The following is a 144,179-nucleotide window of genomic DNA, read 5'->3' on the forward strand; positions in this document are numbered from 1 at the left end:
GTTCCTTTTAGCTCTGACATTATAATCCTATAATCTCTCTGAAATAAGTGTGTATTGTGATAATAAATTTTCATCTTCTTTTTCATTTCGTTACCTTTTTTGGTGAAGGGAAGGTCAGGGTTTGTTTCTCCTAGTTAGGAGGTTGTTGAGTTGGCTGAAATCTGTCTCATGGGATGTGAAAATTTACTTAAGACCTGAAACATTCTTTAGAAAAGAAGCTAAAAAGGAAGTCAAGGTTTCCCAAGTAATTTGACTTGGTTTGAGGAAAGGATTCACCCTGACTCTGTAGGCATATAAATCTCCCCTTCCATTGTGAACTCTCTACATGTAGTTTAATCTGTAACCTGACTTAATTTACTGATGGAGTCTAACTAGATTTGTTTCCTTAGGGGGATGTATAAGGTTATGATTCTGCTTAACTGTTTGTTCAACTTTAATGACATGAGGGAAACATGAGATTATGAATTTGTCTTCTTTTAACTTTTATGGCCTAAGAGAATTATGAGATTGCAATATATAAAAGAATTAGTTCTCTGTCTCTCAGAGGAAATTTTACCTATAAGAAGCCTTGTTAGAATCCTAATCTTGGTTCAAGGTTATTTTTCTACTCCCTGGCATAATAAAAGCCTAGATATTTTTATCTCCATAATTTCTGCATTGTGATAGATTTATTTCAGCAGCAACAACCTGCCACATGAGCTCAAAGAGATGTTTCTCCTATAGCAGGATATAGAGATCAACATAGATATAGATTTGTAGGCCATATATGTATGTATGTATAACCTGATACACAACACCAATTATCATACACATGAAATTTATGCCAGACAGACCTGAGGAGTGGGAAGTAGGATAATGAGGCCTATATATGGACCAATATCATATTAAATGCCTAATATGTGTAAGTGCTGTTACTAGGTGCTAGGGATACAAAGATAATATGGAAGAAAGCCTGTCCTCAAGGAATTTACAGTCTAGTAAGGGGAGTAATAACATTAGAATAGAAAGAACACAGACTTTGGAGTACCGATTGGAGTACCAATATGATAGTATTGCCGCATGCTATCTGCATGACCTTGAACCAGTCACTTCTCCTTTGTGGGTCTCAGTTCCCTCATGTGTAAGATGAGAAGCTTAGACTAGATGACTTCTAGGCTTCTCTCCAGTGCTTACTGTGTGAGAAGATATTACAGAGATAACTGACAAATTAGATCATGCCAAGTGCAATGATGAGGTCCAAAGCCACATGGAATTTAGAGCTGGAGCAGACTTTAGGAATCAGCTAGTTCAACCCCCAATGCACCCTCATGCGCACATACACCCATTGTACAGATGAGAAAAATAAGGCCCACAGCAGTATGGTAAATCCCGAAGCAGAGATTCAAACCTATCTCCTCAGACTCCAAATCCCACATTCTTTCTACCATGCCATATTGCCTCAGAATATTCGATTTCTTCACCAGTAGGCTGTGCCTGTGGTCATAGAATTTTAGGGCCGGGTAGGACCTTACACACCACCTAGTCTAACACCCCCTCATTTTAAAGATGGAGGAAATGAGGCTGAAAGCACACAATCAGTTAATGATAGATCTGGGATATAATATGAGTCTTTGGGATCTACATCCAATGCTCCTTCTGCCAGACCACATTGTCTTCTTTCTGTCACACTCCCTCCCATTGTGTGTGTGCGTATGTGTGTGCATATGTGTGTTTCTAAGAGAAAAGGATGGGAAAAGTCATTATTTGAGGGGAATCTGATATAAACGGGTTGGTCACAAACCAAGACTATTAATGACAGGATAGAATATCCAATGGTACAACCTTACAGAACCAAAACTCACCTAGGAAAGGGAGAGATCACCGTCAGCTTGGGCATGGGAGAGGGAAGGAACTCAGGGAAGACTTTTTGGTGGAATTAAGACTTCAGTTAGTCCTTAAAGAAAGAGAAGGATTTCAATTGGCAGAGACACAGACTCAAAAAGGAATGGGAACCATTCCAGTCATGGAGAGGCTTTTTTAAAGGCAAGGTGATGAGAGAGCAAAGGATGATGAGAGGCATTTTTAAGGGAATCTGACTGAAGTCAGCGGAACATTCTGTGTTGAAAGAAAAATGATTAACAAAACTCTTGACATCCATGGGAATCGAACAATCAGTTCAATTAACACACCACCAATAACATTCTCCAAAAAGGCCCCAAATTCCTTTGAGCCTTTCCACTCAGTTAGGACCATTTTAATTATATGTAGTTGATACCAAAGACCACGAGAGATTACAATGAAAAGGGCACTGAGCAGTTGCTCTGCATTTCCAGAGCCTTATGTAGATTCCTAATACTGTACTTTAATAAGTATTTTGCCTCATCAATGATATATAAATATTGGCTAAGTACTCTGTATATACAGGTATGCCCTGATTTAAGAAGAGCTCATATAGGAAAATTCAGAGTTGCAGAAAGCAACAAACTGGGCAAAGTCAGCCAAAAATAATTGTTAGTGCCTACTATGTGCCAGGCACTGTGGTAAGCCCTGAAGATGCAACGAAAAGCAAAAGATTATCTCTGTCCTCAAGGAGCTCACAATCTAATGAGGGAAACATTATGCAAACAACTATGTACAAACTATATGCAGGATGGACAACGACAACAAAAAACAACCCACTGTACTCAACAGAAGGAAGGCACTAAAATTAAGTGGCATTAGGAAAGGGTTCCTGTAGAACGTGAGATTTTAGCTGGGACTTGAAGGAAGCCCAGGGAATCCAGGAGGCACAGATGAGGAGGGAGAGCATTCTAGGCATGGGGGACAGCCAGTGAAAATGCCTGAAATCAAGAGATAAGAGTGCCTCGCACAAGGAACAAGGAAGGAGGCCAGTGTCACTGGATCAAAGAATAGGGGGTGTAAGGTGTAAGACTGGAAAGGTGGTGGGGAGGCCAGGTCATGAAAGACTCAAAATACCAAAGGATTTTGTATTTGATCTTGGGGTTTGATAGGAAGCCCTTGAAGCTTATTTTTAAAAAGGGTCAAACCTGTGCTTTAGAAAAATCACTTGACTGAATGTAGAATGAACCAAAATGGAGAAAAACTTGAGTCAGGGAGACCAACCAGCAGGCTATTGCAGTAGGTTATGGGTATGGTTAATATTGGGGTGGCCCTTTGGAATACCTGGGTTCAAGTTACATGCCAGCTGCATGGCCATGAGTGCAGTACTTAACTACCCAGTGCCCCCAGCAAGTCTCTATGCCTACAAGTGACAGACAAGTTGCTCTTCTGCATCATTAAATGGAATTTAATTTTGCTTTGGTGGGTTAAGGGTGAGGAAGGGGAAGGGTATTTTTAGTCCAGACTCGTGATTTCTTTGGCATATTGAATTTCAAACATAAAAATTCCCTTCACTGATTCAGGTCAGTGAATCCTGTATAATTTATGGTTTCAGATTGTTTAGAGTATGAAGAGATCAAGTGACTTGTCTATGGCCACATAGCTAGTGTGTGCAGACATGAAACCACATCTACCTGACTACAGGAAGGACCACACAATGCCATGCCGTCTTTCAAATGACAGTCATGCTTTATGCCATTTATAGTCATTTGTATTGTGTCATATTCAAGTGACTTTATATAGTGTTTTAAAGTTTCCAAAGCAGCTTCCATGCATTGTTTCATTCAGTCCCCATTACAACTCTGTGAGGTAGATTCTATACCCACTTTATGGATCAGGAAATTCAGAAGGGTTAAATGTTTAACCCATGGTCCAACAGCTAGGGAGTGTCAGAGAAAGCACTTGAACCCAGGTCTTCCTGCCTCAAAATATATGTTCTCTCCATTCTGTCACATTCTACTTCCTACTGCTCCCTCAAGCAGCCATCCTGCTTCCTTGCTTTTCATTTCTAGAATTCTCCCATCTGTGGTCTTCCTGGCTCCAGTTGCCTCCTCTCCAGTCTTTTGCACACCACTAATCAATTAATCTGGATATGCTACAGTCCTGCCCTTATCATATCAACCCATGATCAAACACCTTTAATAGCTCCCCATTGCCTAAAAAATCAAGTTTAAATTCCTTCATTTAGCATCTATTACCATTTTTCACTGCCAATAACTTGTTTAAGTAGGTCGGGATTTAGTTATTTCAACTGTATGCCGTATCTTTCCCTCATTTTTATTCTTTCTTCTAGATTTATACTAATTTTGATCTTTATTCTAATGAATTGATACCTAGACAGCTGACTCCTACAAAATTAACGAGTTCCTGTGTGTTAAAATACAATTATAGTTTTTGATGATATTCAATGTTCATTATGTCCAACACCTACAGACATACAATATGATCAACATTTTAAAAGCATCAACTGTGTGGCAAGAACTGTGCTAAGCATGATGGGGATACAATTAAGAAAAACAGTCTCTGCCCTCAAGGAGCTTTTATAATCTTACAGAGGAAGACAATACACAAAAGGAAGCTGAAATATATTCATGATATAGAAGTGCAAGGTGTCCATGTGGTCTGCGGGACTTTGGGCTCTCTCATATATTTCTAACCCATTTCCAATATCTTTCTCACCATCCTCACCTATCTTCCTCTTTGCATTGAAATCACTGAATATCAAGTTAATTGGGGCCGGGGGTGGGGTGGGGTCCTTGTCCAGATATTTGTAGAATTTCTCTACCTCTTCCTTCTGTTAATAGGTGTTTGTGCATAAACTTCAGTGATTTGTGGTAGTATTTTGCAAATACTTATCACAAGCACTGCAATACAAGTTCACCAAATGCCCATGAAATTTTGATTCTTGTTGCCTGTGGGCGAGCCACTTAATCCATTTGCCTCAGTTTCTTCAACTATAAAATGGGGATAATAAGACCTACCTCCCAGAGTTGTTGTGAGAATCAAACGAGATTATATTGGTAAAGTGCCTTCCACATTAGGTGATACATAAATGATAGCTATTATTATCATCATTGAACAAAAATCTTGCATTTAGAATACCATCAGTCAAGCTGAAGTTTATAGATGGTCTTCAAACTATGTCATTTTTAGCACTCATTACCATGTTTTGCCACTGACACTGCAAATATGGAGGCAGGTAAAGAAAGCAGCATCATAGAGGACTGGGGCCATTTTGTATTTTTGTTTCATAAGTTGGTATGGCCAAAGAATTCCAAATGGATGCCTGCAGAAGATGATCCCCTCTGACCTTAGCTAGGCTGGTGCACCCTTTCTGCCATGGGAGAATCTGCCAGACTTTATGAACCTCTGGCTTAGCTTTTTGAGAACTGAGGATGCTCACCTCCATGCTCTTATAATCTCTGTATTTAGATCTATAGACATACAGACAGCTTCTTCTTTATCGGATCCAAACTCACAGCTAATTTATAGTTGCTCATCTGGACCATAATTTGGACAAAAACATTGGTGTAGTGAGAAGAGTGCTGAAATTGTGATCAGAAGTCCTGGGCACAAATGCTTTTTCTGTCACTTATGACTTGTATAAAATTGGGCAAATAACAACCTCTCTGTGACTCTCTCTGCATGCCTACAAAATGAGAGTTGGACTAGATGGCCTTATATGGTCTCTTCCAGCTTGAAATTAATGAACGCAAAAGACAAGAAAGTAAGCTACTTTCCTTGGAAACAGTCAAAATAAAGTATTAATCACATTTTATGAGGCACATTGAGAATTTCAGAAGATTTAAAAAATAAATCAACCTGAACAACTAAACCAAAGGAAAATGAACTTAAGGAAAAGTCTTAATGCTTTCCTCTAGACTTTTTTATTTCACTTTTTTATCTCTTGCTTCATTTCTTCTGGTATTCACTAATCCATTTTCCTTTTTTTTGAGTTATAATTACTCTCTCTTGCTAGGGTGATCTTTGGACATGTCTAGATCCACAATAACTTTTATTCTTTGTCATTATTTTTTATTTTATATTCTTTATTCTTGGGTCTTGACTTCCTCATCTCTCAAACTTTAGCTCCTCAATTGGGCTTTGTGCTGGTCAGATTCTGCTCCCTGATATTTTTTTGGGTAGAGTGGTTGGTCCTGCTTGTTCTTCCTCTGGGTCACTTGGGTACCTGACCTGACTGCCATCTCCCAGGAGGAAGATCCTCCATCCTCCCACCTCTCCCACCCCTCATCACTGATATTTAGAGTGCTAGATCTTCAGGGCCCTCTATGGTGTTTCAGGACAGACTGTCTTGGCCTGGGTATTACCACACTACATTTGTTGCAGCCTTCATGGTGGCTTCTAAGGTCCTTGTACATTTCTGTGATCCTGGGCATTACTGACTATCCTGGGGCTTTCTAAAGAGCCCCAGCTCTTGCTGCTTTTGAAAACAAGTCCTGCAGATTCTTCGTGTCTCTGATCTTTTGCTGGTGGTGCTGGGAGTTAGTGGCTTTTTTTTTGCTTGCATTGGCACTGACTTTGCTGACAGGACAGGACCCACATTCCTATTGTTCGTTTCTGGCTGAATTTTTGGTGGAGTTCGTGGGCAGAACAAGTCACTTACTGTAGTTTTCATTTTTTTTTAATATTTATTTTGATTTTCATATTTCCTTTTGTGCTCATTCATTGAGTTTGGTATTTTAAGTTGGATGTGCAACAGAGGCCACAAAAGTGGTTAGATGTTCCAGAGTGAGGAGTTCCCAAGCACTGAGAAGTTCCCGCATGAGAGAGCAGCAGAGATAGTTTTGAAGTCTGGAACTCATGAACAGGACCAGGAAGGAAATTGGTACAGATCAAGACTGGGAGTTCTGAACTGGTACGGGGCAGGGGATGTGGGGTGGAGGGAGATGAGGAATTATGCAAAGAGTATCTAAAATGTCTATATCCTTTGAGCCAGAGATTCCACTGCTGGATCCTCAATTTTCACAGGGGTAATATTCCTAGAAAACAGTGCAAAAATAAAAAACACAAATGTTGATATACTGGGCCTATGAGAAATAGGGAATTAGGTTCCCCATGACCACCAAAAACTGTAATCTTTCACTAGAGATCACTGAATATATACTTTTCTGCATACAACTCTTCATAACAAAACATTAATTCTGATAATATGCACTTTCCCTAACACAATAACCATGAAATAACCCGTAAAACACAGTATACGAAATTGCTAATATAGAAAACATTTTTTTCTCCCTAGTAATTCCCTAGAACTCTGTGACTCTGTGCTAATATCTCAATTTAAAAAAAACATTGATTTCAGACAATATTCACTTTCCATAATGCATGAAATCCGCAGCCATAAATATTATATAGCAAACAAAATTCTTAGAGCAAAAAACTCTTTTAACCTGAATCTTACCTTCCATTGTGTCAGATGATGGTGTGAGGGCATTTTACTGTATACTGTATTGCTGTAAACCTCTCTACCTTGGCTGCTCTCTTGAAAACCAAGGGAGAGGCTGTTGGGACTTTAGTTGCTGCTGTCGGAAGACAGAGACTGGCTAGGTCTGAAAATCACTTTCGGCATTCAGTCCTTCGTGACTGGTGGATGGCACTGGGGATTGTAAAGGACATACCAGCTTGACCAGACCAGCAGAGGCATAACTGCAATACGAAACTTGAGTTTTAAAGACAATGAAAACATGCAACGAATGCACAGGGAACTCTTTACAATGGTGGGGTAAATAAAACCAGCTAACTGTCTAGTATGATACCAGCTGCTCCACAAACCTGCCCACTTCAAGCCTTTCAATTTTTTTCTCTACTTCTTATAGCTGTGAATGTGATTGACAATGAGAAATTAAAAATGAGGTTACTAATAAAATCACATCAATCATGAAGTCCCAAAAGTTAAACGTGTGAATGTTGAGGATTGACTGTACATCAAGAGGGTCAGCGTCAAAAAGAAAGGTCCTGCGTATACCAAAATATTTACTGCAGCCCTTTTGATGGTAGCAATAAACTAGAAACCAAGTCAATATCCATTGATTGGGAATGATTATGAATGTAATAGAATTTTACTATGCTAAAAGTAATGATAAATATGGATATAATTTTTTTTGGAGGGCAATTGGGGTTAAGTGACTTGCTCAAGGTCACACAGCTAGTGAGTCAAGTGTCTGAGGCTGGATTTGAACTCAGATCCTCCTGACTCCAGGGCCGGTGCTCTACTCACTGCACCACCTACTTGCCCCAATAAATATGAATATAGAGAAGTATGAAAAGGTAAGTAGGACCAGGGGAACAATATAAATAAAGGAGACAGCAATGTAAATTAACAAAACAATTCAAACTGAATGCGATGGTGGACCATGCTTGGCTGGCCCCTAAGAGGATATATGAGAAGATACCCCCCACCCCCGCTTCTTTGCAGACCATGGGTCTGAAACACTGCACACAACATCAGAGTTTTTGATGTTGGTTGGTTTTACTGAACTTTAAATTTTTTTTTCCTTCTTTATTTTAAGGGATAGCTCCATACAGTAGGAAAGGTAAATGACACAAGAACAAAAAAAATATTAAATTTTTATTTTTCAAAAATCAGTCATCTAGACTCACTATCAACCAAAATATTTGACTTGAAATCTGTTGTCTTTTCATTGTCTTCATTTACATCATTGTAGTCATTTTGTAGCTTATTCCTGTAGTTTGCTTTCTTTGCATCAATTGACACGTCTTCTGATGTTTCTCTCACTTCTGCATATTCATTGTTCTTTACAGTGGAATATATTCCCTTACATCCATATTTGACAACTTGTTTGGCCACTAATCCCCACCTGAGTGGCCTTGTGGAAAACTCATTAGACTTAAATCCCCTCCCCAACATTTCCCAATCTGTAAAATAGGCATAACTCTAGAAACTATAGGATGGTTATAAGGGTCAAAAAGAAACTGCTTTGTAAACCTTAAAACACTATATAAATGTCAGCCCTTATTATAGTAATATAGTTTAAGATGTTGCCCTTCAACTATTTTCCACCAAATTGTTTTATGGTTTTCATAACAACTCTTGCCAAATTAAACATCCCATCTCCAGTAGCTTGCTTTTGGGCTTGCTGAACCCTAGTTTTCTGGTATTGGCTTGCTTCTATTTTTCTAATCTATCTTATTCCACTGATTAACCAGTACAAAATAGTTTTGATGATGACTGCTTTTTAATGTAATCTGAAATTTGACAATACTGGTTCTGCTTCATTCCAATTTGTTTTAAAATAATTATTTCCCTGGAAATTCTTGACCTTTTATTCCTCCACCTGGATTTTATTTTGTTGAGTTATACAAAGAAATCCATTGGTAGTTTGAGTGATATATTATGAACGCTGCAGGCTAATTTAGCTACAATCATCATTATATTGGCACAGCCCAGTAATAACTATTAAATCTCTTTCCAGTTATTTAAAATTTTAATTATTCCTGTAAAAACTATTCTGGAGTTATTTTTATGTGATTCCTATGTGTGTGTTAGGTGATCAGCTCTCTAACATCCTCTCTCTTTCTGTTAGCAGAAATGCAGGGTGTCGACCTATTTTGACTTCCAGGAACCAATATGGCAGCATAAGCAGTAAGTAGCTCTTACCCCGCCTTATTGACCTTGAAAAACCTAGAAAATACTGCCCCAGGAAAAATCCTGGAACAGTAGAGTCAGCAGAAAGACTTACCTCAGGAGGCTAGGGGGGTTAATGGGAAAAGTCCCTCATGCTGTGGCTGAAGGGGACCGGTACAGGATGGGAGACGTTCCAGGAAGCCAGTGGAAAGCCCCACCTCAGCAAACCAATGGGAACTCCTGAGCCCCAGGATGGTAGAGCAGGCAAGTGCCAACACCAGGAGCCCCTCATGCCTTGGAACAGGCAGGGGAACCAGCAGACACCAGCACAGAGAACCACTATGTATGCCAGTACACAGGCATCCACCTGCTGCTGAACCCCCACCATGAGTAGTGCAGCCCCACATGAGGTGACCTCCAGTGGCCAGACCACCTCCCAACCCACAGACTTCAGTGTAACCCCGAGGAAACAAAGAAAACCCTACCTGGCCTCAGCACGCACCAGCCACCACCACCAGCTCCAGCTCAGCACCAGGTAAGCTACCAGACTCCTACAGCCTCCAGCTACCAGCACCTGAGGCCCCAGCACACAAAGCCAGCAATCAGGCCCCTAGCCCCCAGCACAAGAAGCCTGGGACAATGCCCCTGTTCCCCAGAAGCAGAGATCAACTTTAAAAGCCAGGAAAAAGGTTATACTATATTACAAATAAGGATTGCAAAATATGAATGGTCTAATAGATATATCAAAAAAGACTAGTTGGTCAAATAGGCAGAGCAGGAGATAATTGGTTGGCAACCTGCATGCTCAGTTGCCATCAAGAAAATATGATAAAGACCCCAACACAATGGGGAGAACCCATGAAAAAAACTTATGGAAGGACATGGAAAAGTTACACAAAATTAGCAAGTGTGACTCTGTTTGGGATAGACTTCAGTGGAGGAAAATATCCTATCAATGAGACCACAGCTCCACCAGCATGGTCTGAAAAAGCTGTTTATTACTTTGACCTTTGTACACACTGGCACATGATCAATTTTTGTAAACGTATGTGATACATAGAATATTTAGATGGGCAGGACACACGATGAGGCTGAGGGATGCTATGATGCCCAATATCTGGAGAACAGGAGCATTCCCATATTTTAGATGGATTATTTACAGAATTATTTACTTCCTATTTATAGGAAGACAGGGATGAGAATAGCACAGAACAGGCAGGCATAGTTTGCGATCTGCATTGATGGAAAGAACTTCCAAATTGATGAGATCACAGATCCATGAATATTTGGTTGATATTTTTTTAATCTTTTACCTTTCTAGCCTAGAGAGATATTGTATATAGTCAAAGAGTTTCCTTCCCATGTACCAAACAAAGCCCAGGAAAAACAAGTCAGGAGGTTGTACCCTGCTTAATACTTTCCATTAACTTTATACCTTCATATTCAGTCATCTGGAAGAAAATCCATACACACAAAAAGGCTACTTTTCCAAGCCTCAATATTCACAAAATGAATAGTTCTTGATAAATTCTTCTTTAATGAATTACAAGTATAAAGCATGTATATAAAAACATGAATGTACACAGAGAGAATTAAGGTATCATAATATGTACAAATCATCTTTTAAAAAAATAAAGCTAGGGCATCAATTACACTGATTAAGAATGCAAAGTCCATTAAAATGTTCTCCAAATCTGCCTCATTTGGCTGTTCTGGCTCGGAGTCTTCGTTTGAGAATCTGATGATCGCTTTCCTTTTCTTTTTGATCCATAAAAAGCTGAAATGAAGTTATTTCACATGTTTAAGATTTACATGATTTTTAGATCAAGAATGATGGTAACAAATTACTATTTATACTGAAATTATTATGAATTAAAAGTAGGAACACAGGCATAAATAACTGCCACTTGTTTTGATATCCTAACTAGGCACCCCATTTAAAGATATGGAAAAACAATTTTTACAGAAATAAAACAATTATTTTTTTCTCTTAGCAAATACCCGACCTTAAAGTAAAAGAATCTAACAATCCATATGTTAAAATATGGAAATGTTACTCAAAAAGAATTATTAAATTATGCTGAGTTTCACAGAAGCACAGAAACAGCAAAATCTTAGGCAGCTGAATAAATGTGAAGAAGCAGCTTTGTAGTGGATCTAGCTGACCAGGTCACAAGGAAGCTTACAGCTGTGAGATCTACAACTCAAGGTGTGGGAAATGAGATTCAAATAAGAAAAGAAGAAATAGATCGTTAAGTCCCATGAGGGCTGCTACTAGGTCTAAAATTATCTAACTCTTTCCAGTGCTTAACTAACTGGTCCAGTCCTTTCAATACTTATCCACTACATTTTATGTTGTGTGACTCTGGACTCTGGGCTTCATATTCTCCTCTCAGTAAAATGATGGGGGTTGATTAGATTATCACTAAGGGGTTGGTTTGTTTGGGTATTTTCTTTTCCCAACTCTAAAATTCTATTATTCTAATAAGCAAAGGATTATGAAAAAGTGATCAACATAAAACTATATTTCAAAGTAACTGAATAACTACTTTCCCCCCACTCTGCTTTTCCACCTCAAAGTTTCTTTCCTTTGGCACCTGCCACCGCTGCTAACAGATCTTTCAAAATGTTTATGGATTACTTCCTGCTCAATTCTCTTCTATAATTGTATTTCGATTCAACTTTCCCTGCTTGTTCAACCAAGCAAATATACATGTGAAAAATCAGAACTTTTCTTACAGTCATCTATAATTCAATTTCATAGAAAAAGGGTAGAGAAGAGACTGGCTGCTAAGTTGTTTTGTTTTGTTTTTTGTTGTTGTTTTTTTTTTTTTTTGCAGCTATTCATTTATGTCCTAACAGCAACAGTGATAATAACAGTCGGTTAGAGAATCACCGAAATTCAGCATTGGAAGGATTCCACTACAATATCCACCCCCAAAGTAGTGGTCCAAGCTGTTTCAGCATCAAGTGAGGGAGAACACATCACCTCTACCTCCGAAGACTGTCTGATCCGATCTTAGAGAATTTTAATTGTTAGGAAGTTTTTACTTACATTAAGCCTCAATTTACCTCTGTGAAGCAGAGCAAACCTAGCAACTCTTTCACATGATAGCCCTTTAAATACTTGGAAACAGCTGCCATAATCCCTCTAAATAGTCTCTACCGATGCCTCCCCAGACCCTTGTGAAATGGATTTTTTGATCCAAGTTTAAAACTGCATCTATCCCTTAATAGTAATTTAATAATTACATCTTATTACCCTATTAAATTTCATTTTATTCAACTTGGTCCAACGAGCTAGTTTGTCAATAGCTTTTTGGATGCCAACTGTTGTCTAGTTTGTTAACAACCTCTCCTAGCTTTGTGTCATCTGAAAATCTTATGAGTATGCTCTCTTTGCCAGGGATTCTTAATTTTTGTGTCCTACACCAAGTAAACTATGGTCCACAGCCCAAATCCAGCCCACCACCTGTTTTTGTACTGCCTATCATTTGTTTTTATACTGCCCAAGACTTAAAAATCATTGTTACATTTTAAAATAAAGTTTTATTATATTTGAAAATGTAAAAATCATTCTTAGCTCATGGGCTATACAGAAATCTGCTGACCAGATCTGCTCCTTGGGCTATAACTTGCCAAGCCCTGCCCTGTAGCTATGCTCTATGCTCTAGCCAGGTAGATTTTAGCTAGGAGGTTTCCTCTCCCTGACACACCACCACCTCCTCACTTCCCTTCCAAAGCCTTTTTTGATTGTATTCATCTCATATCTTACAAAGGTTATCTTGCTAGCTTTTGTTATGTGCGTTCCATTCCTTGTCTGTCACATATGTGTATATATACCACACATATACACACATATATGTACACGCGCACACACACACACACACATACACACAGACTTCTTTAAGCCTGAAAAACAGAAATAGTAGGAAACCTTTGGAGATGTCTCTGATCTTTTTCTGTTTTTGCATTAATAAGTGTATGGGTACCCAACCAGTTCTAAATTCACCTCTTCCCTTCTCTTCCCTTCCCTCCTTCCTCTCCCTCTGTTCATATGGGGTACCATGCCTTTACCTGTGGGTGCTGTGCCCAAAGGAATATACATTTTGATGCCTGAAACCTAGCAAGATATCTTGGGATTTGCTGGCTAGATTTCTTTCTTAAAGACCATTCCTTAAACACAGTTCACTCTGGCTCTCATTGATTGGCCAACAATAGGTCCCAGTCCAAGCCTCACTGGGTCACTGTTCAGGTTCTAATGGCTCAGATTGAGTGTAAATAGCAATTGTTTCTGTTTTGGCCAGAAAGCCTGGGGTCTTCCTCTCCCAAAATGATTGATTTTTTTCTTTGATTAGGTAAAAGGGGACATTCCTTGGCTCATTTCTTAACAAGCCTTAATAACCGAAGGATCGTCGTCTCAAAGTGAGAACTTAGAAAGACCTTAGCTTAAAAAGGCCAAGGTCTCCCACTGCGTCCAGGGCCATCTCCAGTCATCCTGCTCTATATCTGGCCACAGGACCCAGATGGTTCCAGAGGAGAAAGTGAGGCTGGTGACTTACATAGACAGACCCCCCGATTCACTTGCAAGTCATCACGGCACCGTCTCCTGATATCACGGTCTTTTCCAAGAACAAAGGACAAACAACAACAAATTCATCTAAGGTGTCACACTGCCGGTTAGCCCATATCTCATCCTCTTCTCAACAAAAATAGCACGAGAGACTCAACTATTGAATGCTTTACCAAAATGTAAGTGAACCGTTCACACAGCGGCACTCCCCTGGTCTCCTGGTCTCATACACTCGCCACAACAGGGCACAAGGCTAGTCTGGCAGGATCTGTTCTCGGTGAAGCCGCACCGGCTAGCTCTTTGTGACCACAGCTTTCTTTCCTAAAAGCATCAAGCATCCCTTTCACACAGACTTTACACACTGGAACTGAACTCAAGCTTACTGGACATTCCCTTCCCTGGTGTGAAAACTAGGTCCTTCTCCAGGCCTGTGGGACGTCTCCCATTCTCCACAATCCTTCACAGATCACTACTGAGTAACGAATGTTTACTAATCACTTGGTGATTGACTGATGGGTGCCTTCAGACGTACTTAGTCTGGGCCTGGTGAGTGGAATTCTTCTGTGACAGGACCAAATCCCTATCAGCCTTTAGTTGGTCCTATTAGTTCTGTCCTTTGCAGTTTAAAGATCCTTCTTTTCCAAAAAAAGGACAGAAGCAAACTAACCAGTGAGCAAACATCCTCTCTGGCCACAATGATCATCCCAGCTTCCCCAAGCATGAATCCTGCCCCTTCTTTGATTCTCTTTTCCACCATATGGCTTTAAAAATCCTCTATTAGCCTTGGACTTGCTCACCAGGAAATCAACATGAGCTTTTAACACTCCTGACACATCTTACTGGACCATGCCATCCTTCTGTTTTCACTCTCCAATGACTGGGGATTACCCAGGCAAGTAAATTACCAATTGAATCACTGTGGCAGTAAGACCAAAAACTGGCAATGGCTTTAAAAAAATAAAATTAAGGTGGCTTTCACGTGTGTAATTATAACTTTTACGAGTATAGAATTAACGTGTCCAAAGCAGAAAATATAGATGCACTCTTACAGATGCATACAAAGCATTTGTTTCTAATACATTTGGTCAGGATGGAAATTCACACTGACACCATGTCCCTGACTGCCAGACCCCAAACGCAAGAATTTTACTTACCACTTGGCCAGCGATATCCAAAGGACTGGAAATCTCACTAGTATACAATTTCCGTTTGGCTCGCTTTGGTCGGGTTCCATTTTCTTTACCTGTCTCAGCAACAGCAGGCTTTGAAGGGCTCATTTTTTCTATCAGCTTCTTTGCTAAAAAGTGAAGTTTGCTTTCTTAAAATTTGTCTAACAAAACAATTTACATTACTGGGAGAAAAACATTCCACGGACAGCTCTCCTAAAAGGGGAGTGGATTCCTTGAAAAGGTGCCGGAGGTAATGGCTCCTGAAATGGCACATTGGCAACAGAAGGTAAATAAAGACTTCCAATGATACTCTTCTCCAGGAATTAGGGTTCGGGGGCAGCCACACAATTCAGATTGAGGATGCAGTGCATTCCAGGCACAGAGGTAGGAGATGGAACGTTGCATTTGGGGAATAGCTAGGAGACCAGTTTGACAGAAAGATAGATAGTATAGAAAAAAATAATATGAAATAAGACTTTAAATACTGGACTGATCTTTTTGTGGAGGCAAAGAATAGCAAATTGAGGGAGTGCCCAAAACTGGGAAATGGCTGAACAAATTACGGTGTATGAATGTGACGGAATTGTTGCTCATCCTTCATTTTTTCGAAGAGGACCAATGATATCATAGGAAATGTCTTGACTTGCTAGTGAACTGGATTTAAGTGAGGTAGAGCTGCACAAAGTCATCAGCCTCATTCTCTCTTCCTGAGTCATCAAAGTCGAGTGGTAGAACAAAAATCCAAATGACTGGTGATGGCCCAGGATGCAGTAGATGACCTTGGCATCCTGGATGCCTCACCAAGCTCTAAGCAGTGCTCCACAGTGCCTGTTTCTGCCACCTTAATGGTCAATGGAGCAACATTTTCTCACATGCCCATTCTGTCCAGAGTAGTTAGGGAACATCCCCCTAACTCACTGATGGGTTTTAGGCCTGTGAGTTACTCTCAACCTGGTTTAGCCTGTTTGCCAAGATTGTTTTGTCAGGATGTGGCCACTGTACATGCTACAGTTTCTTGAAATCACAGGTAAGAGTGGAGTGAACAGGTGGATACCAGAGGTAAATGCACAGCCCTGAAGAGGGCCTGGAAAGCTCTCATACTAGAGGTGCTAGTTCTCCCTGAACACCCCATATACCCATAGAATACTGTGGGAATGAAAGAAATAATGCAGGAAATAGTTACAGAGAAGCCTGAGAAGGCTCATATGAACTGATGCAGAGTAAAATGAGCAGACGAGACAGCAATTTGTACAAAATCAATATTTGAAAGACAAACAACTTTGATCAAGTAATGACCAACTACGATTTCAGAGGACAAATGATGAATCATGATACCCACCTCCTGACAGAGGCAATGGACTCAGAGTGGAGACCAAGACATTGTCTTAGACAAGGCCAAAGCCAGAATTGTTTTTCTTAACTCTATACATGTGTTACAAGAGTTTTGCTTCTCTCCCTCTCTCTTTCTCTCTCTCTCTCTGTCTCTCTCTCGCTCTCTGTCTCTGTCTCTCTCTCTGTCTCTCTCTGTCTCAGATAGGAGGATACACAGGAGAAGAAAGAAATGAGAGAGAAAATTAAGTTTAAAGAACTAAAAATAAATATCAGACTGAAGAGTCTGAATTTTATCCTAAAGGCAATGAGAAGCTACTAATGATTTTTAAACAGAAAAATGACATGATCAGACCTCTATCTCAGGAATGTTAATTTGGCAGCTGTGTGAAGGACAGATCATATTCAAATGCAACTAGAAAGGTTTCTAATTAAGACACCAATAATATGAGTTGAAGTGAGAAGTGTTGAGGGCCCTATACTTGAGGGGTGATCATATGATGGGAGAGACAGGAATAGATGTGGAGATAGCATCAACAAGAGTCGGCAACAATTAGACATGAGCAGTAGAAATGAGGGGATAACTACAGTCAGTGGTCGTAAGGAGGAGGGCTGTCACCAACAGAAACAGGGAAGATCTGAGGAGTGATGGATTGTGGGGGAAGAAAATTATTTTGAAGACGATAAATTTGTGTTGTCAATAAGACTTTCTCGTGAAGATGTTCAGCAGCCACAACGTGGGACTGAGATTCAGGAAAGAGACTAAGGCTAACCATATTTCCCTCCTGAGTCTATTGCATGGAGTGACATAAATGTTTGTTGAATTGAATGTAAAGATTTAGGAGTCATCATCAAAGGGATAATATCTAAACCCATGAGAACACCTGAGATTGCCAAAGGACAGAATATACAGAGATTAGAGGACCCGGGACAGAACTTAAGAGGCACTCACATTTAGGGGCCGGAAGGGTCAAAGATTCAGCAAATCCCAGCACTAGAATTTGGCAAGAAATGAACAGCATAAGTACAAAGGATTCTAGGACTAAGGACAGTAGATAGCTGAAGTGGTCAACTATAAAGTCAGGCCTCTTAAGGAGAACAAAGTCAGAGGAAGGATGATAGATCAGAACAGGGAGAGCATAAAGATCACTGTGAAAACGAAGAAGAGTGAGGCAGCAGAAGATTTTAAAAAATAGGCTACTGTGATCAGAGAGGAATTTCAGAACTCTAGATCAAGGAGAGAGCAGAGAGATGAATGACAGCAAGACTAAGAGTATGGCCATCCATATAGGGGGCTGAGATGGAGTGAACATGTAGGCTATGGTAGTCAGGAATCAATGGGGAGGCCTGGGTGTTTGAGGGATATCAACATACATGATAAAGTCCCCAAAGATGAGGCAGAGGTTGGAGTGGAGCGAAAACTATAGGCCAACTTGTGAGATCTTAGACCGAGACGCCAGCAAGGACCATGACAAGAATATGGTATGGCATGAGAGACAGAGTAAACGTCAAATGAGGAGTATGACAGTGAAAGGATGGGTCTAGAAGTGGCAAAGATGAGCATGGATTAACGAATCCTTGTTGGATGAAGTATGCATAGTCCTCTTCTTGGCCTAGCATACTCAGGGGTCATGAGAGAAGAAGAGCCAGTACTGGAGAAGGTGGCCAGGGTGTAGTGTATTCCAGAAGGTTGGTTCTGCTAACTTTTCCTCTGATAGGTTTTCCATTCAACCATTTTCATTTAATCCATAGGCATGTGTGACATTAGAGACTGTTAGAGATTTTTTTTAAGAAAAAAAAATTTAAGAGGAAGAGATTTAAGTAGGATCATACCAAAAGGATAAAAAAAAAGAAACAATACATGAGATTTTCTTCAGGGGTAAAGGGAGGGAAATTTTACTAGAACTTATACATTTAACTAAATTTCTACAAACCTTTTGAGTGAAGAATTGTTGGCGAATGTTGCAAGAAATCCCCAAACTTTTGTAATGTTCCATCTTTTTTCTTAGTGGATGATTTTCTTCTGAGAGTACGCCCCTGATTCTGTAAAGAATAATATGCTTTTCTAGATGACAGAGTAGTGGAAACCTAGTGGGCATACAAACATTTTTATTTTTCAATAATTTATAAAAAGGTAGAAAAGTACTGGGAATTAAATGACTTTAACTTTGCTTCATTTCTTTTCTACTATAGTGTAGCAAAACTTTTTTTTACTCATTCCAGCTCAAAGAAACAACTTGTATAATTAAAAAACAATAAATACAAAACATTCAGAACTTTGATATTTCCTGTAAGGTCTACTATAAGTAATTTGATATATTTTAACAAACTGTTGAGCCTCTATAGTCTACCAATTGTTACATTTAAAAAGGTAAATTGAGAGATAATGTTCCAAGGATGAGTAATTTATTTGTTAAGCGAGCAGTAACCAATAAATTGAGTCTAGGGCCTCTCAATAACCAAAGACCCCGAGGTAAGGTTTACTAGGCATCATATAGCTTTGGGAAGTACAAGAGAACAAAGAACAGAGTTGGGCAAGTAGGAAAGATAATGAGTTTGGTTACAGGGTAGATAGCCATCACTGATGCAGGAACAACATCACTGGTTACAACAAGGAAAGCAGATTAGCACCCACTTGGGGCTGTCATTAAGGAATGCTTGATTGATGATGGGACTATGTGCATCCTGAGGACATTGTTAGTGGCCCAGGGATAGCAGACTTCCTAGCTCCTAGGAGGGTTTGTTAGGGAGACAAGACCCTCCTTAATTGTACAATGACAGGCAAGGACAGGCATTGTATCTCGTGGAAACATACAAAATCAACTTACAGGCTTTTAAAAATAACAAAGAGATGTCCTAGAATTTTCCCAGGGGCTGAAGGTATAGTATGTAATGGTTTTTCCCACTAATTATACCCTTAAACTAACTCAGACAGAAAACTAAATTCTTGAGCTCAGCTCGAGGACGTAGAAAGGTGGCTTTCTTAGGCAGATACAGACTCAACTATAAAAATCAATACAGCATAAAATCAATTACAGTGTAGAATCAATATAGCAGAAATCAATAGAGTAGAAACTCGGGGTAACATTAATTTTGATCTTTTCCCAATTTAGATAAAGTACAGTTTATCCCAGTCATGGGTAATCATGCTGTCCTTGGAAGCAAGGCCAAGGAAAGGAAATTAAAATGCAGATGGGGCACAGGCCAAACTGGAAGAAGGTAAGGCTTCATTTACTACTTAGTAGAAGACTTTGACTAATCAGATGCCACCAAACAAGAGTAGTAGACAGGCTGTACAGGGATTTAAGCCGGAGCTGGTGAAGGCAGGGAGGAACACAAGGGTGGCAAGAGTTGACATGTTAAGTATCAAGTTGCATATGAAAAGGTATCCTAACCTCTGTTATATTTGATCAAGTTTACGTGGAATACCTTGGGGGCAGCAGAGGTTAAAGGTTAGCGTTGTACCTCTTAATAAATTAATATGATTGGGGTTTAAAATAATAACTGATAATGACACTTCATTATCATTTAAAATTTTTGCAAATAAAATTCAAACTAATGGCCACAATTGGAGGGAATGAAAAAAAAAACAACAAACCTTTTGTTCCTTTTTGACAGAACTGCAACCATCTGAACTTGGCAATTTAGTTCTGGGTGTGGTAACATTTTTCTTATTTTCATACTTTACAAAGTTCTGGGGGAAAAAAATTACAATATTAATCTATTGATAATGAATTTTTTCTCCAGTGATTTCTTTAAATTTTAAAAAGCCTTTGTTGTCACTTAAGATATTAACTTCAATGTCATAAAGAAAACATAAAATACAAAATCAAAGCCTGCTAAATAGGAAACAATTAGAAGAAAAGGTAACTTTCCTTTTTCAGTGAATATAATAGCTATCTCACCCCACCCTCAAACCCAATAATTCAGCACTTAAACGTTGTACATCCTCAATTGTCTAAAACAGCCACAAACTACAGATTCTCTTGCTAGGCACACACCCCAAGGAGATGATGGACAAACAGTTCTCAAAGACAGTAAAATATTTATGGCAGCACTTTTCATGGTAACAAAGAACTACAAAGTAAATCCCACGGGGAATGGCTAAACAAATCATGTCCTATGAATGTAATGGGATATCACTGTGCTGTAGGAAATGAAAAACATGATGAATATAGAGTCATGAGAAGACTTATATGAACTGATAAAAGTAAGCAAAGCCAGGAAAACAATATATATGACCACAATATAAATAGAAAAAACAATCACAAGACAATCAAGACCAAATATTGTGAAATTGTTAAGAGTAAGTTTGACACTTCTCCCAGTTCCTTTGCAGAGGTCAAGGTCCACTGGTATGTAACGCTGAATATAATGTTACATTTTTTTAGTAGGTGACCTGTTTTGCTAATTTTTTTCTTTTCTTCCTCTTAAAAAAATTATTTGTCATAAGGGATGACTCTTGGAGGGGAAAGAAGAAGAAGAGACACAAGGACATATTTAGATGATAAAGATATCAATAAAAATATATTTAAGTCTCTTTCTCCCAACCTATTTTAGTCCCCTTCTCTCCCCCCACAAAAGTGGTAACTTCTGTGGGGGAGATCCAGCATAGAGCCCAAGTTGAAGAGGGCTTCCACTGAGGATGGTGAGGTCCTCCAGATATTCTTACTTGCAAATGACATTGGGCTAGGTACATCAAGCCCTAGAAAGTTGAAGAGCTTCTCAGAAGGGAACCATAACCATTCCAAAGAGTTTGGTCCAACCACCCACAAAGAAAAAATTAAGTACGTGAGGAATGACTATATGTGGGATAAAGAGTACACGTAGACCACGTTGGGCCCAGAATTAAACAGGACGAGGATAATGGCCTAGATTGCCTTCACAAAACTACAAAGTTCCTATATTGGCCCCAAACTTCTCTTAGGAACCCAGCCCATCTTTTTAATGCCAATATTCTGTTGGTATTTTTGTAAGGTTGAAAGATATACAATAGTAGAGGCTTCAAAAAATTAAAAATTACTATCACTGTACTATCAGTACACTCTATCACACAAAGGTGCACAGTGAGTGGGCATAGACTGGAAGAGATAAGAAAGAAAGGACCTGAAAGAAGAAATGGAGTAAAAGAAGTCACCATGGATAGGTGTGGTCAAAAAGGATGAGCTGGTCCCATGCGAAGCAGAAAGGATAACAGGTGCACAGTCCAAGGACACCAGGGGTATCCTTGCATAGGAAAGGGAAAGCAAAGAAGGCCCTCAATTATGAACCCTCAGACAAGAACCAAAGAGGGCAGGCAGGCATGGAGATCATAGAACCTCATTTGGGTATACCATAACTTATTTATTCTTCCTTATCAAATATTGGGCCACTTTTTACTCACATCCATGGCAAGGATCATTAAAGTCTATCATTCTAAATTGGTCCACATAGAGTCCTAAGGTAAAAGGGAAATCAGACGTGGAAGGCTATGGCTGGACCATTATGCATTATCAGGGAAGAAGCATTTCAAAGGAAATCTCTAAATTGTGGAACGGATGACATTTCAAGCCAGAACATAGGTGACCATTAGACCCTGCCATGTAAGCAGCTACAGGACAAAGGTTTATGCATCTTTCTTGGAAATATAAGGGAAAGCTTTGCACTCCTGATGTGGTGACTAGAAATAACATGGAGACATAAAAACTCCAATATAGTACGGGGAAGGTGAGAAACATCCTTGAGGGCCCCCTGGGTCTAGGCAGGATTCTCTGTGAGGAGCAGGAAGACAAAGGGGAGGACATATGCTAATCAGAACCAGCATAAGCACCAGGGCTTTCAACGTGTAATCTCACTTTGTGTCTGACAATTATATTCTTTATATACCTTTTGCTTGTGTTAGGTTAGTTATTTGTACAATTCTGATACCTAGGTTTAGGGTGGCTGTCAGTAGCCTCTCAAAATACCAGGTCCACCATAAATGAAACTTTTAAATCAAGGATTTTCTGAAATTCACATTTAAAATGTGATTCCAAAGACTTTAAATACAGCTAAAAATCAGCCAGTCCTAGAGAATTCTGAAGAAGGTAAAACATGATAAATAAATGTTTTTGGAAACTGACTTGTCGGGAAGGATTTACCTCTTCCATCTCACTACTTTTCCTCTTCCTCGTTTTGGATATCTTAACCGTCACTGGTAAGGAACTACCAGGATGCTTCACTGACATCTTGTTAGGCTGCAGAGGTGTAAACTGGATCTCTAATTCTGATTTTGGAAACCGAGTTGTGTGTTCATTTTCTGTAGATACTTCAGAAGAGTCAAGGACTACAACGGAAACATCCTAGAGTTCAAATGGAAAGACAAAATAAAAAGGCAATTTTACAAAGTAATGGATTCATAACTAAATTATATTGGATCACAGTGGTTTTTCCTTCTTGTGATTGTTAAGATATGAATTATATAGACAAAGCTAAACTTAAATGTTAAAAGTATACTGCCATGGAAGCCTTCAATTCAATTAAACAAACATAAATAAATCACTGTGGGTAAAATAAAGAGTCGTAAAAAATAATAATAATAAAAATAAAGCGTGAACAAATAACTATTTTAAGTATTGGAGGAGATACAAATATTAGTGGTTTCTGTATAACTTGTATGCAACAAGAAGGGCATATACACAAATAATTGTAATGCACAATAAGTATAATAAATAATGAGAGAGGTAGAAACAAAGTGTTATTGAAGCCAGTCAATTTCACCTTTACAGCCTCTCTAAAATATGTCCCCTTCTCCCTCTGACACTGCTACCCCTCTAGTGCAGGCCCTCGTCACCTCACGTCTGAACTACACTGTAATAGCCGTTAGTGGGTCTGCCTACTTTAGGTCTCTTCCCCCTCCAATCCATCTTCCATTCAGCCATTATAGTGATTTGCCTGAAGCATAGGTCCAATCATGGCACACCCCTACCACATCCCTACTCAAATTCTGGGGGCTCCCTCTTGCCTCCCTAAAAAAACAAAAAAGGCTCGTTTGGCATTCAAAGCCCTTTATAACCTAGGCCCGTTCTACCTTTCCAATCTTCTTATACCTTATTCCTCAATACATATTCTTCAACACAGTAACACTGACCTCCTGGCAGTTCCACAAACAAGATGCTCCATCTCTTGGCTCTGGGCATTTTCTCTGGCTGTGCCCCATGTCTAGAATACTCTTCTTTCTCAATCCTGCCTACTGACTTCCCTGGCTTCTGTTAAGTCCCACCTAAAATCCCACCTTTTACTGGAAGCCTTCCCCTATCCCTCTTAATTCTAGTGCTTTCCCTCTATTAATTTCCTATTTGTCCTATTATATTAATAATCAATTACAAAGCTAGGATTAAAGCTTTACAGCCCCTATAAGTCAGCCAGTCTCTGAAAGACAGTGGTGATAGATGAGATTGCCCAGATCCTCTGAGAACGATGAGGTGCTTGGGTCCCTGAATCAACCCCCCTCAAACCTCATCAGGAACATGCTCCTGGATTTGGGGCAGTACTCCCCCAACTTAGTTCTGTTTAGAGAATAAACAGAATCTAATCTAGGTAAATCCCAGCCCTAAAATATTAAGCTTAGGCCCTTGCACCCCTCTATTAGTGTTTTGGGAGACCCAGCTCATGAAGGAGAAAACCAACCAGAGTGGTCTGGGTAGAGATGGATTCTTTTGTCCAGATTGCTGGAGGCAAAGTCCTATTAGGAACTTAAAGAGTTTGGCTGGTAAAGGGAGCAGCTTTGTACTAGGGTGGAAGCAGAGGGGCAGACAAGATAAATAATACAAAAGTAAAAGAGAACATAATAACTGACTAGAAATGAGAAGATAAGAAAGAGGAAAGATTCAAGAATCTGAACATGGGGGTTTGGATTTACACAGGCTTTCTCCTGTCTCAGGTGAACAAAGTAATCATGGTTGTTTGGCAGAGTAGAGAAAGACAGTAGGGGATAGGAAAGGTAGAAATTTTGCTAATGCCATCACTAACACCTGATGATAGTGTCTATTTCCTTCCTCCATGAGCTAGTATTCCTTCAACTTACTGCTAAGGGAATGGCTAGAATAAAAGATGGGTTATTTTCCATGAGCAGAAAGACTCCCACCTACCTCCCACCCACCACTGAAAAGAATAAAAAAGAAAACAAAAACCCTACAGTAGATATGCTGATTCAAGCAAGACTAATTCTTATAGTGTTGCCTAATTATTCTGTCACCAAAGGGAAGAAGAGAACCCAAATTAAGAAGTTTCTCTCACCTAAATATGACTATGTACATTTCAAATCCCATTTGTTTATACAGATGATGGTACTGAGATTGGTTTAGATTTCCTTAACAAATTCATTTTTTTTTTGTATATATTGACATGCTATATAAACATATGCTGTGTCTCAACAGAATGTAAAGTCCTTGAGAGTAGGGACTGGTTTGTGATCTCCAGCACACTAGCCCAGAGCCTGACACATAGTAGGCATTTAAATAAATGCTGGTTGATTGAGTGACCTCGTCTACCTAGTGTTTTAAAAAAAGAAACTTTTGTTTAGTCATTAAGAGAAAACCTTCTATACATAACTGTTTTCTATTATACTAGAAACTAGAAGGGCTAGATAGGCCTAGTGTGGATCCCAAGCTCCAAAATACACAGACTACTTTTCTATTTGACTTTTGTTCTCTGGTGCTTAGCACAGTGCCTTGTACGTGGTAAGCACTGACTAAATGCTTACTCAATGAACTGTACTTTGGGTAGTCCATAGGTAGAGGAGTCTAAAATATTAACATACAAATCCATTACCCTGACTCCTACCTTTTGGTGTCATTCTAAAAGCCAGAATGCTTTTGTTTATAATCATTTACCATTTTTGGTAAATATGTTTCTAAACATTAAACTTAGTCTTTAAAAACTTAATTAATTTTATTATAAGGTTATGTATTAGTGTTGACAAAATTATGACTCAACCAATACTTTGCTTATCTGGTTTGTATAGCTCTTCTAATAACGAATATAAATACATGTTTTCCATTTAAGATTTTTGTTATTGCAAGTGCCATCCTCATGCTCTGAATACAAACAAATTGATATCACTTGCCAGAAAACATAAACACATTGATATCACTCGCCAAATATCTAAACATAGCAATATTGATAAATTGGGGCCTTTTCTCTCTAATATTAGCATCCTGTCTGAGTTTTTCCTTCCATCTTGATCTGGGTCAGCATTCCCAAAGGGTAGAATTCTAAGGAAACCTTCTAACTGCTTAAAGCAAAGTCTTTATTATCCATTACTCAAAAAAACATGCCTCAAGGACTCTGCAGTGGTAAAATTATTTGGAGACAATAACTGTTCAGTTCCTACTTATGGTTTTACCTATGTAAACTGCTGCCCTTCTCAATTTTGCCTTTTTCCTCTGGGAACATCTATCCATTTCCAAAATCATGTTAATGTTTATTTCAGCCCAAATGAAGTAGTGTTTGGTAGCCCCCTAGTTCCTACAGATAGCAGAATTCTGCCTCTTAAGTAGAGCCTTTCTATCCTATCCTGTTCATCCCACCTAGCCAATCACTGCCCTCAAATCCCTAGGAACAGGACAACTGAAACACTACCGATGTGTCTCAGAGATGGGACCTTTTTTGTTTAATAAGGGAAATCTTGGGAGTCATGCTAGATGCTACAGCCCTCCCAAGACTTTTGGTAGTTGCCACTCCTCCCTCTCCCAACTAAGTGATCTGAGGCCACAGGCCTCTCACCACCCAGGCAGCTGGCAGAAAACAATTTTTGGGGCTGCCACTCAATCTGTGGTGCTGCATCCTCCCCTTAATTAGACATTTGATGAGTTTTCAGCCTTAGTCCTTTCCCTAATCACTAATGGATACAGCTTAAGGCACAGACATGGTGAATGTTCCTTCCGCTTTCTAACTCTCCCAAGACCTCTATTGACTGCAAATACTATCTTCCAATAAACCTCATTAGAATAGGTAAGTTCTGTACATAGGGCCTTTTTCTTTCTTCCATAGATGTAGTCTTTAGTATATCATAAAATTCTTGATTCAGAAAGCAACTGCAATTAAATATGGAAAGTAATATGGATAAAGGAATCTAATCAGTTTATCTTTATAGCTATTTCCTATGAACCCCAAAAGTAGTCCTAACTCATCTATAGTGAAAGGAGAAGGATACCAAGAGGTCACATCCAAACAATTCTCTTGATTGATCTGTTGGGAACACTTGGAGCCCACAAGTCAAAATTAGTAGTGAGAGTAGAAGAGGAATGTGGAAAGAAGTAAAGGGAATGGTCCTTCCTTTGCCCTCATCACATCATCTAATATTTCTGCTTGCTTGCAGTTCTTAGCACTGCGGGTCTATAGCCAACCATTTCTGAAAGTACTAAATATGGCCAACCATGTACAGTTACAACATAAAATTCTAATAAGCAGAATGGTCAAAGCAGCCCTGCAGAAAGCTCCAGGCTTTAAACATTCCCCAGGCTATTGATCCTTTATGCCTGCGGTGAGTCTCTTCTTTGTGGTAAGAGAAAACAGAGGGTTGGTAGAGGACAGATAACAAGTCCTTCCACTCTTTACATAGCTGGAGATCTACAGGAACAGAAGGCTGCATGTTCTGGAAGATTTGGTTATTGAGGGGGTTTGTTTTACTTGTTTTTCTCTGTTAAAAGGAGACATTCTATTTAGATGGAGAAGTGGGATATATCAAGACGTGGTACAAAAAGTTCAAATAAAACTATAAAAAATTAGGTGGCAAACAGGATCATTCCAGGCAGAATTAAATGCAAATAGCTCAACCAGAAAACTACCTTTAAAGTCACACCAGTAATGACCATGAAATTACAGTAAGTAACTTCCACCACCAAACAACTGCACAAAAGTCAATCTTCCAAAGCAATAGGAAGCTGGGTTGCTGGAAAATGCAGCACCCAGGCTCAGGTAAACAAGATGGCAGACTAGTAGCCTACTACAAACAGGGCAGAGACACTCTCCCTCTGATGGTATAAACAGCAGAAGCCTGCTCCAAGAAATCTCCAGGATTGTGGGGAATCCACAGTAAAGGAACCAGAAGAGGTAGCAACTAGTACAGTATGCCTGTAGTCATAGCAGGTCCTTGAACAGGACTCACAGGCCTAGATCTTTAGCACCTAGTTCTGAAACACAGAAAACATCCCTGAAGATCCAGCACCCTAAACTCAAAGATCCAGAGGGCCCTAACTCCAGTAAGTGGAGGTCAGCTTAGGAACTCAGGTGATTCAGGTTGAGACCAAGTACTCTCTACCCCAAAGTACAAGTAGAGAAGCAGAGCCTTGGCACAAAGTCCCAGTGCAAGAACTAAGGTTGGTGAGATGAAGAAGCAAACTATTATAATTATAGGAAGGAATTATAGGAAGGAGAAAGTAACTGCAACAACAGCAAGCAGAAACTCAAAGGAAAAAAGTGAATTCCCACAAAGACTATGTGAATACTAAGAAGAAATGAAGCAAAAGACAGAAAATAGCCTGCTACAAAAACAAGTGAAGTGGAAAGCAGGTCAAGGAGAGATAATTTAAGAATCACTGAAACTGGGATTAAAAAAAAAAAGCCTGTACACTATGTTTCAAGAAATCATAAGAGAACTTCCCATATGTATTAGAATCAAAGAGCAAACCACTTGGTGAAAGAAATGCCAAAAAGAAAGTGCCAGCAAAGACAAAGACAAAAAAATCCAGAGCTCCCAAGTCCAGAAAAAAACACCACAGGCAACCACAAAGAAAGAATTCAAGAGCCAAGGCACCAGAGTCAGCAGCATATTTGGTTAATCGTTTTTAACATATAAAAATCTGTCTCCCCCCGTACTGCCAAAGTTGAGGAGGCATGGTTCCGATCAGTTATGCAGTTGGCATACTAAAGGCTTATTAATAAATCAATGCTTAGAAGCTAGACCCTTTGTTTCCTCAGTTATTTTATCTTTCATGCGTCACAGTAGAAATATATCAAATGAAGAGGAAAAAAAGGAGTGGATGGGGGGAAGAATGGTTAAGAGGAAGGGTATTAAGGGGGAAGGAATAGTCACAAACGAACAGAAAACCCCTTCCTGAGCCTGAAGGAGGTACATTAAAAGGAGAAGAAAAAAAAAAAGCAAAGAGCTGGTAGCAAAAAAGATTTCTATCAATTGAGAAATAGCTGAATTGTGGTTTGTGAATGTAAAGGAATATTACTACATCATAAGAAATGATGAAACAAATTATTTCAATGAATTCTGGGAAGCAAGAATGGGTGAAGGGTTAAGTTAATACAACGTCAACAACAATGTGAAGAAAAATAACTTTAAAGGACCAGTTTCCATAGGAACTATAAGAACATTACCCACATCCTGATGGAGACGATGATTGACTCCAGGTGTGGAAGGAGATGCACATTCTTGGATGTGGCCAGCGTATGGTTTGTTTTGTTTGAGTATGCTTATTTGTTACAAGTTTGGTTGTAGTTTTTTAAATCCTCTTTCTGGTTGGGGGAAGGACTGAAGGAGAGGGGTAATGAGAAAGTGAAAGAGAGAGAAGAAAAAAGAGGAAGTTGTTTGAAGCATTTTTAAAAGTGCAGAGTACACAGGGTGGTTAAGAGGGAAGTACAGAAAAGTGGGACAGTTTTGAAGGTGGTGAGTCATTATATACTTCTTTTTAAAAGTGCTATGGAATGAAGTTTCAGTTTTATATACAATCCTCTTTTTGTGATCTGTGTGGTATATAGTAACGATTTTTTGGTGTTTGTTAAGTTCAGAATTTTTAAAAACAACTTAAAAAAAGAATTAAACATGACTTATCTTTTCCCTAAGAATGACAAAGACAGAAAGCTGGGATGAATCTCCACTGGGAATTTCTAAAATCACGGCTGCCCTAGAGGTAAGCTAATAACACGTTACTCTCCAATTTCAGCTCTCAGTGTTTGACATTCAACCTTATCCAAAAGGTAGAAAAGAGAAAGGGGGGAAGAACAGAAAAGAGTCTGCATATTGTATTTAATTTACTTCAGTTCCCTAAAAAAGTAACAGACGTACTTTAATTCATACAATAATTGTGTCAGGGTTAATTCTGTTAATCTTTTATGTAAATAGCTCAGATTTCCAGTGGTTACTGAAGTCCCTTATTTAAGGGAACTCTGTAGAAAGTTGATTGGTAATATTAAGGATACTGCAAATAATCACCTGAAAACTATAATGTTTTACAAATCCACATCTCTATACATCAGGTTTGCTTATATTGATAAATGTTCATGCTTTTGGGGGCAAGTTAATGGTAAGTTTTGCACATATCTATGAGAATAGTTTAATATCTTATCGAATGGTTAAATATTCTCTCAATAGAAAATAAACTAGGTATTGATCAAATTAAGTTTTAAAGAATAATTTTTCAAGTGTGTGCCATTGATGATAATGCCATCAAATTCATTAGTTGTAGAACAATGGACCCACCTCTTTTTCAGCCACAGAGAGCTCATCACTTAAGCGGGGCACTGATGACATCTCCCTCTTGACTGTGTCAGAATTGGGAGAAAGAACATTTCCAGACTTACAACTATTGGGAGGAAGAATATTTCCAGACTTGCTGCTATCCGGATTTTGCTTGTCCTTTTCCTTAGAGCAGAAGATTAACATGAGTTATGAAACTTTGAAAAATATTTTAAATAGTCCTTTATCAGGAATATAAACCCCAAGCTGGTTGGTAGAAATTGTAAACTGGATTAAAGTATGCAGATGAAGCATTGACCTTCCTCCAACCCTTAAATGATTTGCTTAGTCTTATGGCTACCATTCTCCCAGTCCTCAAGGCTCAAACTTGAGTGTCATCTTGAATTTGGAGATGTGCTAAAAACTGGGGATACAAATAAGAAATTCCACTTTTATGGTGTTTCACATTCTTTTTTTCCCATTCTGTTTCACTTCATGCTGCATGAGTCTAGGGCCTTATTAACTCATGTCTGGATGATAGCAATCATCTCCTAATTCATTTTTCTCCTGTGATCTTTCCTGCAGTATCTGTTTCCATGTACCCTGAGTTTCATTCTGTTCTTCCATATAAACCTTCTGTCCCTCAACTGACATCCTTAATATCTATACCGATGAACAGAGCACCCACATAATGAAAAAACTATAACTCTTGGAAGTCACTTCGTATAATTACTTTTCAGTGTATATCTAACACACACACACACACACACACACACACACACACACACTTACTTTAATTTCAAAAGTTAGAGGGTGAAATGTTTTTTGAGCCAAACATGTATTGTGAAGATAAAGCTATTAACTCCCCAGGTTATGGTGAATGAGAATGTTAGGAAAACGTCTTGCTATACTCACAGAAACATAAAAAGATCTTTCTCTCAAGGGTAGCAGAAAACTCTAAAATCTCACTATCATTCAGACTGACTCAGATTTTGATAATCTGTATGTTCTCACCTCATCCTAGCTGCTTACCCTTCTGATTGGAGGGCTTGAGGGAAGAGCAATAAATTCTTGCAAAAGCCTTTTATAGAGACCTCACAACCTTTCAGGTAACTCCATTTTCCATAAGCAGCTCTCAAATCCATAGAACACCATGGAGCAGGCCCACCATTTTTTAGCTCCTTTTGTAGGTTGTCCTCCCCTATTAAATTGTAAGCCCTTTGAAGGCAGGGGCTGTCTTTTTCTTATTTGTATCCCCAGTTTTTAGCACAGTGCCTAGCACATAGTAGGTGCTTAATGAATGTTTGTTGAATTTAAGTCACAACTGAAACCAGGCTTTCTGTGAGTTTAGTACTAAAATGGGGGCAAGCCCCTTCCCCTCTTAGCTCCCCATCCACTGCAGTTAGGAAAGATTGTTCCCTGAATTATTTCTTTATCTCCTCAAAAAAAGAGGTCTCAGGATTACTTTCTCCACTCAAAACATAGTTAATAGCTCTTATAAAACTATAAATGTGTGAGGATAATATTGTATCTGTAAAAACATGACTACTGCAGTTGTCTATTATTTTCAGTCATGTCTGACTCTTCATGACCCCACATTTGGGGTTTTCTTGGCAAAGATACTGGAGTGGTTTGGAATTTCCTTCTCCAGATCATTTTACAAATGAGGAAACTGAGGCAACAGGGTTAAGTGACTTGCCCAGGGTCACACAGCTAGTACATGTCTAAGGCCAGATCTGAACTCAGCACTCTACCCACAGTGCCACCTAGCTATCTTCATGATAAGATTACATAATCAAAATTTTCATTATTGCTGTTATTCTGAATAATATGTTAAGTGCCAATGTCACAAAGGATTAGGAAAAAAACATAGATTTTTTAACTCCATTCCCGAATTGTTGCATACCTATTGCATAAAAATTAGAATTCAGCTACTTGACAGTTAGGAAGAAAAGAATAAGGCTATAGCAAATAACTGATATTCACGAAACAATTTCATTACTTTATAGTCACACTCAAGCTGTATTGGAAAAAATACAGTAACATTTAAAATTCCAGCCATCAAAATTTATATCAAATTATATCCAAACATTGGTTTTCGGTGGTTATCATTCAATTGTATTTCAATAAACACCTTTTTAAAAAACTTTTTTTTTAAAACTCCAACTCCAGCTTACCTGTGTGTTAGGAGACGACTGTTTCCCTGTGTTTATCTCTACATCAGATGTAGTCAAAGCTGTTCCTTGCAAAGCATTAGAATTCTCATAATTCAATTCTTTAAACTTTTTAATGCTGTCTTCTTTCTCAGCTAACAGTGTCTTCATTTCTTTTATTGTATGCTTATAATCCTATATTTAAAACATGATTATACAGATAAATTAATTCAAAGCTAAATTGTGTTGAGATATCTTTACACATCAGAATGTTTTAAAATTGAAGAAAGCCATATATAGCTATTTCCTTCATTTTTATATTTTAAAAATAACTTCATGGTGCCAAAAGGTATTTCACAATAAAAACAGAATAGTGTTTCCCTAGAGAACTCAAATAACCTATCCAGATACAAAGTAATTTCATTAAGTATTGCATCAGAGTGAAGTTGTTTTAGTTGTATACTACATTTCTTCATCTTTATCCTTACTTCTTATTATCTCTAATAGGTCAATAGCCCAAATACACTCAGATAATGTATGTAAATCGATTACTATTCATTTCCTTTATATTATATGGCAGGAGTTCTTAACAGAGGGTCAATGATCTTTGGCTAGATTTGGGAGGGGACAGAGAGGAGCATCTGTAAACTTAGATGAGAAAAATGTTGCGTTTTTCTTTTCACTAACTTCTGACTGAAATTTTGTTTTTCTTTCAAATTACGTGTGCAGGCAACAAACATTATTTCCAAAAAAGAACCATAGGCTTCACCAGTTTGCCAAAGGGGAGGTGACACACATAAAGGCTAAGAACCCCTGCATTTATGTGTAATCAATTTCATTTTCTGTGATGCTGTTTAGTACTTGTCAAAAATGGAACTGATTACATCTTAGATGTCTGAAAAGGATTCATTAATCTCTCTATTAACTTAGAACACAGATCAAAATCAACATCAAATTATATTACACAGCAAATTATATCTAAACTTATTCAACTGAGTAGAAGAAAAGTAACAGGAATGGAAGAATATCTCTCCACACTGCAGATTATAAGGGGCAATGAAGTGTTCCTTTAAAAGCTAGAAGGGATCAAGTGTTAAAACCAAGAACCAAAAGAATCTGAAGAGGCAGAGGTGGACTCTGACCTTCATCAGGAAGTTGGAGGTTGAAAAACGTCCAACAAAAGAGAAAGGGAAGGAAGACCACTCAACACTTGGAGATGACAAACAAATATGAAACTTTTTCTGAAAATGAAAGATTGAGAGGAACCGAGGAAGCAGTAGATATTGATCCTCTGGGGAATGATAAAAAGCCAAATGATAAGAGCCATCAGGTGAGCATTATCTAGTAAGGATCAAAAGAAGAGACCTAGGGGGTGGAGCCAAGATGGTGCCTGAAAAGCAGTGACTAGCGTGAGCTCCCCACCAAGTCCCTCCAAAAACCTACAAAAAATGGCTCTGAACCAATTCTAGAACTGCAGAACCCACAAAAGAGCAGAGGCAAGCAGGGCTCCAGCCCAGGACAGCCTGGATGGTCTCTGGGTGAGGTCTATCCCGCACAGAGCAGGGAGCGGAGCAGAACGGAGCTGAGCAGAGTGGAGCAGAGCCCAGCATGGGCGGCGCGGACCAACCAGACCAGGAGCTGGGCGGAGCATGCCCTAGCGCCCTGAATCAGTGAGCTTCAGCAGTTAGCAGACTTCTCAACCCAGAAACAGCAAAGACAACACAGAAGGTTAGTGGGAAAAGCTGCGGGAGTGGAAGGAGTTCCCGGAAGGAGTTCGAGGTTCAGCTACCGCCCTGGGGGCAGCGGAGGTGAGGCAGCTACAGAACTACAGCTGCAGTTGCTTCCGGCCCCAGGCCCACCTGGTGGGAGGAATTAAGTGGTGGATCAGAGCAGGAGTAAAGAGCCTGATGAAGATCTAAGTCCAGTCCGGGTTGGGGGTTCTTGGGGAGGAGGAGTGCTGGTGTGGCAGAGCTGGCACATGCTCCCAAGTGTGGAACATAGAACTCTTTAGTCTACAAGCAGTCATACCCCACTGAAAAACTCAAGGGTCAAGTTAGTTGGTTGGGAATATGGCCAGGCAGCGAAAACGCACCCAGATTTAGTCTCAGATTTTGGAATCTTACTTTGGTGACAAAGAAGACCAAAACATACAGCCAGAAGAAGTCAACAAAGTCAAAGAGCCTACATCAAAAGCCTCGAAGAAAAACATGAACTGGTCTCAGGCCATGGAAGAGCTCAAAAAGGATTTGGAAAAGCAAGTTAGAGAAGTAGAGGAAAAATTGGGAAGAGAAAGGATAAGGATGCAAGAAAACCATAAAAAACAAGTCAATGACTTGCTAAAGGAGACCCAAAAAAATGCTGAAAAATACACTGAAGAAAACAACACCTTAAAAAAATAGACTAACTCAAATGGTAAAAGAGCTCCAAAAAGCCAATGAGGAGAAGAATGCCTTGAAAGGCAGAATTAGCCAAATGGAAAAGGAGGTCCAAAAGACCACTGAAGAAAATACTACCTTAAAAATGAGATTGGAGCAAGTGGAAGCTAGTGACTTAGTAACAGATAGCAAGGAAGTCTGCTATCTCCCTGGGTCAGAAAAATCAGGCCCTAGAGCAGCTGGTAAGACTTATGAAATTGGATGATTAACACGCAATTCCTACTGTTGTTGTTTGTCCTTTGTTTTTGAAGAGGAATGATGACATCCTGAGGTGATATTGACTTGCAAGTGAACTGGATTTAAGTGAGGCAGAATTGCAGTCATCAGCCTCACTCTCCCTTCCAGAGTCATCAAAGCCCAGTGGCAAGACAAAAGTCAAGACTACTGTTGATGGGCTGGGATGCAGTGGATGACCTTGGCATCTTCTATATCTGACCAAGCTCTAAGTGCTCCACAGTGCGTGCTTCAGCCACCTTCTTCATGGCCAATGGAACAAATTGTTCTTGTTCGTCCATTCCACCAGGGAAGTCTTCACATGCTTGGGGAGGACATCCTTCTAACTCACCAATGGGTCTGAGGCCTGTTGGTTAACCCCAACCTGCCAAGATAGTTTACCAGGTGTAGCCGTAGCACATGCTACAGCTTCTTGGAGCCACAGGTGAGAGTTGGGTGGCAGATAAATACTAAAGGGGGATGAGCAGCCCTGAAAAGGGCTGGGCAAGCCCTTGCACCAGAGGTGCTAGTCCTCCCTGAATACCTATACACCCAGGTCATAGTCAAATGGTGCTGTAATAGGAAGGAACCTCAATAAGTAGGAGAAAAGTCTTTCCTGTCACCAACTCTACTAATTAGAACTGAGGGGTAGGTAGGTGGCCTTTTCCTTTCTCCATCTGCCATTCCAAACAACTAAATGGTAATCTTGTGATGATTGTTAATTTATGACATCATCAAGGATGGCTGAGAAGGAATGTTCTTAACAGCTAAGTTAGGAGAATAGGAAAACAATGCTGTACTAGCAACTATAACTGCTCTATTAGGCAGCTTTACTTGGCAATTTTGAGGAAATGTATTTTTTTAAGGTTGGAGTGCGTGTGGGGTCATGCCTGTCAGGTAAAAACAAGGCTTAACAATAAAAAGGATTTTTAAACTTTTACTTGAGCCATTCATCCCTCTGATTTAGTCTATCTCTCTTCTGCTACTGCCAAGCTCTTAGAAATCAGTTCCTATTCTGGTTGCCTCTATTTACTTAAACCTTTTAAAAAGTGAAATAACAGTGGACTTAATATAATAGAAAATAAAACTGTACACATTGTAGAACAGCAAGATATATGATTGTTAAGAAAAACAACTGGAGACAATTTTAGAGAAACCTGGGAAGATGTGTGAAAACCGATGCAAAGTGAAGTGAACAAAAGCAGCGCAATTTATACTATATAACATCCACATTATAAAATGTGAACAATTTTTTTAAATATTAAGAACTCTGATTAATGCAGTGGGGAGGAAGGGGAGAAAAAAATAAATGTTGAACAACTGAAAAAATAAAATTTAATTTTTACAAATAGTAAAAATAAAGTGTATAAAAACCCCCTTTAAAATAACTGAATAATCTACACCACTGGAAAATACAACCCAAGAAATAGCTCAGAAGGATCAAAGAATATGCAGAAAATCTCAGGAAACAAGGGAAATTCCAGAAACTGAAAAATGACATTTACAGAATTAAGAAAAGCCAACTATGAATTTTTACAGACAATAATAGATCACATTTATATAGCATTTTAAGATTACAAAGTTTTTTACATGAATTTACATCTTATTTGACAATCACAAGCACCCTGTGAATAGGCAGTGTAGTAATTGCAATGAAATCAAAGCTAGTCTGATTCTATTCCAAGGCTCTTTCTCTATAGGAACCTAACATTTCAAATTCTTTATAGTACTCTGAACTGCAACAAGCTTTATAAATTAAGAAATGTGATTCCTGTGTTTCAAAGTAAATCAAAAGGTGAAGAAAACAGCCTTTCACTAACCTCTCTCGGATCCTCTGATGTTGTCCTTTTCAGCTGCTCAATTTCCTTATCTTTCTGCGTGTTACTAGAGACTAGTGCTTTGAGCTGTACTTCTAAAGCCAAAACCAGCTGATCTCTTTCTTCTCGCCATTTCTGTAGGTCGTCATCTTTCTTTGCTAGCTGTGCGTTAAGCCTTTCCTAAACAATTAACAAAAAAATTAAAAAAAAGGAAAATCATGAAAAAAAAAGCCATGGAATAACCAGAACCTGAAGAAATTTTATTAAAGGATTCCTGTTGAATGCTTACTCTGAACAAATCCAACTTTATGACTAAAGGATCCATAAAATAAAGTGGTGAAGTATATGCATGTTGTCATTATGAAAGCATCAAGATAGTGCACTAAATTACTATTTTTGGCAATGTTTTACAGTTTTAGACAAAATAATGCCCCAATTTTCCAAATGTGTTCTAAAATCTGAATAAAGTCAAAACCATTCTTTTGATTTTCTAACAAAACTGTATGAAATTAAAATCCTGTAGTTTACTGTGAATTCCAATATTACCAATGCTGCAAGGTCTTGTGTAATTCTAATTGTGGTGCCATCATATTTAAATGGTTTTAATCTTGATGCTTTTAATATTTTATCCAATATTATCAAAATGAAAAAAATGATGTATGGTTTTGGGGTCAGGATAGAACAAAGAGTAGGGCCATGACCAAATTATCCTGACACTTCTCATCCATCATTTGGAGTTTGGATATCCTTGAATTATTAATACCTGGTTCCATCTACCACATCAAAGTGCTGTGTTATTGGAAACTACTTCATAAACCTAAAGTGCTATGGAAAGTGAGTTATTATTTTAAAAAGAACAAGAATCTTGAACATCATCTGTGGAGCTACACAAATTAAATGTTCATAATTCCTAGTGGTTTTGTTTTTAGCCCTGCAGGCAATACTGCCAAAAGCTAGATAGAGGTTTAAAAAAAATTCATTAATGATCAGGTAGGAACTTAATGTTTATTGGATGATAACTGACAGACAATTTAGTCATCTCTTAGGATCAAATTTCTTAATCTATAAAATGACGGAATTAAACTACATAATCTCCAAAGTGTATTCCAGTTTTAAATGTCTATGATTTATAACCTTACTCTATTTATTAAGGTAAAAAAATGTAAAGAATAAAATTCTTCAACTATATTGTAAACTTCTTGGGTGCAAATTCCTTAAGTAGAGGGATGAAATCTTTTATGGTCAAATAATGGGGTTTGGGTGCTGGGTGGAGAAGAACTCAAAAGAAGCACAGACAATCAAATCAATCCTACAGCTGTAGATAATCAGTAAAAGAGGGAAGGGTGGGGAAGAGGGGGAAGGGTGTTGGTAAAAACCATATCAGAAAAGAAGGGCCATTGGACAGATAGTATCCTGCCTGAAAGCACTGCCAACTGATAGTCACCCCCTAAGAGGGCAAAAATGGATTATAATGTTATGCACAGTAACTGAAAAGAACAGGGAAATTGAGACCAGCACCGGGTAATTAGTAATAAAACATGCTTCCCTCTTCTCAGTAGAAAGTTGGATAAAGCATTCCATACGTACAGACACCTACCTTTCTAATACGGAGGGAAGGGTGTTTTTTTAAGTAATCATATAGTGTTGGCTTTAGTTTCCATATCTTTTTCATTTACATTAATGTACTCATTGTATATATGAGCAGCTAGGTGGTGCAGCGGATAGAGTGCTGGGCCTGGAGTCAGGTCTGGCCCCAGATACTTACTGTCTATGTGAATGTCCCTGAGAAAAGTCACATAGTGATGTCGTTTTGATACTCTTCCAGAACAATGGACTACGACTAACCAATGATCGACCCTGGGCAAGTTGCTTCACCCTGTTTGCCTCAGTTTCCTCATCTGTAAAATGAGCTGAAGAAGGAAATGGCAAACCACTCCAATGTCTTTGCCAAGAAAACCCCAAATGGGGTCATGAAGAAATGACCAAACAGCAACAGTAATTATATATATATATATATATGATTCTCCCAGTTGCATTGACAATGTGTTAGTGTCCCCATAAACTCTCCAATAATAACTATTTTCCAACTTTTATCTTCTTTGACAATTTGATGGATGTGAGGTTTGAAAGCTCACATTAATTTTTAAATTTTCATTTCTTTTAGGTTATCTGGAATGTTTCTTTTATATAGTAGAAGTTTGCAACTTCTTTTAAAATTGTTCATTTTTTATTGCTTATCTATGGTCCTTGGTTTTATTTATAATATATGTGTGTACAGATATGTATATATGTGTATATGTTTGAGTGTTAATCTTAGACTTTTATCAAAGATAACTGATGCAAAGATTTTCCCTGCTCTCAGCACCTTCTCTTATTATAGGTGGATTAATTTTGTTCATGAAAAAGTTTTTTAACTTTGTGTATCCAAAATAATCTATTTTGCCTATTTTTAATCTTTCCTATTAATTTTTTGGTTAAGAATTTTCCCCCTGATTATATTGGAAGGTGTCTTCTTTTATTCACCTTTAATGTTTTTATTTTGTGACCTACTAGGTTGAACAGTCATTTGGAATCCATTGTGGTACAAGCTATAAGTTGCTGTTCTTAACCTAATTTATTCCAAATTACATTCCAGTTTTCCTAAAAGTTCTTGCTAAACAAGGAGCAGTAACCCTTTTCCCAATAGCTAATGTTCTTTGGTCTATCAACCTGTAGGCTACTGTGTTTGATAGTTCCTGAGTCACATTTACCTAGTGTGCACCACTAATCTATTTTTCTTTTTGTTAAACAGTATCAAAGAGTTTTGATGATTGTTTTTTTAACAGTTTGAAATCTTAATCCCCTTATTTTACAGATGATCTTTTCAACAAGGCTAGTGTATGATCTGAAATTGGTATGGTGTGTTTTTATCAAGGTTGGGTTCAATTGCTAGGAACTTAAATACTATTTTCCCTGCCATGCAGTTCATTTAAACAATTTTATATTATTACCATTTTCTAAGAAAATGAAATATTTATAACAGCACATTCTGTGGAAATGAAATACTGGGAAGTGGGTAGGACTGGGAGATGTGGATAAACTTTTGTACATAAAACATGTGGAGATGGTGAGTCAGCCTTGCAGCGAAGACAATATGAGGTCAAGTTCCACCTTTACTACCTATATAACCCAAAGCAAGCCACTTGATCTCCAAATACAGCAAGCAAGTCTCTAAGATTACATAAAATGTAGACCTGTATTGGTAGAGGGAATTCCCCTACCAGGAGCTCCAACATCAATGAAATCACAGAAGATGAAGAAGGAGCAAGGAAGAGAAGTAGGGGGGTGAGGAACTAGAGGGAGGGGGAGGGGAAGAGGGAGGGGGGAGGAAAAGGGAAGGAAAAAAGGAAAAGGGAAAGAGGAGGTAAAGGAGCAGGTAGAAGATAAGGAAGGGACAGGGATGAAAAGGAACAGGTAGAAGAAGAGGAGATAGGAGTGGAAGGAGGAGGCGGGAGGAGGAAGTGGGAAAAGAGGAGGGGGAGGAGGAAGAAGAACAAGATGTAAGGAACAATTAATATGATAAATTCAGAGAAACATGGGAAAACTTGGATGTACTGATACAGATCAAGGAAAGTAGAACCAAGAGAATAGTATGTACCATGAGCATAATCAAAGTCAAAACCAATCTTGGTCCCAGAAAAAAGAAAGAAGGAAATATATTTCCCTCCTCTAGGCCAAGTAGTAGGGAACTAAAGGAATGGAATGAGGCACATGTCAGATGTAGTCAGTTGTTTTTGCCTTAATTTTTCTGCGAGACGGCAGGATTCAGGGAGAGGATACATAGTGGGAAATGGATCTGATGTATGAAAAAAAAAGTAGAGGGCATAGTTGTGTTAAATAGAAATGTGCTTCAGAATCAGAAAAACCCATGCGCATGTCCCACATCTGCCATATACTGTGTGACTTGTGTGGAACTTAACCTTTCCAGGGTTTAGATGATTAATTCTGTAAGACGAAAAAGCAAAGTGTATTTTGTCATCGTGCCTAGGTAGGGGTTTCTTCAGAAAAAGTTCATATACCAATTAAGGAAAAAAGTCATTAAGTAAGGGGCAGGGATAGGAGGAAAGAAGAGTTAAACAGTTTTAATAATGAAGAAGAAAAACTCCAGACTAATTTCTTGTAAAACTATCAAAATGTCAAATATAACTACCAAGTTACCAAAGCAAAGAATAAATCAGAGATTTTCCATTTGAAGTTTTTTCTAACGATTACTTTCTGGCTATTCTGGGACCAATGTTGAATTCTCACTTCCTTCTCTGAAAGGCTATTAGTTGTTACTTTTATAGGCAGTTTCTCAGATAAAGGTCTCATATCTCCAATATATAGAGAACTTTGTCAAATTTATAAGAATGAGTCATTCCCCAATTGATAAATGGTCAAAGGATATGAAAAGGCAGTTTTTCAAAGAAGAAATCAAAGCTATATATAGTCACATGAAAAAAACACCCAACTTATGACTGATCAGAGAAATGCAAATTAAAATAACTGAGATATCATCTTATGCCTATCATGTTGGCTAAAAGGATGGAAATGGAAAACGACAAATATTGGAGGGGATGTGGAAAAATTGGGACACTAATACACTGTTGGTAGAATTGTAAACTGATTCGACCATTTTGGAGAGCAATCTGGAGTTATGGCCAAAGAATTATAAAACTGTGTATATCCTGTGACTCAGCAATACCACTATTAGGCCTATTTCCCAAGGTGATCAGGGAAAAAGGAAAAGAACCTATGTTTTAAAATATTTAGAGCAACTCTCTTTGTGATGACAAAAAACTGGAAATCGAGAGGATGCCCATCTACCGGAGTATGACTAGACAATTTGTGGCATATCATTGTAATGGAATACTACTGTGCTATAAGAAATGATGAGCAGGTTGACTTTTTCTTAAAAACATGGGAAGACTATATGAAATAATGAAGAGTGAAATGAGCAGAATCAAGAGAACATTGGAAATAGTAACAGCAATAGTGTTTGAAGAATTATTGTGAATGACCAAGCTATTCTGAGTATTATAAATATTGAAATCAACTATAATGGACCTATAAAGGAAGACGCTTTCCACTTCCAGAGAAAGAACTGATCCACAAAAATATACATACTATGTTTTTACACAATATATGCATATATGTATGTGTATATCTATTTATATGTATATATACATATGTATACATGGATCTGGATATAGATCTGGATATAGATAAGTATATCGATGTCAAATGGTGGCCTTCTCTGCGCAGAGTAGGGAGAGAGGGAGGGAGACAGTTGAGAACTTAAAATGTAACCCCCAAAAAAATTTTTACAAAAGACTGTTAGTTGTTTTAAAAAATGTGATGATTAAAAGAGAAACAATTTAAAAGCAAAGTGGCTCAGAAACAACCTGAGTAAAAGCTGCTCCAAGTTTTAAAGTACTGGCAACACCTCATAGTCCATCCTCCATGTTAATATAAATGGTGTCATAAAGTATAATCAATTCAAAAGGTAAGATCGGAAACAGGTCACCTTAAGTTGTGGTTCACTTAGGGAGAGATATTACTTAAAGAATACAAAAGACCATTAAGAAGCTTTCAAACCAAACAGCAAAGTTTTCTGGAGAGCTAGGCAGTTATCTAAATTCTTCTGGAGCTAAAAAGATTAGGGCAGGTACAAAGAGCTTCATGGTAAGGTCGGACAAAAAAAGGTCACCTACAAATAGACAATAAATACACAATACACAATAAATACAAGGAAAAGTGAAAATAAGAATCAATGGGAGAAATTTAACAAAGCAAAGACTATGAAAAAGGAGGAAAAATTGATTTTAAAAGTGTATAAGGAAAATGTACAGTGGCTTATATTTTCTATTTTTTTTTCTACTCACTAAAATTTTTACTAGAAGGAAAGAGTATATAAGGGTTCTTTTTTCTCAAATAAGAAGACTCGTAGCATCCTATCTGCACACAATTTAACTTTCTCTTACTGCTGTAGAGACAGTGAAGCCCTTTAGCTATCACACTGGAGCCTTGTTCAAATCCAGTTGTGTACCCTACAAGGGCAACCATGGCAATAGGGAGACTTCTGTACTCTGGGCAGTTCTTAGAAGCTCAGGTCAAAGTGAAAACCGCACTTTCTTTCCAAGTCTCTCTTAGCTAGTTCTCATATTCTGTTTTGTATTATGTGTGCCTTTGTGCTGTCTCACCTTTCTCCAGGACCTACCTTCCCTGGAGGTGGCCATACTCACCTTGGTAACCCCTTCAATATCTAGCACCCACCGATAAAGGTCAGAATGGACTAAACTGTCTCACAGCTTAAGAACACAAGAATTCTGTGTAAAAGGAAATTCTCCCCCAAGGAGAATCCTGAGGAAACAGAGGAAGTTGGCTTTTTTCTATTTTTATAATAAAGTCACTGCACGACTATAGCACAAATCTATCAAAGCAGAAGTAAGGCTGTGTTTGATAGTACTGACAGATTTCTGGCCACATTTGTTATTCGCCAACACCCAAATGATCTATCACATATCAGATATTTTTCGGCTTCCTTCTATTTTAAGTGATCACATGCTCTATGAGTAAAGGAATCTGTTTTTTTGCTTTTCTGTGTAAAGTGTCTCACCCTCTTCCTTCCTTGCCATAGTCTCAAAATATTGTCTGAGGTCCATGCCCCAGAAGGTGAGTGGGTTCTTCTCTTTGCCTGAGGAAAACTAAGAATCTAGGAAGGGAACAGAGAAAATACCTTTTCCAAATTAATTCATGCCCTAGGGGCTGGGATGAAGGGTAAATAAAGCAAGCAAAGGCTCTCCAAGTCTCGCACCTACCACTTCATTATGAAGTTGTAAACAACGGGCTCGATCTTCAACATATTTTTTCATTTCTCTGTTGCGACAGTTCTCAGCTTCTTTAGCTTGAGTGATAAGCATTGTTTTTTCTTCTAACCATTTCTTTCTGTCACCTTGATGTTTCTGTTCTGATTCCTATAAACAAAAAAAATTAAGGGGAGCAAAATTTCTAGAATATTTTACACATAAAAGGTTCCTTCACTGAAGATCTTTTCAAAAACGAAGCCTATAATTCTGCAAATTAAGAAGGTTTCCTGGAAGGAGCAGAATGGACTAATTTCTGGAGGTCTCTTCTATTTGGGATTAGTCACAAAATATTCAAATATTCCTTAATTCAGGAATGTTAAGTATAGAAGAATTCTAAGAGAAACACGCCTAAAATAATATAAAGAATATCAATGTTGGAAAGGATCTTAGGAATGTACTTTTAAGATGACATTTTAAAAGGAGAGCCAGAGAACTGATATAACATTTGGTAAATCCCATGAAAGGAATTAGTCATCTGGTATTCAGGCCCTGATGAACAATTCTATGTTGTTGTTTTTTTAAATAAAAATGATATCAATATAACAGAAATTCAATTTTCATAGATGCCATTTTTCTCAACCTAATTTCCCTAGAGAAATTTTAAGTTTTAAAAAAATTGTTAGAAATAAAAAGGAATGTGTGGCCAATACCTAAATGGAAGAAACACCATTATCCAGTGAAGGAAGAGAATCTCAACTTGCAGAAGCCAATGACTTACTTGCTGCACATTTGATTTTCATGGCACAAAACTTTGTTTTAGGAAATAATCTCTACCATTTAGCTTTCACAAGTACAAAATCAAATACACATAACTATAAATATATATATATATATATATATATATACATATATATATATATATATATATATACACACACACATACATACACATATATACATATACATACACACACATATATACACTTATATGTGTGTATATATACATATACATACACACACACACACACACACACACACACACATGTAACATGCCCCCTTCCCCTGAGTATGGCAGGTAATTCACTAACTCAGTCATCTTAAGTTGACTTTACACATAATTAGAACTTAAGATCAAATAAAGAGAACATTACCTGTAACTCTTCTCGTAGCTGATTGAGCTTTTCACTAAATATATCTTTGTCATTCTTATCACTTGGATTTGAGTTTTGTGGATCTTGATGATCGATTTTAGCCTCCAGATTCTTGTATTTTTCCTTCCATTCTTCCAACTCTAGTGATAAACATAAGTGGACCAAGAGAAGGTAGAACATGAAAAAGAAATTTGAAAAACATAAAATGCCACACAGGTATTTTTTTACTTTTATTTGTGTTTTGGTCCAGATCTGTGATTTCATTATTATAGGGGAACTCCCTGTGGGAAAATTCCCTCTACCATGTAAATCAGTAATTCATCTGGAATTGATATTCAGAGTTGCCTGGCACATCTAAAAGTTGAGACTTCAAAATGATAACATAGCAATCATTGAGGGAACAGATTTTGAAATTTTTGATCATGTTACATTTATTTTTCTTTCAAATTGGTTGTAGAATTTTTTCTTTGTGAGGGGGTGGGAGTAGGGCAACAATGGGATTATATTTGTTGGAGGTGCACTTGGACTGGAGAGGTTATTTGGCCAAACATTACATGAAAGCAAATGGCTTTTATCTTGTTTGTGATGATTTAGTAAAGATATTATTCTATGTGAAAAAAAAAAGTTGTGGCTTGCCCACGGTCTAATATGTATTTAACTAGTAAGTGTCAGAGGCAGGATCTGAGCCCACATCATCTTGGCTCCAAGACTGTACTTCTATCTACCCTCCATATGGTTGTCATATAGTACACTACTTATTACTGAATGTAGTAATGGGCCTACATAACTACTCCATGTGCTCAGCAGACTAGGCCAATTCTGATGATGCTAAGACACTGGACAGGATGTCTAGCAATAAAATATCTGGAGTATTGCTAAGATGCAAGGCTATGAGTGGGCAGAAAGGGGAGATTCAGCAGTTACCAACCTATGGTGTTCTTAACTACCCTGCAAAAAGAGCACACTGTGCTCAAGACATGACAGAAATACAAAGGTTGCACACTCGATGCAAGTAAGCCACTGAACAATTTTCCTTACTCTCCATAACGGTTGAGATTTTTCAACCATGTTTCTTGACAAGATAGAATTTGAGACTGATTCTAGTAAGATGAAATTCAGTAAGGATAAGTGTCAAGTCTTGGGCTTGGCACACAAAAAAATCAACTTCACCAGATAGGGAAGATGGCAATTGTTCTGAAAAAGATTTGAGGGTTTTTGAGGACTTCAAGAACACGAGTCAGCAGTGTGATGGGATGGTCAAAAGGGCTGCGCAAGAATGGCAGAGCATTCAGGGGCAAGAAGGAATAGAATACAGTGCCCCCTGTACTCCGCCCTTGGCAGACTTCATCTGGAGTGATGTCCTGGGCACCACAGTTTAAGCAAAGAATTGATAAGGAGGAGGGTGATCAGAGGAACTTAACAGGATGGTGAAGGGCCTGAAATACATAACATATGAGGATCACTTGAAGGAAATGAGCATGTTTAGCCTGGAGAAGAGAATATTTAGGAGGTCCATGATGGTTCTAGACTTGCTCTAATTTGTCCCCAGAGGGCAGAACCAGCAGCAATGGGGTAGAAGTTGCCAAGAAGTCAATTTAGACTTGTTACTTGTTAGGAAAAACTTCCTAATAATTAGAGCTAACTACAAATGTAAGAGAATGCCTCAGAAAGTTTTCTAGCAGAGGCTGGACAATCCCAGGTCTGGCAGTGGGAATTCCTTTGGTGTACAGGATGGACTAGAAGGTCGATGAGGTCTCTTCTAACTCTCAAATCTTGTGATTCTGTGTCCAAATTCCCTCTAAGTCTTCCAGCTTTACCTACATGTGTTTGTACTATTTTCTGTACTTATTACATATATAACTGTGGTATTTATAAAAAAAATAGAAAAAGAAATTTAAGAAGAAATGGGAAAATCAAAGCTGCATATCTGACATATTTAAAATCATTTAAGACTAACACACACACACACACACACACACACACACACACACACACACACACACACACACACACATTTTTCTTTTTACCAGAAGTCAGCTTTACAACTTCTTCTGCTTTGGCCTCAAGCATTTCCTCCATTTCTACCTGAGTCTGCTCCTGTTCTTCCAGTGTTGCTCGCATTCCTTCGATTATTTTCTCTTTAACATCCAGATCTGAAAATTTTTAAAGCATCGTTTCAAATATCATTGTCATTCTAAGTATTCCATTTGCCTTTAGCCCTTTCACAATTGAGAGATACTTCTAAAGCAGGGCAGTCCAATATTAGGTTTTTATTGAAACAATAGACAATATACTTTGATTTGCCATTTTAGTGAGAGCTCTGTGCTGGCTCGGCTTTGTTTACTAAAGCATTTATATAAATTTCTACACTTGTAGGATGGCCTCATAAATCACAATGCAGGCCACATGCGGCTGGACAGCCCTGCCCTAAGGTACATGAAAGTGTTTTCTAGATAAAGGTTAACACTTTGAAACAGAGTTAAAACATATTCAAAACTTTTCAATCTCAAGACTTAGGATAAAGTTTTATTAAGCAACATTTCTGACATCCTTCAGTTTTATAGACAAGTTTTCAACAATTTTAGCAGAACTCATATCTGTGCTTGGTACCCAAAACACAGACTCAATCCAAAAATTTAGGCTTTAACTAATAAAAAGTCATCTGCCTGAACTAAAATAAACTTTAAAAAAATATGCATTTCATTTACATTTATATAAATTGTATATGGACTGAGTAGAAAACAACTACTCTTCCATTTTTTATGTAAAAGGATAGCAGAATATAAAAAAGACCTAAAGTTATGTAAAAATCAGTGCAAAGAATAACAAAGATCACTGAAATTTAGATGTACTAATATTCTTTTTGTCAAATACTTTTGTTGGGATCCTGGTAGCAAATGATATGAAATTGATTTTTATGTCCTTAAAGAGGGGAAAAATGAGACTTTACCTTTAACTAGGTCTTAAATGTTCCAACATATGACTGTAACCAATATGAATACATAAAATGCTTCATTTGAACTTTAAAAATTATATTTAATGTGGTCAAAAAGTAGGAAATCTGAGTTTAATAAATGTATTAAGACTTATACATGTATATGAACATTGTTCTTCTAAGTAAACACCTGGAGAAATTATATATTTATTCCATTGTTGTTGTCAGCCTTCCAACCTCATCATTCAACTGAATATGCCCTCTAAAGCTAACAGTGATTTCTTTAATTGTCAAATCTGACAGTCTTTTCTTAGTCCTTAGCTTTCTCAATATCTTTGCACGGTTAATTAACACTACAAACACCTTCTCCTCCTGGTTACTCCCTCCTCTCTGGATTTTCACGACCCTACTCTCTCTAGTTTTCCTATCTGTCTCACTGATTCTTCTCAGTCTCCTTTGCTGGGTCATTGCCTATATCACCCTCCCTAATTGTCAGTTTTTCCCAAGACTCTATCCTAGGCCTTCTTTCCTTCTCCATCTGTACTTCCCCTTTTAGCAATCTCATCAGCTCCCAAGGGTCTAACTAACATCTCTGTGCATATAACTCATAGATACATGTAGCAATTCCCAGTCTCTTTGAAAGTCTCACACTGGATGTCCCCCAAAATCTTAAACTCAACATGTCCCAAACTGAATTCATTGCCTTTCTAGCCCAAACCCCACCTCTTTCAAACTTCCCTCTTTTTGTCCAAGGTAGCCCTGAGCTATCCTTCTAGTCTCCCAGGCCTAGGCATTAACTTGGACTTCTTACTGTCCTGCACCCCAAATATCTAATCAGTTGACAAATCTTGCCATTTCTACCCTCACAATCTCTCTCAAATCCTACTGATTTCCTCTATTCACATAGCTAGCACTTTAATGCATGCCCTTTTCACCTTAGAGCAGATATCAGAAAAATCAGCCTAAGGGACAAATCTGGACAGCTGCTTGTTGCTGTATGGCCCACAAACTCAGAATGATTTTTTTACACTTCAAAATACAATAAAACTGTATTTTTAAGAATGTAAAAAGCTTTCTCAGCTTGCTGGAGTTACAAAAACTTCAGATAGTATTTTGCTGACCCCTGGTTTGCTGCAGCAGCCCCCTCACTGATCTCCCTGCCTTGAGCCTCTCAAAACTCTTCTCTTCAGTCCAGTTCACATCTGACCACGCGACCTCCCTACTCAACTCCACTGGCCTCCTACTGCCTCTAAGATACAACACAAATGTCTCTTTTTGGCCTTTGAAGTCCAACAAATCCGACCCCAGCTTCACTGGGCATTATTCCCTAGCCTATATTCTACAATCTGGCCAAAATGCCTCTCTCTGCTTCTCGCACACAGCACTCCATTTCCCACCTCCACACCTATGCATTGGCCATCTCTCATGCTTAAAATGTATTTACTCAACTTTGGCTCTAGAGTCCTCTCTTTCCTTTAAGATACAGCTCAAGCATGATGTTCCCCCAAAGCCTTTCCTGATCCTCCAGTTGCCAATGGCCTTTCTTCCAAACTGCCTTGTATTTAATGCATTTCTATGTATTTCTACTTACTAACTTTATATTTATGTTTCATATATTTTATAAATACTTTTCTGTTCCTCCATTAGAATGTAAGCTTTTTATGAATAGGAATTGTTTTGTTGGGCAGGTAAGGGTCATAGTGGATGGAGCACTGGACTTGGAATCAGGAAGACTCGTTTTCATGAGTTCAAATCAGGCCTCAGCCACTTACTAGCTGTGTGACCTTCGGCAAGTCATTTAATCCTTGTCTGCCCCAGTTTCCTGGTCTGTAAAATGAGCTGGAGAAGGAAAGGGCAAACCACGCCAGTATCTTTGCCAAGAAAACCCTAAATGGAGTCATGAAGAGTCAGACACAACTGAAAATGACTGAATAACAATAAAAATTGTTTTGTTCTTTGTAGTTTTATCCCCAGTGTCTGGCAGTGGGCTTGATACATACAGGGCACTTAATAAATACTTATTGGCTAATTTACCACAAGGATTTAATATTAAAGTGATTTTAAAAGAATGAAGGTTCACTTTTCCCAAATATAAACATTTTCCTTTTAGAAAAGGCACATAATTTTTTTTTTAAACAACCACAATGAATATACATGGGAGAGTTCATTACATATAGCTTTTAAATTAATTCAGTAAAACACTTTACTCTGTGTAAAAGAAACACTTATTAGCAAGAATCCAGTCTTTTGTTTTTATAGGATTTACATCTGTGCTAGTGTTTTTCCAACAACAATGTAAAAATGAGAAATCAATAAAATGTAGTCACCTTTTTTCCATTTTGTAAAAATAAACACTACTAATTCCATTTCACTTAAGAATTTTAAAAGAAATTTTAGAACAAATTCATAATAGAATATATTTAGCCCTGTTTTAGTCCATTATTTCTTACCTTTACATATGTGTTGATACTGTTGTGTAATTTCTTCAGTATTCTGATTACTCTGCTGTTCCTGAAAAAATTTAATGAAAAAGCTTAATAAATGTACACCTTAAACTTTAGAAATTGGAAAATAGGAAAACATTTATGAAATCTATAATTTGCCCTGTCTGAGACGGTGCCTGATCAGAGTTGCAAAGTTGCTCTTATCTCAGAGGACGACAGTCAAAACAACACAAGCTCTGCCTTTACTTCTATATCTACCAGATTCAATAAACATGCTTTCTTTCTCTTGATCCAAACTTAAGAGGCAAGACCAGGGGGAAGAAAAGATCCAATAAATGTTATTTTTAGAACTGATTATCCAGGACCTTGAAAAAGCAGAAATGACGCAAGGAACTCTGCTCTCTAAGATGGTCACTGTGAACCAATATAGGCCAGGCAGGTAAATCCGATAGACTTCCACATTCAGGAGTGAGAGAATTAACCTGTGGTTTCATTGGCATGAAATATTCCTGGTGTAGGAAACTCCCTCCCCTAATGATGCAGGTCAGCAACTCATGTAACTTATAGTTCTAAGTTAAGTGATGGTCGTACAGCTAGTCTATGTCAGAAGACTTGACTCCAAGGCCTGTGCTCTCATTCTTAAATAATCCTGCTATTTATTCTCCCTGCCCTCCTTGTAATTTCTGAATATGTGAGTGAAAAGAACAGTATCTACCACTGTGATTTCCACCACCAAGGCCTTACTATGCATGATCGAAACACTTCATTTTACAGAGGAAGAAACTGGTAGAGTGTGACTTACACAGCTAGTGTCTGAAGTTAAATTTGAACATAGGTCTTCCTGACTGCAGGGCAGCTAGGTGACACAGCAGATAGAGGGCAGGGCCTTTTCTGAGTTCAAATCCGGCCTCAGACACTTCCAAGCTGTGTGACACTGGGCAAGTCACTTAACCTTGTTTGCTTCAGTTTCCTCACCTATAAAATAAGCTGGAGAAGAAAATGGCAAACCATTCCTGTATCTTTGCCAAGAAAATGCCAGTGGATTCATGAAGGGTCAGACACAACTGAAATGACTGAACAAAAACAACAACTTCCTGCTTCCAGGTCCAGTGCTCTATCCATTCTGTCACCCAGCTGCCCTTTCAACTGTTCTTTCTACTACCCTCTACTACCTCCCTAGTAGCATCATAAGATCATATATCTAGAGCTGGACGGGGCCTCGGAGGCTATCTAGTCCCAAATCTTTATTTTACATAGGAAGAAACAGAGGTACAAGGTTGGTAAACGTCTTGTCCAAACATCAAAGGTGTACTACGTATATATGTATGCATACACATAGACACACATATGCACACATGTATTTATATTATTTATATATTTTTAATGTTTAAGGTTAGGATAAGGCTATAATTAATTAATAGGGATAGGAATAGGGTTAGAGAATACAGCGATAGGTATAGTTTTTTTTTTTAAGGGACATAGTAAGAGTGTTAGAGATAGTATTAAGGAAAGCAATAGGGTTAGTGAATAGGGACCAGTTAAGTGCATAAATAAATTTAGGTAAGCAATAGCAAAAGGAATGTAGTTAATATTAGAATTAGATAAGAAATAGCCTCAAAATTCAACTATTCAACTAAATTGCAAAGAAAACAAAAGCCTAACCTTTTGAATTGGCTTTAAATGCATCCTAATTTGCATAATTAGTTTTTTCTTCTGTCTAGTACTGAACAATCAATGTCAAATTTCTATTAAATTTATCTTTAAGTTCCCAGAAAACACCAGGATTTTGGACATAACAAACAATAAAAAAAGATATCGCAACCCACAAAATTAGAAATAAATGTCAAAAGATGGTAGTTGATATTCTGTGATGTTTTAGGAGAAGAAAAATATGAAAATTTCTTTGCAGAAATAAAATGTGATCTAAGCTTATTTGTCACCATGCCAGCAATTTGAAGGTAGCTTTTTAGGGCTTTTGAAAAGAGGAATAAGAAGTTAGCTTCAGCAGATCCTTAACCTACTCCATGTCAACCACACCAAACACAAATGAAATGAGAGAAAATCTCTAACAAAACATCTCCAGGGATCACAAGAGCATAAATTTAGAACTAGAAGATTCTTTAGAGATGATCTAGTCCAAATTCCTCATTTTACAGTTAAGGAAACTGAGAGCCAGTTATGTCCAAGATCACAAAAGACAATAAAACATTAAGTCCGCTAGTGAACCACTTGCCAAGGAAGACATGAAGTAACAAATGATTTTTACATAGTACTTTAAAATTTATACAGTGCTTTACCTACATTATCTTATCTGATCCTCATAACCAGTGGGTAAGGTATTTGATAAGTGAACTGAGGTATAGAGAGGTTAAATGACTAATCAATGGCTGAAGAGCTAGTAAGTGTGTGAAGCAGAATTCTAACTCAAAGCTCAGTCAGTGCTAATACCACTGAACGTGGCCTTTGCACAAACAGGTCCTTTTCTTTTTTTGTTCTTATTTTTTTGGGGTACAGACTTAGTAGTGGTATTACTGAGTCAAAAGGTATGCATAGTTTTATGTAGCCCTTTGGGCATAGTTCCAAATTGCTCTCCAGAATGGTTGGATCAGTTCCCAACTCCACCAACAATGCATCAATGTCCCAATGGTCCACATCCCCACCAACATTTGTCATTTTCCTTTTCTGTCACGTTAACCAATCTGATAGGTATGAGGGAGTACCTCAGAGTTGTTTTAATTTGAATTTCTCTAATCAATAGTGATTTAGAGCATTTCTCATGTCTTTAGATAGCTTTGATTTCTTCTTCTGAAAGCTGCCTATTTATAGCCTTTGACCATTTACCAATTAGGGAATGAATGATTTATTTTCTTATAAACTTGCTATAAAAATTTTCCCCCAGTTTCCTGTTTTCTTTCTAATCTTGGTTACATTGGTTTTCTTTGTGCAAAACCTTTTTATTTAATATAATCAAAATTATTCATTTTACATCTCATGATGCTATCTCGTTCGGTCCTAAATTCTTCCCCCATTCATATATCTAACAGGTAAATTCTTCCATGCTTTCCGAATCTGCTTATAACATGTTCTTTATGTCTAAATCACGTACCCATTTCATCTTGGTATATAATATGAGATGTTGGTCTATACCTAGTTTTTGCCAAACTGCTTCCTGGTTTTCCCTGCAAGGAGATAAACTCTAAAACACTAATCCCAAAAAATAAGTTTTTAGGGATAAGGAAGATAACTTTAATTACTGGACAGATGGCAATAAAATTTAGATTTTAAAAAAAGTAACAAAATAGAGAAAAGATATAAGGCTAGGTAAATTTCAAAACTTTACAGGGAAATGATATAATTTAATAATTATCTTTATTATTAGTGGATAAATGTTCAAAGGTTTAAAGAGATGATTCACAAAATAGAAACTATAAAAATTAAAGTTAAAAAAAAAGGCAAGCAAACACTTGAAAAAAGTTCATTCTTACTAACAATTAAAGCATGAGAGATTCTAGGAACCCTAATCCACAGTCCAGAAGTCATCCTGTACTCACTCCTCACACCCAATTACTGCTAAGTGTTATTGATTCTACTTCCATAATACATCTGGAATCCACCACCTTCTCTCTGCTCACATAATCACCTCTTTGTTTAGGACCTCACCTCAAACCATTACAGTAGCCTCCTAACTGGTCTTCCTGCCTCCAGTCTCTCCTTTCTCCCACGCATCATCCAATCAGATACCAGATGGATACTATTGAAACACCTTGCCCAAGAAATTGTAGGGGTTCCCTTTTGCCTCTGGGATAAAATGCAAACTTTCTCTGTTGGATGTTGAAGCCTTATATGCTAGGCTTACCGCACACTGCTTCACTCACACTCTATTCCAGCTGGGCTAGTATGCTTGCTGTTCTCCGTACACAACATTCCATCTCTGATATATGCCTAGAATATGCTCTCCTCCTTACTTTTGCTTCAAAAAAAAAAAAATCACTGGCTTCCTTCTAAGTATCACCTCCTACAAAAAGCTGACCCTGATTTCCCCCTTGATTTCCATACTCTTGTCACTAGACATCACTAGACAGATGGAGAGATAGATAGATATGGTTGTATCTAATTTTCTATGCACATTCTGTTTTCCCCCAGTTGAATGTAAGTTTATTGAGGGTAAAAATGTTTCATTTTTTTCATATCCCTTGAGAGGCAGCACATTTTAATAATTCACTAGCTACTACCTTGCCTCTCAGATCTCTGCTTCCAGCTAGTTAATCTGTAACCCTGGGTAACTGCAACTACTCCTGCTCCCAGGATGTTCAACAGCCCTGGGAGAAGTTACAAAAACGAAGTTAATTTTACGCAGAATAAATGTATGGAGCATAAGTTGGGCTCTCACTGCTGCCTGGTCATCCTCCTACTCTAATTTTTGAACTCTCATTCCTCATGGGGACTTTTCAAACAGTTTCATCTCCTCTCAGCAGATAACAGACCCTTAATACACAGAGATGAATGAGGCCATCCAATCCTCTTGATTTCTCAGCATCAACATTCACTCTCTCCCTCTGGGACAGGAAGAAGGAAGATTATCATTACTCTTTGCTAACACTACTCCTTCCAACTACACTCTTGATAACAATCCCTTCAAGACTCCTCAAAGAGTTTACTCCAATAATCATCTTTCTCATGCATCTCCAAAGTCTTTTGCCCCACAGCTTCCTTCCCATCTTCCTACACTTAACTCGGGTGTCCCCAGTCCTAAGAAAGATTCCTGACCCTTCTGTTACCCCTCCAGCTACTGCCCCAATTCTTCCCTTCTCTTCATGGTAAAAGTTTTAACACCTGAGGTGAACACCTACTCTCTTGTCAATCTCTTGCAATCAGACTTTGACTCCTACTGAAACTCCTTTCTCAAAGGTCACTATTAATCATCTAATAACCAAATCAAATGGCTTTTTTCAGTCCTCATCCTCTACAAAGTCTCTGAAGAATATAACACTCTTGACCATCTCTCTGTTGGGATACACTCCACTCCTACTTTTAATGCCACCTACCACCATAGTAAAAGCCTTCATTATCACTCTACCAGACTATTATAATAGCCTCTTAAAAAGGTCACTCTCTCTCCAGTATCTCTCTCTTGCCTGATACAGCCTTCACACCACTACTAGACTGATCTTCCTTAAGCCAAGATTCGGTCAAGTCATTTCTTTGCTCAAAAAATTTCAGTAGCTACCTAACGTCTATATATAAAATCCAAACTCCATTGCCTGCCATCCAAGGCCCTGTAGAATCTGGTGCTATACAATCTGATGTAAGCTTAGTTCATGCTACTCCCTCTACTCTAGGCTTTAGTCAAAGGGAATTCTTCAGTTCATGGTTCTCTGGGCCTTGCTCACATCATTCTCCCTGTATATGATATGTCTTTCCTTTTCCACTTCCTTGCTTAAGTCTGACCCATACTTTAAAAGTCTGATTTAAATAATCCTTTCTTCACGAATATTTTCCAGCTCCCTCAACCTGCCCCACTCTACCTCACAGAAATCTGTTTGCCTTTAAAGTATTATTTTATAATAGCTGTCTGTATATATGTCACATCCCCCACCTAGACTCCATGAGGTAACACATGGTATCTTGTTTTAATTTTGTATCTATTCCCAAGACCTAAAACAACAATATGTACATAATAAAAACTTAATAAATGTTTGTCAAATCAAATTGAACTGAATTAAAAGCTTTCTCTGTCCCAAGAGCTAAGGAACAATAAATTTAAATAAGTAAATTTTCTTTTCTAAAATGAAGCTAAAAAAAGACCTGTTATTAAAAAAAAAAGAACCTAAAATAATTTGCCTCTCCATTTTACCACACATTAAACTATAGCCAAGAGAAATCGCTTAAACCTCAAAAGAGAAACACATTACCTTAAGTTGTTGAATAGTTCGCTGTTTGATATCTAATTCCTGGGAAAACTGGTTTTTAATTTTCTCAAGTTCATTAACTTTGTTCCTCAGTAATTTCTCTTGGTCACGCATCACAGATATCTGCAAAGAGTAATGTTTATTAAACAGATTGAGCACTTTTTAAAGAAACAATTAACAATCTTGATCATTTTTAGAATATTTATATGTATTTTACAGGTATCAAAAAATTATAGATTCCATCACTACATAGTGTCAAGATTACTCCTCATTACTCTAACACAGAATACAGATAAATCAACATACATTTTCATCTCACATTGTTTTAAGAAACCCAAAAGTTTTTAAATAAATTCTATAAGAATCAACATAATACTTTTATATAATGACAAATTTTTAATTGTGTGAATAATTCAGTGTAAATAGTACTGGATTTAAATTCAGAGGACATAGTTTCAAACCCCAGCTTTGCCACCAATTACTTAACACATGTATGACCTTAGACAAGTCCCTTAGGCTCTATGGGACACAATATCCTTATCTATAAAATCATGGATTGAAGCCAATGACTTCAAATGCTATAATTCTACAAGAATTTATAACTCTGAGTTAATTATTCTTTCTCTCTAGCACCACTCCTGGATATAAGCATGGTACAATGGAAAGAATACTGAAACTGGAGTCAGAAGGCTTGAATTTCATTACCAGGTCTACTGCTTTCTACCTGTCTGATCCTGGGCAATGAGGCCAGTTTTCTCATTTGTGAAATGATGTTAATTGGACTAAATGATCTCTAAAGTTTCTTTCAGCACTAGGTTCTGTAACACTACCTTCGCTTGTGTTATGAGCGTAGGATAATGGCTGCTATTAAGAGTAGTTCTTAAAGCACTGAGAAGCTTGGTCTATTTGAATCCAGAAGCAGTAAGTGAACTGATTGTTCAAAGTGGCAAATAAATGATTACTGATAACGACAGTAAATTACCTTAACCAAACAATAAAAAGTCTATTACCCTAAATTAGTAGATTCTTTAACCAAAGTTGTTCAACTACAAGATTACTTAAAATCTAGAAATCCATATCTATAAGTCATCTTAAAATGAAAGGTTTAATTCCTTATACTGACTGACACAGGAAGACGTTACAATACTAAAGTCAGCAAGGACAGTGGCTGAACTAAGACCAGATATGCCTAAACCGAAGACTTCTCACACCCCACCCATATTCCATCTATTTATAGAGATGAAAATACATATGAACAGAGCTAATTTGTTGCTTATTTTTATCTTTGTTCCCTAGAACAGAAGTGTCAAACACATTCCCCATAGGCCACATTTGGTCCACAACGTTCCCAAGTGAGGCACAAATCAGATTAAAATGTAAAAATATTAACAAAATAAAAATACAATAAAACACAGACAATATTACATTTTAAAACTAAGTAAATATGCAGACTAGTGACCCCATTTCCATTTGAGCTTGATGCCAATAATCTATTCTAGGGGATACCTCTTAGAGTCAGCAAGTATAGAGGCTGATAATTAAAATGCAAATCTGAAATTGCCTCTAGATCACTTATGCTGGGAGAAAACAGAAAAGAATTCAGTGTGGCTTAAAGGCAACAGGAGGCCAGAAACCAAGGTGGGACAACCTGTGAAGCAGCTGAAGCAATGGCAAATAAATAATCTTTAGGGATCTTCTTTTTTACCTGTTTCCCAAGAACTTCTGAATTTTTCTCTTTCTAAACTTCTCTAAGTACAACCTGGTAAAAGCATCGTTTTGACTTGTGAATAAAAACTGAGTTAGTATTTAGGTTTATTCTACTCTAGAAGTGATTCAGATTTACCACTGCTCAAAGTTTAACTAGACTGTTTTTCAGATCATCTCTAGTTTCAAACATTTCTATTCCTATTTTACTTTTAATTTCCTATTTCTCATTCCATTCTGAAATGTTTTGCTTCTCGTGTAAGGTTTTAGAAATGATCTAACTTTTTTCTTTTAGCTTTACTTTATCTAATGTCATCAGATACAACTATAAAATTTACATTATTAAGCCTCTTTCAAAGTCTGTTGGTTCTGCAGTTGACTATTCTTGCTACAAGATCTTGTATCAAAAAGAGACAATTTTAGAGCTTTCTAAATGGTATTAAAATTCTCAAATAGATCAGTATCACACTGATGTGGATACTTCCTCCAACTATGCAGACTGCAACCCATCTAAGTTTCTGCATTCCTATACAAACTGTATCCATGTCTTCCTACAAGTCTCCCATAAGGAGAAGTGGAAAGTAGCAGATTGGGAGGCTGAATATTCCTTGGATCTCAGTTAGAGTGCACCCCAGCTACTCTCAAACCACAACACTGCTGGCTGCAATCCTGGGAGCAAGCACTGAGTGTAACGGTACTCATCCTTCTGCCCTTTACCCCCACCCCCACCCCAGAATGCTTGACAAGGATGTCTGGGCACAGGGCACCTTAATTAACTTTTATTGCTGAATAATCTCTCCTCATCAGCTGGCAGATCAGCAGGAAGATATTTAAGATACTATTATTTTGTTGCTCAAATTCGGAAAATAGGAGAAAAGATGTATTTTGAAGAGAAGACTCACAATTTATTTTTCAAAAGGTTTCCCTCCAGAACCTAAAGATGATTTCAATATCAAAGGCTTAACACAGAAGGAAGAACCTTTCAGTATGTCCATTTCATCGATAAAAGGTTGTAACAGAACTGAGTAAAAAATGTGAAGAAAACTTAGAAAATAAATGATCCTAAACATGAAGGGGGCCAGCAAAAAGAGTTTGTTTTGGAGGTTCGGCAGAAGCCATTACTGTTAACCACAGAAAGTCATAAGGGCAAAAATCTGTGATTAGTAGATAAAAAAATAAAGCCCTAAGAATTCTTTAATTGGGGGGAGGGGGAGGGTGTCTCCTATTTCAGCATTTTTCACAAAGGTTGTTCAGTCCATGTAGAATTTCAATGGGTGTTACCCAGGTCACTCACTACAAGTGCAGATCAAATATTTTTACCTTGTGAACAATGTCTTCATTCCAAACAACAAGATTTGAAACCTCTCTGTTTCAAGTGACAGATGAATAAGTTGCAATATACTTTGATATGCTGCATATATTGAAAAGACTCATCTCATATATCTGAGTAGCCACAGAACTGTATTTCTTTATGAGCAGAGATATTCAGGGCGTCCCCTGAGTGCTCCATGAAATAACAGCTGATAACTATTCAGATATAAAGAATTGGACTAGCGTTTCTTTTAGATGTAATTAGAATATGAATTTGAAATAAAATTGTGTTTTCAGTAAAGGCAATTGTGGTTAAGAAAAATATCTAAAGAAATTTAAAAATGGTCCCCTTTCTACAACTGCAAATTAGTCTTGTAGGAAGGAATTGTTCTTCCTCACAAAATTAGTAGTATCTTTATATTTGGGATTCTGTTTCCTGAACAACTGTGTGGACAATTATAATTTTTTTGACACATCTTCATCTTAGTTTAGTTTGGTCTGGGTCAAAATTTTCAAAGGGAGGTACTTACCTACTAAATTTTGGCTTACAGAGGCTTTTTCTGTAATGCAGAAAAGTCACTTTTGTATTTTGAAAGGGTTTATGAATTTTTCTAAGTTATATAAATCTGTTACAATAAGGCTTGACTCTATGTATAGCATTTGGTTTTTTTTTTCTTCAGAGCTTAAGGCTGCTTATTTTTAAAGCTTCTGAGTGTACCTTTGGCTAAATATGTTTTGCTACACTTGTTGATGTATTAATTGTTGTGGGTTGTTTTTCTAAAGTCCATCACAAGAGGAATTCCCCATACTGAGAGCCTTCCTTGCTTTCTTCTATTATTGGAGTATGTGGCTGCCTACCTATAATCACCATGTGTCATGGCCATATGCTTTTTACTCTTACATCTCCTCTTACACCAGGTTTTGTTCCAGATTTCTTATTTGTTATCTGTTGCAGTCTGCTCACACACCAGGCACCAATTCTACCATCCTCTGTATTACTCATTTTTTAATTTTTCAGAGATCCAAATGATTGATGATTCATAATCACACAATACCAGGAAAATATTGGTATTAAAAAGATAAAACTTAACAGTAATGCGCTATTGGTGAAGCTGAGAAATAGTCCAATCACTGAAGATACCAATTACTAGAAATGCAAGAAAAGTGATTGAATTGTCTGTGCCCTTTCACCACATAAACGTACAACTGAGCCTATAGCTCAAGAAAGTCAAAGAACAATCAAAAGTGTAATATAGGCTAAAATGTTCATAGAATTCTTTGTGATTAGAATTAGAAACAAAATGGTGCCTACTGATTTGGGAATAGCAGAAAAAAATTGAAATATGAATGTAATGGGCTATTACTATACAGTAAGAAATGACAAATAGGAGGAACTGTAACATGAAAAGATTTAAATGAACTAAAGAGCAAAAAACAGGCAAAACCAAGACAACAATATGTACAATGACTACAATAATGCAAACAAAGAAATCACTAAAATGAAGTTGAACTTTTGAGTAATGGAAAAAATTGATTTCAAAGCACAGAGCTGGGAGACTAATATATATCTTATCAGACAACTCTTCCCTATCAGATGTATCTACATAATTGTTTTTCTTTGTTACAAGACAGAGCAAAATCATTGCTTTTAGAATAAAGTATAAAGACAAAAGATGTCAATAAAACTTTTTGGGTTTTGTTTTTCAAAAAGATGGACCCTGGTTAAAAAAAAAAACCAAAAGGCGGTTCAATGAATAGGCTAGATAAGGAAGATCAAAATCAAATGAACTCAGGGGCAGCTACATGGCACACTGAATGGAGCACCAGCCCTAGATCAGGAGAACCTAAGCTCAAATCCGGCCTCAGACACTTACCAACTGTGTGACCCTGGGCAAGTCACTTAACCTTGATTGCCTCCAAAGGAAAAAAAAATCAAATTAACTCAATTACTCAGCATTTGTCAAATCTGAGAACAAAAATTACTTGGAGGATGTAGGAAAACTGGAAAACAGTCTTGGCAGAATTAGGTTTTAGACTAACATCTTACATTATATACACAGTGCAAAATGGCTAAGTGATCTAAACATTAAAAGTCAAAATCTTAGAATATTGGAAAATAAGGTACCGTTCACAGCTATGGTTTGAAGGAGTTCTTAACCAAACAAGGGATTGAGGCAGTCATAAAAGATAAAAATAAATAATTTCAATTACATGAAATTAAAAAGATTTTGCAATAAACAAATCAGTGCAATTAAGTTAAGAAGAGAATATGTCAACTGGGGGAAAAAAAACCTTTACATAATAACATAGTACAGAGAACTAAGACAAAGATATAAGGCCAAGAGTCATTCCCTAGTAGATACATGGTCAAAAAGATAGGCATGGTTCTCAAAAGAACTACAAACTATTATCAACCATATGAAAAATTGTTCCAAATCACTATTAAGAGAAAAAATAAAAATCAAACCAACTCTGAGGTTTCAGCTTGCTCTCCAGCAAATTGGCGAAAATGAGAATAGGGTTGGAGGGGCTATGGAAAAACAGGCACGCAAATACACCATTAATGGATCTATGAATTGACCCAACTATTCTGGAAAGCAATTTGAAATTATGTCAAGAAAGTAACTTAAGGGGCAGCTAGGTGGCTCAGTGAGTAGAGCACAGGCCCTGGATTTAGGAGGACCTGAGTTCAAATCCAGCCTTGGACACTTGACATACATGCTAGCTGTGTGACCTTGGGCAAGTCACTTAACCCCAATTGCCCTACTTTCCCCCTTGCAAAAAAAAAATACTTAAAAAAAAATAAAAAAAAGTAACTTAAATATCTCTATCCTTTAACCCAAAAATATCACTCTAGGCATATACCCACAAATAAGTCAAACAAACACAGAGAGAAAGGTCTCATAGACACAAAAAATATTAATAGCAGCATTTTGCATAGTGGAAAAGAACTGGAAACAAAGCAGACACAATCAACTGGAAAATGGCTAAACAAATTGTAATAAATGAATGTGATGGAATTTAACTGTGAAATAAATGACTATGAAGAATACAAAGAAGCAGGAGAAGTCTTACATGAGCTGACATAATGTGAAGGAAGAAAAACCATGAAAATAATATACATAAGGACAACAATACTGAAAAAGAACAAAGAAAAAAAAACACTGTATAAATGTGAAGACCATGCTTCGATCCAAAAAAGAGATGAAAAAAGATATTTCTTTCCTTTCTTTGTGCAGGTGGGGGACATGGATTTGGAACATTGTGTACATTACTCCAAATTGGTTTAAGTGTTAGTTTTGCTTTTCACTGCTAAAAAAAAAAAAATTGTTACAAGGAAAGGTCTACAATATAAAGAAGCGGGAAGGGACATATTTGAAAGTGAGTGTGATGGCCAAAACAAGAGGTAAGAGGTTCACAGATATATAACACTGCACATATTTTAGGATTTTTCAATGTTCTGAATAGTTTTACTGTTTTCCCCCTTCTTCCTTTTTCTTTAAAAAAAAAAAATCTTTGTTCTATAGACAGTTCTTTGGGAGGAAAGGGGAAGTATGTCAGGGAGAATTTAGACAATATAAAAAAGAAAAGATATCAATAAAAATTTATGTTTAAAAATTAGAATTTTTAAAAAAATAGCAGCCTGCATTTCTGGGAAGAGTTTGGAGTTTTTATAGGAGCTACACAATTTCTTAGAGACAATCTAGCCTGTTCTCCTCCTGCTTAATTCTGGAAGCAACTCGTCCATTTGTATTGTCCATCTTAGACATTCACATTCTCACACATGCACATAGAGACAAATTCTCCAGGCTGTCCATCTAATTTTACATAATAATCTGAGTAAGAAACATTATTAATTGACTTGGTTTTATCCTAAGTAGTCCACAAACATGAGTATCTGGAGACCTCATCAAATATATGGAATCCATCTTTAGATTAGACTACGAGTTGGGTCTACTCCCTTACAATGGCAATACAACTGTTTTACTGATGGTTATGATCAGAAGGTCATTGAAGAAGGTTATCTCTGTATGGTATCTTCCAAGGAATCACTGATACTGATGAATATGGGAGATTACTTGGTAGAAGAAAAGTCTTTAAAGAGGCATTTCACTCTATAAAGTCAAATGCTTTTTTAATAAAACGAATAATAGTACATGATATCTTATATTCTCTACATCTTCTAATTCTGTGAGAGTAAAGATGATACACTAAGCACTATCATTTACGAATCCTACTAATATTAAGGAAGCTCTAGAGATATATCAAGTGACTCATAAAAATTTTGTGAGAAAATAGGAATAAAGGTTAGTAGTGATTGGTGTTTTCTTGATTGCCTTTCTTCAATATTAATAACGCTCAAGATTCACTCCACAAATTTGCTTTTTCCCTTTTTTCAAATACCTTGTTGCTCAATCTTTCAAAATTCTTGAAAATGTGTAGCCAAAGATGTCTCTATACAGTTCTTGGTCTAATTCATATGATTTTCCCACCATTTTTTTCTTAGACATCACATCTATCTAAGCACACCCAGGCCTATATTACAGACAAAGTGTGTTACCTCTATTTACTTGACAGTGAAAATTTGTCATAAAAATATTTGCAGATCTTTTCCATTTTTGTTCTGTTTGTTGTCTTCCATCCACCCTCAAGATAACTCTGCTTAAGTAGGTGTATTGAAAAATTTTTGAAATCAGCTGATTTTAACCTGCCACTATTTTCTCCATGCTTTGTGAACGGATATTACTCATACTCTTCCATCATCCTCCACAAAACTTTATACACAGTTTGTATTTTCATCTAATGTTCCCTTTGGCTGCCACAACTCTGCACTAACAAGTGAAATATTTAATGACTAAGTGATTCTTTAGGTTCTTTTGGTTTCCATTATAAGGTGACTGAATTACAATGGATAAACTGTATATTACTATGTTGTTCATGATCTTTATTTGTCACTGGTAAATTGTTCAATAACATAGTTTTTACCTTAATTCAAAACATTCCTAAGAATAACTAAACATTTGAAGAATAGTACCTGAAAAGAGTTATCAGCAGGGTTTAATGCGAAACTCTCAAGTGCCAAATGGAACAATCTCAGCCAATGGGAAAAGACATTGGCTCCACAGTAGGAGGGAATAAATTTTGTATTTTCTCATTCCTTCTCTTCCTACCTTTTTATTTCCCCACCTCCCTGCTTCCACTTTCTTTTTGTTTTTTGTTTTTCTTCTCTCTACTAGACAGAATACAAAACTGAAGAATAGTGTTTTTTAATGTCATAATTTTTCGTATTTTATTATTTAATATTTTGGTTTTCAACATTGATTTCCACAAGATTTTGAGTTACAAATTTTCTCCCCATTTCTACCCTCCCCCCCACTCCAAGACAGCATATATTCTGATTGCCCCATTCCCCAGTCACCCCTCCCTTCTGTCACCCCACTCCACACCCCATTCCCTTACTTTCTTGTAGGGCAAGATAGATTTCTATGCCCCATTGCCTGTATATCTTATTTTCCAGTTGCATGCAAAAACAACTTTTTTTTTTGAGCATATACTTTTAAAACTTTGAGTTCCAAATTCTCTCCCTTCTTGCCTTCCCACCCACCCTCCTTAAGAAGGAAAGTACTTCAACATAGGGCACACATGTATCATCATGCAAAACACTTCCACAATAATCATGTTGTGAAAGACTAACTATGTTTCCCTCCATCCTATCCTGTCAACCTTTATTCAATTTTCTCCCTTGACCCTGTCCCTTTTCAAAAGTGTTTGCTTTTGATTACCTCCTCCCCCTATCTGCCCTCCCTTCCATTGTCCCCCATTTATCATCCCCTTTCCCCTACTTTCCTGTGGGGTAAGATACCCTATTGAGTGTGTATGTTGTTCCCTCCTCAAGTCAAATCCCATGAGAGCAAGATTCACTCAATCCCCCTCACCTGCCCCTTGTTCCCTTCCAACACAATCACTTTTTCTTGCCAGTTTTATGTGAGATAATTTACCCCATTCTATCTCTCCATTTCTCCCTCTCTCAATATATTCCTCTCTCACCAGTTAGGTTTGATTCAATTTTTTTAGATATCATCCCTTCATATTAAAATTACTCTGTGCCCTCTGTCTACATATATGTATATTCCCTTCAACTACCCTAATACTGAGAAAGATCTCATGAATTATACATATCATCTTTCCATGTAGGAATGTAAACAGAACAGTTCAACTTTAGTAAGTCTCTTATGATTTCTCTTTCTTGTTTACGTTTTCATGCTTCTCTTGATTCTTGTGTTTGAAAGTCAAATTTTCTATTCAGCTCTGGTGTTTTCATTGAAAAAGCTTGAAAGTCCTCTATTTTGTTGAAACTTTTAATATTAATTATAAAGTTGGGACTTTTTTTTTTTTACTGTTTTAGAATGCTAAATTAATTACGTGTCTTTGACTGAGTCTTACTAGGTGCTAAACGGCAGACCCGCACCCTTTTAGTACTAGGTGCAAAGCCCCAGGCCCAAACCCCAAATTACTAGGTGCTAAGCCAATAAGGGCCTAAAGTCCTCAGGGTCCTAAGGGGAGTTGCTAAGACCAGAGCCAATAGAAGTTGCCTAAGTTCCGGTTACTCAGATGATGTTGGACAACTGTATAAAAAGGGAGAACAGAGCTGTTTGCCTGGGGCTCTGAACCACTGGAGGCTTGGCCTATGACTCTGGGCCAGCCTTTGTTAAGAGCTCCCCAGCTAGTGAACTCAGATGTTGATGTTTTTTGGTAACTATGAATTGTGATTTGGTCTTTTTATATTGTGTATATTTGTAATTTGTGCGTACTTGCTCTGAAGTCCAGGTTGCTGGCTTTTCCTCCTGAACGAATTGAGTTTATATTTGTATGTTGGATTAAAGTAAGATTGTTAACCCCTTAACGTTGCTTTCCTGAGTAAAGCAGATCAAAACAACCTGTGCTGGCAATGTTCTTGTTGTTTGGCTTGTGTTGTTCTTTCACCCTCACAACAACTGCTAGCTGAATTGTTGCAACAAAAGTCCATATTTTGCCTGGGAGCATTATACTCAGTTTTGCTGAGTACGTAATTCTTGGTTTTAATCCAAGCTCCTTTGACCTCAGGAATAGCATATTCCAAGCCCTTCGATCTCTTAATATAGAAGCTACTAGATCTTGTGTTATCCTGATTGTGTTTACACAATATGCAAACTGTTTCTTTCTGGCTGCTTGCAGTATTCTCTCCTTGACCTGGGAACTCTGGAATTTGGCAACAATATTCCTAGGAGTTTTCTTTTTGGGATCTTTTTCAAGAGGCAATTGGTGGATTCTTTCAATTTCTATTTTACCCTCTGGCTCTAGAATATCAGGGCAGTTTTCCTTGATAATTTCTTGAAAGATGATGTCTAGGCCCTTTTTTTGATCATGGCCTTCAGGTAGTCCAATAAATTTTACCTCTCCTGGATCTATTCTCCAGGTCAGTGGTTTTTCCAATGAGATACTTCACACTGTCTTCCATTTTTTCATTCCTTTGGTTCTGTTTTATAATATCTTGATTTTTCATAAAGTCACTAGCTTCCACTTGCTCCGATCTAATTTTTAAGGTGGTATTTTCTTCAGTGGTCTTTTGGACCTCCTTTTTCATTTGCTAATTCTGCCTTTCAAGGCATTCTTCTCCTCATTGGCTTTTTGGAGCTCTTGCCATTTGGGTTAGTTTATTTTTTAAGGTGTTATTTTCTTCAGTATTTTTTGGGATCTCCTTTAGCAATTCATTGACTTGTTTTTCATGGTTTTCTTGCATCACTCTCATTTCTCTTCCCAGTTTTCCCTCTATTTCTCTTACTTGCCTTTCCAAATCCTTTTTGAGCTCTTCCATGGCCTGAGACCAATTCATATTTTTCTTGGAGGTTTTTGATGTAGGCTCTTTGACTTTGTTGAGTTCTTCTGGCTATATGTTTTGATCTTCTTTGTCACCAAAAAAAAGATTCTAAAGTCTGAGTCTGAGTCTGCATCCTTTTTCGCTGCCTGGCCATGTTACCAGCCAACTACTTGACCTCTGAGGTTTTGTCAGGGTACTACTGCTTGTAGAGTAGAGAATACTTTGTCTCAAGCTTTAGGAGCCTTGTGCTGCTGTTTTCAGAGCTACTTCTACTCCACAGTCACCGCAAGCTCTGCCACAGCAGCGCTCCTCCTCCCCCAAGAACCGCCAACTAGGAATGTGACCCAGATCCAAGCAGGGGACAGCAAGAGAACCTGCCTCTGTGCCAACAAAGTGCTCTTTGTACTCCCACTCCAATCCGCCACTTGATTCCTCCCACCATGTGAGCTAGGGACTCCGGAAGCAACTGACGCTGGAGCTCTGGAAACAGCCACAGGAGCTTCCTGCTGCTGCCGCTGCCACCGTTGCTCTACCTTCACCACCCCTAGGGCTGGGGCCGGACCTCTCTCACCGCAATCCAACAGTTTCCCATTAACCTGCTCTGTGATCTTTGGTGTTTGTGGGTTGAGAAGTCTAGTAATTGCCACAGCTCAATGATTCAGGGCCCTCAGGCCTGCTCCACCAGACTCTTGGTCTGGTTGGTCCTTGGTCTTGGTCTGGTGCTCCGCTCCCAGCACTGTGTGATAGACCCTTCCCAGCGACCATCCAGGCTGTCCTGGGCTGGAGACTTGCTTCCCTCTGCTATTTTGTGGGTTCTGTAGCTCTAGAATTTGTTCAGAGCCATTTTTACAGGGGTTTGGAGGGATTTGAGGGAGAGCTTAAGCAAGTCCCTGCTTTCTAGCCGCCATCTTGGCTCCACCCCAATGTCATAGTTTTTCATTAATGATTTAACACTTTATGTTAAATTTTGTACATTATGATAGTGATTACTTTAGGTTGGAATACTTTTCATCTCTGTATGCTTTTTAAAATTGTTCCTTGTCATTTCTTTTATGAGCCTTACAATTAATTTTTTTCTTTCAGACTTCCATGAAGTTCCTAACCCCAATTCTAATATGTTATGTTCTAAATATGTTAATTATCACTAATTAAAGTCTTTTGAAGCTCTAAGGACTCCACTGGTAAAACTATTTTACAACATCATATCCATTTGATAGAAAATCTGTGGCCAATCTGAAATAACTCACCTCTTTCTGTACTTGCTCAATCTGCTTTTTGGCATCACCAAATTTCTCTTTTACATCAACATAGTCTTCTTCTTTACGCTCAAGATCTTCTTTCAGCTTACGTGTAAGAGTAGAGTTGGCAGAGAGTTCTTCCTTCAATCTTAAAAATATCGCAAAGTTACTTTCCAATAGTAAATGAGAGATGCAATTTTATTATTCTAGGATCATAGCTGTTAAGTGTTTAAATACAATTTTCCACAATTACATCTTGTCACAAATGTTTAAAAATTCAAACTACAGTAAGACATAGTAAACCAAGTTCATATTACCTTGTATTCAAAAACTACAGAACCAGGACTTCCAGATAAGATGGCAGCCTGAAAAAAGGCTGGCAGCCCAGATTCCACATGCCTGCTTGAACAAGAACCTATAAAATGCACCAGTATAATTAATGCACTGTTGGTGGAGTTGTAAAATGATTCAACCACTCCATAGAACAATTTGGAACTATGCTCAAAGGGCTATAAAAGCAAGCATGCCCTTTGACCTAGCAATACCACTACCAGGTCTGTATCCCAAAAGAGATGAAAATCAAAAAGGAAAAGGACGTATATTTTAAAAATATTTATAGCAGCTCTATCTGGTGGCAAAGAATTGGAAATTGAGGAGATGCCTACCAATTTGGGATAGCTAAACAAATTTTGGTATGTGATTATGATGGAATATTATTGTGCTACAAGAAATGATGAGTAGGATGCTCTCAAAAACACCTAGAAAGACTTACATGAGCTGATGCAAAGTGAAATGTACTGTGTACAAAGTAACAGCATTATTGTAACATGATCAGCTGTTTATGACTTAGCTATTCTCAGCAACACAGTGATCAAAGGACTTAGTATGAAAAATGCTATACATCCCCACAGAAAGAAATGACGGTGTCTGAAGAGATTGAAGCATGCTTTTTTTACTTTATTTTTCTTCAGGGTTTTTTTTTGTGTATGTTTTCTTTTACAACATTTCTAATATGGAAACGTTTACATGACTACACATATATAACCTATATCAAATTGCTTGCCTTCTCAATGAGGCGGGGTGGGAAGGGAGAAAGGAAGAGAACTTGGAACTTGAAATTTTAAAAATAAGTGTTAAAAATTATTTTTTCATGTAACTGGGGAAAAATAAAATACTAAATAACATTTTTTAAAAGATCTGAAAGAGGCACAACAAAATCATTTAAATAACCTATATATTGTGTTTCTATGTAAAACTTTCTGCATTTCTGACAGCTTTTCCTTTAAATACTTACATGTGATATCATTCAATACACATAGATTTAACATTGTCTAAAGAAAAATGCATCAGTGTAAGAAATGAAAAAGAAATCTGAAAAACTACTTTTGCCATTACAAAATTACAAAAAGAATCAACCAGAAGACCATAAACAATTGTAGCAAAGGGAGTCACCAGTAGACCCAGCACCAGCACAAACAAGTCAACAGCTTCCAAGTATAATCAGGTCAGAGATATATGTAGCTTGGAAGATTCAGTACTCAGAGGCAGAGAAAACAGAAACCATCCCCAAGGTAGTCAGAAACCCATAGTGTAGGTTTTGGAAGCCATCTAGAGTTACAGTGGCCAGTGCAAGAGAAGCAGCACTCAGATGTCCCTTAGACAATAGAGAGGGCTTAGAAGATTCAATACTCTGAACTTCAAATATTTAGGAGGGACCTGCTCCCAAGAGGCAGAAAGTCAATACAGGAACCCAGGAGATCCAGGTTGGGAGCAATAAGGGCCAATCACACCATCTAGAAGTGCAGCAGGGGATGGAGATCAGCCTTGGCACAAATCCCCAATTAAGGAATTAAGACTGGAAATATAAGTCAATGGAAAAAGACACTGACCACTATAAATAATTATTCTAGATACAGAGCTGCCCCAAAATCTAATCTAGAAGGAAACAGCAATTCTGTAACAAATGCCCAAAGGAAAAAAATGCCACGAAGTTGACATAAATATCTAGAAGAAATGATGCAAAAGAGTTTTAGAAAGTAAATCTAAAACTCTTGAAGAATTAGAATAAACAACTTATTTTAAAAAAGTAAAACTTTACCCAAGAAATGTACTCCATGAAAACCAGAATGGACAAAAGAGAAATCAATGACTCCATGAGACAGGAAGAACTAGAACTAACAACAATTAGGAAAATATGAAAACACAAAATAAAGAGATCTTTAAAAAGAAGAAAATGTAAGGTGTCTGATATATATAAAACACCGATCTGGAGAACAGAACATGAAGGGATAATTTAAGCATTATTGAGCCCTTTAAAAATCATAATTTTCTTTTTAAATTCTGATCTTTGTATTTCAAAATAACAATAACTTCAAACTTCCCAGATTAATTAGAAACAAAGGACAAAGTAGAGATACAAAGAATCCAATAGTCACCTTCAGAAAGGGAAAGTTCTAGGAATGGTATAGCTGAAGTCTAAAACCTCCATGTCAAAGAAAAAATACTTAAAGAAGCAAGAAAGAGCCACAATCAGAATCATATAGGATTTAACAGTTTCTACTAAAAATGCAAGATTATGGAATAATATATTACAAAAGTCAAAAATAATTTGTCTTCCAAAGCTAAACATAATGTTACAAAATGGGCCTTTGATGGGGGACTTTCTGGCAATTCTAACGAAAAGATCAGAGCTGAAAGGAATTTTGAAATGCAATCACAAGACTTAAGAGAAACCTAGAAAGGTAAATTTACTTGAGCAATTGAAAGCAGCTATATGATGAATCAGTATTAACATTTTGATGAAGGAAAGGTATCCTTTCAGATAAACTTAATTCTCAACTGGACTGGAAAAAGGACATTTGATTGAAACACACACACACACACACACACACACACACAGCTCAACAGCTAAATAAGTGAGGAAGGGGGACATAAGGACATAATACCAGGGAAGGAGGGAATAGCTGGAATTAAAAGGCAGGAAAAGCAAAAATCTAAAATTTAAGGGGTGCCAATCAAATGGGGAATGGCTGAATAAATCGTGGTAGATGAATGTATTGGGATATTATCTTACCATAAGAAATTATGAAAGACATGATTTCAAAGAAATCAGGGAATTTTAACTGATGCAAAGTTAAGTGAATACACCCAGGAAAACAAAAACCATATGTAAAAATTGCTCCAATTCAATAATAATTAAAATTAAAACTAACGGCTGAGGTTTTCTCTTATATATGTCTTATTGACAAAGACAGTAAAAGACAGTTTTGGAAGTATTATGGAAAGACAGATATAGCATTGGTGGAGCAGAGAACTGATCCAAACATTCTGAAAAAAAAATTGTAATTACATGAATAAAGTTATTGAATCGTTCATGTCCTCTGATGCAACAATCCCAATACTAGGTCTATTCTAGAAATACACTAAATGAGAAAAGTCCCATAGTGACCAAAATATTTTTATCAGTATTTTTTTTAAAGCAAAGCTATAAATAAGTACATCTTTATAAATCAGGGATTGGCTGACCAAACTGTGGCATGTGAACGTAACAGAAAATCATTATGCTATAAGGGATGATAAATATGAATAGTTGAGACAAAAAAAAAATCCGTATGAAGAAATGATGCAGAGTTGAGACAGAAGCAGGAAATTATACAAATGACTACCATAATATAAATGGAGAAACATGAGAAGACAATTCAGTTCAAATACAATGACCAATTTTAGTTAAAACACACTTCCTTCCCTTCAGATAAGAAATGGTGAACTAGGACTTACACAGAAAATAGATTTGGAATTGAAAAGAACCTTGGTTGTTATCAAGTCTAATCACATGGTTTTAAACACATGGGAATTGGAAGATGGTGGCTGGAAAGCAGGGACTTGATTAAGCTCTCCCCCAAATCCCTCCAAACACCTGTAAAAAATTGGCTCTGGACAAATTCCGGAACTGCAAAACCCACAAAATACCAGAGGGAAGCAGGGCTCCAGCCCAGGAAAGCCTGGATGGTCACTGGGAAGGGTCTATCACACAGAGCTGGGAGCAAAGCGGAGCACAGCCCAACGGGGGCCGCACCAGGACGAATCAGACCGGGAGCCGGGCTGTATAGGGGGTAGTGCCCTAAATCATTGAGCTGTGACAGTTACCAGACTTCTCAACCTACAAACACCAAAGACAATAGAGCAGGTTAGCAGGAAAAACTGCTGGATAGGAGTAAAAGGAGTGTGTGGTCAGCCCCAGCCCTGGGGGCACAGAAGTGGTGCAGCTCTGGGGTTGCTTTCAGCCCCAGGTCACCTGGTGGAAGGAATTAAGCAGCAGATCAGAGTAGGAGCGCAAAGGCTGCTTGGATCTATGTCATGGTCCTGATTGCAGTTCTTGGGGGAGGAGGAGTGCTGCTGTGGCAGAGCTTGCTGTGTAGAAGCATCTCTGAAAACAGCAGCACAAGGACCCTAAACCTTGGAACAAAGTGCTCCCTACTCTACAAGCACTCAATCCCTGAAAAAAGCTCAAGGGTCAAGTAGTTGGCTGGTAACATGACCAGGCAGCAAAAATGAACTCAGACTTTGGAATCTTTTTTTGGTGACGAAGAAGATCAAAACATACACCCAGAAGAAGTCAACAAGGTCAAAGAGCCTACAACAAAAACTTCCAAGAAAAATATGAATTGGTCTCAGGCCATGGAAGAGCTCAAAAAGGATTTGGAAAGGCAAGTAAGAGAAATAGAGGAAAAACTGGGAAGAGAAATGAGAGTGATGCAAGAAAACCATGAAAAACAAGTCAATGAATTGCTAAAGGAGACCCCAAAAAATACTGAAGAAAATAACACCTTAAAAAATAAACTAACCCAAATGGCAAGAGCTCCAAAAAGCCAATGAGGAGAAGAATGCCTTGAAAGGCAGAATTAGCAAATGAAAAAGGAGGTCCAAAAGACCAATGAAGAAAATACCACCTTAAAAATTAGATCAGAGCAAGTGGAAGCTAGTGACTTTATGAAAAATCAAGATATTATAAAACAGAACCAAAGGAATGAAAAAATGGAAGACAGTGTGAAGTATCTCACTGGAAAAACCACTGATCTGGAGAATAGATCCAGGAGAGGTAAAATTTATTGGACTACCTGAAGGCCATGATCAAAAAAAGGGCCTAGACATCATCTTTCAAGAAATTATCAAGGAAAACTGCCCTGATATTCTAGAGCCAGAGGGTAAAATAGAAATTGAAAGAATCCACCAATTGCCTCTTGAAAAAGATCCCAAAAAGAAAACTCCTAGGAATATTGTTGCCAAATTCCAGAGTTCCCAGGTCAAGGAGAGAATACTGCAAGCAGCCAGAAAGAAACAGTTTGCATATTGTGTAAACACAATCAGGATAACACAAGATCTAGTAGCTTCTATATTAAGAGATCGAAGGGCTTGGAATATGATATTCTGGAAGTCAGTGGAGATAGGATTAAAACCAAGAATCATCTACCCAGCAAAACTGAGTATCATGCTCCCAAGGCAAAATATGGATTTTCAATAAAATAGAGGACTTTCAAGCTTTCTCAGTGAAAAGACCAGAGTTGAATAGAAAACTTGACTTTCAAACACAAGAATCAAGAGAAGCATGAAAACGTAAACAAGAAAGAGAAATCATAAGGGACTTACTAAAGTTGAACTGTTTGTCTACATTCCTACATGGAAAGATGATGTATGTAATTCATGAGACCCTTCTCAGCATTAGGGTAGTTGAAGGGAATATACATATATATAGACAGAGGGCACAGGGTGAGTTGAACATGAAGGGATGATATCTAAAAAATTAAATTAAATTAAGGGCTGAGAGAGGAATATATTGAGAGGGAGAAAGGGAGAGATAGAATGGGGTAAATTATCTCACATAAAACTGGCAAGAAAAAGCAGTTCTGTTGGAAGGGATGAGGGGGCAGGTGAGGCGGAATGAGTGAATCTTGCTCTCATGGGATTTGACTTGAGGAGGGAATAACATACACACTCAATTGGGTACCCCACATGAAAGTAGGGGGAAGGGGATAAAAAAGGGGGGACAATAGAATGGAGGGCAGATGGGGGAGGAGGTAATCAAAAGCAAACACTTTTGAAAAGGGACAGGGTCAAGGGAGAAAATTGAATAAAGGTTGACAGGATAGGATGGAGGGAAATACAGTTAGTCTTTCACAACATGACTATTTATGGGAGTGTTTTGCATAATGATACATGTGTGGCCTATGTTGAATTGCTTGCCTTCTCAAGGAGGGTGGGTGAGGAGGGAAGAGTGGAGAGAATTTGGAACTCAAAGTTTTAAAAGTAGATGCTCAATAAAAAAAGTTGTTTTTGCATGCAACTAGGAAATAAGATATACAGGCAATGGGGCATAGAAATCTATCTTGCCCTGCAAGAAAATAAGGGGAAAAGGGATAGGGGAGAGGGGGAGTGGGGTGATGGAAGGGAGGGGTGACTGGGGAATGGGGCAATCAGAATATATGCCATCTTGGAGTGGGGGGGGGGGGCAGAAATGGGGAGAAAATTTGTAACTCAAAATCTTATGTAAATCAATGCTGAAAACTAAAAAATATTAAATAATAAAGTATGGAATTAAAAAAAAGAGAGATGGGAACTAAAAATCAGCAGTAAGGGGACTTGCCTAAGGGGCCACAGGCAGTAAAGAGCAGAACTGGGCCCCAAAACTAGATCCCCTGACTCCAAATCCAGTCCTGTGTCCATTGTGCCACACTGGCTCTCCTGGTGCTTTGTTAATCACTTGTAACTACTATATCAGAAAAATTTTGGGTTTTGTTTGTTTTTTAGTATGGAAAGGTACTATGGCAGGAGTCTCAGGAAGTGATTGTTATACATAAACAAAATGCATTGGTAAAGTTTTAAGTTTACCTTTGTTGAAAATTTACAGTCACAGAGCTGCTTAGCATTTAAAACCACTTACTGTTAATAACCTTTGACTTACTTTTTTATTTCCTGGCTGTTGTTCTCATTTTCTTTGTCTTTTATCTGCAGTGAATTGTTCACATTGTGCAAATTATTCACCAGCTGGGTGATTTCCTCCTTTAATTTAGCTTCCTTGTCACTTAATTCTTTGGTATTTTTGTTGGAATTGTGGAGATTATCTTCTGTCTCTTTCAGATTTCTTTCCAGTTTCAAAATAACAGATTCTTTTTCCAGAACTACTTGTTCCAACCTAGTTAACTGATTGTCTGCATCCTTCTTGGTACCCAAAATAGTTTCAAGTTCTTTTATTTTCTCTTTCAGGCTGGTGATTTGTTGTGTAAATTCTGATAGTGTTTTCTCTGACTCAACTACACGTTGTTCTTCAACAGCAAGCCTAATTTTTTTTCCTTCTAATTCTTCTAAAAGCTGTTTAATGGTGTTTTCTTTTTCCTTCAGTAGATTACCCTGATTCTTACTTTCACTGATTTCAAGTTTTAGATGATTGTTTTCCTCTTCAATATTTCTCACTTCTTGATGTAATTTTTCAATTTGTTTCTCTAATTCCTGGATCTGGTTGCTTTTATTGGAGGAAATGTTTGCCATCGCTTTGCACTCTTCCCAAATGGCTTCAATACTACAATGAAAAGAACTCTTTCTCCTAAAGCACTCAATACCAGATTCTCCAACCTGTGCATTTACAGAATAATCCTCAGCATCTGTGGTAGATGTACTATTTGGAAAATTATCAACAGGATAATCTTGCAGAGGGTCCTTTAGATTTTGTGATTCTGCCTTTAGAGTCTGAGGCACAGAATCAAGCATATGCAACTTGTCTATTTTTGTTTGCATTATTTTTATTTGTGCCACTTTATTTGTGATATTTTGTCTAGTTGTTGCTATCTCCTTCAGCAGCTCCATAACCTTTTCTTCTTGTTCTTGGTTTATGGTTTTCTGTGCATGTAATTCAGAAATTGCACTCTCATAATCAGATCTAATTTGTTGAACCTCTATATTTAACATAGAAGTTTTCTCTTTTGAGCAGGACAACTCCTGAAGCAAACTTGCAATCTGTTGATGTAATTCCTCTTTTATTGCCTTTTCATTTGAAAGTTCCTTCTCTATAACAAGTACATTTTTCTGTAATTTTTCATTTTCCTCTTGTAAATCTCTAGTTTTTGCTTCTTTTTCTGAAACGTTTTGTTGTAGATCTCCAGTTTCCTTCCACTCTTCAGGGAGGCTGGCGCTAATATTAACAGGTCCTATAAAAACAAAATTGTTACTCTTCTTGGAAAATTTCAGTAATAACAAAAAACTCCTTTAAAAAGCAAGACCACTCAAATAGGAAACATTTTGAAACATTCTAATGCAAATGCCTACATCTATCCCTAAAGAAATTAATCTGAATAGCACATTAAACAGAGAAATCTTCGATCCTATGTTTTGATATGGAAGTCTTTAATCCTATACAGCTAGATCCTACTAAATGTCTGTATTTTACACTAATTATGCTAAATCCCAAGACTATACATAATACCTTTTTCCCAGGGTTACTTTGAAAAAAATAGGGTCATAAAAATAAGTTTAATTTGTAGGTAGGCATTGCTGAATCGTAAGATTTTGCAGTAGGCCTGGGTTTCAGGACATGAAGAAAAATACAAAGGGAAATTCTCCCTAAAAAAATTTCAATCCCAGTGCACCTAATAAAACACTTTAGCTCTTACCCACTCCTCTGTCAACTATACTACAAAAAAATTATCAACTTTTTGCTTGGTGATTGCCTTCCAAACTAGAATACATTTTCCTTAAATGTATTTTAAAAGTTGATTCATTTATCACTAATCCAATGTTCTTCCCATTAACCACACTACTTTCCTGGTAAAATAATTACTTTATAAAACAGGGGGCCTAGAGGGGAAGTTATTACTCCATTATTTATTTTCCCTAGTCTCCACCTTATTAAATAATTCTGAAAGACATTATCCTACAGTACAATATTGACTATTACGTTTCACAATGTTACTCTCAGTAAAAAATACTAACAAACACTTCTCAGCTGCCTTTATTGAAATGCTATGAATTATTTTTTGTGAAAGGGAAAAAAATGAAAAAGTAGTCATTGCAGCAAGATCTCATATAATTATGTTGATAATAAACAAACTAGTATGTCTTTTCCAGTTTTTTCCAATTATGTAACAAACTAACAATCGTGTGTGTGTGTGTGTGTGTGTGTGTGTGTAGGCATATATTGGTACGTTTTATCTTATTTTAAATTTTTGTTGTTGTTTAGTTGTGTTCAACTCTTCGTGACTCCATATCGGGTTTTCTTGACAAAGATACTGGAGTGGTTTGCTATTTCCTTCTACAGCTCATTTTACAGATGAGGAACTGAGACAAACAGGGCTAAGTGACTTGCCCAGAGTCACACAGCTAGTAAATGTCCGAAGCCAAATTTGAACTTGGGAAAACAAGTCTTGATTCCAAGCACAGGGCTGTAACCACTAGCCACCTAGCTTCCCTATATAAAATACTACTAACTCCTTAACATGGATTGCCCCATGAGCAATGGAAAATACTTGCATGCAAACTTCTTTGGTGAATATCATAAATTAAATATCATATATTTATCAAAAGAAGTTCTATTATTTGAGTACTAACATAGCTAAATTCAAAAAGGAGGACCAAATAATAAATTTTCTCCTCCAGATTCATTAAAACTTGCAGTGGTGATAGGAAAACCACTCCCATGCAATCATGGATCCCAAATGTATTGTCGAATATATTCCACTTGATTTTCCCAAGTTGATTATGAAAGTCATATGGAACAAATCAATATTGTCATAAAATCTAGCTAGACTGTCACTATTTCTTTCTCTCTTATGTATTACATTGTGTGGTATACCAAAATTAAAATCACTTTCCAACGGGAAGTCCTATAAATTATTGACTAGTAGCTTAAGTCAGTTCTACATCATCAGTACGGTTCATAAATTGCTAATGTAGCCATGGTCCAGGGCCTTTCTAAACACCAAAATTAAACTGCTTACCTCAATTTGTCTTTACCAGGAAGAATTACTGAGGTTGGTTTATTTTCTTTTTTGCCCTTTCTTAGAACACACTTTTCATTTTCTAGTTTTGGGGCACTTAGTAATTTTTTTAAACTTCTTGGAAGTTAAGTTAAAAAGTGGCTCTATAACTAAGTATGTGGAAGATGCTGGCTTTGCCTAAGGGAATGCACACTCTACAGCCCTGCTCCATGCTGTTCTGTAGATGAGCCAAACTTTAATTCTGATTTCAGGATGAGGGTTCTTAACCTTTAACTTGGTAAACCTTGAATAAAAAGGCACCAACAGGATAAAGTTCCAATTGAGATATACTCTGCTAATGCTAAGACAGGCATACATGCACCTAAACCTCATGTTTGTTTGTTCCGCTAGCAAGGGAAGAAGCTTACCAGGTAGGAAGGCAGCACTTTTCTAAGGCTGTACATGAATTATGAAACCTTACTGACTTGGATATTTAGAGCCTTAATTGTGACCTAAATCCATGTGCCATTTATTACTGATTTCCTAGCCACTATTAGATTACAGTTAAAAGTAGGAGAAGGACATTGGAAGACCCATTTGGAATCAGCTACTATTTATATGAGGTTACCTGAAATACTAAACGACATTGATAAATCTTACTGCCTCCTCTCCAAGACTACTACCCTAAATTTATCCTGTACATATTTTATTCATACCTAGTTGTTTGCAAGTTGTCTCCCCCATTAGATCTTGAGCTCCTTGAGGCAGGAACTGTCTTTTGCCTTTCTTTGTATTCCCAGGCCTTAGTACTGTACCCAACACATAGTAGTTGCTTAATAAATGCAGTTGACTGACTGATTTTATAGCAGAATGGTCTGGATTTGTAATTTCATTAATATAGGAAATACCTGGATGAGGAAACACCTTCTCCTAAGGTAGGTTGGCCCCTTCTCTGCTTAGAACGCAAACTTGAAAGGTTAAATGACAGACCCAAAGTCCCATGGTCTTCCTGGTTCCAAAGCCAGCTTTCTATATACCATGCTGTTGACTATAACTAAGTTATACAATGCTTTAAAGTTTTCAAAGCACTTTATTTACAACAATCCTGTAAGAAGCAATATCTACAGGAAATCTGATACTTCCCCTTTTAACCTAATAACTAAACAAGAAATTCTTCCTTATGTTATTTCAAATCATTTTGCTTAGCTATCTGGAGATGGAGATGAGCTGATTTCCTTAGCGCAACTTTATATAATTTATATTTTGAATTCACCTTTAAACCTGCTTTTTATGTTGTGAACTTTTTAAGGTTTCCCAGCTTTTTTCCTCTGAATTTCTCCATTACACCAGTCTGATGATGGCTCAGGTTTCTGTCTACCTTTGAGGACATTTGCCCCAATCATTTCTTCTACTTCACTGTAATATTGTTCCTGCTATGTTCAAATAACATTTTTATAGTAATATGGGACTGATTGTATTGTTTTTCAATAGACATTTAGGATAAATTCCCTAGTATTAGATTCAATACCAAAAATGCCAATCATTTCTGCCATTTCCACTAGTTAAGATTTCAGCCAGAACACACTATCTTTGTTTATTTCAATTTTCCATCATGTTATATTCACACTTCTAATATGTACTAAATGTATCATAATGATTCTACCTTCTTGATTTTGAACACAAGAAACTTGTGTGTGTAACTTTTGCATGTAACTTTTGTTTTGCTTTTTAAACTAAGAAACCTCTATATTCTTCTCCAAAACAAAAGAATGTTAAAGCTGGAAATGAACCTAAAGACCATCTGGCCCAACGGTCTCATATTACAAATGAGAAAAATGAAGCCTAGAAAGGGAAAGCAAGGTGCCCAGCATCACAGCTAGAAAGTATGAGAAGCAAGACCCATTGCTCATTCCATAACACCATGCTTGTTTGTAACAGTTGTAGGGACAGAAGAAACAATGAAGAGATCCTTGTAATCAGTAAAGCAATGCTGCTCTCTAAATGTTTGCTCATTTCAAGAGCCAAGGTTTTCTTACAACGTGAACTTTGGAGATAGGAGGCTGGCTACCTTAGTTTAAACCTTTGGTTTATTTAGAGAGAGAGGTGAGGGGGACAGGGTGTGAGAGGGTGGGGGGGAGTGGAGAGAGAAGGAGGGAGGGAGGGAGAGAGAGACAGAGAGAAATAGAGGGAGGGAGGGAGATACAGGGAGAGAGAGAGAAAGGGAGAGGGAGAGGGAGAAAGAATTAGAAGATACAACCCTGGAGTTAAGATAAAAACTTTAAGTAGAAGAGAAAAATAAGTAAGAAAAGTTTATAACCAGTAAGCAATGACAGAGGTACTTATTCTATGAGTTTCTATTTCTTTTAATCTTTACTCTGAAGTATTCTGTTGCTTATAAGTAAAAAGGAGAAATTTATAAATACATGAGCTGGTGTTTAAGATAATGAGTATCTTTGTTCCACCTCTGCTTCACCTTAAAATGACTACATCTCAAACTTAGGCAATGTAATCCATGTGGCAGTAGCTACCTACAGAACTTATACAAAGTTTTATATTTTTTAGCAACAGAAAAATCATGTATTACCAAACATTTCAATCTGTTCCTATAGCCTGGATATAGATAAGAGTACCTTATAGGCTTTTGTGGGGGAGGAGAAGATAATAGGAAAAATTTAGGAGTTATCCAATATTAATTATCCAATTTAATAATGTAATTTTCTTCTAAATTTCGTATTAAAGATACTATGTCTAGATACTCAACCGTATAGTTAAAAACAAACTACCCAGATACTTTTTTCCCTTCCTTCATCTCAAAAGGTGAGGGAATGTAGATAAAAGTAAAACCCTAATGATGATATATATTATACAAAACTTCAGAAAGGTATTATTAAATAGCTGAATATCTTTAAGTAATGTGAAGGAGCCTCTCCTAAGAAAAAGGTAGAATTAGGAAGGGTGATGGGAAGAGTTAGACTTTATATCTGGAAAGAATATTGAACTCAAAGGCAGGCAATCTAGATTCAAATCTTGGCTATTTCTGTCTAGCTGAGAATTGTGTAAATCGCATCATCTCTAGGCTTCAGTTTCCTTAACTATCAAACGATCTCCAAGGTTTTTCCAGCTCAGTTCATGGTTCTAAATACTGACAGATCTCTATTGCCTTTTAAACTGAAACAATGTTTATTCCTTTTGTACTGGAGATGTAGCACTGAATGGATATTCCATTATTCTCAACAACCTAGGGGGGAATACATTAACTCCAGTGTCTTTGAGACAGGAAAGTGGACAGAAATGTCTTGTCTTCCAATTTTTTGCACCAAGAGCAGTGGCATGCAAGCTTGAAGAGGTAAGAGAATGAGCATTTCACAGAAAAAGGTGTTGCAATTTTTTTGGACATAATGACAACAACAGGAGAGGAGAGGAGAGGGAGAGGGAGAGGGAGAGAGAGAGAGAATATTACTAGGTTTAATCAAGAGCCATGAACACGGAAACTAAAGAATTAATAAGCATGCAAAAGCAGCAAAAAGGGAAAAAAGCAAAAAAATCTAAATAGACATTTATTACAATGCTTAGAAAATAGTTTTAAAGTGCAGTCCTGACTCTAAAAAAAAATTGCCAATCATCTCAGAGTAGAAATGACTGGCAATTAGTTTTTAATCCAAGCTTTTTCCTTAGATGAGCAAATTTATTCCTGTTTGCAATCCTTCTGTTTAGTTCTGGCACAGGAGTTAGTTTTCTGAAGTAGGCCCAGTTGGCAGTTGAAGAAGTGGTACCTTTCTTTACAGGCAGCTCTTCCTGCTGGAGTTGACTATCTTCAAATGATCGCTTTCTTCCTGAGGAGGTTCTATTCTCCTTATCCCTCTCAGTCTGAATATCCTCAACTCTTTCATTACTGTTCAACTCTGATATTTGCTTTTTAATAGTAAACAAGGTTGCATCCTAGAACAAAATAAGTTCAAATTACTTTTCAGAAAAAAAACATTAAAAAAAAACTTTATGAACAACTCACGTGTGTATAGCACAAGTTAAAGTTTACAAACTGCTTTCCTCACAACAGCCCTGTGATTAAGTAGTACAAACACTATTCTTGTAGAGTCTCAGTTTCCTTATCTGTAAAATGGATAAGACACTTTCCCAAGATCACAAAGTTATTAAATGTCTGAGGCAGCAGTACTGACTCTAAGAACTGTATTCTAATCCACTATAAAGTGCTTCACAAATACAGCCCAAATTCTTACTCTAATGATAAAACATAATAATTTTCAAATTTGTGAACAATAGGAAAATTGTTTCCAAGTTATTTCCTAAATCATGTTTTTGATTCTTCTCTGATTTCCTCCAGTGACTGTTGCTTGACTTCATCGTCTCCACCCACTTTTGCACTAATACTTCTGTATCAATGAGAGACTGTGGTTTAGTAGCCAGAAGACTAGCCTTGAAATTGGGAAGACCTGTTTTAAAGTGCTGCCTCTGAAGTGTTCTAGATCTACATCAGTGGAAGAAATTTCCATCCTGGACATTCCTCACACAATAAAATTAGAGGTCTGAACCAAAAAGGAAGAGGAAAAAATGTAATTGCATTTACAACAAACTAAAGAACTTAGGAATAAAAATTTAACTATGTGTCTTATACTTGTTGTACCTGAGGGCAATCTATAAACCACCTCAGGTGATGTGAGTTGGAGATAAAATACCTCTCTGTTCTAGGTAACTATAGAAAAAGAGTTCTACTTGAGACATTTCCAAAACTTGTTTCCCTAAAGCTTGAAAACTCAGTGATTTCATACAAAAACAAACATTTGTAAAAGTCATCTTTGGCAGCTTTTTGAAATGCTACAGGCAGGCAGTATGGTACAAAGGAAAGAGGGCTGGATTTTAGAATGAAAACATCTGGGTTCAAATCCTGGCTCCGCCACTTACTATCTTGGTGATCTTGGCTTGGACCATTCACTTAATGTCTCTGAGTTTCCTCATCTGTAAGATGAGTGGTTTCAACCATGTGACCTCTAAAATCCTTAGAATTCTAAAGCTGTGATGGCATGAGCCTCCACAGGTTTACAAAGCTGAAATGTTTGCTCTTCATAGCTATTCTATTTTTTATATGGGTAATTAAAGCACTGGAGACAAGACCTTTGGATAATATAAAGTAATTATAAACTTGGGAATACTATTATACAATGTTAGGCACAATTACCATTATGATTATTAACTATGAAAAGCCTTACTATAATTTTGATGTTCTTGAAAGTGATAAAGTGAAAATGATAAACAAAAATCATTAAATTCATACATGTTATAATAGGTACGAGTATATAAGCCTATAAATATAAATGTGAAAATAAGGTAGTTATTTTTGCTCAACCTTTCACCTTCCCACCCCCTCAAAGTACTATTTATCATACAAGTAAACTATATCTGCAATTAATCGTATAAGCCTTATCTGTAGACATCCAAAAATCTTTTCTCCAAAATTGTGGAGAAGCAAAAACGCAACTTATAAGTTAATGCATCCCTTCAAAACGTTTCACTGCTCAGGATTAAAGCCAGGGGAGTCCTCATTAGCACCCCAAACTAGGAAATATTATCAGTAAGCCCTGGTTAGCTCCTCTTTTTTTGCTTTTAAGAGGAAAAAGTCCTCTTCTTCGGAAAGAACAGGAAGTTAAGGGCGTGACATGTTTTACTTGCTAAACATTCTTTTCTATCACAATATCCCCATCTGCTGGAACTTTAGGTTTTTGCCACTAAAAGCTTTTAATTCAGACAAAGTTGGATTATATTTTCCTAATCACCAGTGAAAGCAAGCTTCAATATTTCCTTCTATCCTATGTATATACAAAGCTATTAGAAATTATAAAAGTTCTTGTGCAGCTTTACAACACCAACTTAAGAAGACTAAATGCCTTAATTAAAATTAGCACTATATTTGCTTAATAACTTGGAAATATTTCTTGTTTGAGGCAAGACCTTTAATTTTGCTGATAAGGGAGGCTGCACCCACCCTTCCCCTGCCCCCCCCAACCCCACGAAGATCAGCAAATGCTCTGATATTTAATTTTAGAGTTGCCTGGGGCACTGAAAGGTTAAGCACTTTGCCCAGCATCACCTGATAGGAATATGTTAAGCTTTTTAACATTTCGATATTTATTTTCTTATAAACTGGGGTGCATTTTATCCTGGTTCAAAAGCTATACAGAAAATGTACAGGCTAAAAAGTCACAGAATTACAAATTTTGAATTGAAAGGGAACCTTGGAAATCAGAGTCTAATCTAACTCATTTTACCGATGAGGAAACTGAGGATGAGAAATGTTAAAGTGACTTGTTAAGTGGTAGAGCTGGAACTTGAAACCAGCTCCTTTGATTACAGATTCAACACTCTCTCTATTATACCATGCTATGTCTCCAAAAAGGGCCTGGCATAGAAGGACATCAAAGTGCCAATGAAGTCCCCATCCTCCCTGCCCCCAAATTAAGTATTCTAATGAGGAGGCGGTACATTAGAAAATCAATACTTTCTTAGCCACTATACTTCTCCCTTTACCATTCCTAAGTTCATCGTGATCTGAGGTTAAATTAGGTGATGACTGAGACTTCTTAAAGGTAGCATTACTGTGCAATAGTCAAAACACAAAACTAAACAATCTACTCCTTGTACAAATGATAAAATACTCCTGAATGGAATGGGTGGGGCGGGGGGCGGGGGGAGGGTAGGAGGGGACAGCTGCCAGTATATCTAACATATAAATCAATCCCGACTTAAGGAAGAATGACAACAATCTTAAAAATCAACTTAGAGGTCACTATATAGAGTAATGCAAAAAAACCACTCATTATCAATACAAACTCTTGATTGAAAACACAATTAAATTTAATTGAACTTTGTAAATATTATAGAGAAAGTTTAATAGGGCTGCATGTCCTCTTCCCTCTTTTACATGTAATCCCATTCTAATTTATGGGAGGAGTTTATGTTCTAAGGATTCATGTGCCCTCATCAAAGTTGCCAGAGATTAAAGCACCATTATCCATCTACACTTGAGAGGCAGAAAAATATATCTGTCCCAAGTAAGGGGCATGTTAACACAAGCAAAACTTGTCCACAATAAGCCGAAAGAGAAAATAATGACCAACTGAACTGTTAAATGATCCAGGGTAAACATTTCAAAAGTTTTACAAGTACTTTTATGTAGGACATGAAATTACAAGCAATTTTATGTAAATTTTAAAAGTTTACAAAGTAACATAAGCTACATTAGCCCAATTTTACTTAGGACAAGGATAGCAGCTTCTTTTAAAAATTCTGATCTGTCTTATAAATTAATAAATGAAACTAATTTAGAAATCAGTAGTTAAGACTTACGCAGCCTTTAAATGTATCTTCCATATGTGACACCAAATTCTGCAATTTGTTGATAGTGTCTTCTTTTTGATCAATGATATCCATTAACTCTTGAATTCTCTGATCTTGTGCAACTATTTTCTTTTAGAAAGAAAAAAGACATTTTTAGAGTATAGAGACAATTACAAATTTCAAGATACTAGATTCATTTCTAAAATAGCTTCTTACAAGAAAATCCTCTCAATTCTAGGCCCATCAATGCTAAGGGAACTTAGCAATAATCCATTATCTATAACATTTAACAATTTAACATTGATACCAAAACATTTATATCTTGTGTGTGTATGCTTTAATCTACGTGTATCAAAGCATTCGATGCTTTACAAGGCAGGAAAATAAAGCCAATAGAATGGTCTGACTCACTTGCCAGAAAGACTAACAAAGCCATAAAAGAAACTGAACAGCATGAAGAAGCACATTCAAAATACTAATAACGGTATCACATAAAATTCTAAGGCATCACCTTATTAGCATTTTCAAGCTCATGAACAGATATCTTGTAATCAGTTGTGTGCATTTCTGACTCTGAGAAAACGGAACATAGAAAAGAAGATGTTAACTTTATGTAGCTTTGAAAACAAATAGACAGTATCCAAAACACATAATCACTGAGCAGCTCCCCGTTACCTTAATTGTAGATTTCTTCAAAGGCAAGTACTAGTGGTGATAGGCATAGTGGTGCAAATATTTACAAGTACCTCTCAACTTTGCCATACCAGGATATGAAGTGGCAGCCAGAAGACAAAATAAGCAGCTGAGGACTAGACAGCCTTGCTTATGGCCACTTGCTCCAGGTAAATAAGGATTAGTGACAAGTAATAAGTATTGATTGTGCTTTCCCACCAACGTAACTAACTTTTGGAAGTGGAAGGAAACTAAGTAAAAGCTATGGTCACGTACCTTTGTGGAATATTTCATGAAGCAGACATACTATTACAGCTATAAATACATTTATACATCTTGCTTCCACAGTAACATGATAAAGCATGTTTACATAGCCCTTGAAATCAAATAATGTGCCCATCAGATTAGTAACATTGGCCAAAAAAATGACAAATGTTGGAATGACTTTGGGAAAACAGGAACATTAAGGTACCATTGGAGGAACTGTGAATTGGTCTTACCATTCACATTCATCCTGGGAAACAATTTGGAACTATATCCAACAAGTTACTGAACTGTAGATATCCTATGACGCCATGACACTTTACCCCATACTATACCCACTACCCCCAAGAGATCCAGGAAAGAGAAAATAGGAACCATAGACACAAAATATTTCTATTAGCTCTTTTCATGGTGGAAAATGTCTGAACAAATCAGACTGAAAAATATAGTATAAATGTAATGAAATAATATTGTACTATAAGAAAAGATGAAAGGAAGTTTTAGAGAAAGCTGGGAAAACATGAATTTATACAGAGTGAAGTGAGCAGAGCCAAGAGAATGTGTTATATAATAACAACACTGTAAAGAAAAACAACTTTGAAAGACTTAAGAACTCTGATCAACACAATGACCAACCACTATTCCAGAAGACTAACAATAGAAGCATGCTATTCCATACTTCCTAACAAAGGAACAATGGACTCAGTCAGTGTGCAAATTGAAACATATATTTTACAACAACTTGCCAACTAGGCAGTTTGTTTTGCTTGACTATGCATATTTCTTACAAGGGTTTTGTTTTTCTTTTTTCTTTCTCCCAGTGGGGAAGATGATGAGAGGAAAAAGAAAGATTTTTGTTCATTTCAAAAAACAAGGAAATATCTGTAGCTTAATACCATGGGCTCCCTATCACTTCCATTTCAAATGCAAATATATATTTTAGAAATATAAATCTATGAACATATATAAGCAATAAATACTATTTCAAATATACTCTCTATTCTACATCAAATATAAAATGTGATTTAGCATTTAAAGCCCTTTATATCTTCCCAGTCTTCTTCCACCTTACCTCCCCCATCTCCAAACTCTATGACCAGTGACACTGGCCTCCTTGCTATTCCTCCCTCAAGACACTTCGCCAGTATCTGCCACCCATAGAATTCCCCCACTCTTCATCTTCACCTTCTGGCTTCCTTCAAGTCCCCACTAAAATCTCACCTCTTACAAGAAGCCTTTCCTGATTTCCCTTAATTCACGTGCCTTTTCTCTATTGATCATCTCCTATTTATCACTGGTACAGAGCCGTTTGCATATTGTCTCTCCCTACCACTGCCCCCGCCATTAGACTGTAAGCTCTTGGAGAGCAGGTGCTGTCTTTTGCCTTTCTTTGTACTGCCAACAATGTCTGGCACATAGTAGGCACTTAATAAACATTTATTGACTGATTTGACATTGTGTATAGGATCTACAATAGTCCAGCTATTCCCTTAAATATCACATGAACATTAGAATAGGACTCAGTTACAAATTCAGAGGATTCTGTATCTTAAAAGGGGAACACTGAGCTATAAGTACACACACAGAATAAAGAGGGAAAACAAAACATGGATCCTAATGTATTTCTTAATTTCTTTGTAAAGGTGATCCAAATATTTTTAAAGGATCATTCTTTTACAGTCAGGCCTTGAAATAAGCAAAAGGCCACTCATGGGTTTGGTTTTTTCATTGCATATGGGTTTCTTGGTTTTGTTTTTAATACTCAAAGTTGTTGCTTTTTTTTAAAATCTGATATATTATGAAATGTAGCGGCTACATTAAAGAACTTTCTCCATAATTATGAAATTAAGTACATTTTGTTTAGTATTGACATATTACAAATACTTATATAGAAGTCTAAACTGTGTTTAAAAAAGAAAGTACTGGGGCAGCTAGGTGGCGCAGTGAGTAGAGCACCGGCCCTGGAGTCAGGAGGACCTGAGTTCAAATCCGGCCTCAGACACTTGACACATGTACTAGCTGTGTGACCTTGGGCAAGTCACTTAACCCTGATTGCCCTGCCAAAAAGCAAAAAAAAAAAAAAAAAAAAAAAAAAAAAAGAAAGTACTTACTATTTTTTCTCTTTAATTCTTCTTGGGTTTTGACTAATTCTTGCTGGACTTTAGCATATTCTTCTTGGATTTTAGCTAATTCAGCTGTAACTTGATTATACTTTAGTTCTAAACAAGCAATAGCCTCCTGGGGGTCAGCAAGAGATGCAATGAATAAGTGAGCAATTTCAGCCTGTTTCTTAATATCAGTGATATCATCTTGAAGGGAATCAACAATGTCTTCAATCCCTACAAGATTATCCGATTCCTAAAAATAGCAAAAACCACAGGACTAATGTTAATAGTGGTTTTCACTACTACAATGTTACAAAGTAGTCCATATTCTTTTAGTCAGATTTTAGAGACAATAAGCAAAACTTTTTACAACTTTAGGAAATTATTAGGGCCCCCGTAAAGCCTAGAAATAGTCATAGCCTAAGCCAGCTACAAGCTCGGATTGAGACCACAAGCTAGTAGGTCCGAGACTACTGATAGGCAAACTGAGCAACCCACAAACTCCAAGCGATAGCACTCGGCCTATTAGGTCCAGAGCCAAACTCACAACGTGATGGTTTAGAAGTGGAAGCATCTAACCTATGCAGTCAAATAATGCCAATCGTCACAGAGCAGATAACATGTAGTCTCCGTACATTTGGCTACATGATATATATGACTTACGTGTTTGCTATGTATTGCTGCATTAAGCATCAGGGAATACAGGCTATTAAGCCATGGTGTGCATGCACTGCTGCTAAGGAGCATGTTCTCTGTTCCCACCTGTGATCTACATACTTGGTCACTGAATGCAACTGTCATGTTTCATATGTTTCATATTTGAGAACTGTACACTTAGGTCAATATATGCCAAATTCCTATGAGTGCTACTAAACTATAAATTATGTTATATCTTAATCACATGCGTTAATACTGTCTAAATAAAGTTCCAGCATACATGCCACACATTATATACTTGTGTTTAAAATGTATTATGTTGCTAGATATTATATGTCAACTTATTATGCTGATAATTTATTCAAAGATGTTCATGCAAATCTAGGTAATCTGCTGGGACAACAAACTCTTTACTTGAGGGAAAATGTGGAGAAATTGAGGCTTTTCAGCACAAAGCAATTAAGCTTTGCAGCATCAAAAGTATTAGGTATTGCTGTTGACAGGTATACAAAATAAAGATAAGGATATTGCTAGGTCTCCTCTGACAAGATTCTCAGGCTCAAATTCATTAACAGACAGACCAGAGAAGATCTTTAAGGAGATTTCAGAGTCACCAACCACAAGGTAGTTATATGTAATGGAAGGCTTTGATCAATAGCCCAGCCAAAGGGACCAATCTTAGGGAGATGGCCCTTTCTGGCCTTTGATAGCTGGGTATGGCAATTTGACTACAGGAGCATTAGTCTATTTCTTGCCACCATAGCTCTATCAGATGGGAGGAATGTTCTGTCCAACAGACATACATACTACCATGCCCAGCGAGGAGCAGGCCCAGAGAGCAGCTTGTCTATCGGAGATGCCGTGCTCAGCCAGGAAGAGGCCAGCTCAGAGGAATGTGGTAACAGAAGACATCACCTCGCAGGTCTAGAAATATGCTGTTTCTCCATAGTTATTACATTTCTGTGATCCCTACGCATGCTACCTCTCCGGGCAATGATATGTATATATGTGGGAGAGTGTGCTTTGTGTTTACAGGGGCAATGATCTCTGGCAAATCTTCTATTTCATTAAATGTGTTGCTATTTTTATGAAAAAAAAAAACTCATTTTGGGTTGGAAGGACTTTTTTCCTTTCACCAATGTCTTAAGCAAGAAAATGGTACACAGGCAAAATAAATCTGTAAGATTTGAGAGGGCAAACATTTTTTACCAAAACAATTGCTTAGAACTTGTAATAGTTTCCCATAGGAATAGTTATAAATGGCATTTAGGTTCCTATGTGAAAATTGATTATATCTTCTAGACAGCACATCCCTTCCTTCAAACCCTTGACATAGCCACGAAACTAAGTAGGGGCAAGAAGTTCCCTTCCCTACACTGGGCTACAATAGCAGTAACTAGAAGTTGTTTAAAAAAACAAAAAAGAAATGAAAAGAGATGAATTCCCAGCCATGGCAAGAATGGCCTTTCTCCTGGCTGAGGCATGTTTCATCTTTAGCCAAACTGGCTGTTCACATGTAAACAGTAGTAATGATTCAGGAACAAGGCTCAAACAGGGAATGGATAGAAATCCATGAAATCGGAATTCAGGGGCAAAAATAGGACAAATTTGAGGCTCTAAATTCTTCACACATCTAACTTGTTCCAGATTATGCAGCCAAGCTTAATCAAGCTTAGTCATACATGTGCATATCCTTGACTACGATATACTTAAAAAATATCCAGTAAAATGAGGGCTTTTAAAAGTATATTAAAATCTGTGTTAAATATATAGCCCCTAATACCACAAGCCCCTCCTCATAATATCTTTAAATTAAAAACACATACACACCTTGGATTCAACTTTCACAGTGCAAGTTTCATCCATTTGCTCCTCACGTGAAGTTTCAAAGTCAGCCACCAAATCCTTAAAAATTGCCATCCGACGTTCAGAATTTTCTTCTAACATTTCACGTTCCTGAAGAAGGGATTCCCTGCATAAAGCAAATAAATCCTACTTGAGCAACAAAACAAGTTCACCTTTGGAAAGAAAGTATTTCTTTTCCAATGTTTCAGAATGTTACAAAAAAGATAAAAATGAAAGGTAATGAAATAATCAGCCCAAGTTGTCCCAGTGTGTTGCAACAGCTTTGTGGGACTCAAATTTCCCATTTACTAAAAAAAAACAACTAATGATCCAAAAAGCAAAAGGCCTTGATTTGGTGAATTTTGCTCTCCCTAGGAAAATGGTCTTGCAGCATAATTTGAAATACCCAGGGGCACAGAGATTGGAGAAGGGGTGAGTGGTACGAGAATACATCAGTCACTGTCACCTGAAAAACAAGGATATAATTGGGCAGCTAGGTGGAGAAGTGGATAGAGTGCTGGGCCTGAAGTCAGGAAGACCTGGGTGCAAATTTGGCCTCAGACACTCTGTGACCTTGGGCAAGTCACTTGCCTCAATTCCTGATTTGTAAAATGAGCTGGAGAAGGATACAGCTAACCACTACAGCACCTTTGCCAAAAAAAACCCAAAGGGGATCATGAAGAGTTGGACACAACTGCAATGACTAAATAACTACAAAGACAACCTTAGGGCCATGCAAAATGCAGAAATTCAAGAGTTCCCTCTGGGTCTAGAGCCCAGGTGACAGCAGGCTCCTGGCCTTCTTCCGGTTCAGTGCGAGCACATTTGGGTTGTCCTGCACAGTAAGGCTGTGGAAGAGGACAGATCTTTCCCAAGGAGGGCTGTGGGTCTCATTTAGGTGTCCCTGTGATCACTTTCCCACCTGTATGTTACAGGTGCATTAAGTGCCAATTAACTGAAGAAGCTAAAGCTTCCAGCAAAGAAAATACCATAGACTGAGTGCTGGGGTTTCAGAAAAAAAGGCAGGGAACGGGAGGTAGGAGGAAGGTGCATATGTCAAGAAAGACTAAGTCCAGAAAAATCAGAGGTTTTCCCTAAACTACTATGCAGGAATATTAAGACTAAGTCAATTTCTCTTACAAAAAAAGGGACCATACTAAATTAACAACCATTGGGAAAAATACATAACAAAAACACAGCAGATAATCTCCCCCACGGTCTGTTTTAACAATGCTCCCTCACCTTCCCTGTCTATCTGATCCTTCTCAGACATCTTTGCCAGTCTGCAACCCCTTCCCATCCCTAGGGTTCTTCACTGAGGTCTCTTCTCCCTCTATGTTCTCTCTCTTCATCAGCTCCCATGGATTCAACCATGAATAACTACTTGCAGAATGACTACCAAACCCATGATATACAGCCACCATCCTTCCCCTGAGCTCAAGTCTTACATCTCAATGTCTGAACAACTCCATCAGGCTGTCCCATAGGCACTTTGAACTCAAAAAGTTCAAAATAGAACTTATTACCTTTTCCCCAAAACCCACCCTCTCTCCTAATTTCTCCATTCCCGTCAAGGGCACCACCAAATATTCCAGCCATCCAAAGTCACAACCTCAGAGTCATCCCTAACACTAAATTTTGTCAATTATGCATCCACATCTCTCACATCCACTACTTTCCTCCATTCATACGGCCACCACACTAATTTAAGACCTCATAACCTCTCACAAGATCACATAACATCTCACTATTGAAAAAGTCTTCTCTCCAACTCATTCCCCACAGTTGCCAAAATGACAGTCTTGAAGTACAGTACTATCCCACCCCAACTCATGAGACATTGGGAGTCCTTATTTGCCTCTAGGGTAGGAGTTCTTAACCTGCAGTCTACCAAAGGGCTCATAAACAGATTATCAAGTGTCCAGTAACTTGGATTGAAAACAATTACATGCTTGTTTTCACTAAACTCTAACTGAAATTTCCTTTGGTTATTTAAAATCATCATTTGAAGAAAGGATCCATAGTCTTTGTCAGACTGCCAAATGGGTACATGACACCAAAAAAAGGTTAAGATCCTCTGTTTTAGGATAAAATATTAACTTCTCTGTATAGTGTGTGAAGTTCTTCATAATGGGTCGCCAATCTACCTTTCCATGCTGATTCTACGTTACTTTTCCTCATGCACTCTGCATCCTAGCAAGACTAGATTGTACTTCATCACACCTCAAATCCCCCAGCACCCCAACACCCCTAGAATGTTCTTCCTTCTCATCTTTGCTTCTTGGGATTCCTAACTACAATCAAGGCTCTGCCAAAATGCCAGCTCCCATGAAAAGCTGCTCCTGATTCCATTAGTGCTCCCTACAACATTACTTTATATTTATTTGGCACATAAATATCTAATGTACATGTTATTTCGCCCCACACTAGAATGTATGCTCTTTAAAGGCAAAGACAGTTTTGTTTTTCTTATATACATAGCATCTAATAGTGCCTACATAGACACGGGATTTAATAAATGTTTGATGGATTGAATCAAACTCTGAAATTTTTTAACTTACTTAAAATCAGCTTCCCGTTGGGCCAAGTATTGAGTAAATTCTTGTGTAACTTCATCACGAATTTTTAATTCCAAAGTTAACTTTTCTTTCTTTTCATTTATCAGTTTGCTCTTCAAGTCTTCTATCAGTGACAGTAGTTTCTAAAATTTTTACATAGATCATTCCAAGATAAAATATTCATTTCTTTAGAAAACAATGCACAGTGTGAATTTGTCTTTGTGCAATCTAATATTTATTATATCCATGAATTTTGCTTATTTTTTTTAAAGCAACAGTACGTTTGGGGAAGCCCACCCACTTACATATATGCTTCTTCTAAACAGTAAGATTAATGCTGCCCAAACACAGATAGCATTATTCTTGGGGGGCTGATGGGGTGGGACGGGATGAATACAGGGGCACCCAATTTTTCCCAAGAAGTGCAGCAGCTACTCATGAGCTCAATCTCACTTATTAGCTGTATGGAAGTTTTGATGGGCTCCATTTCTGACCTAGGCCAGTTTGCCCCTCTCAGGCAGCCTAGTGGCTCCCTGCTCCTGGGGGGGTGAGGGTGGGGGGCACGTTCATCTTTGTTTAAATCATGAAAATCCAAGTTAACTGTTCTCCTCCTCTCCTACTACATTTTAGAAAAAATAGGAAAACTAGTTCTAGGCAGGCAATAGTCAGGAAACCAAGGAGGTACACATAAATGTGAAAAGAAAACTCTGAGGGATTATTGAAGACTAACAGATCTTAAAAGTCCTAGAATAATAACAGGACACAGACAGCCTGCCATAATACATACTGCATACTCCTCTTTGCTGACAGTTCTTTCTTCTTCCAATGTCACATCTAGTTCTTCCATAGTATGGTCATCTTGAACTTCATCAGGATTCTCTACCAAATCTTCATCTTCTATCAAATCTTCAAGACTCCTCTCCCATTCAATGGTGGTTCTCTTCATTTCTAACATTTTAGTATCTGCATTATTAGCAATGAATAATTTATCTCTGGAAGACTTAGTCTGGCCAAATGATTTCTCTTGAGAAAAATTTAAAATGTCTGGAACAAAAACCTGTTAAAACAGCCAATGTTTTTCTTAAGTGAAGGATCTAGATAAATCAACTGACAACTCAGATTTTTAACAGATTCCAAAAGTGCTTAAAAGAGGTTTTTAGCATTTTTATATTTAGTCAACTTGGTTATTCAAACTACTAAGAGGAAGCATGGGTAAAGAAGGAACACTCAGACAATCTGTCCAGATGAGTCAATACCAAAGTCCTGCTTGTATCAGCAAGATTTTCCCTATCCCCCATTCAACCCCTAAAGACCAATGGTCATTAAGACAGACAACAGAATCAACTAACCTCAGGGATAAAGTTTCAATGCAGATAATTAGCATTAACGTTTCCATTAGCACATATTAAACAATTCATTTAGTATCAGAATAAGGTGTGTAGAGTACTTATATTCCCTTTAGACAACTATTTAAAGTTTAATTTTCAAATACATCTTTTAAAATTAGCAATGTAATTTTTTTACTTGCTATTACGTTTTCAGAGAAAAAAATTCAGTATACCCTAATGGCAAAAGTGAATGAGAAAATAATATAAGCAAATATGGTGGTTAAAATATATTTACTTTTTGTGCAACAGCTGAGAACTTCAACACGTTGAATGTTTCATCATAGGCAGAACAGCACTGGCTAATGTTGACTATCATGTATATTTTCCCTTTGCCATTAAAAAAGCTTTGAAAATAATGGGTAAGTTTACTTTCTCGGAAGGGCACATGCTGTTGCAACCTAAAAAAGAAAAAAATTTTAAAGTGAGTACGTGTTTAAATAGATTCCAAAGCCAGTTGCTGACAACTTATACAAGAATGAATAATTCAGCAACTAGAGGCATAAGATAATGCCTATTCGGACAACATTCTCTAAAGTGGCAACTCCCTTCTGTTAATTCTGCACAGTATCCATTGAAATAGTCTCTTTCTGGGTTTGGGTGTGGGGTTTGGCCTAAAGAAGTCATACAAGAAATCTATGCTGATATTACTGTTGTGATAAAGGAAATAACATTTGCCAATTTTTAATGGGCTCAGTTTACCAATATTCATTGTCAGAAGTATTTGGTGTACTTTCGTGGTACGTGTTGGCTGATTACTCAGCCTAAAATGCTAACTGATCTTGAACAATGTTGGATCTAACTAAACAAGCAAACTACATTAGTGAGACTGAAGCTATTTTACAGATTCTGAACAGAAAACATCAGAAGTTTATTATCTCAAAATAGCTGCAACTAAGAAATATTCTGCAGGATAGTAAAGTGCCAGACTCTGAGTCAAAGAGGCCTGAGTTGCAATGCCACCTTCTGATACTTACTAGATGTTTGATTCTGGACTCTGGGTTAAGTCATTTAACACCCTCCAGCCCCAGTTTCTTCATCCATAAAAATGGGGACAATAATAGAAACCACCTGACAGGGTTATTGTGAGAATTAAATGAGGCAACGATTTAAGCATTCTGCAAACCTTAAAGAGCTACATTTCTGTAAATGATTTGAATAATACCTCTACTTACTAAGTCAGTGTTTACACTAATACTATGCCTCCAGAATGCCTTTTAGCCAATATTTCTCAACACTAACCACAATCCACAAATCACTGTGTGAGAAGTTAACTTTAAAAAAAAATTAGAAAACAGCAGAATAGTAGTAGCACTTTTGTGGTAGCAAAAAACTGGCAACAAAGCAGAAATCCATCAATTGCAGGATGGATAAAAAAAAAACCTACTGTATCTGAATGTAATGGAATATTACTGTGCTATAAGAAACAATAAATGTGATGAATTACAGAGAAGCACAAAAAGACTTACGTGAACATTTGTAAGGTAAGCAGAACCAACAAAGTAAATGGGGAAAAACCACAAAGCAATCAAAAACAAATATTTAAAAAGTACAAAGAACAAGCTTGTTCTCAAAGAAGACATAGGAGAAAACGTCTCCCTCTCACCTCCAACTCCTTTGCAGAATGGGAGGGACAAGGGGGTACAAAAATGTGGAATATCAGATTTTCAATGTATTGATCAAATTTGCTTATTTTTTCTCCCACTTTTTTTTCCTCTAAAAATGCCTTTTGCAATATGAAATGGCTTTCTGGGAGTGGGGAGGGGAGGGATAGCAGGAAATCTGAGTACTGTAGAAACAAAAGATATCAATAGTAAATGAAAAGAACAACTAAACACCAAAAAATCAAAAGTAAATATAACAGAATTCTAGAACTCAAGCAAGCTTGGAATAGATATGAAGACACCCCCAACCTACCCCTCTGTGGAGGTGAGAAGTCCACAGGAGCTACACATTGCATGTTTTCAGACTTTTTTCAATGTATCAACTAGTTGAACTGATTTGGTTGTCTCTCTTTAAAAAAATACTATTTGTCATAAAGGATGATGGGGGGTGGGGTGGGTGGGGAGAGGGATATTTGGTATAATTATGGTGATAAAAGAAACAGACAATATCAATAAAAATCTATTTTCAAAAAGATGTCAATATAAATTTATTTTAGAAAGAAAATAATAAAACTGAAGGATGGGGGGAAATTATGTAAAACCCTTTTGAAAATTATATGGACAGTCTTAGTACTTCACACTTTAATAAACTGCTTAGAATTTCACCAATGTGAGAAGTACTTCCTCTACTGTCTCAGATCACAGTCCCTTCAAGCTTTGTAATTAATTGTTGTCCATATTTAACCTTTAAATCCTCCACTGAGAATTTTGTATTTAGCACAACAAAGTTATGTCTAAGTGTCGTGTCTATTTTAGTGACACTTACTTTGACTTCTGGCTGTTCCTTAGAGCATTAATACATTTTCCCAAAGTCAGCAAAGAAGTGTTAATGTTTCCAGTCTCTCTTAATCTTTCACCTTCATTTTGGGTCTTCATACTTCGTTCTGAACCAGCCAGATCACACAGTGATAGTCTGGGCAAGATAGAGGGGAGGAAGAAGAGAAGAGTTAGTTGAGACAGCAGCCTAGGAATATACTTTTAAAGCAGTTAAATTTAAGAGAATGCTTACTTACTCACTGACTCCTGTTACATGGGGCACTTCAGAATCCTCTATTTGCAATGTTCTAATAGTGAATATGCTGTGACTGTAACAAAGATCAAACAATGATTGTCATTACATTTTTAGTGACAGATTTTACCCTAAAATCTCACAGCTGATTGCAAAATACTTTGATTTAAAACATGGATTTAAAGCTATCAAGATTTCAGCTATCATCATCCAAAGAAAGAATTATGGAGTCTGAATGCAGATTGAGGCAAACTGCTCTTTTTTTTTCCTTCCTTTTTGGTTTCATTTCTTCTTTCTCACGATTAATTCCATTGATTATAATTCTTCTTTACAACTGGACTATTATGTAAATAAGTTCAATTTGAAGGTATATGTAAAACCTACATTGGATTATATCCTGTCTTGGGGGGAGGGGGGAGGAGAGGAAGGGAGAGAAAATTTGGAACCCTAAAACTTGTGGAACTGAGCGTTGTAAATAAAAAATAAATTTATTAAAAAAAAAAAGATTTCAGCTACCATATTTATGCAGAAGACTCAAAACTCAACCTCCAGCCTCAATCTCTCCCCTTGTTACAACAGATGGATGAGGAGTAGTGAGCACTACTGCTGAAAAAGTAGCATCAAAAACAGCCTCATGCTTACTTGGTCCTCAAAAAGGAAGGGAGAGTTGTTTTTTTTTTTTTTTCAGGTGATTGTTTGATTATCCTAGGTAGGTTATAGCTCCAGTCTTTTTTCCCTCACTTGCCTTCTGCTAGATGCACTGTTGAGTTTTGTAGAAGCAAAGCTCTGGTGCTTCAGTCCTAGTTTGAGAAGTCTGTATGCCTCCTTGGAATCAGAAACCTGAATCCATTGTAGATCTAAAAGAACAGAACCAGGAGAAAGTGGGTCAATGTTTTAAAAATAAAATGAGCCATGATAAAATCTGTGATTTTTAACCAGTCAGTCTAGGCAAGGTCATGCAGATATTTACAATACCTATAAAATAACTATCATGGAGGAAGAACTAACCTTTCATAACCCTAACTTGGGCTCTTCCCTTATCAATGTACAATAAAGATTAAGCCTATTTCTGTGACAAAAGTTTATTAAAGAATTAACAAGTATAATTTTATTTTATGTTGTTTTAATGTCCAAAGGCTTCAGTAGTAGGGACCATCTTCCACATTTATTATCTTTTTACCTTTTATAAACGAGCAGCCTTTGATATCTTGGGAAAGACGCAGCATCTTTCTTTTTTGAAACTTGTCACTTGATACAGGAACAAATAAATCATAAATAAATTCATTGTAAATCTCAAAAAAAGAGACCCAGACTGAAAATTTCACGTTTTTTTCCACATTCAAACTAGGCTGTTCAAAATCTTTGGAGTCCTCAAAATCTGAGATGTTCACAGAGTTCCAACTTCCTGTCCAAAAAAAACCACAAAATTATCTAAATAAGCAGTAAGCCAAAAAAAAGTCCAGTGAGTTATTTTTAAAAATTATTTTTTCAGGGGCAGCTAGGTGGCGCAGCGACTAAAACACCGGCCCTGGAGTCAGGAAGACCTGAGTTCAAATGTGGCCTCAGACACTTGACACACTTACTAGCTGTGTGACCTTGGGCAAGTCACTTAACCCCAATTGCCCTGCCTTCCCCCCTCCAAAAAAAAACAAACTAAAAAAAATTATTTTTTCACCTCTCCTTCTTATTTCTCTTCCATTGTATAAACACTAATGAAAAATAAAACATCCCTTCTAAAACATCTTTGGACAATGAGCAAGAATCTACATGTTACAAAGCTGCATTTTCACTAGCCCTGACTCCAATTCCATCATTAATTCAAACTGACAAATAATTATTAAGCACCAATGTTATGCAACCATGAGAAAGTTATCTCCGATAACAGTAAGATCTTTGAAGAAAAAAATCTGAATATGATCTATCTGGAGATAAATTCTCTATGGACTTTCATGTTTCAAAACAGATGAATTTTAGTTACCGAATACAGGTTACTATATCACTAACCTGGATTAGATTTAGACCTGTACTTTTGAAAGCTTATAAAATTTGCATGTCCATGGGATCAACATGCTGAAAAGAAAGGGAACTAATGACGGAAACCTTACCATACAAGGCGTCACAACTGCCATTTTGAATAGCAACCTAAAAATAAAAGCAAACATTAAGATGTAGATAAGCAGGTAAAACATCACATGTTGGGAGTTTTTCCAACAGCCAGTAAACAAAATAACCAACCCAGTTAGTCATTCTTTGATAGCCCTTTTCCCATGCTGAACAGAATTTCCTGGAAGAACAGCTTGTACTAACATTAATGGTAAAAGTTCCCTACATAGGAAGGACTTGGTCACGGTAGAAATGAACAGACACTCTCACTATACTACTACTTCACTCACAAAATACTAGTAGTAGTTTGGCAAAATGCCTTCTAAGTAGGAATTATAGGAATACGAGGCCTTACAAGCTTTGTGTCCCATCAGAGAATCTCATAGAAAAACAGGAAAAAACCCCGAAACTTACAAGGAAGGCAAGGAATAGAGTTTTCATCAAAATTAATTCTCTAAAAATTAGTAAAAGACTCAATTCTTGAATTGCACATTAGTCTGAACAACACTAAGCAAGACAGCTCCCTTTCTCACCTCACTGACAAACCCTAAAAGATTGGTGAACTTGCAAGTGGAAGCTAGTGACTTTATGAAAAATCAAGATATTATAAAACAGAACCAAAGGAATGAAAAAGTAGAAGACAATGTGAAATATCTCATTAGAAAAACCACTAACCTGGAAATTAGATCCAGGAGAGATAATTTAAAAATTATTGGACTACCTGAAAGCCATGATCAAAAAAAGAGCCTAGATATCAGCTTTCAAGAAATTATCAAGGAGAACTGCCCTGATATTCTAGAGCCAGAGGGTAAAATAGAAATTGAAAGAATCCACTGATTGCCTCCTGAGAAAGATCCCAAAAAGAAAATTCCTAGGAATACGGTCGCCAAATTCCAGAGCTCCCAGATCAAGGAGAAAATACTACAAGCAGCCAGAAAGAAACAATTTGAGTATTGTGGAAACACAATCAGAATGACACAAAATCTGGCAGCTTCTACATTAAGAGATCAAAAGGCTTGGAATACGATATTCTGGAGGTCAATGGAGCTAGGATTAAAACCTAGAATCACCTACCCAGCAAAACTGAGTATCATGCTCCAAGGCAAAGTATGGACTTTCAATAAAATAGAGGACTTTCAAGCTTTCTCCATGAAAAGACCAGAGCTGAATAGAAAATTTGACTTTCAAACACAAGAATCAAGAGAAGGCATGAAAAGGTAATCAAGAAAAAGAACAAGAAAAATAAATTGCAAGGGACTTACTAAAGTTGAACTGTTTTGTTTACATTCCTACATGGAAAGATGATGTGTATGATTCATGAGACCTTTCTCAGTATTAGGGTAGTGGAAGGGAACATGCATGTATATATATGTGCATGTGTGTCTGTGTGTGTGTATGTACATATATATGTGTGTGTGTGTGTATTATGTATGTATATATATGTATATATATATACACACATATATGTAGACAGAGGGCACATGGTGAGTTGAATATGAAGGGATGATATCTAAAAAAAAAATAAAATAAAATTAAGAGATGAGAGAGGATTGTATTGAGAGAGGGAGAAAGGGAGAGATAGAATGGAGTAAATTATCTCGCACAAAAGTGGCAAGAAAAAGCAGTTCTGTAGGAAAGGAAGAGGAGGCAGGTGAGGGGGAATGAGTGAATCTTGCTCTCATCAAATTTGACCTGAGGAGGGAATACCATACACCCTCAATTGGGTATCTTAGCCCACAGGAAAGAAGTAGGAAGAAGATAAAAAAGGGGGGATGAGAGAAGGGAGGGCAGATGGAGGAGGAGGTAATCAAAAACAAACACTTTCGAAAAGGGACAGGGTCAAGGGAGAAAATTCAATAAAGGAGGATAGGTTAGGAAGGAGCAAAATATAATTAGTCTTTTACAAGATGAGTATTGTGGAAGGGTTTTACATAATGATGCACATGTGGCCTATGCTGAATTGCTTGACTTCTTAGGGAGGGTGGGTGGGAAGGGAAGAGGGGAGATAATTTGGAACTGAAAGTTTTAAAAACAGATGTTCAAAAACAAACAAAAAAACTTTTTGCATGCAACTAGGAAATAAGATACACAGGCAATGGGTTGTAGAAATTCATCTTGCCCTACAAGAAAGGAAGGGAAAGGGGGATGGGAGGGGAGTGGGGTGACAGAAGGGAGGGCTGACTGGGGAACAGGGCAACCAGAATATACGCCATCTTGGAGTGGGGGGAGGGTAGAAATGGGGAGAAAATTCGTAATTCAATCTCTTGTGAAAATCAATGCTGAAAACTAAATATATTAAACAAATTAAATAAATAAATAAAATTAAAAAAAAAAAAAGATTGGTGAACTTGACCTTCAAAAGAATCCCCCGCCTCAAATTTTGGAAATGGATTTTAAACCACTCAAAACATCTTGGAGTCTGAGAGGGTGTACCATTTAGTATGAGTTATCTGTGTTCTTGTTCTTTGCTTCATATACTTAGCTATACCATTCCCTATTTTAACAAGCAAAAAGAATAGAATTAAAACTAAGATATTTGAACATTTTCTAGAAGTCACACTGTACATAGGTTTTACATATTCAAATTATGTTGTACCTCTTTAATTTGACGAAGCAAAGCATTTTTAATAGCAACTTCTTCTTTCACTTGGTCAGAGGACAACCGTAAGTAATCTCTACATCTATGTGGTTTTAGGTCCATCTTTTGATACATTTTATCTTGAACAGTATGAAACAGCATGTTCATTGTCCTAGGCAAAATACCAGTATTTTCTTCTGTACCTGAGAACATAATTTAATGAAAAATTATTTCAAGGTATTATTGGCAGCTGGTGGGAATAAGGGATATGAGGAGCATTTCCCAGTATTTTAAGGACTCTTTAATACAAGGCAGGCAGGCATCAATAAGAGTAAAATGGGTTAGAAGTAGGAAGGGGATCCTAGAGAATCTGAAGCATTACAATTATTCAAAGTCCATTACACCAAGTTTACTACTATTCTAGTTCAAGACCTGTTACACCTAAATATTAAGATATATATTCACAAAATATGAGATAAAAATAAAGTGTGAAGTTCAAGTTTTCCCTGGACTGATTCTTAATTTTTTTTTAACTAATCTCTACTTGTAGGTAATTTTTATCTTCTGATTTTAATCAGGTTGTTCCTTTGTAGCTAAAGATATTGGTCTCAATTAAAAGATATTAGGATGATTAGTATAAATAATCTTGGATGGACTCTGGAGGTTCTTATATTCAAAGCTGATCCTTAGTAGCTGAGACCATGGAAAGGCCACTTAACCCTTCTGAGCATCAATTTCCTCATCTGCAAAACAGAGTTATTATCTGTAATACCTAACCACATAGTGTTATCAAAATTAAGGGAAATGAATAGTAAGGAAAATGCTATTTGAATGTTAGTTCTCAGTGTAAAATAATTTTAATGGGATATACTCAATTCTTCAGTTTCATTAAAAATGAGAAACATTTCTATTACTTGAGCCATAGCTAATGAGGATGCTATGAAAACTTAAGGATTATATTGCTACTTTTACCATTTGAGGAAAAAACTTTAAATGTTTCATCTTTACCTTGGAAGGTATATGTTTTGCCAGAGTTGGTTACACCATAAGTAAAAATCAGACGATTTTCTCCTTTCAAGAAGTCTTTCACCAGCTGCATAATACTCCCTTCAAAGAACTCTTTCTGTGTAGTTTCAGGACCAAATACCTAAATGATCATTTCCAAGATAATTTTGCATATGTTAGTTAGAGATCACTAACTTGGCAGTCACAGAACATATCCTCAATTCTATTATTTCACAAATGGAAGATGGTGTCAAAATATTTTTCTAAAACCACACTGCTTTCTCAGTGCTAAACCTCTGCTCAAACATTTCTTCTTCCTGAAATGATTTTCTTTTCCTCTTGTCCTCTGCCCACCTCCCAACTGCTGAAATCCCATCTAATTCAAATGCCATCTGAATGAAGCTTTCTCTGATACCCACCAAGCATCATTTTTCCCTGCCCTGAGCTCCCCTGGCCCAATTTCTTCCTTTTGTGGCATTTATAACATTTTGCTCTGCATAATTGTTTTGTTATGGTATTACAGAAAGACTGCCTCCAACCAAAGTCCTAATCTGATGCCTCACGATGGCATGGGGGAAACCCTAGATTCTCAAAGGCTATTCTAGTAAAGCATAAGCTCTACCAGGTCACATCAAGCCAGACGAGGATCAAGTACAGGCCCCAAGTTTGCTCAACAATGATCACCCTATGTTCAGAGAGGCTTTTTACCACAGTGACTACAGAGTAATGAATTACTTTGCCATAACACTTCTCAAATATCATCTTCTAACTTACAAAGGGGTTTGCACTCTGTATTAGGAGAGTACTCATACCAAATAAGTAACATATCTTAAGGTATATTGTGAAAAAAGACTTAAATCATAAAGCCTGGATTCTAGTCCTGGGAACAAACATATATGGGTAAAACTAAAAGCCATTATTAGGTATGTAAGTGGTCAAAGGTTCTGAACAAATAATTCTCAAAGAAGAATTGCAAATCATCAACAACCATATGAAAAATTGCTCCAAATCACTAATAATAAGAAAAATGAAAACCCCCTCAGACTCAGTAAATTGACTATTCTTGCCTTTGCCAGTATTGGAGGGGTTGTGAAGAGTCAGGCAAACTAACCCTCCTTAGGCAGAGCTCTGAATTAGTCCAACTCTTCTGAAAAGCAATTTGGAATTATTCTAAGAAAGTGACTAAAATATCTGTACCCTTTGTTGGTCATAAACTACAAGGAAGTCAAAGATAAAAAGTAGCCACGTACCCCCAAATATTTATAGCAGCAGTTTCGCTAGTAACAAAGAAGCAAAAACAAAATAGATGGCCACCGAATGGAAAACAGCTAAACGAATGCAATGTAACACTACTGTGCAATAAGAAATGATGAATATGAATAAAATTAGATGGATTCAGAGTTAGTTAAATGGTTTTACTCAAAGAACTAATAACCATCATTTATAGTTCAGCATAAATTTAAAGAGAAGTCTTCAGTAGAGAAGAGATCTGGGGTACTTGGTCCAGTGCTATCTAACACTTTTAGCAATGACTCGTATAAAGGGATGGATAGCATGCTCATCACTTCTGTAGACACAAAACTGGGAATGATAGCTAACAATGGATAAGAGTCAGAATTCAAAAAGGTTAGTAGGCTAGGGCATCAAGTTGAATCTAATAAAATGAAATTCAGCAGAGATAAATGTATTCAATCTACTTCTAATTAGGCATTACTTTCAGCAAAGCTCTGTCTCTTATTATTCAGACAAAGCTCATCATCTCACTATATATATATATATACCCTATGAGAATTATTTGTCTTTACTACAACTGTACTTACCTTGGAAAAACTGAATTTCTGTGCCATCTGCCCACAGCATTTTTCACTCAATCGACCAGCTAGACTTTGGGGATCTTTTAGGAGAACAGTATTTGAATCTTGAACATATATGCAGCTCTAGCACAACAACAACAACAAAAAAAAGTGATTTTTTTTCCCTTTCTACTGAAGTTTAAAAATGTCAAAAACATTTAGCAAATAAAACCACCACACACAAACCTGGGAGTCATTTTCTTTTTCTGATGGTGTGAAAGGTCTTATTCTAAGGCAGACTTGTAGATGGTCCTTGGACTGTAACACATTTTCCTTATGACAGAAACAAAGTAGATTAAATAAGGAATTTTTAAAAAATAATTACATTAGCCTTACCTTCAGTGTTTGAAGGTGTATGATTTTATCAGGTGAGTGCTCCCTCTGCTGACACTGACCACAAGGCCTGCCTGTGTAACTTGGTAAAGTTTTCATGATTTGTGTGGCCAAAACATTCAGAACCTTGCAGCCAACCTGATGATTATCTCTAAACTTGGCCAAGTTGTTCTTTAGGCAATACAGTCTGTCGTGGGTCAAGGAGAGCAAATGTTTGGAGGCCTTGAGCTGAAACATTACCACTTAGATGTTTTTTTCAATAGATCCACTTAAATTAGTAAATTAAAAGAACTACAAGTTTTTTTTAATATATCAGGAAATGATGATGTCAATAGACATATAATGGGTCTTTCTTTGGTTCTTTTAACACATCTTGGTTTATATTTCTATAGTTAGAAACCATCTATCTATTACCACCTTACTAGTATAACAGGTGTCTGATAAATACTTGTTGATGTTAGACTTAAAAATACATTTAAGGCTTTGCAAAAAACTTCTTAGAGCATTTATTGTATCCTGAGGGCACAAGAGGAACATAGAGACACCAAAGAAAAAAGCATTTTGATGACTGATGGTACAACAGAATAAATCTAAACCTATGACAAGTGAATTTCTGGCTCAGGCTTCTTGTTACCACTATGATAAAAGGGCACTGTCCTAGTCTCTATTTTAAATTTCCAGACGTTGTTCCTGGAAGCTCAAAGGTCATACCTACAAAATCAAGGCTGGAGAAAAAGTCACGGCTCTTGTTTTGACCAAGTGACAGGTATTCTTATCTTCCCCCTTCTGTCACTTGTTTCCAGACATATATACCCTTATCTTCCCCTCCTGCTTTCTGTAAAATTCCTCTTTTTTATGTTGCTTATGCATTCACATTTTAAATAAGGTTGTGGAAGCTGATACTTCAGGTACTCTGACTTTTCATACAGAGGTGACTGTGCTCTGAGAACAAAAAAAATCTGCACATATTTATCTCTGCATTTTCACTTGATAATTGGCAGTAGTACCTAATTAACGGACCCTCTAGATAATTTTTATCTCACTTCTTCCCTCCATGAAAGTCTAATACCTGTGCCTCACTACAGCATGGACATGACCCTGGGACTACAGGCTATCCCAGGGAAATGCAAGCTCTGGCAGATCCTACCAAAGAGAAAGGATTCAGGATTGCATATTATCTGTCAGGAGTGGACCTGCCCAGCTAAGTTCAGAGAAGCTTATATCACCCAGGTGGCCACAGTATGATGTATTTGGGGACACAGAAACTCCTTTTTCTTTAAATATATTTTATTTTTTTTCCCAATTACGTGTTAAAACAATTTGTTAACATTTGTTTTTATCTAAAATTTTGAGCTCAGATTCTATCCCTCTTTCCCTCCCTACCCCCTTCTTGAGATGCTAAGCAATCAGATATAGGTTATACATGCATAGCAACTCTTTTAAAACATACCCTATTAATCTACAGTAGACTATAATCTGCCTTGCTGGAAGGAGTATGCACACAGATAAAATCACAAATTCCATCACACAATATTGGTATAATTGCATAATTAAGCTTTCTTACAAACTACATAAACTCAAATTTTATATAAAGTTAGCAAAATATACAGAATAAGGCTCTGTGCTATATAAGACAAAAAATGAAGTGTTAGATATGGTTTGCCTATTTGCCTATCCTCTGCTGGTTTTGAACTGTTCTCATCCTTTGCTCCTTATCTGTTACTAACTTGGCAACAATCTATTAATAAGTAGGCTAAAAACCTGAACAGAGAGAGTAGAAGACATTTATTACTGGGCTTCAAGAAATCCTGTGTCCCACCATAAATAATAAGGGGAACCTTCCCAAACCAAAGCTGTGATGTCCAAATATTTACTGAGTCCAGGTGAGGAAAAGTATATACATCCAGGTTTGGGAGTCACTATAATAGGCAAAGAGTATGTAGTTTCATGTGTTTTGTCACTTTTATTTCTGAGAAGTTAAAAGCATGCTTTACCAAAAAGCCTCAAGCTTTTTGCTTTTACAACTCCAAAGGCTCTTGTTCTACCTCTATTACTCTCTCACCAGCCCTGTTTCTGAACCTTAAGGAAGCGCTATCATTAGTCCACTGTCTAAAGATCCTGTACCCCTGAAGATGATGAAAGATATAAAATGAGGAATCCAAAATCACCAGCTCAGGATCAATTACATAATTCCTAACTGATGCCACAGTCATTCGACTGGAATCTGAAACAGGAATGGAAAGCTAAGGAGGTATTAGAATGACCTCTCCAGCTAAAGGACTGCACTGTCAGTAGTAAAATCACCCCTGGGAAATAAAAGGTTTTTTAATAAAAACCACTGGAAATCCTATCAAACATCTTAGACAGCACAGGAAGTGGAAATATAACCAAAAGAGTTTTTTCAAATATTATATAGCTCTAATCTTTAAGTCTCTCTTCAAATTCCTCCAAAGAAGTTCAAAACAGTTATTTGAGTAACATAGAACACACTTGAATGAGGGAATCTCCTTAATATCACCTATGTATAAATATAAATAGAATTGTTTTATAACCAGCTCTCTACTTATAGCAAAGCTATCTTGTATCAACAAGTGGCTTGTGTATTAATAAATAAAACTTTCCAGCTGAATCAGGTTATCAATCAACCTCCTGATGTTTCTATCAGACTTACCTCAGAGCTAGAAGCAACCAAGGAAAACTCATGGGACAGGTCAAGCTTAATATCATCAACATCTATTCCTACAGGCCTTTCGACTGGTTCAGCACTAACAAGATAGGATGGTCTCTGTACCAATGCTTCATGTGAAATAGATTCCATTCTGCAAGAATAAACCCAACTACATTAGAACAAAGAGATTTTTTTGGCAACCCAACCCACACTTGAAAATCATATTCTCCCATACACTTCTCCCTACTCATTACCCACCGAAAAAAAGAAAAATCAATTCAGGATTTTGACAGCACCTACTATGTGCAAGGTACCATGATAGACATCAGGCATAGAAAAGATAACTGATTCTCTGTCCTTAAGGAATTTCATTTTTCTAGAAGGGCAAGATGTACACAAATCCAAAGATAAGATCCAGATAAAGTGCTCTAGGAAAATTTCAGGAAAAAGAAAATGGCTGGTGGGAGTAGAGACTCTGCAAAGTGGATTTAAGGCAGGCTTCATAGAGGATGCAACACTTAACCTGAGCTCTACAGGAAGGTTTATGAAAAGAAATCTAAAGTGAACCACAAATCTAAAGGGACCCACAAAAGAACAAAAGCAGAAGATAGCAACATGTTACGTTCACGAAACACTTAGTATTACTTCAGTTTGGTTGGAACAGAGCTTTGATGAAGAGGAATAATGCAAAGCCAGGTTATAAAAGGTCTCCAGTGCTAGGTTGGCTTTGCATTTTTATCCTGTGAGCAACAGGACTAAGGGTTTTTAAACATGTGAATGACATGATCAGACTCGTGATTGAGGAAAATGATTTCAGTATCTATGTGAAGATGAACTGAAAAAGGAAGGAACTGAAAGCAGATAGATCATCAGGAGTAGGGTTACAACAGCCCAAGGGTGAGGAGATAAGCGTCAAAACTAGTATAGAGCAGTGTGTATGTCAGCAGGACTTAGCAAGTGATAGGATGTGAAAGATGAGGGAAAGGAAGACAATGACAGCTCCAAGAATTCAAACCAGGATGACCTGATAGCAACAACATAATTCAAATAAGTATTTACTAATCACTGCTATGTGCAAAATATGATGCTGAATACAAGACAAAGAAAAACTAAACAGCTCCTGCCCTCAAGGAGCTTATAGCCTACTGGGTACATATATGAGCAAATAGAAAATAATTTCATGAGGGAGAAAAAAAAATAACAAGTGGGGATGGGGGAAGAGTGAAGGAGTAAAATCTCAGAAAAAGACTGGCATAGCAGCTAGCCCCTGAGCTGAGGTATATAATGAGACAGTGGGCAATGCCTAATTTCCACCTGCTTTCCAGTTTTCACAACAGGTTCTGTTGAATAGTGAGCACTTACTCCTGGGATTTGGGATCTCTAAATCTACTAAAAACTATGCTAATATTTGTTTGCTTGTTAATGTTGTATACCTATCTTATTCAACTTAAACTTTTCTAGTTTTTATCCAGTACCAAAAAGTTTGATAATTATGGCTCCACAGTATAACTTAAGATCGGATACTGCCAGATCCTTCCCCTCCCCCCAACTTTTTGATTATTTCCCTTGAGATTCTTGACCTTTTGTTCCTCCAGATGAATTCTGTGATTTTTTTCTAGCTCCATAATCTTTTGGTAGTTCAAATGGCATGGCACTGAAAACTAATTAATTAAAATTAATTAACATAATTAATATAATTAATTAAGGGAGTACCATAATTTTTATTATATTGGTACAGGAATAATCATAATCAATTAGTATTTCTCCAGTTATTTAGGTCTGCATTTCTGTAAATTTCTTTAATGGTTATATTCATGTAGCTCCTATGCGTGTGACTTAGAAGGCCTATTTTCAGATATTTGATTTATTCTATAATTATTTTGAATGGAATGGTTTTTTCTATCTCTTCCTGCTGTTTTTTTTTTTTTACAGTATACCAAAAAGCTGATGATTTATGTGGGTTTATTTTTTAACCCACTTTTTTATTGAAGTTACTAAAACTGTTACAATTAATATTTTAGAAGACTGAGGTTCTCAAAATAAACCATCATATCATTTACAAAGAGCAACAGTTTTGTTCCTCTTTGCCTGTGCACATTCCCTCCGTTTCTTTCTTGACTTCTTGCTTTATAGCATTACTAGCACTGCCTCAAATCAGAGTGGTGGTAAAGGATATCTCTGCTTCTTATACGAAAGGCCTCTAGCATTTTGTCATTACATATGTTGGTGGCCCTTAACACGCTGATTACATTAAGGTCCATTTATTCCTATGCTTTTTTGTTTTGTTTTTTAATAGAAATGAGTGCTGTATTTTATCAAGTTCTTTCAGTATATATTATATAACCATGTGATGTTTGTTAGCTATTAATATGTTCTATTATGTTAGCAGTTTTCCTTATATTGAACTGTATTCTTGGTATATACCTAACCAGGTTATGTATATAATAATTTTTTAATAAGACATATAGCTTTGTGCTAATATTTAATTTTTTGCATCAATATTCACTAGGGATATTTATCTTAGTTTTATTTCTCAGCTTTGTCTCTCTCCAGTCTAGGTACCAAAATCATATGTGAATCACTGAGATCCCTTCTTTTACTAACTTTATAAAGACCTTATATAGTATTAGAATTAACTTTTGCAATTTTTAATAGAATTCATTTGTTTTATTTTTATTTATTTATTTTCAGGGTGGGGGGGAAGGCAGGGCAATTGGGGTTAAGTGACTTGTCCAAGGTCACACAGCTAGTAAGTGTATCAAGTATCTGAGGCCACATTTGAACTCAGGTCCTCCTGATTCCAAGGCCAGTGCTCTCCTCACCTCACCACCTAGCTGCTCCAATAGAATTCATTTGTAAAACCATCTGAAGTGCCTGTGACTTTTTTTTATTAGTTCACCTATGGCTTCTTCAATTTATTTTTGTGAAATTCTCTCTTTCTCATTCTGTTACTCTAGGTATTTTATATTTTTAAGTATTTACAAATTTTATCTAATTATCTATTTAGGGCACCTGATTGAACAAAATAATTTCTGGTAATAAAGACTAGTTAACTTTATCAGTTATTTTTGTTGGTGGTGTGTGTGTTAATTCTTCTCTAAATTCTATAATATTTTTTATTTGGGGTTTTTTGATGTGTTGCTTTTCTAGTTTTGTTTTTTTAGCTACAAACCCAATTCAACAATCTGTTTACTCTCTTTTATTGATGAAGGCATTGGGCAATATATATTTTAACATTAAGGACTGCTTTGGCTTCATCCCAAGAGTTTTGGCATATCATCTCACTGTTGTCATTTTCTCTGATGAAATTAGCTATTTCTCTAATTTGATCTTTAACTCACTTCTTTATTGTTGTTCAGTCATTAAGCCTTGTCTGATTCTTCATGATGCAATGGACCATCTGTGCATAGGTTTTCTTGGGAAGGATACTAGAATGGTTTGCCATTTCTTGCTTCAGTTTTATGCAGGAAGAGGTTAACTAGCTTGTCCAGGGTCACATAGCTACTAATGAGTGTCTGAGATCAGATTTGAATTATGGTTTTTCTGGTCTGAGTCCAGGTACCATCTAGCCACCCTGTTCTTTAGCTGTCTCAGTTCTTTAGGATTAGATTATTAAATCTCCAATTTTTGGTCCTTTCTTCAAAAGCCTTTTATTGAATATAATATTTAGTGTATTCTTGTTAGTAAAGGATATTATTTAATATTTCTATTTTTATGCATCTGAGGTTTTTTATATTCAAATATATAATCAATTTTTGTAAAGGTATCATGCACAACTAAGAAATACATATACTCCTTCCTAGTCAGCAATAACCTTAGATCTATTGTATTTTACTTTTCTAAAATTTTATGCTTTTACTTTCTTCTTGTCTAGCTTTTTGTTGGATTTGTTTAAATGTCTACTTCTCCCCATGCATTAATTAACTTTTTCTTTAAGTATTTGGATGTGTTTATACCAATTCATATTATTTATCCTTGTATTGATATTATTAACCATTTGTCCATGATGTGTATAAGATAGTTTTCTTGTTTGTCTCACTGAGAAAGCTAGGTGGTACAGTGCATAGAACACTGAACTTGGAATTAGGAAGATCTCAGTTCCAATCCTGCCTTAATCACTCCAAACCTGTTGTATGACAATGGCCAAGTCACTTAACCACTCTCATCTTCATTTTCCTCATCTGTAAAATGGGGATAACTCCACTTACTTCACAAGGTTGTTGTAAGATCAAATGAAATGGGGCAACTGGGTGGTACAGAGGATAGAGCCCTGGAGTCAGGAAGAGCTGAGTTCAAATCTGGCCTCAAACATTTGACACTACTTACTTGCTATGTGATCCTGGGCAAGTCATTTAAGCTTGATTGCTTCCCCACGCCCCCAAAAAATCAAATGAGGTAACAGGTAAAGCACTTTCGTTATGAGAATCAAATGACATAAAAACCGTAAAGCACTTAGCACAGCGCCTGGCACATAGTCAGCACTACGTAAATGATAGCTATTATTATACATAAATGATAAATATTATTATTCTAATCTAATGTTTATTTGTGTTGTTGCCTTGTCTGAGACCATAACTGTTACCCTACTTTTTTGAGTTCACTAGAGGAATAATAGAAATTATTTTTGCCCCTTATTTTAAGTTTCTTTTACATAATTTATTGTTGGATCCTTCTTTCTAAGACATTATGCTATTCTCTTCTATTTTATACATGAGTTCATCCCATTCATATTCAGTTATGATTAACTGTGTATTTCCCTCCATTTTCTTATACTTTACTTTTCCCTCCTTATCTCCCACCTCCCTCCTTACAAAGAAGGTAGGTGTGAGAAAGGGTGCTCAACACTAATAAGGCATTTGCTTCTGCTGTACTGCCCCTATTCTCTTTATGTTGCCTAGACACCTAGGCACAGGTTTTTATTCTTTATTTCTTTCCCTTTAATTCTCCATTCATGATTCACCCTCCAAAATTGGAGTTTGTTTGGTTTAGAACTAATCCCCACCCCAACTCCTCACCCTGTTTGTGCTGACAGCCTCATCATGGCATGGAAACAGCCCTGGTTGTGTGTGAATTATTACAAGTGCTGAGAAGTCAATCTCACAAGGTTTTCAGAATAGGCCTAGAAACAGACTGTTTCATACACAGGCCAGCATATTCAAAAGAGGAGTATATACATCAGAAGTCATTAAGTAATTAATTTCTTGTCCAGGTAATGTATAATGCTTTGAATTTGTTTTGCCTAAGTACATGTTTTTGTAACAATTTTTTTGCTTGCTTTCCCAAAGAGGTAGGAGGGAGAGAATTCAGAGTAATTAAGTAAAATGCAATCAAGAGTGCCCCCTCCCAGAAAACTTCTTGGCCAGGGCAACTTGTAAAACAAATAAAAAAGAGGGTGTACTTATACTGCAGGATCCCATTAAAAAGAAATTTAACCATATAGAGAAATGTAATTATCCTAAAACTTTCAAAGAGACCACATAAAAAAATTTCCAATTAGTTTCTGTTTCAATGCAGTAAAAACCAGAGGCTTATCCTCATATGGCAAATTTGTGGCACTACTTGAAAACTGGTAATTTGGGGGGATGGGAAGCAAGGCTAAAGTTTGGCCACATTTTTAAACATCTTCCTGCTTGCCAATATAACTTGTAAAGCTCCTCCCAAAAAAATATACCATCACAAATTTTTGAAAATGATGAGATATTGCTTCACATTCAATTAATAATCCTAGAGCAAGTGAGACATGGGTGGACTGAATACAACAATGACGCACCTATGACACACAGTTTGTGATCTATAACAATGTTTTAAATGCTGACATTCAAAGAATACTGAAAAGAGTAGTAAAGAAAGTAACTTTCCAGAGAGTTTAAAAAAAAATTTAGATTGCCTCAGCCCTTCATTTAATCACCAATTTAGCAAAAGAAAGAAAGATAAAAGAAGATAATGTTACTAAACTCATAGGAACACAGCAGAAGAGATGGGATCCTCTGATCTGGAGGAGGCAACACAGTACAACAGAAAGGGCCTTGAATGTCAAAAATCCTGCCCCTGGTGCTCACTCCCCTAGGTAACCTCTGCAAGTCACTTCAGCTTTCTGGGCCTCAATTTCCTCATCTATGATGCGAAGGTCTAGAAACCAGCAGTATTTCCTTCCAAAGTCAGTCCTCCATTCATTACTCCATGCTGTCTGCTCCAATGGAACATAACCTTGAATGGGAAGGGATCCTTTTGTCTCTGTCATGGTATCCCCTGGCTTACACATTCTTGGCACAAAGTAGACACTAAATAAATACTTGCTCATTAATTAGGTGGGCAGCAGCACATTTTGCACCCCACCCTTTTAAGAGGGGAATAAGAATCCAAAGAGCAGTATTGGGTACTTTTTCAAGAAAAAGGTTCAGGGCAACTGCTGGGGTCAATTACCCATTCAACTTTATCCACCATCCAGTATACATTTCACATAGAACATTAATATTCTTATTTCCCATAAAAATAGTACAAATAAATACTTAAGCTTAGTAGTTAAGCTTCGCTTATCTGAAAAATTTATTTATGTTGGCCAGTGCATTCCACAATTTAAACTATGAAATAAGACACCTCTGTCCCCAAGGCCTAGAACCATCCAAGCTGCTTTACTTCACTCTAAGATCAGCTCCCTCCAGCAAATCAACTGCCAGGGCCTGCTAGAAAAGGTGTGTCAACCTCTTTCCCTAGCACTCGGATCATCACCTCATAACTTTCCAAATCCAGATATCCCTCCCTGGCCACAACTCCCCTATTTATATATTCTTGTCCAATTAAAACATAAGGACCTTGAATATACTCACTATTTTCTGCTTTTGTATACAAAGAGCTTGATGCATAATAAGTTCATTTTAGGAGACTTCCTTGGAACTGGTTTGATTTAACACTTTAATAAATTATGAAAAGGAAAGACATGAGGGAGTTTACAGAAAACAAAATTTATCTTGCTGTTTTGACATTCTACTATTTAACAGATCTTACCAAGTTAATATGCAGAAAAGCCCATAGGCACAAACTGTTTCAACTAACTTTGGTAAGTAAGATAATCAAAGAATTACATGTCTAGATGTAGTTAGAAAAATGAATCAATGCTTTTAAAAAGCTGTGTTTGGGCCTTCAGAAAATGAAAAATATAATACATCTTGGTTACACAGATGATGCATCAAGATTTACCACGAATTCACTTCTCTGTGTCATTCACTTGACAATTTATCAGAACAGAAGTATCACAAGGCATTGTGGGAATTTTTCTCTTATGTTTGCATTTTTCTCTTTATTTTTTCTTTCCCAAATGTAAATTCCCAGAGGTCAGGAATGATGTCTTTTACTTCTGTGTATCCCTTACAACAACTTGAACAGGATCCTGCACACAGTGCATGGATGTCCTGGCAGATTTTTTCTCAAAGTGAGGGTGGAGGAGGGAAGGAGTACAGGTCTGAGTCCTAAACAGTGATCAATGATCAGCACTGTCTTTCTAGCTAATGACTTACGGGGTAATTTAAATTAAATAAATCTCTGCTACCCAAAGGACAAACTTGTGTTCTGCCAGTTGCAGAGCTGAAGCTATTTTTCTGATTGGAAATAGCTCTCATTTTAGGGAAAAACTCTTTTCTTGTTCCTATATTTTCAAAGAGTAAGCTGGTTTTGGCATTTCACCCATAATATTATGAATATAGCCTTCATAAATGTTTCTTAACCTCTCAGGAGTTTCTCATAACTTAGGATTTTGCTTGCAAACTTACAACTTAAAGGCTCTTCCGAAATATGATGTTTCACAGTAAGTCTAGCTGTGTTTGATCAACTCTCACACTTCATGAAGGTGTGGTGTTGATCCTCAGTTCTTAAAGGCAAGCTCTAGCTGGTATCAGGAAGCTGGAAAGGCTTCAAGAATACATTAAGACTATTTAGGCTGTTTTCCAAGAAAGAGCTTAGCTAAGTTTTATTATCACTAGGTTGGCCCGCAAGGATAAAGCTACCCTAACAATTCTTAAAAAAAAAAAATTAACTTGATAAATATCAACAAACATTTTGACTATATTTCTCTCTACCTGCGGGTCGTGTAACTTGGGAGCTATGAATGTTTTTTTTTTTTAAATATCTTTACAAGTGTTTCAGCTATAGTTGGTTTCCTTTATAATCATATGGATAATATTTCATGCATTTTAAAACATCATTCTGAGGAGTCTAGTAGTTTTCACTAAACTGCCAGAGGTGTCCATCACACAAAAAGGTTAAGTAAGAATTCCTGCCATACACAAAGAATAGAAAAAAAGAGGATTATACACGAAATTGTGAATTTACAATATAGATTTCTTCATCTTTTTAAGTACATGTTAAATTTAACATGGTAAGACCAACACTATCGTCCTTGGGTCGACAGCTTTTGAAGACCCTCTACCAAGACACAGAGAGTTTGCTCAGTGGAAGTATTTATTGCTCACAAAATGAAAATCAAACATTCTCGAAATACAGAAACCACTGAAGCATTAGAGTCATTTATTAAACCTGGAAGAAAAATAAAATTCAAAGAAGTATATATTGCCAACAGTTCCTATTCATTGAACCAAGGGAAGAGAAAGGAGGGAGGGAATGGGAAAAGGAAGGACATAGCATTTACTTGACAGTTTGCAAAATGCTTAACGAATAATATCTCATTTTATCCTCACAACAACCCTAGGAGGTAAGTGCAATTATTAACCTTATTTTACAGATGAGGAAACCGAGGTGACAGAAATTAAGTGACTTACCCGGGGTCACCTATGCAGCTAATAAGCACCTGGAAGAAAGGGAAAGAAGGGAGAGAGGAAGGAAGGAAGGAAGGGGAAACTGAGGTCTCGCAAGTGAAATGGGTTGCCCGAGGTCCCGCTCTCCTCTACATTCCGAGTCAGGAAGCGGGTGTCCCTTCCCCAGCCGCCCAAGGTAAACGGAGACCCTCGCCGCGATCCCTCACCAGCCCCGCCCCCGCCCCGCGCGATCCCTCCCCACCCCAAGTCCTCAGACAGGTCCCAGCCCCCACCCCCGAAGGAAAGCAGCGCTGCCTTCAGGCCGTCTATCTCACAGTCCTTGGCACACAGTAAGAGCTTAATAAATGCTCGGTACATTTAACTAACCCAACACCTTACTCGCCACACTCGGGCCGCCTAGCACAGTGCTTGTCACGCAGGAAGCTCTCAACAAATGCTTCATTCATTCATCCATGCAATCCACCACCTTCCTCGACGCCCCCAGCGGCTCCCGGCGGAGTCACCCACCTACCTCGTCCTTCCTTAGCCGAGGAAGCCGAGGCCTTGCTCCTGCACTGGGTCCCCGCGGCTTCCCCTCCCCGGGATCGGCAAAACTCTGCCAGACCGGCGATTCGTGTTTTCAAATTCAAATGATGGCGGCTGGTGAGCCGCAGGGAATCAAGGGATGCGCAGAGGCAGCCCGGATGTGACGTCACGGAGCGACCACCCCCCCACCCCTGGCGAAGCGGAGAAATCTAGTCAGCGTGTGACGGGGCGACCAATGAGAGGAGGCGGGGAGGGGGCGGGACCGGGGCGCGGCGTTCTGGCGGCCGCGATGCTCCGCCCGTGGAGGTCTGTTGCTGGGCCGCTGGCGGGCGGAGCGTCTCCATCCGCGTGAGGGCGTCATTCTGGGACTAGGGCCGGGACACTTTCCGAGGTTCCCCTTGTTTATTCCCGGCTGCTGAGAGATTAGGAGCCCCGGATTCGGGGACATGGTGCCTCCTTGTCTGTCAGGACGGGTCCCCCTAGGGCTGGAGCGTCCTGGGAGGGCCGGCCGGACTGCCTCGTGGTGCCCCTCCCTGTGTCGGTGTCCGCGAGCGTCTGTGATTGGCCGTGTCTCTGACCTTGGCCTTGGCCTTGGTCCGCTGTGGTCTGGCGCCCTAATATGAAAGTCAGGGGGGCCAAGTTCAAGGCACTCCCGACCTTCGTTTCCTTAGACGAGTAGCCTCCTCTCAATTCCTTCATCTATGAAATTGAATTAGGTATTTAGGCAGGGCATTAATTAAGCGCTTACAATGTGCTGAGGGATACAAATACTAGCAAGACAGCCCCTGCCCTCCAGAGTCTTGCATTCTAATGGGAGAAGACATAGGCCCTTGGGCCCTAAATCTTTAATCTAATAATTTCCTTTTCTCTGTGACAGTGCAGCTGTGTTTCAGTGTTCAGTGGGTGTTTCCACATTATATCTATACTACAGTGCAATACCGTAAACATTTATTAAGCACCTACTATGTGCCAGGCAGGGCAGCCAGGTAGCACTGTGCGAAGAGTGCCAGGGCCTGGAGTCAGGAAGACTCATCTCCTGAGTTCAAATCTGGCCTCAGACAGGCTCCTGGGTAAATCATTTAACCCTGTTTGCCTCAATTTCCTCATCTGTCAAATGAGTTGGAGAAGGAAATGGCAAACCACTCCAGTATCTTTGCAAAGAAAACCCCAAGTGGAGTCATGGAGAGTTGGACATAACTAAGCAACAGCAATTGATGCTGTGCTGCATAAATGTGAGTTATAGTCATTATGGGAGACTTCACAGCAGTACTAAGGCTGTTCTATTCCTGAGCCCTGACCAGATCCACACCTCACTGGATATACATCCTACCAGATCAATTTCAACCTGCTCAAAACCAAGCTTTTTGTAATACCCTAGAAAGAAAGCTTCCAAGTTCACAAAATGCTGGCCTCAAATAGCCCTATGAGATACATAGTGCAGGTACTGTAACCCCATTTGCATAAGGGAAATGAGAGGCCATGGGGTAGAAACATATCATTCATGGTCACAGCTGATGTAATCAGTTTCCAGTGTTTGTTGATTCTGCCTCTTGGAAGGATACATTTTATATCTTCCCTGCTTTTTTAACCATGACCCTAGCTCAGGCTCTCAATTTGAACTGTTGCAGCAGCTTCCTAATTTGTCTCTCCTGAAGTTTTGGTATGAAAATAAGAAGAAATGGGGGGCAGAGCCAAGATGGTAGCTGAAAAGCAGGGACTAGCATGAGCTCCCTGCTGAGTCCCTCCAAAAACCTATAAAAAATGGCTCTGAACCAATTCTAGAACTGCAGAACCCACAAAATAGCAGAGGGAAGCAGGTCTCCAGCCCTGGATGGTCTCTGGATGAGGTCTATACTGCTTGGAGCGGAGCAGAGCAGAGCCCAGTGTGGGCTGCTCGGACCAACCAGACCAGGAGCTGGGCGGAGCATGCCCTAGCACCCTGAATCAGTGAGCTGCAGCAGTTACCAGACTTCTCAACCCACAAACACCAAAGACAACAGAGAAGGTTAGTGGGAAAAGCTGCAGGAGTAGAAGGAGTTCGAGGTTCAGCTACCGCCCCGGGGGCAGCAGAGGTGGGGCAACTACAGAACTACAGCTGCAGTTGCTTCTGGCCCCAGGCCCACCTGGTGGGAGGAATTAAGTGGCAGATCAGAGCAGGAGCGCACAGCCTGCTGAAGATCTAAGTCCAGTCCGAGTTGGGGGTTCTTGGGGAAGGAGGAATGCTGCTGTAGCAGAGCTGGCACATCCCCCCAAGCATGGAACATAGAACTCTTTAGTCTACAAGCAGTCATACCCCGCTGAAAAACTCAAGGGTCAAGTTAGTTGGTTGGGAATATGGCCAGGCAGTGAAAATGCACCCAGATTCAGTCTCAGACTTTGGAATCTTACTTTGGTGACAAAGAAGACCAAAACATACAGCCAGAAGAAGTCAACAAAGTCAAAGAGCCTACAACAAAAGCCTCCAAGAAAAACATGAACTGGTCTCAGGCCATGGAAGAGCTCAAAAAGGATTTGGAAAAGCAAGTTAGAGAAGTAGAGGAAAAATTGGGAAGAGAAATGAGAAGGATGCGAGAAAACCATGAAAAACAAGTCAATGACTTGCTAAAGGAGACCCAAAAAATGCTGACAAATACACTGAAGAAAACAACGCCTTAAAAAATAGACTAACTCAAGTGGCAAAAGAGCTCCAAAAAGCCAATGAGGAGAAGAATGCCTTGAAAGGCAGAATTAGCCAAATGGAAAAGGAGGTCCAAAAGACCACTGAAGAAAATACTACCTTAAAAATGAGCTTGGAGCAAGTGTAAGCTAGTGACTTGATGAGAAATCAAGATATTATAAAACAGAACCAAAGGAATGAAAAAATGGAAGACAATGTGAAATATCTCATTGGAAAAACCACTGACCTGGAAAATAGATCCAGGAGAGATAATTTAAAAATTATTGGACTACCTGAAAACCATGATCAAAAAAAGATCCTAGATATCATCTTTCAAGAAATCATCAAGGAGAACTGCCCTGATATTCTAGAGCCACAGGGCAAAATAGAAATTGAAAGAATCCATCGATCGCCTCCTCAAATAGATCCCAAAAAGAAATCTCCTAGGAATATTGTCACCAAATTCCAGAGCTCCCAGATCAAGGAGAAAATACTGCAAGCAGCCAGAAAGAAACAATTTGAGTATTGTGGAAACCCAATCAGAATAACCCAGGATCTAGCAGCTTCTACATTAAGAGATCGAAGGGCTTGGAATGCGATATTCTGGAGGTCAATGGAGCTAGGATTAAAACCTAGAATCACCTACCCAGCAAAACTGAGTATCATGCTCCAAGGCAAAATATGGATTTTCAATAAAATAGAGGACTTTCAAGCTTTCTCAGTGAAAAGACCAGAACTGAATAGAAAATTTGACTTTCAAACATAAGAATCAAGAGAAGCATGAAAAGGTAATCAAGAAACAGAAATTACAAGGGACTTACTAAAGTTGAACTGTTTTGTTTACATTCCTACATGGAAAGAGGACATGTATGATTCATGAGACCTCAGTATTAGGGTAGCTGAAGGGAATATGCATATATATATATATATATATGAGTGAATGTGTATGTGTGTATATATCTATGTGTATATATATGTGTGACACAGGGTGAGTTGAAGATGAAGGGAAGATATGTAAAAGAAATAAAATGAAATTAAGGGATGAGAGAGCAACATACTGAGAGAGGGAGATAGGGAGAGATAGAATGGGGTGGATTATCTCTCATAAAGGTGGCAAGAGGAAGCAGTTCTGTGGGGGGAGGGGAGAGGGCAGGTGAGGGGGGAATGAGTGAACTTTGCGCTCATCAGATTTGGCCTGAGGAGGGAATACCATACATACTCAGTTGGGTATCTTACCCCACAGGAAAGAAGAGGGAGGAAGATAAAAAAATAAAATAAAATGGGGGGGATGATGGAGGGGAGGGCAGATGGGGGTGGAGGTAATCAAAAACAAACACTTTGGAAAGGGGACAGGGTCAAGGGAGAAAATTCAATAAAGCAGGATGGGTTGGGAAGGAGCAAAATGTAGTTAGTCTTTCACAACATGAGTATTGTGGAAGGGTTATACACAATGATACACATGTGGCCTAGGTTGAATTGCTCGACTTCTTAGGGAGGGTGGGTGGGAAGGGAAGAGGGGAGAGAATTTGGAACTCAAAGGTTTAAAATCAGATGTTCAAAAACAAAAAAAAAAGTTTTTGCATGCAACTAAAAAATAAGATACACAGGCAATGGGGCGTAGAAATTTATCTTGCCCTACAAGAAAGGAAGGGAAAGGGGGATGAGAGGGGAGGGGGGTGATAGAGGGGAGGGCTGACTGGGGAACAGGGCAACCAGAATATATGCCATCTTGGAGTGGGGGGGGAGGGTAGAAATGGGGAGAAAATTTGTAATTCAAACTATTGTGAAACTCAATGCTGAAAACTAAATATGTTAAATAAATTTAAATTAAAAAAAATAAAAAAAAATTTTAAAAAATGTTCAACAGAAAAAAAAATTAAAAAAATAAAAAATAAAAAAAAAGAATTTAGGGTTACCCAACTCATAAAGGAGAAAAACCAACCAGAGTGGTCTGGGTAGAGAAGGATTCCTTTGTCCAGATTGCTGTGGTCAGCTGAGTCTCATGATCAAGTCACACTCTCAGTAGGAGGAGCTGAAGGCTTTCAGCCCACCTCCTCATTTAAAAGTCTACCCCCCTATTAATTGTTCACCAATCAGGCTTGATTTTTACCTGTCAGGTTACTCCCTTTTCCAAAGGTGTTTAAAAGCATTCAGTGTCTTCAAGGTTTTGTCTTTGGTCACTGAGAGAAACCACTGACCACCAATTTATCGATTATTGGCTAGTCTAATTAATAAATAACCATTTATTAATTAGCACATTATTAATAAATTAATAATTAATAGCTATTATTGATTACCCAGAATAAATAAGAAAGAATAAAGAATATTAAGTAAACTAAATTTCATTTTAAAATTATATTAATTAAGAATGGATAAATTAATTAGTTACCCTGAATAAATGATTATTAATTACTCAGAAAAAAAAAGAAAATAAGAAGAAATGACAGGTAAATTATCTTTTTTTTAAATTTACTTTCAATTAGCAAGAATTTATTTTCTCTCCTTTGACCTCCCTCTCCCCTAATTGAACAAAAACAAAAAATGAAAAATACCTTACAACAAATATACACAGTTAAGTAAAGCAAATTCTTGCATTGGCCAGGCCCAAAAATGTGTCTCATTCTGCATGTTGAGTCCATCACCTCTCTCTCAGGAGAGTATCAGGATAGCATGCTTCCACTCGAGTGATTGGTATATTGTCAATCTTTATTGTTTTCAAGGATTGTACAGATCTAATTGATCACTGCCTCCCCAAGGGAGAGGGTGAAGGATAATATGAGAATTGCATTTCAGTTCGTTGAATATTTCTTAAGCACAAACCATTTGCCTAGAGTTGTACTTATCACAGTAGAAGACACACACATACACAAATACATGGAATAGAAACAAAAGCAACCTGTCCCCTAAACTACTTTGAAATGTCTCAAAATTATATAACCTGGGTTGTCAGGTTTTTTTCTTTTTTAGTCCTAAAGTGATATATTGTTTTGACACAAGGTGGTGCTGTTTCTAGACTTCTTGAAAATATTCATTGAAAATCAATGAAGTTTTAGTGAATGGGTTTTTTTTATTCTTGCTGAGTCATTTAAAGATTTAGTGTCTTCATGAAGAATAATAAAAAATACTATTGATACTTATATATCAAGCACTTTGCAAATAACACTCATTTGATCTTCTCTCCCAAATCCGATCATTTGTTAAATATTGATTTTATTTCCAAAATACATTAAAACTGTCCTTTCTCTCCACTCATACAGCTACTCCCCTAGCTCATCACCTCTTAGCTGTGCAACCTACAGTATCTCAACTCCCTAATCCATCTTTCTCACAGCTACCAAAATGATATTAGTGTAAGGGGGACTGGCCACTGAGAACCTAGCCCTGAAAGCATGTGCAAGGGACCCACCTGGAGGTTGTTTCTGCATATGTGCAATGCAGGGACACATGAGTCCACTTCAGAGCATGTACAAAGATTCTGTGACTGTTTCCGGTCCTCTTAGTGCACTGTGAAGAGAAGTCTTTAGGTAGGCTGCTGAAATGGAACTGAGGGTGCATACAAAAGACGCCAATGTAAAAACTGTTTCTTCATGCAGAGAACAAGATTTTAAAAAACTGTTGGAACACTGGAGGACCAATGAGGAGGTCTCCTTTCTCCTACTTGGGAGGGCTAATGAGGGTATAGCCTTCCTAAGCAAGCCTGGACCCAGAATTGAGCATGTCTTGTTTGTATATTCTCCACATCAGCATAGGGCCTGGTGAACTTCCAAAGGTCAGAGGAACCAAAGTTCAGTGACTGGGTTCCATACCAGTGCTTACTTGCAGCTGAGCCTGACATACTAGTACAGCCCAGAGGAATGACTTGCTTGTCCTAGCCCAACAGGGGATCAACCCAATAATCTAGTCGCTTGGACCTTCAGAAAGGGAGTGAATTATTCAGAAGCTATGCCATATCTAGAAGTAAAGTTTGTGATGGGAGTGTTTTGTAGCAGCCACTTTATCTTTGAGCCTTCTCTCCAGGGGCAGAGATGATGGAGGAGAGATTCAGTTTAGGAGGATGCTTTTGTACTTTGGTTCTTGCTGTATCTTTTTTAAAGTAAATATCCCTTTTCAAAAGCTATTTTATGTAAATTGGGGATGCTAATCACAGGGCTAATGAGATGAGGGACTTATAAACTGTAACTAGTGATTGATATTGGAGAGAACTGAGAGTGACTGATATTGGAGAGAATGGGCACTCAAACCTATAGCATTGGGAAGCTACCTCAATGCCTCAGGGATGCCCTACAGAACTCTGAAGGGAGATGCTGGCTAGCTGGGTGGTTCAGTAAACAGAGCCTGAGGTCAAGAAGATATGAATTCAAATCTAACCTCACACTAGCTATGTGACCTTAGGCTTGTCACCTATCCTGTTTGCCTCAGTTTCTTCAATTGTAAAATGGGATAATAATAGCACCTACCTCTTAGGGTTGTTGTGCAGATCAAATGAGATATTAGCTATATAGCACTAAGCACAATACCTGACTCAGAGTAGGCACTATCTAAATGCTTATTCCATTCTATTCCATGTAGGTAGTTGCTCTCTGAGAACATGCTTTGCCAGTACAAGTGTGACTTGGGATAAAGAGGACCATAATGTATAAGGACTACATTAGTAAAGCATAGGTCTAATCTTTTCTGGCAGGTCATTTGCCTGCTCAGGAAGTCCCAGGGGCCCCCTGTTGCCTGCAGGTTAAAATATAATCTCTTCTGTTTGCCTTTTAAAGTCCTTCACAAGGTGGCTTCAGCCTACATTTCCAGGATTTTTGCACATGACTGGTTTACTCACTCTTTGTTGTAGTCTAACTAATCTACTTTCTGTCTCCCCATATGCAACAGTCTGTCTCTGTAACAACAATGTGGCTTGCAGCTGCTGTTGAGGTATAAGACCCAACAAGACTAGGAACAAGAGCTGCCAGCACAGGGTTCTTTTGATCTGCTTTTCTAAGGAAAGTAACTTTAAAGGGTTAACAATCCCACTTTAATCAAACATACATATATCATTCACTTAGTTCCAGGGGAAAAGCCAGCATCCTGAATTCCAGAGGAAATACAAATAGAAATTACAAACAGAAAATATCAACAGATCAAATAACAATATTTAACAGGCAGGCTTTGTCTAATCAACATATCACATACATAGTTACCAAAGAGAAGCACCAATGGGTCTGGGTTAGCAAAGCCGGGAGGCATGTACAACAGTTTGCCTGCCCAGAGTCTCAATACTCCTTCCATAATTGAGCCCCAAAGGCAAGACACCAACTTCTAAGTTTATATACCCTTTCCCTTGAGGTTAGCAGGTCATCAAAGACTCCTGATTTAATCAAAGAAACAATGGCCAGACTCATCAAGGATATTTGATTAAATAAGTGCTCCAAAAGAGAAAACAGTAAAAAAGTCCCACCTTAACTACTGATACTGATCTCTCACCACTGTGGTGTTGTATAGCTTGTCCCTCTTGCCTGAAATGCACTCCCTCTTCACCTCTGCCTGTTAGAACCCCCAGTTTCCTTCACAGTTTACCTCAAATGCCACCTCCTACAGGAAGCCTATGACGATCCCCCTATTTGCTAGTGCCCTCCTCCAGAAATTACTTTGTATATGAATTGCATATAATTTTCTTTTACATATCGGGCTCCTACCCCATACCCAACTGAGTGTAAGCTCCTTGATGTCAGATACTGTTCTGTTTTATTCTTAGTACAGGCTCTTGCACTGAATTGAATTGCTTGTTGAATGAATCGATGAAGCAAGGGCTCCAGACATGGCTCTTTCTTGGCTTTCCTACTGTATTTTGACCAAATCCCTCTTCTGAGGCAAAATTTTGTCTCTGTGTTGTGCTTAGTCATTATCACCACCATAATGGAGGAGACTTCTAGAGTTTTTCTTGTACGGCCTTGGGTACCTTACCATCCTGGCCCAGTATGCAAGACTCTCTAAGTAACACATAAAACACTGAGGGAACATACATAGAGACATACTGAGAAACACACCCAAGAAAAACTAGTTATTTTGTCCACATTGCTTTGATGCAGCAAGGTTCCACCTTTCGTCATCTCTTCCTTGACAAACATTGTATATGCTTTATAAACAGCATCAAGAAGGCTGTTCTCAAATAGCAACAGGGAAAGTTCTGCTGTTATTTGTTACCAACGTATGCCCAATATGGGAGGGAGGTTGGTATACTCCTTAGGACTATTGCCTACAACTACTGCCTACATCCTACAAGCTCAATTGAGCTACCTTTCTTGCAGTGCTAACTGTATACATTGTCATGGTCCAGTCAACAATCATATTCTTATAAGTAAACTTTTATAAGCCTGTCCTTTAAAACAGATGTTTTCTCTTTGAAATTTTGCTTAACACTGGTATTTCTTGCTTCTGTTTCTCATATCACCCTCTCAAAAGGAAAGTGATTATATTTTAATAGTCATAAAACAATTTTTAGGAGTCATTCCTAAATCAGCTAGGTGTATAGAGAGACTACAGATTTGTGAAAGCAAGTGATGGATGTAGTACAAAGCTAGAAGAAAGAAAAGAAAAAAAATACATGGTGTATAATTAAAACAACTCCATTCTAACAGATTCAAATAATTTATTAATGACAAGAAATGTAACATGGAAAGAAGAAAAGACATAGACACGAATGACAAGAATTTCACGAAGACTTTTTGCTGGTATAGACCAACTGTCATAATAAAAACACCAAAAGAGCCTAAAAGCATTGTAGTCAGCAAACATTTGATTTCCTTGACAAACAAAGAGCATTGGCAGCCAAAGGCAATACTGATTTAGAATATAAATTCATTTGTAAAACCCTATAGAGAATAACAATGAATGAGTATGAGCAGTCTTGCCTCAGAAACACAGAGAAACAATACAGGGTAAGATTAGCTTAAAGAAAGCTTCATAAAAGACCCAACTAAGCAAAGTAATACCAAGGGCATTTAAAGATGAGAATGAAAGAAGAGCAAAAAACACAAGAAAAATGGAAAAGATCTGCGAAGAGTTGTGTGACGAATTGTTTTCATTGTCAAGGAATTATGAGAACAATAAAGACACAAATCTAGGGTATTAGCTTGTGCCCCAGATAAGGCCTCCTCTGTTTATGCACCTGTCTATGCATGTTTTTATATGTGTCTCCTTTTCCCACTGATGTTGTGTTGTATTTGTGGCAGAGAGTGCCTGAGTTTTATGGGAAAATATTTTATTGCTACTTTTTTCTTCTTTTCTTTTTCATCAAGTGCCTTTGATTTTAACTCATTTTGTTGTCCAGCTGACTGGTAAAGGTAAGGTCATTGATGAGGGCTGACAAGCTATAGTTTTTGAGTGGATACAGATAATACATATAATACCTTGAACCAGGGGTAACGTTGTATAGAAGACTCATTGTATAAGGTAGGGTGTCCCTAGGTCCCACATATGTTTTCTGCATCAAAGCTATTAATAGAACAATGACTATCATGAAGTGAGCCATGAAATATGGAAGTCAGACTCACAAAAGTTGAAAACCACTGGACTAGATGAGCTGTAAAGTTCTTTCCAGTTCTAACATTCTAGAATAACACAATTTTGGGTACCAAGCCTCTTTGTGTTCTCCATAATAGTGCAAAAACAAGGAATGTAGCTGTGTAGCAACAGAACAGGTGGGTCAAGAGGGACCAAGATGAGAGTCTGACTAGACAAGAAGGATCTAATTGATCATTATCACAGACCAAACAGGCAGCAGATTGAAACCATTGAGTAAGCTAGGGCTGGAAAGATCAGGAAGACAACAAATAGGTGACTGGTTGAATTCAAGGAGTCAGTAAAACAAGGAAGGAAGGGCTCTACAGTCTGGCAGGGGAGGGGTGTGGTTCATGAGAAATCCAGAGATAGTGATGTAACCCTTGTGTCAGAGACTGTCTCATGACATAGTGGACCTAGGTACTTTGCAGGGGATTTAATCTTTTGACCTACCTTCTGTCCAGAAAACCTGAAAATATCTATGTCCCAGTCTATTGAGATCCATTCCCTCCAGGAAAGGATGTAGTTCACAATATTACAGAGAAAAGTTTTATTCTGAAAAGACAAAAATTTTAAAAATATTTAACTCCATTACTTAAGGATTTTAGGATTATTAGTCCTAAAGACGTATGTACGCCTTAAAGTTGGAGGTGGCAGCATGATATAGTAGAAAGAACAGTGATTAGAGTCAGAGGAATTGATGTCATGTCCTACCTTTGATGATTGCGCTGTGACCTCAGCCAAGCCACGCAGTCTCCTAAGTCTGTTTCTCCATCTGTAATATGAAGAAGTTGCCAATTTATAAATGGTCAAAGGACATGAACAGGAAATTTTCTCAGAAAAAAAAATCCAAACCATTTGAAAATTGCTCCAATTCTTCCAACTAATAATTAGAGAAATAAAAATTAAAGCAACCCTGAGATTCAACTTGATACCTATCAGATTGACAAACTTAAAAAAAAAGGAAAAGTAAAAATAAGAGAAGCTGCAGGAAAATAGACACATTAAAGCACTGTTGGGGGATCTATGAATTGGTCTAGTTGTTCTGGGAAACAGTTTGGAACTATGCCCCCAAAGTTACTAAACTATCCATATCCTTTGATCAAGCAATATCAATATTAGGATTTTACCCCCAAAAGATCCAAGAAAAAGGAAAATGACCCATACATACATCTAAAAATATTCATTGCAATTCTTTCTGAAGTAGCAAAGAATTGGAAACTAAGATGTTGCCCATCAACTGGGAAACGGGGTATATGAATGTAATAAAATGCTATTGTGCTGTAAGAAATTATTAAAAGGATGGTTTCAGAGACAACTGGGAAGATCTGTATGAATGGATTCAGAGTGAAGTAATCAGAACCAATAGGACAATTTATACATTACAATAATGACAACATTGTAAAGACAACTTTAAAACACTTACAAACTCTGATCAACACCATAACCAAATACAATTTAAGGATTCATAAAGAAACATACTTCCCACCTCCTGAGAGAGAGACAATGAACTCATAGTACAGATTGAGACATACTTTTTTAACATGACCAAAGCAGAAATTCATTTTACTTGAGTATGAATATTTTTAAACTCTGAAAATAGCATTTTCTACTGAATGAGAAAGTTGGTTAGACAATATTTAGAAGAGACTAAAAGGAGAGGGAGCAGAAACACAAAGTTCTTTGCACATACTTAGTAATTGATAAGTGTTTGTTGAATTTAATTCCTCCCAACCTGTTATGCATAATGTATTCACTGGCTAGGTAATCCAGACACTTCTGCTGTAACTTACTGCCATTTTGAGATTCTCTGTATTAAAAGACTAAAGCTGTGTTGGGGCACCCTGGGCAGTGGCCTAACTGATGGGCCCAGCTTCTTATCCTTCCCCATCTCCACCTCCACCCCTCACCATAGAAACCCTCCTTTGTAACCAGTAAATACAGTCACACAAAACAAACTCACAGATTGGCCATGTCTGAACATGTATGTCTAATTCTGCTGTTACCTTTTTGCTAAGAAGAGGGACACATGCTTCAACTACTGTGAGCTCCATTCACACTTTCAGCTACTCAACAAGGTCTCACCATCACCCTAAACTGCTCTCCTCTCAAGATTCTAAACTCTGAAATTCCTCCCTGGCCACATCTGTCTATCTTTCCACTTTTCCCACTCCTCCACTTCTCTTTTACTTGTTCTTCACTCTCATCAGAATTTTGAGTTCCTTTATTTCTCTGTATTCTGGTAGTCTGTTCATTCTGTTCTGTCCTCAGTTCCTTCTTGGTTCAATATTGAAACTGATTTTTACAATATTGATTCTAATAATTCAATCTCCTTTACCCTTTACTCATTTCTGATCTTTCCCACTCAACTGATTCTCAATCCTGGGTAATTCCTACCTTCTGCCTCCTCCCTTACTCCCAGATAACTTAACTGATGAGGGAGGAAACCAAAAATTCTCACTGACTAGCAGAGGTTTGTCTAATACAGGTGAATAGAACTTTGTCCCAGGTTCCCAAAGGTATATATCTTTAGGTTTATACCTCCTCCTTAGTAGTATATACTTTGTTCCTTTGGAGATTTCCAGCTACCATCCTCAGGATCTTGATTTGGCATAATTTTCCTGATGCCCAGTTTCTCCCCTCCCCCCACCCCTCAAAAAATGCTGAAGGACCATACTTTCTGGGGAAACAACTGCCTCCTCTTAGCAGGATTATGCATCTGGGCAGCTCCCCAAATTTGCACTCACACTGTAAATTGGCTCCCCCAGAGTGCTTCTGATACCCCAGGTACCAGCGTATCTTGAAGTTCTACACTCATAGAACTATAGTTCACAAGCTCCCACTGGTGTTCTCATCCTTTGTCAGCCAGGAGACATGATTTCAAAGAAAAGGCATTTATTAAAATGCAATAATAAGAGCAGTAGCTACATAAAACTGGAATGTGCTCTCCCACAAATCCACAGAGGTCCATGGCACTAGTAGACTTTACAAACAATAACAGTGAAGTACCCATGTAATTCACAACTGATATTGTAGAGCTCAATGTATTTTCTTACAAAGTTCTCACACTGTTCTCTGCTAGGTGGATCATTCAGTCAGACTCACCAGGTTTGTTCTTATCTGCAGTTCAACTCAATTGCCTGGGGTGGTTGTTGGTTGAATCCATAGATGGCTTTATTCTTAATTGTAAGAAGTCTAGTTCATCAAAACTACTAGAAACCTGCCTCATTGTGTCTATGTCTGTCTGGAAAGTATGTATCTCTACTCCCTGATGGATATTGTATCTCTCACTGGTTAAATAGATCTACTTCAAAGCCCTGTGGCCAAGGGATGGAGGAGAGATAGAAGAGAAGAAATGAATTTCCTCCTAACCCTCCAAAACATTTCCCTTTTGTGGGCCAGATTCTTCCTCAACTTTTCAGTACTACTTGAAATGACTCCAGAGCTTTAAGGTGATCAGGAGGATGGACAATTTTTACCTGGCCAGTGATGCCACACCTTTCATTTCTTACACATTTTTAATACATGAACATCATCTGTGATTATTTCCTGGAGAGAGATGGATCATTTGATCAGGGATCATCTCTCCCTCTTACATATCCATGGTGAGATTTTTCTCTGCATTGTCACATATCACTCCCTTCCCCCCTCAAATAAATTTTCCCACATTTACAGTTAGCTACAACTCTGTTGACTGGATTAACTACAAAATTATTTAATCAAATTACACCTAGGCAATCATTTACTCATCTCATACTGACTGTTGTATTCCTAACGACTGTTCCAAAATTTCTCCTCTCTCAATTCAATTCAAATCAATAAGCATTTAGTAAAATATTTATTATGTGCAAGCATGGGTATGTGTAGCATATTACTTTAGGGAGTATAACCATATTATTTAGTTATTTTAAAGGTGACGTTTATTAAATAACCATAAAGGAATCATTTTTATTCATCAAACTAAAGAAAATAAGTACTTTTATCAAACTACATTTATTAAATTCTCAGTCATAAAGGACATTATTTGTATTTGTCAAACTAGAGAAAATAAGAAAAACTAAACAGTAGCTGCTATAGACAGTTAGGAGGCACAGTGGATAGAACTCTAGACCTGAAATCAGAAAGTCTCAATTTAAAATCCCAAATTTCACTGTGCTATCCATTTGAACCTCTATCTGCCTCAGTTTCCTCATCTGTAAAATGGAGATAATAATAGTACCTACCTTCCAGGGGTAATGTGAGGATAAAATGAGATTTCTGTAAAGTACTCTGCAAACCTTAAAGAGTTGTGGACATGCTAGCTGTTATTATTTAACTTTTAAATTAATTAAACATCACTTGAAGAATGTAAACTTTGATCCCTTTAATCAAACATGTCCCCTTATCCTTAAATATAGAACAACCTCTTCATTCTTATTTTTTTTGGATAAAAAGCATCATTCTAACTGGACCTTGGAGTCCCTAGGCACATATACTTCTATGAAGGGCCAGTTGTAACGTTTAAGGATTTTTGACAAGAGGATCCTCCTTCTGACATTTGCAATTTTAACTTTTTTTGGTCTTCTTTACTCACACCAACCAGGCTCCCAGGGTCATGTAATTGTAGTCTGAGTCAAGGAAAACAAAGTAGTTGGAGGAGTCAAAGGGGAAAATATGTCTGCCTGATGGATTGAAGAAGGAGCAAGGAGATCAATTAAGGAGTTATTAAAATAGTCCAGCCAAGAGATGCTAAAGGCCTAAGCTAGGGTAGTGGTCGTATGAATGGAGAGGAAATGGCAGGTACAAAAAATTTTATGGAGATAGAATCCCTGAGATGTGGCAGTTCTTCGAATGGGAAAAGTGAAGAACAGGGAAGAGTCAAAGATGAGTTCAAGATTACAAATGATGAATAGGACAAGAGTACCACCCTGGAAAAATATAGGGAAATTTAAAGGAAGGGTGGAATTAGATGAAAAGATAATAATTCCATTTTAGATATCATGTGGTTGACATGTGATGGGATAGTCAATCAAACAACAAGAATGTATTTAGTACTTACTATGTGCCTGGCACTGTGCTAAATGTTGGAAATACAATGTGGCATTTATAAAGGTTTGAGACAATTTTGGGGTAATTTAATCATTTTGTTAATAATGCCAGCATTTTAATAAAAGGATAGTCATTTGACCATCTCTCTCTTAGGACAAAGACAATCGTGGTGGCTGGGCTCATGACTTATATGTCCTTTTGGAAGAGGTGTGTACTCCAGGGTGGTAGTCAACTCTGACTGGTTAACAATTAATGAAAGAATGATATTACAGTGAGGGGTTGACAATGACATCATGCTACCCTTGAACAGGGAGACTATCTCTATACCCAGACCACCCCCAGCTTCTGCTTCTCCCCAATTTAGACAAAAAGAGTCTGTCTCTACCCAAGCTTGATTGAATGGAATTCATTTTAGGCTAGAGATTCCTTCTAAGGTTGGGTGGGGTCAGATAGAGGAGATTAGTGCAACCCTCAGAGACTGAGGTCTTGAAATGAGGATAGAAAAAGGGAGAATCTCACCAAATCATAAGTTATTAATAATCATTTCTCTCAAAAAGAAAGGCACAAACAATTCCTGCCCTCAAGGAGCTTACATAGTAATGGGGAAGACAACATGTAAATAAATATGTATATACTTTATATAACATAATATTATTATATATTATGTATATAATATGTAGTACGTATATTATGTGTAATATACTTACATTATAGTATATACATACCTAGTTATTTACATTGTGTGTATACATGTACAGAGTAGAAGTGAAATAAACTTGAAGGGGAAGGTTCGAAGGCCACCTGCAGAAGGTGGGATTTCAGCTGAAATGTGAAAGAAGCCATGGATGTCAAGATGAAGTGATAAGAATGGAGAGCCTTCCAGACGCAGGAGGCATTCAGTCCAAAGTCACAGAAATGGAGGATGGATGGTCGTGTGCAAGGAATAGCAAGTTGGCCAGTGCAGCTGGACTGAAGAATACATAGAGGGGAGGGGTAAGGGGATCACTGGACTTCCCCAAATTGCGAGAACATGTGGCTTTGGGGATCATTGGACTTCCTAGACAGGGTCAAAGTCCTGAGGAAGAACCCTGTGATAATCCCTGTTACAGACCACAGGACTCCCAGAGGAAGACCAAATGGTAGCCCCCCCTTAATCTGTGGGAATCACATGACACCCCAAGACAAGATCCAGGGAGTAAGCCCAGCAAGCTTCCCCTGCCTATTGCTTCCCTTCACTTGACCTTAGGAAGATCCATGTGATTTGCCCATTCTCACCCAAAGAACTCAAGACCAGAGTGGGCTCAGGAAGGCATCTTATAATGCTCCTCGTGAGAGAGGGTGTAGTGTTCATGGGAACACTCACACTGATACAGCTGCAGGAGCAGGAGTAACCATTCCCTCCACTCCTGCTAGAGTTGTGGTTACTTTACAATCTTTATTTTTTACATAGTTTTCACAGTTTATATAGATAGGATAATAAGGATACAGAAGGAAAAGTAAAGCTAATTAGATTTTCCTTGTCTTAGTTTAGGATTAAACTACATTCTTTTACTTCCCCTACTTTCCCTCTTTAACATATGCAAATTATGCAAATCAGTAGGCCTGGATTATTGACCAAGAACAGACCCTAGATAAGCTTGAACTGGTTCAAGTGGGTTTGTCCTCTCTAATTCCCCTGACTGCCTTCTCAAAAAGCATGTGCATGCGTACAAGCCTCTCACCTGACCAACCTTGAGGCCTGGTTTCTGCTAAAGCTGGGGTCTGGGAGGGCGCGGAAGCATACCTTTAGTTCTGTGGAAACAAAACTCCTCCTCCCATTTCTTACAGTTATGAAGAGCTTTATTTTTTTAAGTTAATTTTTTTTTTAGTTTACAATACAGTTTCAAAAATTCTTGACTTCCAAATTTTCTCCACCCCACTCCTCCCCCTTTCCCCCAAGACAGCATGTGATCTGATATAGGTTCTATATATACCTTCACATTAAACTTATTTTCCCAATAATCAAGTTGTAAAGAAGAATTGTAACCAATGAAATGAACCATGAAAAAGATGAAACAAAACCAAGAATAAAATAAAATAAAAGAGCAAATAGTTTGCTTCAATCTGCATTCAGACTCTGCAGTTCTTTCTCTGGATGTAGGTAGCCTTCCCCATCACGAGTCTTTTGGAGCTGTCTTAGAACCTTGCATTGTTGAGAAGAGCCAAATCTATCAAAGTTAGTCATCACAGAAGCAATGTGTCTGTGGTTATGTACAATGTTCTCCTGGTTCTGCTTCTTTCACTCATCATCAGATTATAAAGAGCTTTAAATGCCAGACAGGACTTTTATATTTGATTCTGTCAGAAATAGGGACTCTTTGAGCAAGGAGGTGGCATGGTCAGACCCACAACTCAGAAAAATCAGTTTGAAAGCTAAGTGGAGGATGGATTGGTATGGGGAGAGAATTAAGGCAGAGATACCAGTTATAAGACTCTTGCAGTGGTCCAAGGGAAAGGTGATGAGGGCCTGACTACATTGCGGCTATATGAGTATAGAGAAAACAATATATACAAGAGATGTTTTGAAGGTAGAAAAAAGAATAGTTATGTGGGATGAGAGAGTGAGGAACTGAGGATGAGACTCAATGATGGGGAGCTGGAAGTATAAGATAGTAGGTGGGGATGGTAGGGAATTCTGGCCAGGCATCTGACTTGGTAAATATTGGTGATCTAGCACTGGTTCCTTAGTTTGTATCAAGATGGTGGGAGATGAGGTACAACCAGAAGGTATCCCACTCCTGGAGCAAGTACTTAGAGGTTTTTGGTCTCAGATATAAGTGATTCCTCTTTAGTGTAGGTGTACCTCAAACTCAGTCTATCCAAAACTGAACTCATCTTTCCCCACCAAAACCTTTTGCCCCCTAATTTTACCAAGTCTGCCATTCTTCCTGTTACTCAGGCTCATTACCTTGAGTAATCGCTTTTTGACTCCTCCCTCTCTCTCACCCACATATGGAATTATTTGCCAAGTCTTTTCGATTATACCTAAGCAATATCTTTCCAATCTATCTTCTTTCCACTCCCAATGACACCACCCTAGTTCAGGATTTCATTACCTCTCACCTGGATTATCTTAATAACTGGTCTGTCCTTATCCGCTTTCCAATTCATCTTTCACAAATGACTTAAGTTGCATGTTTTGACTCCTCCCTCTATTCAGAGCATCCCCATTGCCCACCAAGAAAAGAAATATAAACTCCTGACTCTGGTGTTCAAGATCCTCTATGATCTGGTTTCAACTTCCTTTTCAACCTTAGCTTATAATTCTCTTATCTATATTATATTCTAGCCAAATAGGTCTATACTATGTGCTTCTTAATTTTCCCTTGTAACATCTTTATTTATATATTCGTATTTTTATGTCTACAAGACATGTGTTTAAATCCTATCCTCTCCTATCTCCATTCTTTTCCTCAAGCTGACTGCTGTTGCTGAAATGGATTCCCTATCCACCTTCCATATCTCTCTTGAAGTCTCTCTATTTTCTTAAAGCACAACCAAGTCACCACCACCCTATGAAGCCTTCTCTGACTAAGCCCCTCTCTCTCAACTGAAAATGATCCCTTCATCCTAGATCTCATAGCACTTTGCCCTCACCCCGGAGTTCACTTTATCCTTGGATTTTTCAAATTGGAAGGATCCATTTGGTTTCTTCTTCTGATTGTCTAGTTCCTCTTAGAACCTCCATTTTTAGGCTGATGCCCAGGCAATGCATGTCTTCATACTTCTCCAGGCTATACTCTTAATTCTGTATACTTCCTCTTCCATCTTCCTCGCCCCGCCTCCAAAAACATCACCTCTCCCTTCTTCACCACTCCTTTTCAGCTTCCTTTTGTGCAATGCAAATTCCTTAAGGGCAGGGATTACCTTTTTGTTGCCAGTGCTTAACTCATTCCCTAGTACAAAGTTAGCGCAATGTTTGGTTTGTAACTGCTTCCTTCACAAGTACGTCTTGTGCTTGGGTACATTTTGTTTTCCTCCTGAAACAAATCCCTACTTAGCTCACAACCCTACACTCAAGTCAGGTCCTGTTCTAAGGCTCTGGGCTATTGACTGCTGAAAGTCCACCCACCTTCATTACCAGACCAGAAACTGAGTCCTGGAGGACTTAAGCTCCATTGGCTACATGGGGTAGTGCCTAGAATGCTAGGCTTGGAGTCAGAAAGATCCAAGTTCAGATCCTGCTTCAAGCACTTACTAGTTGTGTGACCCTGGACAACTCACGATTGTTCTGACCTCAGGCTGCCTCATGTAAAATGAGGACATAGGAGTTGATAGATAAGTGAATTCCCTACCAATTCCAAAACTATAATTCTCCTGCCCTAGAGAGTGATGGCTGCATGGTGGTTGCCTCAGTCAGGAGCAGGTCTGCATACATTTTACTTCACAACCTGACAAAAAGAACACATTCTTGTCCTGCCCAGACCTCCCCTGCCCTCCCCTCCTCTCCTCTCCCCAGTTTTCCAATTCTGGAACCAAACAATCTCTCCAAGGCCACCCTCAACTCTTTGAGGGCAAGGACCGTCTTTGCTTTTGTATTTCTATCCCCAGTGCTCTGCAAATAGTAAACACTGGATAAATGCTTTCTCCTTCATTCATTGTCTTCCTCCGCAATCCCCACTATCTTTCTTCCTCTACTTCTAGGGATAGCAAATCAATACTATACCATCCCTGGAAAAGGACTGACAATTTATACACCTCTATGACTGCTCAGAATCCCTATAATTTAGACCAGAACACCTTTCCCCAACAACCATATGTGTTGTTTTCTATTAAAACATAAGCTGGAAGAGAGGAACTTTTTGTATTTGTATCCCCACGTCAGTTGTCCTGGCTTCAAAGCCAGGAAGCCTTAACTTCTAGCCCTTGCCTTGAGAGCATACTGATTGTGTGATCCTAAGCAAGGCTCTAAATTTTTAATGCTCTAGGTGACGCTCTAAGATTGTAAGGTGTAGAAAAGGTGCCCACCTGCGTGGGTAGAGTGAGCTTCCTCCTGCAGGAGTTTCATTTACCAATGAAATCACCATTGCAGTCCCCGTCTTTGTCCTCAATCCCCAACACTTAGGACAGTGTCAGGGAAATAGTAAGGGCTTAATAAATGCTCATACATTCATTCACTGTTAGACACTAAGTTTTTAAGAGCGAATCTATTTTTTTTTACCTCTTTTAGCATATCAGCAGTACTACCTAGTGGCTAAGGGTTTTCCTTGGAGTCAAGAAGACATAGACTGAAATGATCATTGACTCACAGAATTTGAGATTTGGATGGAACTTTGGAGGTCATCCATAGAGTCCAAGTCATTCATGAAAGGAATTGTCATTATAACATATTCTACTAGTAGTTATCTAGACCAGTCCTGCCTCTGACGGATATTGGCTATGCAACTCTAAGCATCAGGCAACTCTCTAAGACTAAGTGACAGAATCCTGAGTTGCCAGTCTGAGTCAGAGAAGTGAGTTTCCACACCAGGAGTTCCAAGTGGAAGGAGATAGATAGATAGATAGATAGATAGATAGATAGATAGATAGATAGATAGATGGATGGATAGATGGATAGATATAAATAAATAATAGATATACACCTATGTGTATGTATATACATATATAAACTATCTAGATATGTATGTACGTATGTGTATGTGTATATGTACATATGCCCTCATGAAATCATAGGTCTAAATAGGGAAAAAAAATGTCCAGCACCTAACACAATACCCTGCACATAACTGCAGCTTAATAAATGTTTGTTGAATTGATTTGAAGTTGAGTGAATAGGAATAAATACCAAAGTGTGTCATAAGCTGATCAGTTTTTTGGCAGGCGAAATCTGAATTTTGAGGAAATAAATTTTGAGTTTCCAAGCATATTGGTTTATTAAGCAATGCATGCCAGTTGCATAACAAATCAGGACTAGGACTCTACATTTTGGCACTAGATTTGTTTTATGCATTTAAAAAAGAAAATGAACAAGCCATAAACCAGGATACAAAATTAGGTCATATGATTTCTAATGGGAGTAAAGATTAAGGGGTTTCCGATTTGAGAGGGGGACAAGTGAATTTTGAGAGTTGGTGGGGTGAAAAGCAAACAGGTACAATTCCCTGAAATCAGATGTCCCACTTGCCTGCCTTCCCCACCCAGGTGTTTATATTCAGTCAAAGGAAGAAGGAAACAGAAACTGATTGACCAGTACAGGGCCATTTCAATAAGACATATGGGTTGCTATCAATATTATGGATATATTTTGCATGACTACACACAAATAACCTATACAGAATTGCTTGCCTTGTCAATGAAGGGTATGGGGAGGGAGGAAGGGAGAGAGAATTTGGAACTCACTGTTTTTAAAATGAATGTTTTACATGTAATGGGTAAAAAATAAAATACTAATTTTTTTTAAAAAATCCTCTGTTTGGAAAAAAAAAAGACATATGGGTTGCTTGAGATGTATAATTGTGAGAAAACTCCTTTCATCAGTCTTCAGATCTGATTGAGTTTCTGGTCAGCAGAACCTAGGTTCTTAGTTAAGCATTTCTAAGCAGCAGGTAGACATGGTCCAGCTTCCCAGCCACACAGAGCTAGGTTCAAACAGTGCAAGAAAGTTTTCTCACAAGACAGAAATTGGTCTAGACTCATAATTGAACAGAAAGGGAACTGAGCTAGATCCAGAATTGAGTCACAAGATGGAGTCAGTGTGGTTCACTCAATTCCTACAATTTGACCAACACCCCTCACTCACTTCAGAACCTCTGGAAACAGTCTAGCTTTCTAAGCCACCTGAGTTTCTCGTTCCTTCTCCCTATTGTTCTCTCTTTTTCCCATTTATCTGTCTCTGGTGACCATCAACTTTGCCTTTCTCCTGACCTCTTTCTGTATCTCTGCCTCTTTCATTAATTGAATATAATATACACTTTTTTCATTGTTTGTTTTACTTTCTTAAAAAAAAAACCTTCATATTATCTGTAACTTTAACAATGGGTGACTGAACTGCTACATTATATTCTCAAAAGAAATCCTCAGATCCTTCACTTGTTTTCGAACTTGTTTATTACCTTCACCTCAAAGGAAATGTGGTGAGATGGGAAAGATTCATTCACTGAAAAGGGTTTCAGTGAAATTCCTTTTTTTATTCTAAATTTTATTAGAAAAAATTTTTAAAGCTGTATACTTGAATTTGAGGAAGTCCTAAAGTATCTTTTGAAGGAAGATGTGAGTGTCAGAAAAAGTTTGTGCCTATGAGTTTTTATGATTATAGTTAGCTAGGCAATTATTTTGAATCCTACAGGCAATTGAACTAAATAAATCACTCAGGACCAACAAGTCTAAACTTCTGTTATTATAAATCTGGCTTTAACCTTTCCAGTTTCTGATGACAATGCACAACCTGGGCGCACCCAGTAAGGGCCTCAGGGACTGACTGAGTCCCTCAGAAACAAATGCCTCATTGCTTTTGTACTAAAAATATAATCCTTACTTTCAGCTTCCCAGATCAATGGAAACCTGTTGTGGATGCAGACTAACCATATTTCAGATGACCTACCATAGGAGTAGGAGAGTAGAAAGGGTCATGTCAAACTATTCATCCCATTCTCACAATCATTCATTCATTCAATATTTTTGAATGTCTAGGCAAGGGTGGGGAATCAGTGGCCAAGAGACCACATGTGGCCTTCTAGGTCCTCAAGTGTGGTTCTTTGACTGAATCCAAAATTCACAGAACAAATCCCCTTAATAAAAAGATTTGTTCTGTAAAACTTGGACTCAGTCGAAAGGCCACACCGAAGGACCTAGAAGGCCACATGTGACCTCAAGGCCACAGGTTCCCCACCCCTGTCAGGTAAAAAGCACTGTCAGTTTCTTTACCTTCTGCCTCCCTCCCTTTTTTTGCCTGCCATGGAATTCCCAGAAACACATACGGAATCGTGTCCAAATCAGCCTTTCTCTACGTTGACCTGGAACATAAGTGTATCCTATTCTTGCCCCAGTTTTGTCCTGGAAGTTACCACCCCGACCTCTGTCCACCCACATCATATCAGTCACACCGTAGTTTCAGCCGCTCTTTCCGCAGATTGAACAGTAAAAGCTCACTCAGGCCCTGTAACATCAGCCTGGGAGTACCAAAGGAAAGAAGGCAGTCGTAAATGTGACCTATTCCTGTAGGCTTAATCTTTTACAAATATACACCATATCAGCAGGAAGAGTGGACTTTGTATAGAAATAACACATGGGAGTTTCAGGCATAGAAGATACGTGTGTCCAGGGCACATGCACATAGGGAACGTGGTTGACTAAAACATGTATATGAAAGGGTGATACATGCCTCTGAATCTACAGGGCCACTAATACATTCTGGAGATGACATTGTGCACTGCTTTCTCTGGGCTTGCTCTTCAATGGACACTGCAGCCTAATAACATCTCTGCTGCTTCCTGCCTCTCTAGGTGCCATGTGTCTGCTGCACACTCTCTCCCTCCCTCTCTCTCTCTCTCTCTCTCTCTCTTTCTCTCTCTCTCTCTCTCTCTCTCTCTCCCTCCTTCCCCCCTCTTCTTCCCCCGCCACTCCCTCCCCCTCTCTCTTTCCCTCTCCCCACAACTGCCTGCCAGGTCTCTCTCTCCTGTGCTATACTCGATGTAGTATCGACTAGGCCTCAGCAGGCAGCTGAGTTGGTATTTCTTCCTCATAAGAGAAGATTGGTTAAGGAGATATTGGGAGCAAATGGCCTTTTTTAACCCCTTAAATCAAATCATGTTGGTGTCTGCCTTTATAACCTGCATATGTATAGACCTAGTCAAGATACCCAGATAACTTTTCCCAAACGTGAACTACCTATTCAAAATCAAGGACTCAGATCAGAAGACCATCACATCCGATTTATAACCCAGTGTGCAAGATACACAAGAATGTCTTCTAGAATATACCCAACAAAGGACCATTTAGCCTTCATTTGAAGACCACTAGTGGGAATGAACCTACTAACCACGGGAGCTAGGTGGAGCACGGAACGGAGTGTTGGACTCAGGATGATCTGAATTCAGATCCTGATAATTACTAGCTTAGTGACCCTGGGCAAATCACTTAGCCTCTTTCTGCCTCAGTTTCCTCATCTGTAAAATGGAGATAATAGCACCAAACTCGATAATATACGTAAAGTGCTTTGCAAACCTTAAAGGGCTATATAAGTTCTAACTATTATCATTATTAATGTTGCTGCTCTTGTTATCCACTGAAGGCACTTCTACATATTTCTAATTGCTAAAATAGTTTCACTACATCAAAGCTGATCACAACTTCCAGCGTTGCTCCTAGTTCTGCCCTGGCACCAAACCAAACAAACCCAACTACTTGACAACTACATGACGGCCGTCATGTCCCCTTAAGATGTCCCTTTTCCAGGATAAACATTCCTGTTTCCTCCATGACTCCTATGTAGCACAGTCTTCAAATCTTTCACTATCTTGATCACCTTTTTCTAGAAACTTTCACAGCTTGTCAAAGTCCTTCGTGGGATGTGGTGCCCAGAAGTGAAACAGTAATGATGATAAATAATAATGATGATGATTATATAACACTTTAAGATTTGTATTACGTACTCCACATGTTATCTCATTTGATTCTCACAACAATCCTCGAATGTAGGTACTATTTATCCCTATTTTACAGATGAAGAAAATAAGACTGAGAAGCTACCTGGCTTCACACAGCTGTTAAGTGTCTGAGGAAGACTCGAACTCCCAACTCCAAGTCTAATGTTCTATCCATTGAGTTGTCTAGCTGTCTCCCAATGTGATTAAGACAGGGCTCTCCTAAGTATTTTTAGTAATATCCAGCCTTCCCTGGCCTCAGGTCCTACTCACAGCTTCTGTGCTGGGCCCTGAAATTCCATGGTGTCCCAACCAGGAAATAAAGTCAGTCCCGGACTTAGTTCCAGTCACTTGAGTTTGGGAGCCAATGGGTGGTGAGGGGCACCCGTGAAGAGTGTCAGGAGCAGCTGTAGATCCCATCCAGCAAATCTGATGTGTGACTTCATGTGGAGATGTCTTTTCATGCTTCCCTGGGATAGCACCTCTGACATCATCAGTCTAGTCAGGAGAGGTAATCCAAACCTAACATGGTCCCCTGGCAACAGGACACCTGACCAGCTGACACCAGACAGAGATGCGCAGTATCTTCCATTAGCAAAGGACAGGATCCAAGCCATTCTCATCCCTGACGGACCGCAGAGTCTATTGCTACGCAGGCCAGTACTTACTAGATAACAGAATGATGAGAAGAGTCAAGAGAATCTAAACAGAACTGATTCCAGCACCTTGGCAAGTGTAGCACATGCGTGACCTAACAGAGAGGACATCAGTGACATGAACTTTTGATATGGTTGTTACTCATTGCTTTCCAAGAGATTCCTGAATCCTTTCCACGTGCTTGTGTTTCCATTTTGAGGACTCTAATTTAATACTGTTTTAATTTGTAAGAATGCATGAAGCAGCTAGATAGCCCAGCAAGTAAAGCACAGGACTCAGAAAGAACCGAGTTCAGAATCTAACCCCAGTCACTTCTAGCAGCAGGACCCTGGACGTGTCATTTAACTTCATTGGGTCTCAGTTTCCTCATGTGTAAAATGAAGATAATCACGGCACCTGCCTCACAGGGTAGTTGTGAGGATCAAATGAGATAATGTATTTTAAGGTGCTCAATGGGTGGCATAAATGCTATTATTATTAGTTTAATTTCATTCTTGAATACTCACTCTCCCCCCAACATAACAAGGAGAAAGAAAACTTGTTACTCTGTAACTCCACACAGGAGACAAACCAGACTGTTTGATTCAGGGCCTACGTTATGTCAGTTCTCTTGATTTTAGTGGCAAATGTGTTATTATTTTGAAAAACCTATGGATCTAAAAAAAATGAGTTGCTTCACTGCCTTGATAATCCATACATCCGTATTTCAGTTTAATATGGCTCAGGATTTAGCATTTTAGTAGTATATTCCAACAGTACAAGAAGCATAAGGACCAGGTAAATATATTTTCCTGGAGAAGTTTCTTTTATTTTAGTATGTGTTAATATAACTTAACATATAAGTGTTAATATCACTTAATAAGTTTAGACTAATTATAATTTGTTTAAGTTAATGTTGATTAACTTAGTGTTCATTTAATTTAATATATGTGTTACTATAACTTATGTTTCAATATAAATGTTTCATTTTAATATGTGTTTGATAACAGTGTTCCTTGCCTAAGTTTTTGGTTTGAAGACTGGCATAGCTACTTATCATCTACGTGATTGTGGGTAAGGCATTCGGTGTCTTTGACCTCTGTTTTCTCATCTGCAGACTGAAGGAGCTGGATTAAGTGTTCTTTAAGGTCTCTTCCAACCCTATGATATGATTTAGTCTAGCTAAACTTCAGAAGTGAAATTTATTAAGGCTGCAAATTTAAGTAGCTGAGAGAAATCTGCTTCTCTCTGTCCTCATTTCCTTTCCTCCCCTAACTCTGCTTTAGTCTTCTTTGTGCAGCTCTGGATACCTAGGCTCCTGGATCAGAGGGTATTACTATGGGGAGGAGAGACTCAAGCAGACTCTATTCTAGAGTTCCCTCATGTGGTGACATCTTTTGGACTTGGCTTCCTGAGA

General features: G+C 37.8%; 1 protein-coding gene across 1 annotated transcript; it reads right to left on the reverse strand.

The window, feature by feature from the left end:
• Positions 1-11,074: 11,074 nt before the first annotated feature.
• KIF20B (kinesin family member 20B) lies at positions 11,075-117,355 on the reverse strand. Its single transcript, XM_036737286.1, has 34 exons — positions 117,267-117,355; positions 107,991-108,138; positions 105,173-105,259; positions 104,954-105,070; positions 103,137-103,275; positions 102,147-102,331; positions 99,553-99,589; positions 98,628-98,852; positions 98,193-98,304; positions 97,452-97,523; positions 97,205-97,351; positions 95,013-95,175; positions 94,177-94,446; positions 93,393-93,532; positions 90,817-90,958; positions 88,336-88,582; positions 85,800-85,861; positions 85,298-85,417; positions 81,712-81,877; positions 74,935-76,174; positions 67,986-68,124; positions 55,869-55,988; positions 49,963-50,023; positions 46,605-46,730; positions 44,578-44,717; positions 43,439-43,594; positions 36,603-36,779; positions 32,159-32,329; positions 30,006-30,167; positions 22,675-22,875; positions 20,154-20,249; positions 18,490-18,598; positions 15,212-15,354; positions 11,075-11,261 (listed from the first exon to the last, which is right to left on the reverse strand). Exons 2-34 carry the CDS (start codon positions 108,135-108,137, stop codon positions 11,184-11,186), a joined length of 5,697 nt encoding a protein of 1,898 aa, XP_036593181.1. The 5' UTR covers position 108,138; positions 117,267-117,355; the 3' UTR covers positions 11,075-11,183.
• Positions 117,356-144,179: the final 26,824 nt, after the last annotated feature.

The sequence above is a fragment of the Trichosurus vulpecula genome, chromosome 8 (assembly GCF_011100635.1).
Source record: "Trichosurus vulpecula isolate mTriVul1 chromosome 8, mTriVul1.pri, whole genome shotgun sequence".
Taxonomy (NCBI): Eukaryota; Metazoa; Chordata; class Mammalia; order Diprotodontia; family Phalangeridae; genus Trichosurus; species Trichosurus vulpecula.

Bases quoted from the DNA above. Each gene is read 5' to 3' on its own strand.
- KIF20B (XM_036737286.1), bottom strand. From the start codon at position 108,137: ATGGAATCTATTTCACATGAAGCATTGGTACAGAGACCATCCTATCTT. The intron at 93,533-94,176 runs GTATGTATTATG...TAAAAATTTTAG, and splicing joins TCAGCAAAGAGGAGTATGCA to AAACTACTGTCACTGATAGA. The intron at 22,876-30,005 runs GTGGGTCCATTG...TTTGAACTCTAG, and splicing joins TCTCTGTGGCTGAAAAAGAG to GATGTTTCCGTTGTAGTCCT.